Raw genomic sequence first — 143,749 nt, 5'->3', positions numbered from 1 at the left:
TGTCTGTGTGTTTACCCACGTAAATCCTCCTGAAACCTGACAATGAATTTCAGTCCCCTGTAGGGGACACGAGACTGGTCTTAATGTCAAGAGCCATGTATTCTATTCTATGCTGAAACCGACACTACAGGGGACATCGAAAAAATAAAAAATTATTTGACTGCAACATGTTTTTGTCATCCATGACACTTGTATTGTGTGTGTGGGGGGGGGAAACAAGCTTTTATTTTTTTTCAAGCCTCAGTCTCAGGAGGTTTGAACAAGCACGAAAAAAAAAAACGAATGATGTGATTTTTTTCCCCCTTGGTTTGCCCAACGCAGGCAGACTACTGTACCAGAACCGTATCAGTATCAGAATTTTCTCTCCATTTTCGCTTTAATTGGCTCCCGCAAGAATACGCTTGCGTTTCAGACCTGAGTAAATATGTACTGTAGTTATCCGTAATCAGCTCTAATCCTTTCATCTCCCACAGCAGTGGTGTGGAGGGGGGCCGTTCTGCTCCACGAGCCGACAGAACCGCGTGAGCTACAAACCGCGGCTTCACGTAATTACGGTTGGTCTGAGCTAAACTGCATTCCTTACATAATTACGACAATGGTAAGACTGAGGAGAAGGCGAGAGTTGTAATGTTTTGGGGTGTAAAGTGACTATCTGTGCGGGTACAAGTTGTCCCAGCCTCCTCCTGGGCATGCTGGACACCTCCGTGCACGTGCTCAGGGAATGCCTGTGCACACAGTGCTGCGATTTCTCTGACCAAAATTCAAATTTAGATTTTTATAAGAGCTGTTTTTTTTTTTTACTGGCAGGCCCAATTCTGAATGGGTGGGTGGAGCCTGCTGTTCATTTTAAATATCGGCTCATTGGTCATTCTATTTACATAATATACATTTGGTTTTTATGGTGAGGTCACACAAAAGTAACAGACTTACTGTGGGAGGGCCCTGGAGGAATAACTTAAGCAACTGGCATGCAACAATGACCTCATATGCACATGCACATGCACACGCACACACACACACACACACGCACGCACGCACGCACACCAGCTTTCCATACAAATGTGGGAAAAAGAATGGCCTGCATTCAATAAACATGTGTTAGCTTTAGGCATTGTTGAACTTGCCAAACTTAGCGTTCAAAAAAACACACAATCTTGGTTTTGATTGACAGCCAAGACTGAGGGCAAATAATGCCTGACTCCCAGGTCCTGCACGCTGGGAGGAAGAGGTCACCAGAGGTCACTTCCCCCCCCCCCCGGCCCTGATCGATGCATTTCTGCAGCTTCAGCTGTGTTTCTACACGACACAGACCGTGTCCTCTGCTCACACTCTGCCAACACACAGGGTTACGAACGCATGCACACACGCATTCACACACATGCATGCCTGTATGTACGTACGCACACGCGCGCGCGCACACACATACAAGCACATGCTCATGCACATGCACAGGCACACAAACACACACACACACACACACACACACACATACACACATACACACATGCACACATGCACACATGCACGGTCACACACACACTCTCACACATACGCGCACGCACACACAAACACACACACACCATCCTGGATCAGTCCTTCTTTCAGTAAAGATCTTACAAAGGGGTGCGAAAGCAGTGGTAATGTCCTCTACCGGCTAACAATTGAAAAATAACAGAACATTACATTTAAAAAAATGCTTAATTTGTTTTATTTCCTTGGCAGGGTTTCTGGCAAGAGTGAAAATAAAAATGCTTTATTAAAAGTAAGTCCCAGGCTTTATGAATAATGAGTGTAGTGCAGTAAAGGCTTACAGTGTAAGCAGCCTGAGGCACGTCAGATGATTTCCCAGAAGGCAGCGGGCCTAATAGCACACGCGCGAGGAAGCGAGACCGCGGCGTGGCACGCGGGAGAAAACACGCGTCAGTGCCGCGCGAGCGCTATCGAGCGCTATCGAGAGCAACCGAGCGCTATCGAGAGCTATCGAGCGCTATCGAGAGCAACCGAGCGCTATCGAGAGCTATCGAGCGCTATCGAGAGCTATCGAGCGCTATAGAGAGCTACCGAGCGCTATGGAGAGCTATGGAGAGCTATCGAGCGCTATATCTCCCCTGTCCACTGGCGCTCCTGTGCACGCCACAGCTCGGCTACGCGTGACGATGAGAGCGAAGGCTTCGCGGACTTCCAGGCTGTGGTTGCCAGATTTGAAAACCGTGAACCCGCCCAAAGCGGGGAGTTTCACCTGCCCTTACAATAACATACAAAAAAGGGAAGATTCCCGCCCAATCTGGCAACATTGTTCCAGGCACGCGCGGTTACACGGATGCGTGCCTACATGCGTGCGCTCGTACATGCAAACCAATGCACACACGTGCATGCACAGATGGGCCAGCGTTCCACCATATGAGCATATGCATTTACACACGCATCTAATATTCAAATACATCGCATGGTCACATGTGCAAACATGATAAACAAATGCACATGCACACAACGGGCAGACTCTCCAAAATAGCTCCGCTGATCACTGAACCAGCGACCGCTCCCAGCCTCCCTGTCTTTCTTCTACTTCATTTCCTTCCTCCTCTCTCTCTCTCTCTCTCTCACTCTCCTATTCCACCTGTTCTCTCTCCTGCTCGCTCAAATTTTCTAGCAAATTAAAAATGCTTTATTGGTGTGACATATTTAAAAATGCATATTGCCACAGCATAACAATCTCTCTCGTGCCCTCCCTCTCCCCTTTTCTCCCTCCCTCTCTCTCCTTCTCTTCCCCCCTCTCTCCTTCCTCCTTCACACTCCCTCACTCCCACCTCTCTCTCTCCCCTGCCCCTCCCTCCTCTTCTTCCCCTTCTCCCCCCCTCCTCTCCCCTCCTCTCTTCCCCTCTCTCCTTCCTCCTTCACACCTCACTCCCACCTCTCCTCCCCCTTGCCCCTCCCTCCCACTCTCTTCTTCTATCCTTCTCTCGCTCCCACCCTCCTCCTAACCCCTCTCCCCCCTCTCCCCTCCCCTCTCCCCCCGACCTCCGCGCGCATCGCTTCTTAATCACGTCGTTCCCGCAGGTCGCCGGTCCCCGTGTCCCGTAAAGTCGGGCACGCCGTGTTCCACAGCCCGCGCCGCCGCTGCGACGGCATTTTAAAATGGGACCCCGCGGCAACGCGCCAACCGAAGAGAGAGACACCGGGCCGGCGACTCCTCTCCCGCTCAACACCGCCGTCAGAAAAAAACATTATTTACAAGACCCGGCCCTTTAAGAGCTCCCGCACCCGTTCACCCTGTCGTCTGGCCCCCGTTCTCACACCGTGCAGACACTGAGATACTTAAAAAAAGCATCACTCACTTTTCTGTGCTCCATTGATCTTGCCTGGTGTAATTGAGCCTGCCAATATGACCAGAAGGCGGGGCTCTGCACTTTTTGAGAGTATTTCATTGGTTCCACTACACCAGACAAGACCAGTAAAAGCGTAGAAAAGTATTTTAATCCGAAACAAATACGTATTTGACCCAGGTCTGCTACAGGAAGAGTTCTCAGGGATCCCAGTCCTTTGCGTGAGTGATTAAGTTTAAAGGACTACCCTGCTCTCACTACACCAAACTCCTGACAAACGCACAGGCTCGGAAAAGCGGGGTTGCCAGCACCAGCAAAAATCAACGGAGATGATGTCAAGACTCCCCCCCGCCCCTCAAATGTGACAGAATGTTGACAGCTGAAGTAACGTAATCAATAACACTAGGGGGCGCTCCTCGGTCCCGTGTGCACCGAGCCAGGCGGTTCCTGGATAAAGCACGCGGCCTGCAGTCGGGCTCTCCAGCTCGCAGGCCGAGGCACGGCGAAGGCCAAGCGGTGGAGCTCCGCCTCCCAGTGAGTCACCGCTCCGCTAACGCGAGGCTCGGCACGCCTGAAACCAGACAGGCCAGGGGAGCGTCCACACCGGGGGGGGAGGGGGGCATGTCTAACCTGTCCTCCCTTAAACCGTTAAAAAGGGGTGGGGGCAGTGGGGGGTGGGGGGGGGGCACTAATGGTCACGCTTCTATTTCCAGAGACCTCACAGCGTTCAACGGGTCAGAATATCTTTGAAGGTGGGCCATTAGGTGTAAATTACACTGACAAGGACACCACAGACACTCCCCCCGCCCCCCGCCCCGTTGGCTGCCCTTGACTTCATACGGGACGATAAATATTTATTACCGAAAGGACCGGTTTCACCGGACGCCCCCGCCGACCGCAAGGACAGGTACGAGACCCGCTTCCAGGAAAAGCGGTTACCGGGCGAAGCGGCCCGTGACGTTTCGGGCGAGGGGTCGAACCCGAGCGCGGCGGTGAGGTCACGGCCGTAATCGAGGGAATTAATCTGGGGAATGAAACGCGCTCGTTCGTTAAGAAAAGCCCTTAGGTGTTCGGAATGAGGGTCAGATTTCTTGGCTCAGTAGGAGATGCCTCGTTCTCTTTCTCTGTCTCTCTCTCTCATACTCACGCACACACGCATATGGACACACACGTACACGTACACACACACACACACACACACACACACACACACATGCACAAACACCTACACACACGCAAACACACACAAACACGCACGCACACAAGCACACACACACACACATGCACAAACACCTACACACACGCAAACACACACACACGCAGGCACACATGCACACACACCCACACCCACGCACAACCAATCCGCTACTGCACTATACAGACAGGGCGAAGAACAAATAAGTCAACTGCTCATTGTGTCAGAGACATGCCATAAAGTTATTAGTTTTATATATCACAGAGGGACAACAAGAGCCTCAGCAAGCGGAGGAACGGGAAATTCCAAAGGAGACAGGCCAGCAAGATGGGAGGGAGAGAAGGAGAGAGTGTGCGCGTGTGCACGTGTGTGTGTACGTGTTTATGTGTCTGTGCGCATGTGTATGTGCATGTGCATGTGCATGTATGATGTACTGAAACCTTTTTCTGCCTGCCAAGCTTGAGTCCTTTTTTTCTTTTCTCTCCCCTGATTGGGAGCAGACAAGAGAGAGAGCGAGAGGAAGTAAAGCAGCAAAGCCGGGCTTTTAAGGGAGAGGTCCCAGAGTTTCAGTTATTGTAGTTTTGAGTGCTTTTAAGTACTGTCTCGAAAAATGCCAGGCAGGTTTTAAAATGTGCACACAACTGCCCTGAAAGGGTCAATGTCACCGAGCAGACAGAATTTCAGTTTCCATGAATCCACATGCAAAATGTCAGCCCTGAAACCTGTACATTATCCGTAAAAAAAAGGCCCATTCCGGACTCCTCAGTGGTGGTACGGAGCCAGGAACTGGTTAAAACCGAGCGGTTCCATCCTGACAATTTTTCCTCCGCCAAAATTTTCGCGATAATAAAAATACCTGCCGTGCTCAATCCCGTCCGTGACATTGACTTGGTGTTTGGTACACACGGGTAAATCCTGCGGCGGGTGGGGGGGGGGGTGGTCCTTCACCTGCTCAGGCAGAAATATAACCCCATTCACAACACTGCAGAGCTTCCAAATAAAAAAATAAAAAAACCTAACGTTCTGACATCGCCACGGAGACCACAGCACAATGACCTCACAATCGCAACGGAAGACCATCGCCGTTCAGAAGAGCAGGGACTGAGGACTGCAGCTCGTTACAAAACAGCAACACTCCCCTACCCATAATTCCACTGGGAATACAACCTTTTTTCGACCTAGAAGCTAGAGGCGAATTTATTTTGACATCAACAATGGAGTCGGACCAGAGGGGCCCGCCTGCCCATCCCTCAGCTGCCCTCTCTCACTCTGTAAGACCCTCTTCGTGATCTTCGTACCAGAACATTTCCCCCAAAGTCCTTATTTCAGATTATGAAAAGCCTCACCCGGAGAGGCCTGATTACTTTGATGGTTCATTATTTTCGTCTACAAGGACAAATTGGTCATTTCAGGCTCCGGCCATGAAAGGTCTGAACAGCCAAGATAAACGGCTGCAAATAGCTGTGAAATCTGCCTGCACTCCCGACAGCCTCCCACAACACATGCTGTCAGATGGCTCTCATTCACACAGACGCACACACACACACAAACGCACACACACAGACACGAACACGGACACACACAAACGCACATGCACGCATGCACACACACACAAACACACGGACAGAAACACGGACACACACACACGGGCATACAGACACACGCACACACGTATGCATGAACATGGATGCACAGACACACATACACACACACACTATTGATCAGGAACTTAAATAAGACTCAAAACATGGTCCACTTCTGTTAAGTCTCCTCACACAGTGTGACAACAGCCGAGAAACGAGCAAGAATTTCGAAATCCGACACCAAACAAAACGGCCCAAAAAGTCAACAGGTGATGACGCAGAATTTCAAGGAAATTATTGCTGAGTAAACAGTGAATAAACAGTTCAAACAGACCAGGTACAGCCAGGCGGAACAGATAAACACGGAAATGTTAAATAGCGTGCCGGGACCACACCCAAGGGTTTCGCCGATAATGTACCCTCAGCGGGCAGAGGTGCCATCTCCTGTCGGCCAATGGCGTGCAGAGCACCGAGCCGCTGACCCCACCCCCACCCCCGACAGAATACCTGTTCAGAGTCTAGTCTCTGCTGTCTGTAAATCAGATCAGCTTTAACAAGACTAGGAAACCTAGTATGTGGCTGGACCTAACACACGTGATCCGGCCGACCAATGGTGCAATGTCACAACTCGGCCGACCAATGGTGTAACTTCATCACTCACTCAGTCACAGACATTTGCGTTTGTAGGGCTGGCCCCGCTGTTGCGGTCCAGCCAAAAAAATACCCCAGGAGTGTGGTCAGGCCTCCGCACAGCCAGCGGCCACCAGGGGGGGCAGTGTTTCCGCAGGCCACACAGAGGGGGACAGGCAAGGGGGGGCTACTTACTCAGTACATACAGGGAAAGCGTGATCCCAGACAGGCAGAACCCCTCGAAGAAGCGCAGGGTGCTGAACATGGGGGCGTTGACGGAGAAGGCCACGGACAGCCCGAACACCAGCATGAACAGCACCGAGACGATGAGCACGGGGTGGCGTCCAAACCTGCATCGGGACAGAGGACAGGCCGTTACCCAAAACTCACACACGACAGGACAGGCCGTTACCCAAAACTCACACACGACAGGACAGGCCGTTACCCAAAACTCACACACGACACGCACATATACACACATACACACACACATATACACACACGCGACACACACATACACACACGCACATATACACACACGCAACATGCACATATACACACACACACACGCGACACACACACATACACATATACACACACGTATACACACATACAAGCAACACACACACACACACACACTAGCACACACAACACATAACACACAACACACACGACGCAACGCACATAACACAACCACATACACACTCTACCACACAAACAATGGACACATTATGAGAAAATGTAGGACAGTCAGCCAGACAGTCAGTGCAGTGTTCTGATGCATGCTTTATGACCTTAAAATGGCGGCAGGGGTGACCAGTGGAGCAGCACTGTATGGCTCCAAAATCATGCCGACACAAGACACTGCGCACACACACACACACACACACACACGCACGCGCACCCCCGCACGAAACACACGCACACACACACACACACACGCACACAGGCACGCGCGCGCACACACACACACACACACACACACACACACACACACACACACACACAGAGTGGTACAATTGTTCGATTTCTGCAGCAGCCCACTCACTTAGTCTGGATTTACGCACAAAGATAAACAAAAGTGCATAAAACACACAGTAATATTTAATGACAAGAACAGGCCCATTACTCGCCTGCAGCCGAGAGAGACTATGTAGGACAGCAGAGAGCGTGCGGCACAGCAGACACGCACGAGGAGACCACTTACCAGTCGGCCAGAACCCCCATCACCAAGTATCCAAAAATGGACCCCACCAGGAGGGAGAATTTTGCTATGTGAACTTTCCACGAGGAATCGCATACCAAGTGCCACTGCAGAGTGAGAGGGGGGGAGAGAGAGAGAGAGAGAGAAAGAGAGAGACTGTGATTAAAAGTCCCATCACACTCGTGAGCAAGAACTCCATCAAAAGTAAATACGTAATGCATTACAGGCATTTAGCAGACACTTTTATACATGCATCGAGTGGGAGTTACACAACTTTTACATTTATACACAGCATCAATTTATACAGCTGAACATGAACTGAAGCCATTTAGGCTAAGGGTACAACAGCAGTGATCTACCTGGGAACTGACCTGCCCCCTTTAGGTCACAAGTCCAGTCCCCCCACCATTACAATACACTATAGCAGCAGTGAATTTAAAATATTTCAGATGCAGGCCAGGTAAGCCACCAAGGTTTTGTGCTGTGCACCATATAACGGTAATTCATTCACAGCATTATGGTAATTAAGTACATAAATGAGGAAAACACGAATGATGCAAGGATGTGCAGTCCACCCTTTAAGCGTAGGCTGCTAGATGTTTTTTTTTTTTTTTTTCCTCTGGCATGTTTACTATTTTGAGATGGCTGCTAAATTTGAACGTAAACAACATTGCTTGTGACGTCTGCGTACAGGGTGCTGGAGCGCATATGCACGCTAGCCGTGCCTAAGCAGAGCCCCGCCGAGTTCACGCGTGTCTGCCTGCCAGCCCGCCAGCCCGCCCGCTCGCCGGGCAGCCGCAGCAAGGAACAGGCGGCTCTTGTCGAGCAAGCAACACCGCTAACTTTTAGTGACAAACGCAGCCCGCGCGGACAGGGAGCGGAACACTCCTCGCCGCAGAATTCCTCGCGGGCGCGCGCCACAAACACAGATTCGAGTGTTTCGCACGGCACATTCCCGTGCGAGGAAGAGCCCGCGTTGGCTTTTCTCTCTCTCTGTCTCTCCGCCGCCCATTATAGTGCTGGCGAATTGTGCACCAGCGGTGTCCAACGGGGGATTCTGTTCCGCGCTTCAGGAATAGAGAATGAGTCACGTATGTGACTGTGAGCAGATGAAAATAAAGCGCCCTTTCAAAATAGGCTTTCCGAATTGTTGGTCTCTGTTACGGGAACTCCAGCCACCACACGCGGATAATGAAATATCAGCTTGGGTGGGATGAATAACGGTCGATCAAGAGCTGCATTTACGAGCCCACCAGTACACAAAAAAGGGATTCTGATCATGCAGCACAGTAGAAATTAAAGCCAACAGTAAAAGTTTTAAAACCTCACCAAATGAGCCTCATTCAGTGTTTGACAGCTCTTATGAACCAGTTAACCTTATTTTTTCATCTTGATACCGTCTGACTGGTATAATATAGGTATAATATAGTAAACATGATGCCACTGTATGTTTTCAAAGGTCCTGTAGGCTACGAACCAAGGTGTGGTGGGTGGTCATTATGACCCCCCCCCCCCCCCAGGCCCTGTAGCTGGATAAAACGTAAGAAAATACACAACCTTTATTTATCTTTTATCTCTGATTTTTTTGTGGGGGATTATGGAGGCACTTTCCAACACGAACATTCACTAACCTCAGTCTCTAAAATGAGAAGCTTCTCAGAAATTTCAAATATTTAGAGATAGAAGCTAACAATTTTGGAGACATTAACAAGGCCACACGCAAACTTTTCTATTACAATAATTTTGTGTCGGTTTAAACCGCTGGGGTCAATTTGACCCCAAAACGAAACAGGCATCATGAAATCTCAGCATAATAGGCGGGTTAAATGTCTGTCCAGATGACTGTAGTGTTTGCAGCAGCCTGGAACCCCGCCGTGGCAACAGCTGTCGGAACAAACGGACAAAATGTCCGCGCGACAAAGAACTGAGAAGAGCGGGGAAGGAGCTGGGAACAGCACACTAAGGTGGAAAGGTCCAGAAGGCCGTCCTGCAGGACAGAGACCGACTGACCATCAGCGCAAAAACGGGGTAAAAAAACCCCAAAAAAAACAACAGCTGCTTCAGCCTCTGCTGTAAGTAAGTTAGGTGTACAGTCCTATCGTCCAGTTTCAAAATTTTACCCCTGCTTTAAGTTGGACGGGCAGTAACGCCAGCGCACGAGGGCATCAGAAACGTCCTCCGCCTGGCTTCGGACGGAACGCACTGCGGGCTTCCGGAACTCTCTGACGACAGAGACGGCCCGTTTCGAGTGCGCGCGGTGCTGCTCCTCCGGACTCAGTCCCGCTTTCATATACACCGACTGCGTTCCATTAGCAAAATCACCGGGGGGGAGGCCAAAGCACAGCGGCAGAGAGGGAGGTTCGGATACGCTCCAACTGAATAAAAAAAGTTAACTCCCTCCCCACCCCCCAAAGTGATTTGGAAAGTGCTTTGTAAAAAGAAAAAAAAGTGAAGGGCAGGCCTTTTAACGAGATTAAACGGGCAATACGGAACGGGTCTACATCAAAAGGGTGAAACTGCACCGAAAAGCGAAAAGCACTCTCTATTAAATCAACTTAACACATATTTACTACTTCCAGTCGACATAAGAACCCACTGACCCCCTCCCCCCCCCCATCATAAAAAATCCAGCATGGCTTCCTCACTACCAAGTTTCCAAGGCAATAAACAATGGTTTCAGGATTAGAATTGTGAAACTTTTAAGAGCAGAAAACAGGCCCCAAAATGACCCAGGTGGTTGACTAAGCCTAAGGGGATGTTGCAGTTTGAAGTATGAAATATGAATCGGCTTAATTATGCGAGAGCTGGCAGTGAGGAGGGTAGCTACGGTCGCCGCGGCAACAAACGGAGTCTCAACGGTCTTTGGCTCTCCCCCCCCCCCCCCCCAACTTTTTAAACAGTGGAGCTCCTCGTGGCCGGCCGCCTGCGTTCAGCTGCACTCAAACTCAGCGTCCTGGGCCATAGCGACCAGGCGCCGCCCCGACCAATCAGCGACGGGCCCAGGGGACGCTGGGATTGGCGGTCCACGGAGCACCGCCCGCTGTTTTGGTCTCTGAGAGAGCGTCCGCTTTTCAGCCACGGCAGCCTGACTGCTGCTGGAAACGATTTACAGGAAGGAAGAAAACCCACCGTCTCCTCCTCCTCCTCCTCCTCCTGCTCCTCCTGCTCCTCTTGCTCCTCCCCCTCCTCCTGCTCCTCCTCCTCCTCCTCCTGCCCCTGCTCCACCTCCTCCTCCTCCTGGAGGACTGCTTATGTAACGGAGTTTTACGTCTTTAATTGGCTTTTCTGAAGAGACGACCCGAGCCGTGAATGGCCGCGCCTGGGGTTGGCGGCCATAACAAAGACCAGAGCGTCTCCACACGGCGAGGAGAGATTAAGGCCTTTTCATCTCGAAGAACGGCGGCTTGCGCGCGGACGTGGATGCAGCGCGGTCTAATGCGACCGGACAACCGTCGATCGAAAGGCCCCCAGGGGCCCTCAATCATAAAAGGCTGTGGCTGCAGTTTGCGGTTCTTCGAAGACGGCCCAGAGCTTGACGCGCGTGTGGTGGTGGGTTTCTGTTCCTGCACACTATGACCTCTGCGCGGGTAAATAAAAATCCCATCGGTATCTATCAGTCTCTCAGCTGAAGCAAAGCATCAAATGAACACACCTGGGTTTCACTCTCAGGGAAAAAGGTGCGAAAAAGTGCTTTAAATAAAAGGTACAAACTCTTGTCACTGAGGTGGTACCCTATAGGCACATACATCTGTACACTTAGCCAACAAAACATAATTCATTTGCACCGTTTTTTTTTTTGCTTGTAAAAGGAAATTATTGATGCCCGAAACTGAACTTTATGTTACTTTCAGGGTACATTTGGGAAATTTGTTCTTTAAAGAACAAAAATGTACCTCCTGTGCCATTATTTCTGAGAGTGCTTCAACACTATGGTGGAATAACAATTGGTGAAAGAACAGAATCAGAGGCTTTTCTGATGATGTAACGGTTTATTGGCTGGGCCTATTCATCTAATTTTAATCAAAACCCATCCAATTAAATAGGTTAAACTGAAGTTTGCAGATGTTCTACACATAATCACAAACACACATACAAAAAAAAAAACAGCCAATGGTTTTCCAGGAAATACTGTCGGGAAATCGAAATCCTAAGTGGTGGACGTCAATTAAAATTCATCTGCCAATTCTGTCAAGTGCGAATCTGCAACAGCTGCGACTACACACACGCATGAATCCATGTGTGCATGCATCCACACGCACACACCCTCACACAAACACGTGACCTCTTCTTTGGCTCACGACCAACCTTTTCACAAAATCTTGTGCAAATCTGTGAATCCATTCAGGAGTTAAGTGCCTTTTTGTGATAGGCCACGCCCATCGCCACGCCCCCTCTTAGTCAAGCAGCCTGAAAGTTACTCAGATGTACCTTCCGGTCATGACCAACGTCCACGCCAAATTTCAGCCTCCTGGGGCGAAAACTGTGGCCGCTACGGGGTGGGACACTTTTGTTGACCAACCGACCAACCAACCGGCCAACCGACAGACAGAGCTATAGAGCTGCGGTCGCAGCTAAAAACATGCCATCCGAGCGCTGCAGTAGGAGCAGAGAAAGCAGCGATTCCCGCTGCACAATCTGAAGAGTGAAACTGCGACAACAGGGCTAAGAAATCCGTGCTGCTTACCGATTCACACAGGAAACTGCACATCGGTCAGCTCTGAGTCACGCTTTTACCGGGCAGAATATTTCCTTTTTGAAGCTTATTATTCACTGCGTTTGCACGTTTAAAAAAAAATTCTGCTCTATAGCCTCGGGGGACGCCAGTCGTGAGTTTGCCCATTTCCCTGAACCCACATCGGTGCCAACGCATACGCAAGGGAATCCCATACTTCCCAAGGCTGAATCCCCCCATACCCCCCCCCCCCCATACCACATACCATATTTGACTAATCTCAGGCTATTTATATTCTTTTATTTCACAGGGGCCATGTGTAATGAATGTCACAAGGTGAAATACGATGCGTCGCACCCGAGTTAGCTACAGCTCATTTCCACCTGAAGGTCCCTTGGCATTGTCATAACACAATACACACAAACAAAAACAAAACAAAAAAAATCAAGTACAAAAAGAAGTTGATATGTTAATATTGTCTGGACCAAAAAACAAATTTCCATACGATACATAAAAGTAAGAATAGACGTAACTATAAAAATACAGGAGTAAACAGATATTATTTTAAAACATATTCTAATGTTGGCAGCTCTGACGTGCCTTTATCCAAGCTTCAGTCGATTGGCTGAATGCGTTAACATTGCAGCGTGTCTAGATGTCACTGGGGAGACTATCCCATTAAGAGATAGCCTTGCGAGACAAAGCAGATTTACCAAATGAAGTGCAATGCTATGGAGGTGTATGACTCCCTCTAAATGAGGATCTAGTGTGTCTGCTATTGCCATCTGAGCAAAAGGGTAATAAATCTTTAGAGAATGAAACGAAAATGCTTCCTCCTCTAATTTAAATGCCTTGGACACAGTTTACCGTAGGGCTTTGCGCTTTGAGCTAAATCATTAACCCATCATTGTCTGCTATATAAATGGTCTGGATTGACTTCATTACATCTGCGTAGATTGAGCCACTGGTATATATTTATTTATAAAACAATAATTGGTCCATTTCCTTCATACCTCAGCTGTCTCCTAATTAGAAATAAATATAGCTATCACCTCTGCTCTTGTGATGTGATGCCCTTTAAAGTTGGGTTTCAGATATTTTGCACCTTACAGTTTAAATAATTTTCAAAAAACCTTAAACTTGACAAACTACTTCAATTGACTTCAAACATGACTGTGACTGTGTGACTGAAATATACTCCTGCTTTTAACCTTTCCTTTTTAAATTAGCTTGTACTCTAAACTGATATTCAGAAATCTTCTTAGGTCCTTAACCTGTGAGATTATCAATGTTCCTTTGAAATCAGTTTGCCATTTCACTATGATTCACTTATGGCTTTAGCCTTTTCTTAGTCCTTTAAAAATGATAATTATAACTTTCTGAGCCAGATTTCAATGCTTTTTTTTAAAAGAGCTTCTTCGTCATCTTCCGTAAGGTCTCATTTTGCCAGGTCGTATCATGTCTTCTAATAAATCTGAATGTTGTCTTTTACCCTTTATGGCACAAGTGCGTGATTTGAATGTTCTTCACTCAACATGCCAATGCTGAAGATACCATCACCCCTGGTAGCTGAAAGCAATGGAGTTCTAGAACATTGAACATTGAGCAAAAAAAAGCCTACTCTCGAAAGGGTCAGGTTCACTTTAACAATACCCTACGGAGTGTTGCGATGCCATGTCTTTCCCAAATTTGGTCCAACAGCCCTGCACGTTGCGCTGTGTGGTTCCAGTCCACAGTACACTAGCTTTTGGAAAGAGCACTTTCTAACCTGACATTTGCATTTAGACTGAAAAGGTAGTACCTGCATAACAGGGTAGTGCCTTCAGAAAATCTCTGCTGATCACAGTTGTTCTTTTTTTTTTTTTTGTCCCCCCCCCCCCCCCCAAGGTACACCAGGTAAAGAAATCTGCCATGACACGGGGAGAGGAACATAATGTTTCTCCCTCCCCACCAATAGTCATTCATCAGGAAGTCAGACCCCAGGGCCAGACAGTGTTGCTGAATCCAATCCAACGACCGGGCCCTTCTAGTTTTTTTTCTGGAAACAAGAGGCCTTGCTTCCACATTCGAACACTACCCACTGCAAAACAGCACTGCAGTGCATCTAAGTACATGCACTGGGGAGCACTGGGGCAACTTCACTGGACTCAGATTTTCAGGTCATTGGGGCATTTTTTTGGAAAGTTTGGAAAGTTTGGAAAGTTTGCCGTAACTGGCGGAGTTCACTGGAATGAGATTTTGCCTGCGTGAATATACAGGCACAGAAAGCAATGACTAATAAACGGCAACAACAAGAGGGAAAAACAATAACGAAACTGCACTGCAGCTGCGCGGAGGTATGAGCAATTCCAGCGCTCGGATCGCGGAACGTCTGTTCAGGAGCAGGACGTCTGTTCAGGAGCAGGACGTCTGTTCAGGAGCAGGACGTCTGTTCAGGAGCAGGACGTCTGTTCAGGAGCAGGATGTCTGTTCAGGAGCAGGACGTCTGTTCAGGAGCAGGACGTCTGTTCAGGAGCAGGACGTCTGTTCAGGAGCAGGGCGTCTGTTCAGGAGCAGGACGTCTGTTCAGGAGCAGGACGTCTGTTCAGGAGCAGGTCGTCTGTTCAGGAGCAGGACGTCTGTTCAGGGCAGGCGTCTGTTGGTCAGGACGTCCATTAAAGCAGGACGTCTGTTCAGGAGCAGGACGTCTGTTCAGGAGCAGGACGTCTGTTCAGGAGCAGGACGTCTGTTTGAATAACGCTGTTTGCTAAGGCCGATTGTCTCACATCAGGAAGTCAGCAAAACGTCCAACCCGACTGTAGTAGTTTCTCCTTAACCCCCCCCCCCCCCCCCCCATCTCCTGCTCATTATGTCCATTCTTATCCATTCCGGTCACTGAACGCTCGCATGGCAGTTAAGCTCCACTAATAGAATCTCCGTAGCTGTGCGTCTCTCCCCCCTCCCCCCCCCCCCAAAGAGGGTGAGAACACTGCAAGGGCGAGCCCTGTCACTCCTCATCCATCACATCAATATTTCAGCAGGTAAACAAGTTCCTCGTGACCGCCGCCGTCGTCCTCTTCTGCCCAACAAAAGCTTTTTTCTGTTCCAGAACGTTCCCATCCAGCGGTTAAACCGCTTTGCCGTGGGAGCTGGTCAGTGAGCCAATCGGCAATGGCGAAGGAGTAGGCCGGTCAGCCGCTCGGCCAATGAGCAGCGGTCACGCAGCGGTCGCATACGCAGTTTTTACCGTTAAGTTAACTCGGCGGAAAAACGCCGCGACACTTCGCCCGTTAAACGCGTCGTCTTGTCTTCTGATTGTGGACAGAAACGAGAAAAAAAAGCGCCAGGGAAGAATTTTAAATCTTTCAAAGAACATTACATTACATTACATTACAGGAATTTGGCAGACGCTCTTATCCAGAGCGACGTACAACAAAGTGTATAACCATAACCAGGAACAAGTATGACGAAAACCCTAGAGAGAGTACCGTCAAGTGCCAGGAACACCGCATAGTTGCAGCTTGGACCCTGAAGGTTAAACTGATTAACACTAAACAACGAGAACGGCAACAACGCAGTCTATGGAAAAAATACAAGCAGTAGTTAAGACAGTTAATGCACCTAAGTCACCTAAGAACGTTGACATAAATCCGCCAGAATCGCTTGCCAGACGTTAAGGACAAAGCGTCACGGCGACAGCCGGTTTAAACTCCCGGCAGGACGCGTTTCCGTGCGGCCGCGAAGCTCATCGCCGCCTCCAGTCCCAACCGCACAGGGCTACCCAAGCTCCCTTCGTCAGGCCGTACTTCTGCGCTCCCGCCACTGCGCTGTGACACGAATTTCACACGTGAGCGCTCGGAGTGGGCGGACGGAATAGCTCTCAGATGCCGAAAACGCTGGATCGAATCCAAGGTGCAAGAGTCAGCTGACAGAGTGTAAGCATTAAAACACAGCCGCCTGAATGTGAGTAAACCTTAAACACCTCTCTTTACATTAAGTAGGAAACTGTATTCAATTCGACATTCAAGCGAATACTTCGCACAGGGTTTAAAAAATTTAGCCAGAACCTCGGAGCGCTGATTTTGCGTGGGGATACTCAAATACAAAACCCTCTGGCTGGTTTTCCTTCTTCCCCTCTGTTCAGGGTCTGCTTTAACTCTGACACTCCAAGCGAGTGTAATCTCTGGCCAATCGGCGACATTGCTGGACTGACCTATCAGGCGGAAGAGAAAACCATTACTGACTTTGAGGACTGACTTTGAGTACACTAAGTGATCCAGTGAGTGACTCCCAAGGAAATTACATGCCAAGGTCAAAAAGGGTTGAGTGCTTTATTTTGACGAAGCTGAAGGGGTAAAGGGCGTAACCAACGGTGGGGCGTGAGGAAAAGCTCCCTAAAGGCCACGCCCCCCCCCATACCTGACGAGCGCGGGCCCGTGCGTCACGCCTTCCCACCCAGAGCCGACCGCCTGCATCCATTTCCACCACCCCCCTCTTCCCCATGATCCGGGCCCCGGGTGCAAGAAAAGCAAACAAACAGCACATAAAGAACCTGCGCACGGTAAAGGCCAAAGGACGCTTCTGTGCAAACAGGGCCCGTCAATCATCCGCACGCAGGGAAGCTATCCAAGGCCCGCCTGCCTGATACGCCGCTAAGCACCTGTCACTCAAAAGTGGGGGGGGAGGAGGAGGAGGAGGAGGAAGAAGAAGAACCACCACCACCACCACCACCTCCTTTTTGTTTTTAAGTGGAATGTACAGTGAAAACTCCAAAGAAACACAGCCCACTCTTAGATGGAAAGACAACAGAAAGCCAACACCAACGCTTAAGCTGAAAACAATACTATTTACTCCAATACGAGTGTATATCGCATGACACACTCAGTAAACGGCACTGGGCGAGCGGGCATGCGCTTACTTAAGCAGAAAATAATCTGATGTTCGGACACGGGTTGCGTGGGAACGACGTTTTGTTTTTTTTTGTTTTTTTGCACGTGGAACCCGGAAGGTTTCGCGTTCATAACTGCGACCGCGCCGCTGCTTCCTGCGCTTGCGCCCTTGAGTCAGAGACGAACCCGACTGCGCAAACACGCCCCAACTGCGCAAACAGACGCCTCGATGAGACACCGGCGGCCCTCTCCCCGAGGCATCAGGATGTCCTCTGAGGAAAATAAACACGGGAGAGACCCCAGCGTCTCCAGTTTTTTATGTGGCTTAAAAACTGTCGTCGCCTCCCTCTCCACCTCGGCTGAGGTGGCGAGCGTCCTGGCGCAAAATGGCCGCCGGGCCTCACCCCCCAGGTGTGTGCTACACACACACGGGTGGCGGTTGGGGTGAGTTTCCCGCTCATCGCCGTAAAAAGTGCTTTTGGTCACCAGCCGGTGAGAAAAGCGCTAAATAAATGCAACAAACAATAATAATAATAATAATAATAATAACAATAATTTAAAAAGCGTCTAAAGCTACATCCACGCTATTCTGTGCTACATCAGGACGGGGGCCTGTACGGAGAAGGTCCCATAGCCGGACTATACCGTGGTGTCTACACGCACAGCCACCGATGAGAAACACTGCACTTCCTCCTCAGGGCCAGGAGGGGGCGAGAGGGCAGTTGAAACCAGTTCATGCCCTGCATATAAATTACATAGATTTAATGTCATGACAACTAGAGGTATAATAACAATTATAATTAAAGGATGACCTGACTCTGACAACAGGAGAAGACCATCATTCCTTCAGCTATTAAATTAAATGAATGAGTTTCCTTTTCTGGATAGTGAAAGGGAAATCAGATCATGTTACACCATAATCCAGTATGTTATGAACCATGAGGTTCCTTTGAAAAAAATTAATAGACCACAATCGGGTCAGGAAATCCTAAGAACTATAGTTGCAATTAATTGAAGTGGCTTTCTATTTGTGGCCAGTGTCAGGGTAATCAAATAATTCTGGTTTGGGATGCAATTGATGTTCAGGCCGCAATTCAGTTAGGCCAAATTCATTCAAAAGAGCAGAAATCCCTGTGAACTATCAGTCTCATTCAAAATGGAGCGTTAAACTAAAAATACGCAGGTGTGTGAAAAGCACAAAACTGTTTCTAGGGCTGATTTCCTTGCATCAGAAAACTGGAACTTTATGCAAAACATGCTTTTTTTCTCTGGACTGCAGACCTATGGATGAAGTGTATTAACAAGCTAGAGGGTTGTCACCAGCGGCCTCAGAACGTTGAGGAACTTACTCAGTGTAACCATAGAGACCAGCACAGTCTCAGAGCATTGAGGTGCTTTACTCAGTGTAACCATAGAGACCAGCACAGCCTCAGAACGTTGAGGCGCTTACTCAGTGTAACCATAGAGACCAGCACAGTCTCAGAGCATTGAGGCGCTTACTCAGTGTAACCATAGAGACCAGCACAGCCTCAGAACATTGAGGAACTTACTCAGTGTAACCGTAGAGACCAGCACAGCCTCAGAACATTGAGGAACTTACTCAGTGTAACCATAGAGACCAGCACAGCCTCAGAGCATTGAGGCGCTTACTCAGTGTAACCATAGAGACGAGCACAGTCTCAGAGCATTGAGGCGCTTACTCAGTGTAACCATAGAGACGAGCACAGTCTCAGAGCATTGAGGCGCTTACTCAGTGTAACCATAGAGACGAGCACAGTCTCAGAGCATTGAGGCGCTTACTCAGTGTAACCATAGAGACCAGCACAGCCTCAGAGCGTTGAGGCGCTTACTCAGTGTAACCATAGAGACCAGCACAGCCTCAGAATGCTTGAGGCGCTTACTCAGTGTAACCATAGAGACCAGCACAGCCTCAGAACGTTGAGGTGCTTACTCAGCGTAACCATGAGACCAGCACAGCCTCAGAACGCTGAGGTGCTTACTCAGTGTAACCATAGAGACGAGCACAGTCTCAGAGCATTGAGGCGCTTACTCAGTGTAACCATAGAGACCAGCACAGCCTCAGAACGTTGAGGTGCTTACTCAGCGTAACCATAGAGACCAGCACAGCCTCAGAACGTTGAGGCGCTTACTCAGTGTAACCATAGAGGCCTGAATGGCAGAGCTGTGCTCTTCTGTGTTTATAGCAGGCCTTCAACTGCAGGTCATCGTGGTAAGCTCATATTACTTTCCCTATGAGTGAGAGATCTGAAAGGCTTATCTAGGTTTTGGATTGAAATGAAAATGACCATGCAAAATGGTGCAAGTCCACATTCAAACACCAAGTGAAGAGAGGACCAAGTGATAATTTTCTTTCCCACGACACCAATATGGCAATGAAAAAAATAAAATAAAAAGAAAAACATGTTTGAGTTTCTCCAAAAACAAAGCCAACTTGTATGTAAACCTTTGGTAAATATGGGCCCTATTGTAGCACTCCGTTCATCCAGCGAGACTGTTTCAGCAAAACCAGTTTCCCTTTACTTGACTTGCACGCGGGAAGCAGGTAACACTTCCGTGCATAACATTACTGCACAGTACCTCGCGCCTCTGCGTTACCTGATCCAGTGGCTCACATATTCATAAAGTCAGTAAAATAATTTGCTACCCGTGATCCACTTTTGTCATATTTAATTACACAAGGTTCGCTAGTGTCCTCACGGCCGTCTATGAATATTATACGGAGTACCTTTTAATATATATATTGAGTTTTTGGTATCATCAAACATAATACACGCTGCCCAAGCGAGAGAGATGCCTATACAGTACATTTTCAACAACAACAAAAAACGAATTTCTGCCCGTCGCCCGCGTACCACGTGAAGGGGCGGCTAACAGCGTTGTAATAATGTTGAGCGTGCTGCGCTGTCAGTGGTGCAGGTACCGCGTCCTAAAACGCGTCTTCTTGTAACCATGCGAAGCAGAAGCAGACACGACCATTCAATTGAACAGACAGTATAGCTAATTACACACTACGAGTGTGCCTGAACGGCTGGTGCGACAACAGCGTGGTTCTATACACCGCCGGCTACAGACCTTACCTTGGTAACCACATTTTCTTTCAGTCCCGTCTGCAGCTCGAAATTCCATTCCTTGCACGTGCAAAGGGTATCATTGGTTTCACCCTGAGTGTCATCGCTGTAAAAATACGGCACAGGTGCGCTTCCATTTGTAGCGTTTAACGACAAGGAACTTCCTGTCCAATTCCCATGGGTGACGGGCGGGTGCACGCATGTGTTATTTGGCTGACCTAGTAGAAAATAATCAGAGAACTGGCTAAATCCAATAAATAAAGCCGGGATCCACGTCAGCAAAATGAACTGCTTCTGGTACCTCCCGAATCCTCCGAGAAACGGCAACACCGAGCCGTCGATCTGCGATAGCTGCCTCGGAAAAGCCGGTTCGGATGACACAAAGCCGTTCTCCTGGTGGTCCTCTCTTTCCAGTCGGACCACAGCCATCGTGCTAAATTCGGCGGTATACAGGAGCCTCTCCGTTATACTCCGTTACTGTAGCCACTCTGCGTCAATTCTTCATGAAGAAACGCCAGCCGAAATGTACTGTAACTATTTTTATGCTTGAAAATTATAAGCTTTTCTGATAGACCAGGAAGCGGCTTGAAAGCTCTCCCCGGTCCCCCTTGAATTGAGCTGGATACACCTTCCTTCTCAGGCTGACAGCGGGTTCAAAATATGACACCGTTGCAATCCCCGGTGAGGTGCGGATACGGAGATGCACGCGCGGCTGTCCTCGTCACCATTGCTTTCCATTTGCTTAACACATCGACAAGTCGCTGAGTGAGAGATACCGACGTGTTAACTGTTCCGCCAAGAGTCCAAAAGTGACACCGCAAAACCGACCTCCTGCCGTCGGGAGCTACAGGTAACACACCTGTATAAATTTAGACCTCTTGCAGGTGCGGCAGTCATAGTTCAGCGTCGCACCAACGCATGCCATCTCATCCAGTTTGCATTCTATCGTAGTGCAGCCTTAGATGTATCTCCGAAGATGCAGAAATTGCTTGCTGCTCAGAGCACAGCGGTGTCACTGAGAGCTTGTCTTTTTGTCCGGTGCTTCAGTACACCCAGCAGCCGCCTACATGCAGCATCTAACACAAAGCCCCTCCCTCGTTGGTCACCCAGTGCGCTCTGATTGGAGGGACCGCGCGAGACGATTGCACCACCAAAGCACAATGGGGTATGGTCCTCCAGTAGTAACAAAGACCGTCTTTGTGTTGTCTTTTTTTCCCTTAAACAGCGCGATATCCCCAAAAATGTTTTAAACGATCAGCTTCAGATATTGTATTAATCTATGGTTATGAAGGATTTGGAGGTTTTCGAAACACGTTGTGGCACGGAGAGAATTTTAATCGCAACTTAACAGGACCAGGACCAGGACCACTGTCTCAGTGACAGCGATGCCCAACGGCCTCCCAGTAGAGTGAACATTCAACACAATCTTAAGAAAAAAGATCGGAGTGGTGGTTCAAAATTGATATTCCGGTCGTTAATGTGCCCAATTGTCACGCAGGAAATCCACATTTTATGCCCGAGAGAATTTTCGATCAGTGAGGGAAATGTAATATTTGAGAATTTATTCGATAGAGCACAATTGATAGCCTTGATATTTCAGAGGAGAGAAAACACCAGAAAGTACAATTACTACATATTTGAGAGCACTGTGAGCTTGCTTGCATACAAAGCAGTAGGATATATCCTTGGGGAATACGATGAAACGATGATGCTCTCTTCGCGATACAGTATAATTATATTGCCAGGGATTCCCTTTGATCTCATTGCTTCTGTCCCGAAGGCAAACCGGCTATCCCCATATTAATCACAAAATTGTGTGACAAAAAATAAATTAAAAAATCCAAATGATCCTCTGCGGCCCTCTGCTGGATAAGTAGTGCAATAGCGTGATGAAAAGTCTTTTCCCAACAAAATCACAATTAAAAAAATAAAACGATTTAGTTTTTTGGAATATATATATATATATATTATTAAAAAGAATTTAAGAGTGGCACAGTGCACAAAAATGTATTATATTTTCCTCATTGCTTACTGTAAGGTTTTGGGGTCCATGAGTGGCACCTAAAACTGTATGCCAGAAAGACCAGCGCCCAGTGTCGCGCCGAGAGCCCACCCCCCCCCCACCACACACACACACACACACACACACCTCTCTCCCTCCCTCCATCTCTCTCTCCCCCCCCCCCCCCCCCACCAGGGGGCGCTGCAAGACGTCAGTTTACAAAGTGTGGTCATTTCTGGGGCTCTTCGTGTGTGTGTCACGACTCGCCAGTGCTCTGTCCTGCAGCCGTTCCAGCTTAGCACGTCGCACCTGGACGTCTCGCATTCTACACAACGTACCCGAAAAATCTTCTCTATATAAATGGTGAAGAAATCAAAACATTGCAGTAAGCTTGTATAAATTAGTATCACATGCTCTTTTTTGGCCTTTTCTCTCACCAAAATTTACTGATCACCGTGATAATCTTACCTCTATACATGTTCCCAAATTTTGCTACGTATAGCTGTATTTATTTTACCAAAAGTCAATGCAGTGATTGGGCCACGGTACCTCATCTACGGAAGCTGATTTTAAACTGTCAATTTTCTATTTGCAGGGCTGTCTCTGTGGAAACAAGCGTCGCTCTCCTTGACAACGAATAGTCAGGTGTGCTTGGATCATAGTTCTTCTCCCGGTGCTGTCTGTCTGCCTGTCAACAAGCTACTTTGCTGAATATACCACAGAATGTACAGTGTGGGGGCCATATGCGTTTATCCTGTCACTTCTGAACACAGGAATTTTCTTTTGTGCGTGTTGGCCTTACATGTCATATTTGTATGTAAAACAAATGTCTTTGCTCTCCACTTGTTCTTCTGAAAATGCATGCCATGTTCTCACAGCCACGTCAGTGACAGTCTGACGCTAATTTTGTACGACCTCTCTCAACACTCCAAGAGATGGGTTGTGCGAAACCTGCCATGGGAAGTCAAACAGACTGTTGGAAATTATATCACACGGTAATCAGGACAATGTGTTATGCATTAGAATATGTGATAATTATGCCTGAGAAGACACGTCACGGTTTTGCTACACAAAGGCAAGAAGAGTGGAAAAAAATGACACGCCGTCTGTCGTAAACTATTAGTGCGTTTCCTTGTGACCATCGCCGTCATAATATGTTTTATATTTACCTATTGAGAACAGAGGCACAGGCTCTGACAGGAGACAAATTTATGGAACGATGATTCTGTTCATAACAGATTCGAACTCTCTGCCAGCTCTTAATAACCATCTCTGCGTGAGTCAGCGCTTCATTTATCTCTGCTAAATTCCTGCAGGTTTTTGAATCGAGGCGTGACATTTTAATCTGCCAACCTCACGCAGTTAAACCCGTCCACTCTTCCAAATACGCAAATGCACACACACATTTGTTTGGTTGAACAATGCACAAATACTGTTTAGTATTATTATTATTATTATTATTATTATTATTATTATTACTATTATGTGTTTTCATTAAAACATGTTTTAGAATACATTCTAAATGTACAATGAACAATTCATTTTCCAGTTCTAAACTGGAATGGAAATTCATGGAATTCAGAAGAGAATATTTGCTGGAATTTCTGAGTGCAGTTTAGGTATGATAAATTGACTTGCAAATGGCAATCATGACAGATATGCTAAACAGAAAACACTGTGAATTTAATTAATGATACATTTTAAAGATTGAATATGCAGGTATCAGTATTTGTGGAGGGTTCTATATGGAATCAACGGAGAGTGGAGAGTGGGTGACACATTTGCAATAATTCTGTTCAGACGTCTTTAACACCTGTAGCTTATATATATATTTTTTTTTCAATTAATCGCACTAAGCATGTAAGTGTGATTGAGCATTTCCTGCAGTGGACATTGCAGTCACTTTGTACCCCACCAATCGGTGACCTGAGGCACGGTCTAGAGTTACGCCCACCTGTATCAGGTTCAGCATCACGCAGGCCCACCAGCTGTCGTATCGGATGCACGCACACAGGTTCTCATGTGTCCCCCCCGCAGGTGAACCTCTTACAGGTGAGCGTCAGAAGCATCCCAAACAGTACAGCAAGGGGAAAATGAATCGCTCGGATTAAAATGCTTCAGCATTTCTTGGAGTCTACCTGTGCACGTGCCAAATACGAGTAGAATTATTATTATTTTTTTACGATGGCCTCCCAAAGAAAGCCATGCAGTTTGTCCCAGTGCACTGTCCTGGTGGCAGCTGCAGCCCTCTAAATTATGCAGAGTTTACTTTCAGCGTCGGCCAAATTCCAAAGAGGGAGGGGCTAAATGAGCACCCCCTCCCCTCCCCTCCCCTTCCCTTCCCTTCCCTTCTGTCCCCTCACCCCTCACCCCTCCCCTCCTCAGCTCATGTGAGATGCCTGGTGAATTCTGTGGCATGAAATGGCTGCTCTGTTTCTCCCAGGTGGGCTCCATGCATTGTTGCTTCCCCCCCCCCCCCCCAACACCCACATACACACCCCCACCAACTCCTTTGGGGTCCTTAAAAGGCAGTATGTAAATGGATTTCATGCTTCTGGGTGACTGAGGAAGGTAAAAGAAAGAGGGATTATGGGAGAGTGCTTATCGTCTGGCTAAATGTCACTTTTAGCCAACAGCAGGTGATATGAAAGCACCGTCTGGAATAGGAAAGAAGACGCTGAGATTCGCCGGAGAACTCCGCCCCCCCGCCCTACCCCTACCCCCCCCCCCCCAGCGCCATGGGGGTGAAAAGGCGTCACCCCCCCCCCCCTCAGAGAAGCGATAATCACACGCTGCCGTGCCGGGGCTGCAGACGGCGGTGGCGGCGCTGCGGTGTGAACCGTGCCGCTCCGGCGTGCCCCGACACGCTCGCTCTGACGGGCTCGGCTGTCACCGCGGGGGAGAGGATGCCCCGTTAAAAGTTTTTTTTTAAAAACCACAGGGAAAAAAAACCACCTGGAACAAATGATTGACGCTCCTTTAGAGCTGGATGATTAGAATGTGGGTGTGGGCGTGGCCGGGGAGTGGTTGGCTTGGGGGGGGCGGGGGGGGGGGATGTCGGGCAGAGCAGGTGAGGCCCCCAACCCCACCCAAAAGAAAACAAAAGGCACAGCTGGGGCGGCCGCGCCCCTTCGACGGGGCCGCCATCGCCCTTAAGGAGGGGGGGGGGGGTCTGTCCCACGGGCGCGGCCCAGGCGAGGTCCCCGTCGTGCCTGAATCTGCGGAGGAGGAGGTGGGCACCCGCGACGAAGCGGCCCGACCGGTTTCCCTTTCTGTTCTCCGGGGGCGTGAGTCACAGGACGAGCGGCAACACGAGGGAGGCGGCGCGGCCGAGGACGGGAAACCAGGGAAAGGATTTGTTTTTTATGCCCTCGTATGCAAATAAGGACAAATAAAGACGAGGCCGTTCTTCGTCAGGCACACAAACACGGCACGACTACGAGGCCTGCAGGGCTCGATTCCCGGCACTGGGTGCTGCCGGCTGAACCCTTGAGCGAGGTATTGAATGTGAATCACTTCAGTGAAAGAAAAAAAATAAAAAAATCTGGTTGTGGAAATGGCTTGCATGTAAAAAAACAACAAAAAAAAAACAACAAAAAAAAAAAAACTAGAATAATGTTGGTTGCTCTGCCGTGTCTGCTGAAGTTCTACTCTGCCGTGTGCCGGGCGAATGCGGGAAGAAAAAAAACGTTAACGGTGGACAACACAAGGCAGAGATGTGATACACATGTGCAAATATAAACTTCTGACGCAGGGTGTAAAACGCGGCGAAGAGCACAGTAAAGACAGAGAACACACAGGGACCAGACCGGAGAAGGGCCAACGAAGTACGAGCGCATTCACGCACGGTGGCAGAGAAGAGGTGTGATATTTACCTTCTCGTAGAGGCGTATATGAAACGGAGCACAAAGCATTCTGGGTGAAGAAGACACCTCCGCCGAGCCGGTTTCCAGCGTCTGTGTAAACTGAGGAGGAGGCGAGAATGCGCGCCATAGTTCAGGAACGTGTCACAATTTGCAGAACCAGTGTTAGTGAGATTAGCCTAATTCATACTGGCGGCACCACGAGGGCAGCTCAGATCCATGCCAACTGTAATGGCTGTAATTATTTTGGCAGAAAGAATAATCATTATTTAACCTGATATTCTGGAAAAAAATAATAATAATGAGCTACAGCATTCTTGATGAAAATGATTCACTGTGGTCTGACACAGGAACGAAACTTTGTTGTGTGCAGTTGTTTTTAGAGAGTTAAATCAGAGCCTAACAGACAAGGCTGTAGGATTTCATTGAGCAAATTTACTGTTCTGAGTTTCAGAACAGGCTGTCAAAAGCAATCCCCTACAAATCAATGCAAAAAAAAAAGAAGAAGAAAGTTCAAGGTACAAACATCCAGAAAACTCTCAAGAATGTGCCTGCAGGCACATCGTAAAAAAAAACAAAAAAAACAAAACAAAACAAACAAAAAAAAAAAACAGCACAGGTATGTGCGTGTGTGTGCCTAATGCACTTCACCAATAAGAATAGCTACCACGTTCTTCTTGTTTTGTTCTCAGTTGGCTCAATGTTTTGATAAATTTGAATAACATGTGCCTGTTTTATTGATGGCTGGGCCATGCTGCTTATTTCAGAATCACTGCAAAAATGAAAAAAATTAAAAAAAATGTAAAAAATGGGCGTGGCCCTGGAAATGGCTGCGCTCACCCAGGGGTGAAATTCTGCAGCGGGGTGTCAGCTGATCGCGCGGACACGCCCCGGGCGGGGCCCCCCTCCGCCTCAGGCCGTGCCGAGAGGCGACCCGGGGACCCAAAAACGAGAGGCATGCTCTTCCCCTCCAGCCCCCCCCCCCCGTCCGGGACGGGGGCCGCACGCACGGGGGGGGGGTCCTTATTTCGTCATCGGACCGCGCTTCCGCCCCGAGCGAGCGCTGATAACATCGCGGAGCCCAGGCGGCGAGAACGAATTTCGGGAGGAATCGCTCGGGCCGAGGGGAAGGCAACGCTCCAGAGGAGGAATGCTACCGAACGAGTGCTGCAGTAGGCCTCTGCAGTCCAGCGTGCGCTGCTGAGAAACAGAAACGTATTCTCTCTGAACAAAACAGCGTGAGGAAGCTGGCTGCCTCGAACTATTTCCCCTTGCACCTGTTCAAGCATTCGCCGGTCTTTAATTTTTTATGTTACACACAAAAAAAGACTATAAAAAACCCGTATTTTTAGGAAAGTCAGAATCCCTTTTTGTAACTTTTGAGATTTCTGCACACCGTCTTGATTTAACTACCAGCCTGGACCCTAGTCTACCAAAGGACCATAGACGTCCAATGTCCAATGCTGAATGCCAGACAGGGTAATTGATGCATTTTTGCTTCTTGGCTTTATTTTTCTCACTTTTGCATGCCTCGCGTCGCTAAATAAATCCACGGCTGTCCATCAGCATGACAGGCACTCCTGCTGCAGTGGCCACAGTCAAATAAACAGGTGGGTGCAATTTCACCAAGATGTGCAAGTCTCTGAAATGACCTCTCTGGTGAAACTTTTTACATTTTTTTTTTTTCTTCTTTTGGCAGCATGAGTTGGGGGGCAGTGTAGCCTCTGCAAAACAGGTGAAGCCATTTCAAGAATACAGCAAAGAGGAAACAACAGCCGAGCACAATCTTCTTCGATCGGCTGCGACTACCTTGCTGCCATTTTTTCTTTTGCTAGTGGTTAGCATAATTACTGTGGTTCACTGTGGAATTAAGGCACTCGCTCAGCGAATGAGTGACAGCGATGGGCGGGGTACATATCTAGAGCTGCTTCTTTAAGCCTCAGCCAAAAAAAAAAAAAAAACTGCATTTACTCCTGGTCTGTTGTTTTTTGCGAGAACAGACCATACTTTCTGGTGAGACAAATATTCATGCACCACCAAGCAGTTTTGTTGAAACAAGTCAAGGAACGATTAAACCGAAGAAAATACAGCAGCAGTTTTGGAAAAAAAAAAAAAGTAATTTCTGCCATTTTCTTGAGCTTGCAACCAACTTTTTTTGAACTGATGCACTTGTTGTACGTCGCTCTGGATAAGAGAGTCTGCTAAATGCCTGTAATGTAATGTAATGCAATGTGATGTAACTTTTTTGGGTTTTTGTTAGCATCTGTTCCACTTGCATTTCAATGGCTTTCACCAGCCTGCGGTTTCTTTGTGTTCCCCGTCTCTCTGAATGACTCAGAATGGCAGGAGGCCGTCCTAATCCACCTGCTACTGGCATTGTGCTCACATCCCTCTGAAGTGGTTCTGAGCTCGTCCCAACAACGGGGCACGTGCCAGGCGAACGCATCCTTGTTTTTGCATCTGGTGGCCACTTCTAAACAAGCCGTCGCACAGGGAGTGACTGCAGAACGTGCACCACTTTGGTGTCAGAAACCACAGCTTCTGTTTGCTTTCTGCAGTGAATGGATGATAAACTTATTATCTGCGTAGCTTCAGTTTTGTGTGTATATACTTTTTAAAAATGTGGAACTGTGTCTTTAATGGCATCGAAAACATTCTATCTGGCAAACAGCAAAAGGACTGCAAGCTACCTTGCGTGGGTGTTTACTCACCTTGATTTAACTTGTAAATAGTCAGTCATCAAGATATCCATAGGCATTCTATGCCTAAGTCAATCATCATCATCATCATCATTGTCACCATCATCATATCACCTTGTTATCAGGAAGAAAATAATAAAACAAGCATAATAAAACATTTAGCCCCAAACAGAAAAAAAGAAAAAAGATCCATAATCTCCCCATATGGAAAAATTAAATATATGTAAATATATACAGTACATGCATTTTAATTTAATATGTGTGTGTGCGTGTGTGTGCGTGCGTGTGTATAAATCATACATGGCCAGTAATATGGAGTTAGTCCGCCCTTTGCTGCTTTAACAACCTCCACTCTTCGGGGAAGGCTTTAGTTGTTGGAGAATTTCTGCAGGGATTTGCTTCCATTCAGCCAGAAGAGCAATAGTGAGGTTCTTCCACACCGTTCTCGACAAAACCATCTCTATATTGACTTTGCTGTGTGCCCAGGGGCACTGTCATGCTGAAACAGGAAAGGGCCTTCCCCAAAATCCTGGGGAAGCACAGAATCGTCTAGAATGTGATTGCATGCTGTAACATTAAGATTTGCCTTCATTGGAACTAAGGTGGTTGGCCCAAATCATGAAAAACAGCCCCAGACCAAGGGGTGTCCAGATACTTTTGGGCATATAGTCTATTTATAAATATATTTATATAAGTGTTATTAATTTATGTATTTGATACATATATTACAGAATATATTTAAATAGATTATGTATTTCCCTACATTTATTTAAATGTATTACTCTTCCGTATGGGTTTATGGTAGATCTTTGATGCATTCTATTAAGTTCCTCAGCGACAGGGAGTACAGGGTCGACAACGCCTACACCGGAAATATCGTGCATTCCAAAATTTTTAATGACGTGATAGATAGCCGCAACGTATCTTCGGGATCTATTCAGTTTGCCAATGTGGCTAAACGAGGGTGGCTTGTGTTTTAAAGGTAAAGTGGAGTGGATTATAATGTATAATAATTTATAACATAAAATTAGTTTCAGTGCAAACAATGTTAAGCATTTGTTTTGCAAAATACACGCATAGTAGGTTTCGTGTATAAAAGTGGTGTCTTCCTGGTTGCTTAATTAATTCATTAATTTGGATACCGAGCGTGAGAAAAGCGCTTCCACGGTAATCCCTGTAGCCGACATAAATGTCAAACGTCAGAAACAGATAACCTTCCCCAATATATTGTCTTCCCCAGGCAAGTGACAGAAAGGTGTGGACGTAGAGAGAGAGGGGGGGGGGGAGGGGGAGAGGGGAGGGGAGAGAGGTAGTGGGGGGGGGGGGCTTGGGAGTTAATCATTTTAGAGGCCACTGTAGGTGTGGTCTAGTACTGCCAAAACCGGATTCTTCCGTGTTTGGGAACTAGTCTCTGCGCGCTCTGGGACGAGAAAGGTGAACGCTGTGGGGCCTCGCTTCGCTGCCGCGTTCGCTCACGCTTGCAAATGCGCAGAGGTGACGGGTTTTGGTTTGCAGTAGAATTTCGTATGGAGTGCTTCGCTGGCTTCCTAAAATGAGTTCGTTCGGATCACAGAGGGGTCTCAACACCTTGCCTAGGAGAAGCACGTCCAGGTCCGACGTCACCGGTGGGAATTACGCTTACGCCAGGAGCGATGGGCAAGGCGGTAATGGATACGGTGGAGACTACGCAGGGGGTTACAATACCTATTCATTCTCCAAAACTTCTGTCGGAGGAGGAGGATACGGAGGGTACGTGCGGGAAAGTTTTTGTTTTATTTGTAAAAAATGAAGTAATGACAGTTTGTTACTATTTTTTTCTAGTCCTACACCGGGCAGACAGAAATGTGTAGATACAGGTCAGAGTCTATGCTGTCGTTCTTTCGCTTTCACCTGCCAACTGTACACAAAGTTCTGCTCGGGAAACATGTCGTATTTCTCACGATCGATGGCTTGGTTTTGTTCGGTTAGGCTTAACTCATCAGAATGTAAATGTGCAGTAATGGACAGCACTGCATACCTGGAGTTTATGCATGTCACTGGTTCGTTACGTAAGACGTTCCAAAGGTCTAAAACCACTATAATGACTTGCTTTGTTAAGATGATCGCCGAGGTCACTACGTTCAGTCGCCGGAATTAAAGTGGAGCCTACACTGTAAATGGACATGATACAACGGGTCAAATATGTACCCTACCGTTTTTCTCCATGACTAGGCCTACTGGCCTACTGATTTTTTACCGTTACTACTCAATAAAAAAATTGTTGTCGAGCATATAAACAAGACTTCATGGACTGCGAAACACAAACTGTACGTGAATGGCGATTAATAATAAGATTAATAAAAAGAAAAGCATTTTTTGAAGGTCACGCATAAGGCCCCTTGCACCTGAAAATATTTTTATATATTTTCCACTTGTTAAATATGAATACATGTAAATACTGTAGTGAACAAAAGGTATCACCCTGTCTTCATCCTAAATTATGTTTATTAATAATGCATAGTGTTCACCATATGTAGCCTATATTCTGTTGGACAAAATATCCTTAGATTGACAGCAAAATATTGTATGCAGTTTTTTCTCTCTTGAAAGGGTAATAGTAAATATGCTAATTAACATACGTCATAATATAATTAATATAAATAATTGTTGTCGTTTGTTTAAAACAAACGACAACAAACCCAGCCAATACACTACAACACTCACTTAAATGACCAGTTAATCTGAAACCTCCAATTCTGTAAAAACAGTTGTATTTAATGTTATTTGGTATTTACAACTCATTAGAGTTCTGTATTGTTTTGGCTTGGGGGGGAAAAAAACAGAGCCAACCGTGCATTTAAACATACCTTTAAACATAACACTGTCCCTTATCTGCGACGTACAGTACATTCATCTCTCTTTCTCTCACATCACGTATACACGATATTGTTTACATTAAGACGATATGCAGGCCAAAATGCAACTGCACCATCAAAGTCACAACGGCAGATATTTATAAGAGCAGTATTACACACGGGGCGTGGGTGGGGGGCTTAAATGGCTTGTTTGTGATGTGCAAACCCTCTGTGCTCTCCCAGCTCTTACCAGGTCAACCCTATTCACCAGAAGGCCTCCTTGTTGCACGCGCAATGCCAGGACTACCTGAGCAGAGCGGAGCTCGTCCTCCAGTCTGTAAGTGCTCTCCTCCGTGGTGGCGTATCGTTTGTTTACCGTGTAGCGCTCTCGCTGGTGTCGGCGCGGTCCAGTCCTCGGTGTCAGCGGTGTCTTCCGTGGAAGACGCTTGTCGTGTATTGCTCTTTGCCGGTGCTGGGAGCTGTCCTGTCCGCAGGCCTCTGCAAGCACCAGCATAAGCGCGTAACTCACTCACAGAATGTACGCTGGAATGTTGAGGGTGTGCGTTAGCAGGACACCTGGGCTGCACAGGTTGTTGTCTTCTCCTTTTTATTTGGGGGACGCGCCTGACCTGACACATGATGTGATTTATGACTGATACGTGATCCATGACCAACAAAAAAAACCCACGATCCACTAGAAAGGGATCATTTCCTTGTTTTTATGACATTGGGTTCTTATGTAAAGTTTTAATTGCGAAATGCTTGTGCCATGTTTCATAGTGGTGTGTCTCATGCTAAAAGAAATGACTGCTGTATTAAAATACTGAGAGATATATTGAGAGGCGTGCCTTCGTCGAAATACCTCAGTTTGGATGCCCTGTCAGTTTCTTGGCACGGCGTGAAATATCATACGTGTGCACACTTGCCAAAAGCGACAGGTGTAGCGATGTGTGTCTGAACGTGGCTCTGCCGGGACCCTCGCTCGGGTACGGGCCTGCCTCTTTCCGCACAGATCCTCGACCTCACCCCGCTCGGGGAAGTCATGTACCGAGCTAAACAGAACTCCCCCCGGAGGCATAGCAGATCCGAAAGCCGCTCACCCGCGCGTAAATTTTACACGACCCTCACAAAGGGGGGAGCATGTCTCGCCTTTTTTTTCCCTTTTTGCTATTTATTGCGATGTTGAGCGGGTGCGCCCGTCTGCCGTACGTCACGTGTTCCAGAAAAACCTATCGAGGGAGTTTCCATTTAATTATACAGCCATATCTGTACCGAATCCAGCGACCGAGTATCGACAAAGGCATTCGACCTGCCAACGGATACATGTGTGTCTTTGCCTCCAGCGGTCGGGACCATTGACGCTAACGTTTATTTGCAGTAGATCGATAAGTTCTGCTAAGCAAGTAGCTGAATTATTCGTTGGGCAGACGCCCTTATCCAAAGTGACCCGGTGAGGTTTATTGACTTTTTATTTAGCAAAAACATCTTTATTTGGCTCAGCGACTTTTTTTCCGAACAGTTCCAGATTTCCCCTGATAACTCGGGATGGTCCACACTGAAGCATGTGCTCTGAAACTTGTGCTGCCCGCGTCTGTGGCTTGTCACCCAGGTCCCGGTGCTTGACTGCCAAGTCTGCCATTCTGGAGAACTGTGGGTCTGGCACGGCTGTTAAAATCACATTAGGTTCAGTGATTTATCAGGTTCACTGATCGCGGAGGACTTAAAAGGGGCCGACAAATACGGTTAGGCGAAGCGTGATCGTTTCGAGGCATTAGTGTCACAACCGGGAGTATGTCATGTCATGACACGCCGCAAACCTGCAGTATAACGTTAAGCTGCGCAGAAGGCGTGGGAGGGAGCTTGTGGATGTAGTGCTAGCAGACAGTACCATGGAACGGAGAGCGGCGTTGCATTGCATTACATTACATTACTGGACCCTCTCGTCCGGATTGACTTACAAAGAAAGGGAGCATCCATTTCTCAGAGTTATGTGAGTAATGGTGCCGAACCTGGATAACGACTTTCCCGGAACTGCAATTGTTTTCGAGTCATTAACAAGCTGAATTTAGCACTCATAGCACGTTCCTCTAGTTGCTATGCCAACCAGGACCCCCCCCCGCAATTTATTGGTTATCCATTTATACACAGTTGTGTTTTCCCGTTAGTACCTTTTTTAAGAGTGCAAGACAAATATTTCTGTACTCTTAAGAATAGCAAGTGTGTAAGTTTAGACGAAAAGATCTTTGAGTAAGAGAAAAATATCTTATCGATAAAAGTAGAAGTGAATTTGAACCTAGTAGTTCCTGGCTTTAACCCACCCCTGATGGCAGGCTTTCAGGAGGCATCCTATCCTGAACTCCTGCTATGCAAACATGGTTTAAATAAAATTTCCATTTTACGACTTTCCGGGAACATGATTACAGTAATGTCAATTCACACATCACATCATTGTGCTAACATTTGTAGCTAAGCGGCCATTTGCCGGTTAAATATGTATGCTGTGTGTATATTGCAGGTACAAAAAAAAAAATCTCTTAATTGACGTTAAGATAGAGTGAGAAAAACGGGCTGGTCAGAGGACCACAGCACGTTTACCTGATCTGTGTTCTTTCAGCACACGCTGCTTGCCTGTCAACCAGGGGCTGCCTTTGGGGTCATTAAATTACATTAATTACAGTCACTTAGCGGATGGTCTCATCCAGAGCAATGTACAAAAGAGGAGAATATACGTTTGTCTCTCAGAAATACAAGAATGCAGTGTCACCAAATAGGCCCAGAGGTTCATTTTATACTCTAGTGTAATATTTAACCTTACAAACAACAATTTGTATTGTGTAAAAAAAAAAGGAGGTAGGACTAGACAGATAAATTATCTTTGCGCAGCTGTACCGATAACATTATCTGAAAGGAAATCCAGAGAAAGAAGGAGCAAAAGAAAGGGCATTTATAGGAGGTCAGGGGAGCCGTGGAGCATTCTGAAGAGGTGAGTGTTCAGTCTGTCAGGAGATGGGCAGGGCTTCTGTTCGGGTGTTTTGCTGATGCAGGAGTAGGGTAACCGCGTATCGATTACACAGAGCTCCGGAGCGGTCGATGGAAACTGACAGTAGCACATGCCCTCCCGATCTGTTCTCTTCTTCTGGGATGGAGGTGGGCGGGTGTGCCCAGAGGTACATCCAATGCAGGGGAGCTGGGAGGACTCAAGTCTGGGCCCTAGACTGGGCGATGGTAGGAGAAGGTCAGGGGTGATGATTGTCAGGTGTGTGGGTCGGTGATGATATAGCGGCCGTAGGCTCGCGTTAATCATTGAACCGCGCGTGTCAATCAGCAGGAGCACCAGCCCATCTCCGTCCCCCTCACTCCGAATCTCCTTTCTGCAGGCTGGAGGTTGGCTTGCGGGAGCGGAGTATCCACGGCCAGATGCGAGACTCAAAGTTTTGAACTGGGCAATACCTGCCCAAGGAGTGCGATTAAGGGGTGAGTGGTCGGCGGGAGGGTGGGGGTGCAAGTGGAAATTCCCTTGGAGTAGTTTCCACACAGCTTCTCTCGTGTACAGCTAGAGGGCGCTGCTCTGTTTGTTTATTTTATTTCCCAGCCGTTGTTTATGTGGAGTTTGACCTGAGGTGCACATATTAAACGGTATTGAATGACTTCAGTATAAACTCCTGACTGGCAGGAAGTGTTGGGGGGGTGGTTACTGCCTCCCCAGGCCGCGCCCCCGAGCCCGTCCAGCGGGGTCGGCTGGCTGGCGATTGCGTAAAGTCTGGCCTCGGTGCTGATAACGGGCGAATATCATGAGTAATGGGGATTATAGTGGGTGCAGAAATTCCACAGGGGTGTGTCACTGAAGGGGGCGGGGGGTGGGGGGGAGGTCAAGCCTGAATAGGAGCAGGGTGTTATGAAAGAGCCTCCCTTTCACGCTCATGAATACTGTATGTGGTGCTGACAGTGCAATCTGCCCCTCAGCCATTCTTCCGATGGGAGTGACTGCTCCTGCACTGAACATTCAAACTGAACGCAGTATAACTGTCCAGCTGTTCCTATTGTGCCGGTGTTGCTTTGTGCTCTTGGGAGTACTTTCTTTTTTTTTCCCATTAAAAAAAAAAGGGCTTTTGTTTCTGTTAAAAAGGTAAAACACCTGTGAGAGACTGTGACCTTGTTATTGTGCTCCTCCTCGGCTGAACCCGCGGCTTGTTTCTCTGAGGGTAGCGGTGCATAATTCCGCGGTGTAGTCAAGGCTTTTGGTCGGGAGCGTGTGTGGGGACGGTCCAGTTTCCCCAAAGTGATAAGAACACTTAGCATTTGCGCTCTCCCTCTATTTATATTCCTGCGCAAAGGGTGTGCGTGAGGACCTGACCTCATTCTGGCTTCAGGGTGTCAATGTCCTGTGGCTGATGTCTGGAGAAAGCCTGTTTGCCAGCTTTGTGTTTCCCAGCATGCAACAGTGCGACTCTTAAAGCTACCTGAGCATGTTTCACTATTAGAGACTGATCTGATTCTGCATATCACATTCAGTTTATGGCTACAGCATGATTTGGAGTGTATATCGGAGAGTGAGCAGAGTTTAATTTATATTTCCTTGCTATTTCAAAAAAAAGTTCAACAGTGAGATTGGACAAGGCCAGAATCACAATCAAAAGCTGGATGATATGTATTTTTGTCTGCTTTAAAAAAATGCCCAGTAAGTGTAAATTGTTATTTGTTGCTTGTCAGAGAGTTTGATGAAAAAATATTTGAAATGTTCACCAGAGAAGTAGGTGGTGACACCTGAGAATTGCGATGTGAACAGGCGATGTCGAGGGTGCACAGGTGATGTTGAGGGTGCGCAGGTGTGCACAGGCGATGTTGAGGGTGCACAGGTATGCACAGGCGATGTTGAGGGTGCGCAGGTGTGCACAGGCGATGTTGGGGGTGCGCAGGTGTGCACAGGTGATGTTGGGGGTGCGCAGGTGTGCACAGGCGATGTTGAGGGTGCACAGGTGTGCACAGGCGATGTTGGGGGTGCCCAGGTGACCCTGTGTCTCCCGCTCTGCCCCCCTCCCCTCAGCATGGAGCAGTTCCAGGACCAGCTTCGGGGGATCCACTTCGCCCTGAACGGGACGGTCTCGCGCAAGAAGGGCAGCTTGAGCTGGGAGGACCCGGGCCGCAGCTTCCACGAGGCCATCGCTTGGATCGGACAGCAGAAGGTACCGCCGCCATCTTCCGAACGCCCGCGATCTCCGGTTCATTTAAACGTCAGCCTGTGGGGAACGGCCGTGGCCCGGCGTGGGACCCGGCGTGGCTAGTAACCGTCTGATTGGGCTGTCGTGTACCGCCCCCCCCCCCCCCGCAACGCCTGAAGAAACTGGCCCTCCATGGAAAACGTCTTCTCCAAACCGGTTTGTGGAGCGGCAGGGCTGGGGGGGGGGCTGTAGGGTGCTCCGAACACCGAAATGAGACACCGCGCAGACGGAGGAGCGGAAGGAGAGGAGGGGTGGGGAGGAGAGGAGAGGAGAGGAAAGGAGATCATATAGAGATGTAGAGGAACAGGCATATCACTAAAAAAAACTGAGCTATGTGGCTGGAGTCGTCAACGCCCACTGGCCCTGTGCTTGGCCCTGCACTTTGAGCTGCGTGCGTCTGGCTCGTAAACTTCTCCTTCCGTGAGACCCTCGTGAGAAATGCAGCGCAACCCCAGTTGAGAAAAAACAGATGGAAGAAGTACTTTAAAAAAACGGGCAAATTTAAGGGTGCAGCCTTATCAGTAAAACTGATATTAAGCCATAATACGTGAGGAGAATACAGGTGCTTAGAAGACTTCAGTGGAATGCCTGTGATGTCATAGACAAGATCATGTCTCGGTTCGTTTCTTATTATTTCCAGTCGTTCATATGATTCAGCGCAGCGTGGAGTTATCAGTAGACAGCTCGGCATGGCTGTTTTTTATTCTCCTTCAAAGAGAGGGCTCCTCGTCTCTCTCTCTCTCTCTCTCTCCAGCTGCTGAGGGACACAAACAACTGGCATAAGATTCAAAGCCACAGAAACTTGTGGACTTTGCGCTCTGCTCGGTTTGCGGTAAATCACAGACCTTGGGCAACGAAAGACAAAAAAAACAGCCGCTGAACAGAGAGTAAACGTGAGTGGACTGGCTTTATCGAAGGTCAAGCAGAGGCCCTGGTGCATTTGGGATTCCTGACATAGCTCCATGCTGATAAGAACACGGGAGTTCACAAGCTGCAGGGGAGGTCTGTGTGACTATCTGCTGCCACCCAGAGGCCACTGTGGGAATCTTTCAGGAAGCTTTTTTTTGTTTGTTTTTGTACACTGAAGGAGGGGGAGGCATAACTTAGACTAACTCAACCGCCTAAAATCGACCTTTTGGACCCATTAGTTGAAATCGTCTAGAAGCCATGTAGGAGCTAGTCAATTAATTACAAATTAAGCTTTGAAAAGATATAACTCCTTCAACAATTTGATCGCTGGGTTTGAGCCCTTGCTCTGGTGAGGCTAAGGTACTCCAAGAAAATAACAAAAAACTCCACGGTTCCTATAACAAAAAACTCTAGTCTGGGTGTGAGGTAGTTTCACAGAACTATTTTAAAAATGACCACAGTCCAGAAGCTACATCTTCTGCAGGGGAGGAATCTATCTCTTTGCAGGACCCTGATGCTCAGAAAACTCATACTGATAGTTATAATAAAATGTGAAAAATGAGGAATTTGAGGATACGGGCCCCAAAATTCCCAGTAAGTTTCTGCAATTGCATTTGCCTCTGCATCCCAAGTGGAGAATGAGTTAAAATGCGAGGGGTGTGTGTGGTTCTTTTCGCGCCATACAGTAGATGAAGGCTGGGTCACATGTCCTGGAGGGTGTACCCGGGGCAGAATCTTCCTCATTTGTGTGTGACTGACCAACCACTGCTGCTCAGGTAACAAAGAGCTGTGACACCCAGGGGCCCCCAGGTACTACAGGTAGTGCAGGTGCACAGCCGGTTTCCTCTCAGAGCGGACAAAGAGCTCCTTTGTGTTTGGGAGCCGGGGCATCTGCGCAGGCCTGCGGCGATGCAGCTAAATCGCTTACGCGAAATGGTGGAAGTGCTTGTGAAACTGGCCTGAAATCCCCATGAATAGCCAAACATGAGGCAGTCTCGCCGGTTGAGTTATTGAATGACCGGGTAGCTCTCCGTTTGGGCCGGCTTTGTTGCTTCCGGAGTGGTTGCAAGAACTCTGTTAGTAATCGCTGCAGACACAAGAGTAAAGCCTGATTTAGTAATCTGCCATTTTTTAAAATCGTTTTTTTTTTAAATTAGGGTGTGTGCTTCCTTTTTAAACCCCCCCTTTGATGCCTTCCACAGCGCCTTGTAGAGACGTCGTCGTGGGGGGACACCAGCGATGTCATCGACCAGCAGATCATCAACCACAACAAGTTCCACAGCACCATCCAGCGGAGCCCAGAGGTGGACAAGGCCAGAGACGAGCTGGTATGCACATGTACATTAACTACCTTCTACCTGTGTACCCTCCTACCTGTATACCCTAACGTCCTCCTACCCATGTACCCTAATACCCTGTGACCTGTGTACCCTAACAATCCCCTAACTGTATACCCTAACACCCTCCTACCAGTATACCCTAACACCCTCATACCTGTGTATCCTAACAACTTCCTACCTAAACTGAAATACAGTGATCAAGCAGTCAGTGGTGGGCCTCTATCTACAATATTCTCTTCACTGCTGTTTATTTTCACATCTCTGACTGGCATAGGAAGGAATGAACCACACAACTCACATCGTACCATAAGAGGTAGGGTACTTAGATAGATAAGGTAAAGGCTCTCTGGACAGTTAAAGGTCACCATGATCAAATGTGCTTGTCTTTGTAGATACAGAAGGGTGACAAAGCAGCCCTGAATGCACTGGAACAGGAATGGGACAGCTTGCAGGTGAGCTATTCCTTCAACCCTTTGGAATGTATTTTGAAAATTCTAAAGTCAGTGTTCTGGAACTCCATTGCTTTCCATTACCACTAGTGAGTTTTTTACATCAGTATTCGAGAATTCACATTCTGATTATATATTTGTAATCTTACTCCATAAAGGATTAACGTCACTTAATAAACCCCTCCACGGCCCCTCCACAGGAACAAAAGCATGCAATTACAGTAGGCTTATGACGTGTGTGTGTGTGTTTTCCAGAAATTGTCCTTCGACCGAACAAACCAGCTAAGGGACCTGCAGAAGATCATCCAAGAGATCTCCCAGGAGATCATGTGGGTGAACGAACGGGAGGAAGAGGAGCTGATGTTCGACTGGGGGGACAAGAACATCGACGTCTACGTCCCCAACAAGCAGGAGAGCTACTCGGTGAGGGTGTTCGCCGTTTGGGGACAAGGCCTGACGTCCTGAGAATCAGGGTTTGCTATCCAGTCAGTTCACAAAGTGAAGTGAAAAATTACCATAATGGCCTGTGGGGATTTTTCAATTAATTAACTTCATTTTGGGAATGGACTGAACTGAAAACGGAATTGCAGCCCCAACACGACCGATAAGACGTCTCCAGGTCCAGAGACTCATACTGAACAGTATGAGCATTTCATGATTTTTTTTTGACTTTCTGGAGAAAAACAAGACCCAGAACTTTTTGTAAAATGCAATGTTTGATAAATCTGTACTTCAGCCTTTCCCCTGTTTGTAGTTCCCAAATCTAGGTTTATTAGGCCCAAAAATTTACTGGATTCAATGTCTCCTTGTGCTACCTTGGTGTGATTCAGCCAGATATGGACCCGTTGCTTGCAAATAGCACGGCTGGGTTAAGCAGAATTTTGCGCTGATGCAGTCTTGAATCGGCCTCTGTTTTCGCAGAAACTGATGAGTGACCTGGAAGAAAAGGAAAAATTTCTGAACAAGCTGAAACACAAGGTGGACGGACTGCTGAAGAACGCCCACCCGGCGTCCGACAAGATCGAGGTAGAGCCCCCAGCGGGGAGGGAATTCGGCTCGGCTGAAAGTTTAAAAAACCAAAAACTTGGTGAAGGAACAGCTCTTTTGACAGTTGGCTGCGATGTCTTGATTCCCTGAATCTGAACGTTTTGCTGCCTCCGGTGCTTTCTCTCTCCAGGCTTACATGGACACACTGCAGACCCAGTGGAGCTGGCTGCTTCAGATCACCAAATGCATCCAGGTGCACCTGAAGGAGAACTCAGCCTACAGCCAGGTACTGCTCAACTGCTCAGTGCTGTGGCTCATTCCTGAGTATTTAACCCGCCAGTTATTCAATTAAATTTTTGGTATTGGTGTGTATGAGGTTATGACTGTATTGTTTGAGTCATTTTTCTTTCGTAAGAATTGTTCCTGGATTATGTAATTGGGGAAAAAAGAAAAAAATGAAAAAGTCAACCGCAAAGTACTCCCAACAAAGCTAAACAGACCAAAAGAATACCAGAGCATAAAACTCAATATACAGAAAAACGAATTTCAAACCAAACCTAAGAAATGAGGCAAAAGAGAAAAGCAGGGAGAGGTGGTCTCCCTGGAATAGAGGTGGCCATTGCCATCATGCATGCAGTAGTTCAGTATGGACAAGTATCGCTAGTTACAATCCTGAGCTTGGTACTGGATGATGCTAACTTTTTTCTTTACCTCCAATGCTCACTGAAGTTCTTCAAGGAGGCGAATGAGACATACAGCAATCTGCAGAAGGAGCATGAAAATGTCCGGAAGAAGTTCACCTGTGACAAGAACACGCCCTTGGACACCCTTCAAGAAATGATCCAGAATCTGGAGGTGCGATGAACTCAAGTCACTGTTGCCAGAGTAAAAACGCTAATGGCAGGACCTGTGGATGTACTGTCTAACAAACATATTTTATATACAAAAACACATGAGAGCATACGTATGTGCTATCTGAAAAAAATCAATGTGCTAATAACGTATGTTTATGGTTTTTTTATCAGTAGTATGTAAGTCAATTTATTCCCAAAACTGTCCCTGAAGTAAGGGAGCAGCTTAGTGGTGACTGAGTTGACGGTTTTGGAGATTAATTCAAGAATCTGGGACTGAGCTGGGGGAGGCGTTGAGGGAATTTGTAATGAGTTGAAGAGTCAGGGGTTGAGTTGATGAGTTTGGTGATAAGCTGAGTGCTGTTGGGACGACCCACAGAAGGAGAAGGAGAGGATCATGGAGAACAAGCGGCAGGTGCAGCACCTGGTCAACAAGTCCAAGGCCATCGTGAGGCTGAGGCCCCGCAACCCTGAGGAGAAGAGCAACAGTCCTGTCATCGTGCAAGCGCTGTGCGACTACATGCAGGACCAGGTCAGACATGCTCGTCTTCACACACGTGTGCTCACTGCAAGTGCAGTGATTGACCACAATGAAGGTCCATCCATCCATCCATCCATTGTCTATTCCCGCTTATCCTGAGCAGGGTCGCGGGCATAATTACCTCAATATCTTATTTGTGTTCTTGTTTTCTTACATTAAATTATTATTATTTTATCATTATTATCCTTTATTATTATACTTATTATTTATTATTTGTATTTTCTTGTTTTTTTTCCCTCTCATTTTATGTGAAGCACTTTGAGCTGCATTTTACGTATGAAAGGTGCTATATAAATAGAGTATTATTATTATTATTATTATTATTATTATTATACAATTATTATCAAACACACATTTAGGGGTCAAAACTTGTAGAATGGCCCAGCGGCTGTAGTGTGTTTCGTTTGTTTGTCCCTCTCACAGAAAGTCATCTTCAAAGGCAACGAGGGAATTCTGAAGGACAACACCGAGCGCAGCAAGTGGCAGGTCATGGGGCCCGGGGGCCTGGACATGATCATTCCCTCTGTGTGTCTCCTCATCCCTCCTCCCAACCCGCTCAGCATCAACCTCGCGAGCAAGTAAGACCCGCCGGACTTCACCGCGTCATAGGAATGCAAATGCATGGGGGGCTGCTGGGCGGCGCATCCCGTTAAGGCTCCGTTCCAGTGTGGGGATAGGTCCCACGGTGTAGTATCTGATCCAGTGTGGGAATGGGCCCCATGGACTGGTATCTGTCACTGTTCCAGTGTGTGGATGAGGCCCACTGTTAAGGCATTATTCCAGTATGTGGAAGGGCCCCATAGTCTGGTATCTGTTAAGGCTCTGTTCTAGTGTGTGGATGGGCCTCACGGTCTGTTATCTGTCAAGGTACTGCTCCAGTGTGTGGATGGGCTCCATGGTCTGGTGTTGAATCTGGACTGTGCCTGTGCTGACTGTGGTTGGCCAGCCCTGCAGTGTGACGCATGCTTGTACTTTGGTCAGCTGAGATGACTCATCGCTGGTCAAGTTGGCGCCCACAAACTGATTGCTAAAGCTGGACATGAAGTGTTCATTCATCCTTCATGTCTATGTTGAAAAGAAAAGATCAGTGGCCTGACATCATGTGGCTAAGAGGAAACCACATACTTATCTCCGCTCTCCCAAATTGATTGTAGCAATGAGGCTGGTGAAGGTTGGGCATTCCAAAAATTGGGAGAAAAAGGGGGACAAGCATTTAAATGATGAAAAAGATCACACTGATATATCGATATGTTCCCTGGTCCGTCAACCTGCCACTTGTGCGTAAATCTTGGAGCGACGGCTCTGAGATACGATCACAAGGCCGGTGATGAAGTTCTGGTTCCTCTGTTAAACAGGAATGAGCAGTATTACGAGGCCATCCTGGGAATCTGGAACCAGCTCTACATCAACATCAAGAGCCTGATTTCCTGGCAGTACTGCCTCAAGGACATCAGCTACATCAACTCTCTCACCATTACCATGGTAACCCTCCTTCTCATGGTCCTCCCAATTGAAACTTCCACAGTGAATCACCACAAAACCTAATTAAAAAAAAAATTTGGTTGGTAATGCATTACTTTCTTTAAGAACATGAAAAAACATGAATATTTGATTACAAGAACAGACCATACACCTCATCTCAGCTTCTCACTTTGCCTACTACCTAGAGAATATCTAGCGTTGCTTCAAGGTCTTGACCATCTCAAGGGTCTCTGCTTTTGCTGCATAACCTGGCAAGCTCTTTAATGCATCAGCAATTCCTGATAACTTATGCCCCCCCTTTTTCCCGTTTGTCTCGTTCGTCCGTAACTTCCCAAGATTTCCAAAATGCGGCCTGAGGAATACCGCAACATCATCAAGAGCCTGGAGACTCACTACCAGGAGTTCTCACGCCATTCCAAAGGCTCCGATTTGTTCGTCGAAGACGACAAAAAGCTCATCGAGACGCAGTACACCGGGGCCCAGACCCACTACGACGATCTGGTTGTACAGCTTCCTGCTTACAGTAAGTGTTCACATCTTATCTGATTATTCCTTTTTGCCACCCCATTTTGGAATTGTTCATCTCTTGTATTGATTATTAATTGAATGGCTTGGTTTTTTAATTTTTTTTTTTTACCACATGATCTGCAATCAGCGTCTTAGTCAAATTATGTTCAAAATTGCTCTTGTAGAATCTTTTTTCTTATAAGATTACTAATGTGAACTGAGTCGCATCTGTTTTATAAGGGGAAAAACCAAAACGCAGTTCTCAGTCTTCCATCCAGTGCCCTTCCTGAAGTCATGGTTGAGGTCGATTACTACATGGACCATGGGGGCAGCTGTGGGGGGGGGGTCTTTCTCCCCGTAAGGGGTGTAATACACCTTTTCATCCGCCCACAGCAGCTGCTTCAGCTCCTAAGAAAGAGGAGCCAACAGAGGTGAAGGAGGGGGAGAAAGCGGAGGAGACTGTGGTGAAGGAGCCAGCGGTAAAGCTGACTCTGCTGACAGAGCTCCAGCTGCTGCGCCAGAAAATCGAAGCTGCCGACGAGGGCGTCTCCCAGCACCTCCTCCTGCCCCTGGGGGAGGACGGCCTGCTGGAGTGCTCCCAGCGCCTCCTCCAGCTGGAGGTACGTATTTCTCCCCCTACCCCCCCCCCCCCCCTTCAACCCCCAGAAAAACACCCTCCCTTTGGAATCCAAGAGTAAATTTGCTTAGTACTGTCAGAAATGGGCCCCTCTCTTCTCTGGCTGTTGTGCAAAAGGGGTTGATGATAATGCCCCTGTTCTTTTTTTGTGAATGGATGTACCACCAAGTGCCTTTGAAATGCACAATCTGCATCAATGCATTGTTTAAATTAAACACTGGGTAAAAAAAACCTGATTTTATTTTTTTGCTTTTATTACGGGAACAATTTGTACAAAAGCAAAAAGTTGTATAAAATGTAATCATTTGAAATTGTCTACCCAATTTTGTCAGCTAATGGATGAAGGATGGATGAAGAGTCTTGATTAGAGGGAGCTTTTTGGTTTTAGTCCGAGCAAGCTTGTAACCTGTGTTCACGTGCCATTGCAGAGAATTGAGCAGGAAGTGGACTTGATCCGGGACGAGTACCTCAAGCTGAAGGAGAAAATCCTGAAATCCCTAGAGGGAATGTCGGACTCGGACAAAGTCAAGTTCCTCCGACTGGAGCTCAACCACATCAACCTGAAGCTGGGCGCCCTGGAGGGCTACTCCTCGTCCCACACAGAGAGGCAAGCCGTGCTTCCTTTAAACCAATCGGATGCGAGCAATACGGAACATGCGCTTTTGCGACATCATTATTATAGCACATCTGCTGATCTGAGGTTTGACCTCACAGAGAGGCTAGGATGGGCCTGCTTTTCACCCCATCAAGATTGCCATACGCAGCTTACTTTGTTAATGCACAATTTTAACTCCTCCCATAATTTTTCTGTATGTCATTAAATACATATTTACATCAGACTTAAAAATAAAAAAATACAGATCAGACTTTGAGCCTGTCACTCTACTGCTTCCACTGTCTTCCTCGCTAGGATGAAGAAGCAGATGGCCCTGCTGCAGGCCTTGATGCTGTCTGATGATGTCATCAAGGTGTACGAGGCCCGGCTGACGGAGAAGGAGACCACCTCTCTGGATCCTGACGAGGTGGAGGAGTACATGGCTACCCTGAAGGTACCCTAGCAACCGTCACCTAGCACCCCCTCTGCTGTTCTAGTCGATGTCGATGCTTTATCAAATGTTTACAGCCTATGCTGGCTGACGTTAGTTGTTCACAACTTCAGTGTTAAGTAATGTTCATAGCCATGACTATTTCATGATCTATCAATATCAAGTTGATTGATTTAATGTTAGTGAGAGGTGAGAACTGCAGATTTTAGGGCTGTTGGCATTTATCCTTCCTCTTTGACAGCTGCAATCCAGGCTTCCCTTTTGTATTTTGTTTTTGGAAAGTGAAATGTTATTATGGTTGAGACTGGGTTAGTCTTGGGTCTCAGGGAACCAACCAATGACACAACAGCAGCTTCCAAGTTTTTTTTCTCTTTAGAGTAGCCAGCTAGCTATGGATTGTAGCTCCGCTGAGTTTGTTTATCGAAATAACCAGGTATTGGTATGACATCACCTCGCAGCTCATGAATATTAATGTGAAAACATCTGCGAATATATCAAACAATGAATAAATACATACATCACACGGCACAGTGGATATTTCCCAGAGGTAATAAAAAATGTGTGTGTTTCTGTGTGCGTGTGTGTTTCTGTGTGCGTGGTTCTGTGTGCGTTTCTGTGTGTGTGTGTGTGTGTGTGTGTGTTTCTGTGTGTGTGTGCATATTCTGTGTGTGTGTATCTGTGCGTCTGCAGCACATGAGATCGGAGCTGGATGACAAGTCGCACATCGTGAGTAAGCTGGAGGCAGAGCTGAGCGACTGCGTGGCCTTCCACACCCAGGTGGGCCAGCCCTGCCCCAAGTGCCAGCTGGACCTGACCAAGTACTCCGAGCTCACGGGCCAGCTGGCGGACCGGTGGCACCGCATCCACAGCCAGTTTGACAGCAGGCAGGAGCCCTTCTCTCTCTCTCTCTCTCTCTCTCTCTATTTCTCTCGCTCCTCTACTCAACCGTCACATGCACCCCTTTAAGCCAGTTGGAGTGCGTCCCATACAGAACGTGTGATGATGTCATCACGATGATGTCATGATTACGTCAAGCAGCAGGGTTTCCTGTGTCCAGATGTTAGCGCAACCGAACAAATCGGCTAACTGTAAATGTCAAAACTGGCCTGATCGATGAATGGTTCGTCCGCCATTTTATCATTAGTTTGGCAGTGAGTGGACAAATCCACGTGTTCATGGTTGTTTCAGCTACTATGGTGCTTACAGTTATGTACTTCTTGGATTTGACACTAATTACTTGGTATTGACTCTCTGTACTTTTCCTAAGCCTGTGTGTACATGCTTTTCTGTGTCACTGGATAAACAGTCTCTGCAAGTGCCTAGATGTGAATGTCGCTGTTTTGAGGAATCGGGGAGATTTTTGGTGAGAGATTTCCATGTTCTCTCCCAGGCTGCTGGACCTGGAGAAGTACCTGCTGGAGCTGAAGCAGTACCGCACAACCAGCACCTCCCTCGGCGATTGGGTCGACGCCACCCGCCAGCGCCAGGATGCCCTGCAGAGCGCCAAGTTTGACAACGTCACAGTCCTCATGGAGCACGTCAACCAGCAGAAGGTAACGACCCAATCGATGAATCAACAAACCTGTCTGTTTATATCTATCTATCTACCTATGCTGTTAACTCATTTGGATCGTCGTGAACCATTGAAAATTGTTACAAATAAATTGTGTTATTCACTGTTATGTTATGTTCGCTGCTGACCTGGGTGTGTGTGTGTGTGTGTGTCTTCATTCACAGGCTCTGAACTCTGAAATTAAAGAGAAGAGGGAAGTGGTGGAAGATGTTCTGAAGGATGCTAGCAGATGTGTTGCCTCCATCAAGGTACGGTAACGGTGTGATGGACGCGGCACACCTCTAGGTGTGGTAGACCGGCGCAGGCCTAGGCTGCATTGCCTCAGTGAGAAACACTTTCTTTCCACAGCCTTCAGAACCATCCATTACGGTGCTTCCTCTGACACCGATTTTACATTGCCCTTTGATGAGAAAGATTTTTGGAATGTTTTTATTCAAAATTCTAAGGCAGTGTTCCAGACCTCCGTTTGCTTTCAGTTACCAGTAGTGACTGTTACGTCAGCATTAGAATGTTCAGTTAAGAACACTCTAATCACATGTTTGTCATCTTACACCTTTAAGGGTTTTAATATACCTACTCTTTGCCCAGCAGCCATGATTTACCGGTACAGATGTTTTATTGTTTTTTTTGTCTTTTGTTTCTGGGAAGGACTGTGAGTTGCAGCTGGCCTCTTACGCCTCAGGCCTAGAGACTCTACTCAACATCCCCATCAAGAGGACCATGTTGCAGTCCCCTGCCGCCACTGTCACAGATGAGGTATTTTTAAGTGTCAAATGCGGATGTTTCTGTTGATTTTAGAATGCATAAAAATTATTGTGGAACATATTAATTCTTGTAATACTTAGGTAGCCACCCCAAAACTAAATGTTATTTTTTCCACAATGTGCCTGTACCGCTAGAGTTGTTGTTACAACGTTAACTGCAAGCTAACTTGCCGGCGCACTGACTGGCGAGAACCTGTGCTTTTCAGGCCGGTGACCTGCAGGCCCGCTACGTTGGTCTCCTGGCCAACTCCAACGACTACGGCAAGTTCCTGGCTGAAATGCTGAAATGCATGGAGGAGCTGAAGGTAGGGGGTGATTTGTAGGGTGATATTTGGTGATATTTGCAATTCGTGAAATGTGTAAAGAGAAAACTGTGTTACTGTCAGGATTTACTCACCAGGGAGAAAAAAGTGTATATACAGTACATGTTAGTCTAGGTGCAGTAAAATGCGCATCAGTGTATGATTTCCAGAATATTGTAAGCTTGACTCTGTTGATGATGTTTCATTGAAGGTGCAAGTGTTGTGTTTAATTTCAAATGAAAGTGGTTGAATTCCGACTTATTTACGGAATATCTGTGTATGTTTAGCCTGCTGTGGAAAGCATTTTAAATGATGCTGACTGAAATTGTTCTACATCATCTTACTGTTCTATCGTGTCTTTTGTAAAATTATTGCCATTTCCACCCCGAGTCAGACTCTTATGGCATTGTACCTGTGCACATGCAGGTTAAGACGGAACTAATTAAAACATTTGCATTAACATGATATGCTCCTCTCTGCCATGTTCTAAATATTCCACCACTTGTATATTAGGGCTTTCACTTAAAACCACTTTGACAAGCTAAAATCACTGTTCACTGTTTACAAAGTCACACAAATGCACATACTAACCCGGAACCTTGATTTCTTAACCATTCAGATCAGGAACACCAGGATTGACCTTCTGGAAGAAGAGCTGAGGCTGCTAAGAGAGGAAATGGAAGAGAAGAACCAGAAGAACAAGTCTCTTGGAGACCTTCTGGCAAAGTACCAGCTGGAGCTCACAGAGTCCAAAGACCAGCTATTGTCCTTGGAGGAGGTGAAGAGGAGCAAGGCTATGGAGTGTGATGCTGCCAAGGACGACCTAACTGCCGCCAGCAGCCAGATTTCAGAGCTGAACAACAAGTTGGCCCAGCTCACCCAGATGCTGGAGGAGGAGCAGAGGAAGAAGCGGCTCCTGGAGGAGACGTACAAATTCCACCAGGAGGAGTACGAGGTCATCATCCGGAAGAGGCAGAAGGAGTTGGAGGAGGCCAACTGCGCCAAGATCGACATCGAGAAGACTGTCAAGGACAAGGAGCGGGAGATCGAGAGGCTGCAGATGCAGCTGGAGAACGAAGCATCCAGGAAGCGGGAACTGGAGTCTGAGCTCTCCAAGGTAAGGAACCAGTACAGCAAGGAGATAAGCGACCTTAAGACGACCTACGAGTCCGAAATCCACATCACAAAGATGCACGTCCAGAAGGTCTCCAAGCAGAAGGAGGATGATTCGTCGACCCTGAAGACGCAGTACGAAGAGCTAGCAAATGAGAAGCGGGACCTGCAGGATGAGCTGAACAGGCTGAGACTCTCCATGACGGAGGTGGAGGCGATGAGAAGGAAGGCAGAGGAGGAAGTGAGGCAACAGAGGTCAGCGGGGACCGAAGAGTCCACGATGAGAAAGGAGCTGACGGTCCAGATTGACACCCTCATCAAGCAGAGGGGCGAGGTTGAACTTCAGCATAAGGAGGCCCTGGCAGGTGCCAACAGGCTTATTCAGGAGAAGAACAATGAGCTGACCACGCTCACGCAGAACCTGGAGGAGGAGTATAGGAAGAAGAGGGCCCTTGAGGCGGAAATCTCCAAACTCAAGCTGGCCCTGAATGAACTTCAGGAAAAGTATGCGTCCTCCGTCCAGGTCATAGACGAGCTGAAGGTGTCGTCGGAGGAGGTGACCATGGTCAAGGTTGAGCTGCAAAAGCAGACAAGTGAGAGGAGCAAGGTGGAGAAGTCCATAGCGGATCTTCAGGGCCGGATCAGAGATTTAGAGAGGATGTTGGAGGCGGCTAAGGCTGAGGCAGAGAGTCACAAGAAGGCCAGTCTGGAGGAGGCTAGCAGGAGGCAGAGGGTGGAATCGGAGCTGAACACCGTGAGGCAGTCACTCACCGAGCACACAACCACCATCAACCTGCTGAGGAAGCAGCAGGAGGAGACGTCCACCGCAGACAGGCGGGGTCAGCAGGAGCGGAGGGGCCTCCAGGAGAGCCTCGACAAGAGCCTGAGGGACCAGAAGGCCGCCACCGAGAAACTGGCGCAGCTTTCCGCCGAGCTGGAGGCCCTGCGGCAGCAGCTCGCCCAGGAGCGGGCGCGGGTCAGGGAGGCCAACCTCCGCAACGAGAGCCTGTCCAAGACCATGGAGGAGAAGAGCAGGGCGCTGAACAGCAACGCCACGGAGATCGGGAATCTGCAGAGCCTCACCCAGAAGCTGACCAAGGAGCGGTTGACGCTGGAGGAGGAGCTGAGGGCCCTGAAGCAGGAGCTGGGCGACCTGAGGAGGTCCAAGGAGAGCAGCGGCCAAGAAACCATGGCTCAGATATCCACCCTCCAGCTTCAGCTGCAGAACAGCAGCAAAGCCAGCCTGGAGTACCAGAGGCTGATGGAAGAGCTGTCCAAAGAAAGGGAAAAGCTGAGACTGGAGATAGACAAAATCCAAAAGCAAGCGACGGAGGTACTTTGGATCATTTCCAATTATACCTCGATACCTAAGTGGCAGCGGATGGCTTGTCCTCCATTTAGGCAGCACCAACAGCTTTGCTCCTCTGATAATCAACTCTTGCCTGTGCCTCTGATTCAGCCGCTCATTTGCTGTACAACCAATCAATAACATAATTTCTATTTTGACTAAATTGACTCTTTGCTGTACAGCATGCTTGCTTCTGCCTTTATTAAATCAACATTGATTCAGTGCTCAATGGATCACCCCTCACCATCGGCATGAACCAGCTAATCAGCACGTCTTGATTTTGTAGAAATGTTTTTAGCAAAATTTTCTGTGCTTTGGTTTTGAATACTTATTCTGTAATTATGGTGTTTTACAAATAATATATATAATGCAAATATTCAATGAAAAGTACACATTTTGTTGCATGTCCAATGCAATAGTAATACAATAACAATAGTTGCCAGATGCATGCTATATTAATATGTCTGTCTCACAGTTTGCCTGTTTTTTTTATATTAACACACAACCTAAACATTTCCATATTTTCAAATATGTGTTTGTAAAACACCTTTAGGAATGCATAAACATATTGAATTATCTATATTAGCTTTCATATGGTATTGTAAATAATGGCTTGCAGGTTTTGGAAGTAGGATAGTCAGCTACATTAGACCATGTAATGCTGAATACATTTTTTTTCTAATGAATTTTTTGCTGTTATTTTTATTTTCAGGCATCCATGAAGATACAGCAATCTCAAGGTCAGCACGACGCAATCCTGAAAGAAAGGGACAGCCTGTTGCTCAGGATAAAACAAATGGACCAGGACAAGGCCAAGAGTCAGAAGAATGATGAGGAGCTAAAACGCGTCAAGGTCACCCTGGAGTCTGAACTTCGGCTGAAACAACGCCTCCAAGAGGAGAACAACAAGATCAGGAAAGATTTCGAGCACTGGAAGACTCAGTATGAGCTGAAAGAGAAACTGGTCAGACAGTACGAATCGGAAAAGGGCGCACTGGAGAAGGAGAGGAACTCCCTGAAGAAGGAGGTTGAAAGGCTTCTGTCGGAGCTGAAGCTGGTGGAGGAAAGGTACAAGGTGAAGCTGCAGAGCACCGAGAAGGAAATGCAGAGTCTGGCCTCGCTGAGGGACAGCCTGGAGGCAGAGCTCAGAAGGCTGAGGCAGCGTCCAGATGTGTACCACAAGCAGACGCAGACAGAAATGGACACAGTGGACACCTCCACACTCCTCTTTGATGGCATTCGCCAGAAGGTCACCGCTCATCAGCTGCACGACTGTAGGATCATCGACAAGGTCACACTTTCCCAGCTGCTCAGGGGCCAGAAGACTGTGCAGGAGGTGGCTCTCGACATCCAGCTCTATCTGAAAGGTACAGGCGCTATTGCCGGCATGGATGGCCCTGAGGGCAGAATGTCCTTCACTGAGGCTAAGAATCAAGACCTCCTCACACCACAGAGTGCCTCCAAGCTCCTGGAGGCACAGGCTGCAACAGGCTTCATAATCGATCCCAAAGCAAACGAAAAAATGGCTGTGGATGTAGCTGTCACCAAACACCTAGTAGACTTCCAGGACAGAGACCTGCTGTTGACAGCTGAAAATGCCTGCACCGGCTTCAAGGATCCCTCCAATGGAAAGCTTCTGTCTGCAGGACAGGCTATGAAGAAGGGCTGGATTGACTGGGAAACAACCCTCCGTCTGCTCCAGGCTCAGGAGTCCGTTGGAGGGATCGTTGACCCTGTCCTGAGCGTCTTCCTGACAAAGGATGCAGCTCTGGATCGGGATTTAATCGATGAAGAACTCTACTCCGCGCTGAACAAGAGGCCACGTTGCTACATTGACCCTGTCACGCAAGATGATTCCAGCTACATCGATCTGAAGGTCAAGTGTCGAACAGACCCTGCCACCGGCCTTCTGCTCCTCTCAGCGCCACAGAAGCCGATCATGGTGAAGGGGCTCCGAAGAGAGGTCTCTGTCAATGAACTAGTAGACTCCTGCCTGCTCGAACCTTCAGACGTGGATCAATTAAGAGCAGGTAAAATATCAAGCCAGGATATTGAGATCAGGCTCAGGCAATACCTTCAGGGTTCAACCTGCATCGCGGGTATTTTTGACGAAGCCAACGGTCGGATCCTGCCCATCTACCAGGCCATGAAAGAAGGACTACTCAGACCAGGAGCATCATTGGAGCTACTTGAAGCCCAGGCCGCATCGGGATTCGTGATTGACCCCATAAATAACCTGTATCTGACCGTGGAGGAGGCAGTACAGAAAGGTCTGGTTGGCAAAGAGTTCAAGGACAAACTCCTGTCTGCAGAAAGAGCCGTGACTGGGTACAAACATCCCAAATCAGAGAAGCTTATCTCCCTGTTTCAAGCAATTGAGACAGGTCTCATTGAAAGGGGACATGGTATCAGGCTCCTAGAGGCTCAGATTGCAAGCGGTGGCATAATTGACCCCAAATTTAGCCATCGCATAGATGTGGATGTCGCGTATCAGCGGGGATACTTCGACAAGGAAATGAGCAGCACACTGACCAGTGAGGATGACGACTCAAAGGGTTTCTTTGACCCAAACACCGAGGAGAATCTGACCTACCTGCAGCTTAAAAAAAGGTGCACCACTGACAAAAAAACAGGATTGGTCCTACTGCCACTACATGAAAAGAAAAAGTCCACCCAGAAGAACACCCTTCGCAAGCGTAGAGTGGTGATTGTGGACCCAGACACAAATAAAGAAATGTCAGTGAAGGAGGCTTATGACAGGCAGCTCATTGACTATGAAACCTACCTGGAGCTCACAGAGCAGGAGTGTGAGTGGGAGGAGATCGCCATCACAGCCCCTGACGGCTCTATCCGATACATGGTCATTGACCGGAAAACAGGCATCCAGTACGATGTCCAGGATTGCCTTGAGAAGGGCCTAATCGACAAGGTCACATTTGACAAATACCGCTCTAAGGCGATGAATCTTACTCAATTCATGGACATCATCACCAGCAAGGCGAGTCCTCAGCGGCCCGCGGCTTCTACCAGCATAGAAGCTTCCTTCAGCGCCTCCACACAGCGCTCGGCCCCGACTCAGCACGCCGGCTCAACGCAGCAAACCAGCACCACACAGCACACCACCACCGTACAGCGCAGCAGCACCACGCAGCGCACCAGCACCTCAAAGTACGTCAGCTCCGGCCAGCATTTCCGCTCCACGCAAGAGGAGCCGCCGCTCTCCCCGAACTCGCTGAAGCACATCGCCAGCATCTCCATTACCCTGGCTTCCCCGTCGGAGGTGCTGGACGAGCAAAGCCCCGTGGGGGCCATATTTGATTCGGACAGTCTTGAGAAGATAACCATCATGGAGGCGCTGAATCGCGGCATACTGGACTCCATCACAGCCCAGCGTCTGCTGGAAGCGCAGGCCTGCACCGGCGGCATCATCGACCACACCACCGGCAAAAGGCTTTCGGTGCAAGAAGCCGCGCGCCAGGGCATCATAGACGACGACATGGCCACCAAGCTGAAGCCGGCACAGAAGGCGCACCTGGGGTTCGAGGACGTGAAGACCAAGCGGAAGATGTCGGCGGTGGAGGCGATAAAGGAGAGGTGGCTGCCGTACGGGGCCGGGCAGAGGTTCCTCGAATTCCAGTATGTGACGGGCGGCCTGTTCGACCCAGAGATAGGCAAAAGGAGGACCCTTCAGGACGTCGTCCAGAAAGGGTGGCTGGACAGCCGAGCGGCTCAGAAGCTCCAGGACACCAGGCATCACTCCAAGAACCTGACCTGTCCCAAGACCAAGCTGAAGATCTCCTACAAGGAGGCCATGGACAACTGCATGGTGGAGGAGGGCAGCGGGCTGAAGATGCTCCAGGCCACCTCGGTGTCCTCCAAGGGGATCAGCAGCCCCTACAACGTATCGTCTGCCCCCGGATCGCGTAGCGGCTCCAGGACTGGCTCCCGCCGAGGCAGCATAGACCTGAGCTCCAGATACAGCTACAACTACTCCTTCAGCTCACGATCTGTCAGTTAAACCTCAAGCCCCCCCGACGCTGGAGAGATTAAGCGCCACACTTAACAAAGTTGCATTCTTTTTTTATTTTTCTCTCATTCTTTTTTTTTTTCTCTGTTTGGAATCCAGGGGTGGGGAATTGACACACAAGGTTGAGGCTTTGGTACATACATTTAAACTGATAATACTGGGTTTGGGCATTGATCAGGAAGAAAAGGGATTATTTAGGGACACTGGGGATTTTTTTTAAACTAATTGTTTTCAAGTGCTTTTTACATTTGATGCATGAGATATTAGATGCTTTTTTACTTTGCTTTTGGCTTAGCTGTTACATAACTGAATATCTTCAAGTAGGAGGAGGTAATTAATACAACAATTCAGTTAATTCATGTTTTCAGTTTCTGTTGGTATGTTTCTTTTGCTTTGATAAGAAAGTAACACATGCATCTTAGTTTATTGATGTATCTTACAAGTACATGTTGAGATGCTTTGTTTGATTCATTAGTTGCAATAAATTCCATACAGATTCTTTAAATAAAGTGGTCTGTTTTTGTCATCCTTTTGCAAATCAATATTTGAAAAATGTTTTTATTTTTTACATTTTTTGAGATGAACATACTCATAAATACAACCAGGTCTGGAAGTGATTATAACTGCTTTTCAATCCCTTTCCTTCACATATTTTCAACAAGTACAAAACAGACAAACTACAGTCCTATCCAGAGTTGGTTTTAGTGGTTATCAGACAACTATAAGACAGAGGACAGGCATGGGTATGAAGCAATGGCAATTAGCATAATGCTAATTAGAAGCTCTTTCACCTCTCCCAGGATGACTGGTACACGTAGCAGAAACTGAAAATGTGTGACAGGACCGGGGACACTTGAAAAAGTGTGCCTTCTTGTTTGGTAGTATCACCGTTTCATTTTTTCATTCATCAGACGCACAAACAAGGAGAATGCTTGTGGTTGTGATGGCATTTAATGGATTTAGCATCCGTAACACCTTGAGCTAGAATGAACGCCCACACGGCTGTCAGCCAAATTGATCGCAAAGCAGAGGTGGAACATCCAGGGGGGTCAGAAGTTAGAAGTCCCGCCCAGTGTTTCTTCCGCTCATGCTGATTAGTTCTGCCTCCTGGCTGAAGAATTGTGCCGGTTAGCAAATACAGGCGATTGGAACAAAATCCTGGGGAGGACTTTTACTTTCTGCACCTGGATTGTCCACCTCAGCAGCAGCAGAGTTGACTATTACTTCCTGAATCCCTTTATTCATACACTTGCACACTATTCTCAAGACGGAAGAAAGTCACTTTGAACCCATGTGTTTTGGAAATTTTGCTTTTTTCTCCGCTCTCGCCGTTATCGGAAAATACACGGCAACATCTCTGCAAAAAAAGGCCTTATGTCATAATTTTCTTATTGATGATTACGTAAGTTAACACGCATTCCCAATTAGCAACACCCTGATAGATCAAAGGGTCACGAGGATCCTCTTTTTTTTGAAAGGAAAAAACAAAAACAAAAAACCCTTTTCTCCCCAAAGAGAGTGCTGCCTATAGTGTTTCCTGCACCTGTTGCATCACCTGCACCTGCCCCACCTGGAGCACAGCTGAAGCATTTTGGTATGCAGTCCAACTCCAGGCATATCAAAGACTGCTTTACACAGCCGAGACCACACAGCATCACAGGAGTGGGGGGGGGGGGGGTGTGGCCACCTCAGTGCCCTCGATACTTCCCTCTGTCTTTCCATGTTTTTTTCTTTCTTTCATGGTTTCTTTGTCATGTCACAAAGGAAAATGTTCAGTGTTCAACCAACTCTGATAAAGCACATTTCATACTGATAGAGTGTATTTAATCCATACTGCACTCGTATAAACTCTGCTGGAGTTGAATTAACACCGGACATTTTACTGTGCAGATTTGTATATTAAGTATATTATATTGATATTATAATATACTCTTATATTAACTTTTATTTCAACATTTATTTTAACTCCACCCCCCAGCCGCTGTGACACTGGGAGACCGCGTATAGTTAGCGTATTATTTTGCATTGTCCAATGAGCATTTCTTTGCTATCCAAGTAATGTAATGTTCACTATTACTTCTGTATTTACAATTTTCCGCATCTAAACATGCATGGGAGCTTCTCTTCGTAATACTTTGGAGATCCTTCGTGAACAGTCTTCACTCTTCTTCACCACTGGGTGGCACTAGCAGTAGTATCAACGTTTATAGGGTCTGAAAGTAAAGTGATGCGCTGGCGCGCTGAACGAATTATGGACTGAGACTTGCTACAAAATGCAAATCATTAAACTATGCAAAATAACGTCAGACATTCTCAAGTTTTGCGTGTGGTGAAACATGTTTTTAAAATTACAATCAAATTAAATTTAATTGATGTCACAACATCGAATTCAGCTAAATCGGTAAATTCGCTAAAATGCCACGGAATATTTTGGTAAAATACGTATGGGAGGAAATTAGGTCTAAAACGATATACAGTATCACGTGATTTGATTGTGTTCGGCGCTTACATTCCGACTTACCTGCAACATGAGCCTAAAATAAACTGTAGAATCGTCTTTGTCTTGGAATTTTCTTTGTGCAGATAGCCGAGAGAGATCACGTTTAAATTTTTACAAGTGTGCTTGGGGGATCCGATTTATCTGGAAGACATCCTGTGCATAGTAAAATTGGCTGAAAATGCGCTCATTCCCAGTAAACATTGTTTCGTGGCGAAAAGGCTGTAGGCGTTAAAGTGAAATCCCAGCAACACAGTACAATTATCTGTGTCAAATTAACTGTAGTGTGCATGTGGTCCCAATTGGAGTCGTATAAACTGTTGTAGTTTAATTAACACTGAACATTATCCTGTGTAGACCTACCCTTGATTGAAAAAGTTTTCGAAGCGACTAGTGCAGCGCCAGGTTATATCCGGGTAAGACATGAGCTATATTTTGGTCAACCTACCTGGTCCATTTATGTGAAAACTCAAGATTCCTGCATGTTTAGCACCCATTTAACTGTAACAAAGACCTGCTGAATAAAACAAATCCGATAGGTTAATACAAATGCATTTGGTGATAATTAGCTAATCACTGGGCAATGTTTGATCGTCAATGATTTAGAGTTAATTTATGAGGCCGTCTGCGCCCTAGGATAATTTAATCCGAGTAATGTACAGGCAATATAACAATTCCTTTTGGACCGTCCACGATTAGCCTATTGCAGCTGGATTTAAGGAATTGCTCTGGAGTTGGCTACTGACTTTCCTAGACAATGTTTAACGATAGTAATCTTTTCCTCGGACAAATATTGAGCAGCTCTGGTGATAAATCTTGTGACCACAATGTCACTTTCGATATATTATCGTACATTGCTTGTAACTGAAACCGACTGATGTGGATGAATGACGAGTTGAAATGCTTGTCTTTTTCATGAATACGATTACAGATAACGTTCTTCTATTTTTTAAAAATACATTAACTATTTGCTATATTTGTTCACATTCTAATGCCACAGCTCTTGTTAGTATTGTTCTCTGTATATATATATTATATTGTTTGCCTGTCTAACACGCTTCGTTGTTTCAGATGTGAATTTGGGAAAACGAAGAGCACACTTTCACTTTCACGATACCAAACGGCAGATTTAAAATAGATACCAGTGGTATTCATTTAAATCAGAGGGACTAAAGTCCTCAGTTTGCTTAGACCTAGACTGGAATGCAGGAACATGTCCAGTGTTAATTAAACTGTTGAGCACACGTGGGCATGCCGTGGAGCAGAGCCAGGCTCGTAAGAGCTGATTTAACAGTGGGCATTTTCCTGAGTAGTTTCGGCCCATAATATAGCCTATAATTTCGCAAAGAGCACAATCAAGAAAGAAGCAGCATCATCCCGCTGTATCTGTCAGTTTTTGATTGACTTCAACAAAACGGCAAACTCTCTGTGTGTTCCAAGTTTTTAGTGCCTGTGTATCCAGGCTGTATTTTTTTTTTCAGGTTGGCTACAAATCACTTCTAGAGGCCAAGTGTTCATTCTTGCCACTTCTGGTGACTCGACGAATCAACTCCGTGTCTAAACTGGAGCAAACACGCTTTTAGCTGACCAGGAGGAGGAAAAATAGTGAGATAATGTTTATGACAGCCTGGCTTACTCGCTGAATAACACAGCCAAAAAGGACCGGTGAGGAGATTTGTTTATACCGCGGCTCTCACGCCAAAAGTAAATACTACATATATTGTGAAATGCCGTAGACATTTCCATGTCCCGCGCTGGTCTCCTTTGTAGTTTTCCATTGTTTTTTTTAAGGGGCCACTGAGTCTCTGTTGCTATCTTTAAAATCGACTTTTAAATCAAACACACTTGTATGTGGTATGTTTAAAATGCAAATAAACTCAGTAGACTCACCAGTTTAAAAAAAATAAAATAAACAAAATACACTTTTTATACTCTGAATTTTATTGTTTCAGTGCCGGCTTTGATCACGCACACACACCAACATGTTAATGTGTAAAAAAGCTACTCTTTTTATAGTGCCACTCAACAGAAACAGAAAGCTATGCGGGGAAAACAAAGAGTATTCTTTTCCTTTTTCTCTGGCGAACGTCATTCTGAGCTGAGTGTGCGCCTGGGACCAAAACAGGGCAGCGATTTAGGAACCCGGGTAAATGATACACTTTATAAAATCTCTGCCTAAACCCGGCAGCGTGCATGTGCCTGCTCTGTCTTCCTGTTATTTCAGCCCTCCTGATCCACACCCTCCCCACCTCCCCCCAACACACACACACACACACACACACACACACACGCACGCACACACACGCACGCACGCTCTGGCGCTAATGGGACTCGGGAGAGGGAGGGACCAGCCTAGTTAAGGAAGCTACACAGAGGGAGGATTGTCTGCTCCAGAATCCCCCGGCCGCACACCGGCGGCAGCAGCGGCACCGACACCAGCGACACCAGCGAACGCTAGCAGCAGCAGCGGCGGCAGCGGCGTCAGGAGGAGCAGGAGGAGGAGGTGGAGCAGGAGGAGGTGGTGCGCTAGCTCCCGCTCAGAGAGAGAGAGAGAGAGAGAGGGAGTCGTCTGAAGGCTTGGGAGGTTCCGTTTGCACACAGCAGACTTTTCATAGGGCTGCCTGCCCCTCAGCGGGATCAGTCAGGGCAAAGTACACACAGAGAGTGCTCAGTACTCTCTCTCTCTACTTCTCTCTCATCTCAGATCTCTTCCAGCTTAGCCTGCACTGAGAGGATCTACAACTTTTTTTCCCCCCTTGTCCCCACACCCCCTCTCCCCATCAACCTTCTGTGTTGCTGCTTTTCCTCCACAGAACTTTTTTGGGGATTTTTTTTTTTTTTTTTTTTTCTGGACATATTTATTTTTTGTTGCCAGTGTTACTCTGCCTGAAGGACTACTACAGCTGCGCACCAACCCCTCACCCCCGCCTCAGCCCGCCACCGCGACCCGGCACCATCACCCATCGAGTCCTGCGGGTAAAGGTAAAGAGTAGTGACCTTTTCTGCTCCGCGCAACGGTGCCTCTGTGCTAAACTGACTGAAGCATTTAATGTTTTCACTCTGCAGCACAATTACAAGGTTGCAAGTGCTCTGTCCTCCCCCTCTCTCTCTCTTTCTCTCTCTTCCTCTCTCTCTCCCTCGCTCCCTCTCTCCCTCTCCCTCTCTCTCTCTCTCTACCCTCCAGCCTCCATGCGTTTAATCACTTCTTATTACAGGCTCTGAATAGGTGAAGTGGAAATATGTAAGCCCCACGTGGAGAAAAAAGTGCTTTGCTCGCTTTATTTACTTTGGCTCTGTTGAGCTTTTTTTGAAGGAGGCGAAGGAGGCTGGGCGCAGGGCTGCTGGGGGTGGGGAGGGGGGGTTTGACGGGGGGGTGGGGGGGGGGGGGGCTGTAGGTAGGCCTTTAAGCATAGCTGCCTGTACTTTGCACAGTGCCATGGTCTGAGCTTGTGTGCAGATATGCAGTTACTGCTTCATTTGATCAAAATGCAGAGAGATGGGGGGAGGGTGGGGAGGGCCGGGGTAGAGGGAGTGGGACTGGCAAGAGTTGGGAGGGGGCAGTTTTGGCAGCATTGGTCTCTGAATGTTATAAAAAATGAAGCTGTAGCTGAATTTATGACAACAAACTCAAGTTATACAGTTATGGCTTCTTTTTTTAAACAAAATTCAGAGATTGGGGGGTCGGGGTAGAGGTAGAGGGAGTTGTGGGACGGGGGGGGGGTGTGGGGTGGCAGCGGAGGAGGGGGGTGATGGAGCAGTCTTTGGCACTCTTGGTCCCTGACACAGCTGGCATTTGGTATGTGGTAGCCTGGAGGCTGTGTTTAGACAGCCATTGTTAATGACATGTAAGAAGTTCCATTTAAGCTCATTTCCCAGGCCCTTCTACCTGTAATAGCCTGTGTTTATCTCCTCACCTGGGGCTCTTCTCTCCTCTCTATCTCTTGCTTTCTATCTCTCTCTCTCTCTCTCTCTTTCTGGGCCTGATAAGAGGACTCAGAGCTGCTAAAGTGTTTGGTCTCGGAAAGCGATTGATCCGGAGTACCTGATCGCCGTGAGGACGTTCTGTGTGGGACTCCTCTCAGGGGACAGATCCGTTAAGCCTTTAAGGTGTAGCAGGATCACAAATACGTGATCGGAATGTTCTTAACTGAACGTTCTAATGCTGATGTAACAATCACTTACTGGTAATTGAAAGCAATGGAGTTCTGGAACACTGGCTCAGAATTTTAGAATAAACCTTGCAGAAAACCTTCTCTTCAGAGGAGTAATCCAGAGGAGGGACTTGTGGCAGAGTGATCAGCTTCAGATACACACTTAGACACCGAGGGCAGAACTGTGTGTGTCGCTGCCAGCATGTGCAACCCATTAAAATGGCAGTTTGCAGGAAAAGAAAGAGCTTTAAAAAAAAAAAAAAAAAAAAACCTAATCCATTTTGGAACGCATTCCTTTATAACTTTGGGAAAGGGGCAGATAATATGGGAATTGTTAGTTTGGGAGCCCTTTTTTTGGCTGAGGCTGAGCACCCCTTTTTATTTTGTGCGGGGGACGGGGGGGACGGGGGGGGGGGGGGTTCGGATGAGCGATTGTGAGCCAAATTGTTCTGTTTTGCGCAGAGCGTCCAGACAAATAGTCTTAAAAAATGTCCAAAAGCGTAAGGTAAACAAGGCTAAGAATACACGCATGGCCCGGAGCTCCTGTCTTCCGAAATGGCGGGTTTGTTTGTTTGAGTCGCAGCCGTGAATGGATGCAAAAAAAGCAACACAAATCAGCGAAGCCAAACAGGAAACAAACGGTAGACTGTGACATTAAGGCTCAGGCCTCGGCTTTCTCTGGCCAATCATTGCATAATATCCACACGGCGGTGGCTTCCCAGGGGCTGGACTGTACCTCTTCCTCTTTTCTTTCCTGAAGATGCAGAGGGAGCTCGGGAACTCCCAGGGGAGAATTGATAGAATTATTTTAAGCAAGTCGAGTCCAGGATTTAAGGTCACATTCACGTGCTTTTTCTTATCTGTTGTTTGCTCGTGCGTCACATGACTGGGGAGTTTTGGCTCAACCCTGCCCCATGGACACCAGCCCTCCCGTGTTCCTTTGTTTTCTGAGCACACGCCTGTTACTGCGTTACCTGCTGGATTTTTTTTTTCGGGGCCTGATTAAAGACCCCCCCACAAACAAAACAAAAAACTACATTTCCCACAGGGCAACGGGGTACTGGAGGTTGTGGGAATGTTCTTCCCTGATAAGCGCACCTATCGCGTCGCTCGTCTCTGGTGTCTGAGGCGAACGAGTGTGAAGCGATTGCGACCGGTGGCACAAAACGGATTCCGTGCAAGAGACAGTAGCGTGCCGATAAACTGGACGGACCAGATTCAGACAGGATAATAAAAGCGCCCTTCGGTGATAGAAATCCCAGGTGAGGCCCGGGAGCTCAAAAGGGAGGAATGAATCGTCCTGTGATCTCACCCGCGTTTTGGGGCGGGACGGGGTCACGCACCCACAGACAGTCTCCCTCGCGTGCATGCGCATCGCCCTGGGTGGGGTTTTGGGGGGGGCGGGGGAGGCACGCACGTGTGCGCTGTCTGGGGCATGACCTGAATCGCAGGCAGCTTGTGGAGGTGTGTGGGCAAACCGCAGACTGAGCCCTGGCTGGGATTTCAAACGGGCTCGGTGATCATCTCCCTAAATCCAAAAGAGCGGCCCGCTGCTAAATCACACCCCCAGCACCCCCCCCCCTCCCCCCCCACCCTGCCTATAAAGCCACAAGGAAAGTGTTTCCCTTTATAGTCACATAACATTGTTGGACGCTTTCGCAGAAAGGTATAATCTGGGTTAAGAGGGGAGTTTCTAAGAATTTTTTTTTTTTGCAAAAAGAACAATACCAGAATCAAATTAATAAATCACTTAATTTCTGATGCATTTATTCAGCTGACAATGACACGTTATATTGTATAATGGTCTTGAAGTATATACTTCTTAACCCTCCTGTTATGTTGCGGGTCAAATTGACCCTTTTTAAAGTTTGAAAATCTAGGAAAAATACTTAAAATTATTTTTTATTGCAAAATTCTTCACTGGCCTAATTAGTGAATCACATTTTAAATGAAATGGTTATTCATGTATTTCAAACCCCCATGTATGATTGACCGAATTTGCTGTACCTAAAATGAACAGACAGGGTTAAATATGCCATACTAATTTAATAAAAAATCTAATAGGTGGTTGAAGTGCATTTTTCTGGCAATTTCACTTTAGAATTTGGATAGAAGATATATAACTTTTCCTGCATTTTATCCGTAAATATATCATGTCACCCATGTCTGTATCTGTGATTTCTGAAATATTTGTATGCCATTTTTTTTTTTCATTTGAAAAGCACATGTGGTCCTGGTATAATCCTATGACCTAAACACTCGGAACTTGTAACAATTCGCAATTCAGTTCAAGTGACAGAGGGGGTGAAAACGGCCCATCTCATGGAAAAAGAAGAGAGTTTGCCTTTCTCGTCTGGTCCTTTATGCGAAGACATTTCTAAAGGAGTCCGGAGCCCAGTAAATGTCATGGCGACGTTGCCGGGCAAAAAGAGGGAGAATGAGCCGCTTCTGTTACCTTCTCTTGGTGAGCTCAGAAACCCCGCAGGAGATCCTGCCTGAAGTGAGTGTGCGCGCGCGAGCGGGGCGGTATTAATCTGAGTAATACTGAAGTTCAAAGCGGCCCCCGCAGGTGTGTCTCGTCTGCATCGCCGCGCGTTTCCTCGACGGCGGTTTTGCCTCTTAACTGCTTTTAAAAGGATCAAACGGCCAACTGCCATTATCTCGCCTTTTAATTTCGGAAGCCGTGTTTGGCTTGCGCTCGCGCTCGCGCGCGCACCGTGCGGCCGAGCTTCCCCGAACCTGGGTGTGCGGTTCGTAGTGCAAACTGAGTTTCTCATCTGTTTTCAGCGTCCGGCTTTGATACACTCTAGTCTCTTGTTTTGATTCTAACCGCAGTTTTTTTTTTTCCTTTTTTTTTCCCCCATCTTGTCACCGTGGTTGCACGTGCAGACGGCTGTTGCAATATCTGGTCTTACGTGTTTTTGTGAAGGCGTATGACCTCCTCTCCACCTTCGTAAGCCGTTTCGTCAGGTTCTTACTCCCCTCTTTTCCTCTCTGGTAAGACTTAAGACAGTCTTAACCTGGGAAATAAATTTTATCTTACCTTCTGAGAGTAAAAGATAGATGGAAGGTGGAAGTCATGGTTTTAATTATGACATTCCTAAAACAATGTCTTGAATCTCTAACGAGTGGTAACTGACGTAAGGCAGAATTGAAGGTCTGTATTTAACGGTAAGAAAGCTTTGTGTTTCCTGAATCTTTGAAAGCACCAAAGAATCCAAGGTTGGCTTGTACCAGCAATTCAGCGTAAAATACCACAGTGAAGTCTCACCTGCAGCTGTCAAAACACATTAAATGTTCCTTAGCCTGATAACGTACCCGTGCCCCCCTGCTTCACTGCCTCTCTGATGGCTGCCACTGATGGGAATGTTGCATTATTTAACGTGTCTGTGAGGTGTGTGCGTGTGTGTGCACGCATTTGTGCGTGTGTGTGTGTGTTTGTGTGTGTCTGTGTGTGTGTTTGTGCTTGTCTGTGTGTGTGTTTGTATGTGTGTCTGTGTGCTGTTTGTGGTAGACGTCGTGTGCTATGCTGGGGATGACTCTCATAAAAATGGCTAGACGTGTACGGTCAATTAAGCATGTGGACGCTCTCATCCAGAATGACTTACTCAGCAGACGTTCCTCTTAATTCCATGTGTGCAGTAGGATATGTACTGAAGCAATTCACGCTAAGTACCATGCTCAAGGTTAATTGCCCCGGTGCTTCACCTGGGCATTGAACCAACAACATTAGGGTTCCAAAGCCACTTCCCTAACAGTTATGCTGCACCGACCTCACAACCCAAGGTGCGTTAACACTCCTCAACGCATATTCATAGCTGTGAGACTTTTGTAGTGGACACTGGAGTGTTTGGCCCCTCCTTCCTATCCCAGACAGCGGCCAAAAGGCGTCGGCGGGGGGGTTGGTGGGGGGCGGGGGGGGGCGGTCGAGAAGGCCTCTCCTACAAGGCGGGCTTCGACGGGTGTCATTCCGGGAGAGATGCAGCCATTATGAACGATTCCGATGCATATTTTTTTCGGCTCTGCGCCGACGGCGGTGGCAGCTGGGGTGGCGGGGGCGACGTTTACGCAAAAACACGGTCCTCGGGGAGGAGGGAGGGGGGGCGGGGCGATGCGTTCCGCGAGCAGGGCGGCTGAGGCGCTCTAATCTGCCGCATCTTCCCGCCGGCCTGTCGCGGCTTGTCGGGCGGGCTTACGGGTGAGCCTCCAGTTACGGGACGGGGGGCGGGGGGGGAGGGGGGGAGGGGGGGCGGCCGTGTGTGGGCCTCCAACACCTCATCAGCCACTGTTTGTTCTTGCCCTGCAGGAAGAAATACCTACTCCTACCCACCCCCCCCCCACTGCCACAAGACCATGCTATTCAAAATAAAAACGAAACAAAAACAACACTAAAGAATGCGATAACACGATTGCATGCCAGAGCAAGGCTGATCAAGGACTTTGAGGATGCAGTTTATATTTGATAAAGTGAATGTTTTTTTTTTTGTTTTTTGTTTTTTGTTTTTGATTTAAATTCAGCTGTGCTGTTTAATTTCTGGGGGTTTGGGCACCAGCTTTGCTCGTTTAAACTCCAAATTCCGTTAGATAGCTGGTGATCACAGGAGTCCAGCCCTAGTGCTGCTCAAATTGTGTCAAAAGCAAAATGAAACTTGCAACAGTTCAGTATCATGCATTCAATAGGCTTGAAACACCCCACTTTCCTGAATTTCTAATCAATCTGTTAAAAAAAAACCTTTGCAGCATATTCATAGTTTGAAGCACAAATTAATCTATGCCTGTGAGAAACTAACATGCAAATGATCATTAAAAACATGAAAATCTATATATCTCTACAAATTGCAAAAGAGACAAGGATGTGTCAATGTCATCCTGTGCCTTGAGTGAGGTTTATTGAGCTAAACCATGCTGTTCTGTTGTCATGCCGATGTTATTGGCGATTCTCATAGTTCACAAAATGCTTTCCAGGATCATGCATTTGCTGAGAATCTTTTTTTTTAGATTTTAGCTTTTTTTTAGTGTTAGAGTTCACTAGTGATCCCTATGAATAAATGAAAAGCACATTAAAATCTAATTTAACTGGAATCTGTGTCATTCATTTTGAAACAACTGCAGTGAACAAAACAAATAGCAGTTGTTTATAATATTATCAGGTCAGTGCTAATGGACAGACTGCTATTGTAAACTGCAATTGTTTCACAATTAATGCAGTTGTTTCACAATTAATGACAATTAATTCCAGTTAATTAAGTGTGGTTTTCATGTATGGACACTGGTTACTTTTTGTGCTCACTTTAATCCAAACGACATAAGAAGTAACCAATGTCCATTTGCATGGGGCTGCAGTTTCCATAGCAACAGATGAATGGTCATTCAACATGCAAACGCCATCATTCCGGACATAAACTAGTATAGTGTTGTGAGGTACAAAAATAAATAATGATGTTTGGAAACTTTTGTGTTTCACGTTAATCGTTAACCTTTTTTTTAATTATTATTATTTTACATGTATTGGTGCGGGACTTCCAGAACATTTATTATTTCACAAACAGCCTGGTCCTTACAGATTTTTATATGTATATTTAATTTCGTCAGATTAAATGCACGTGTATATGGTGAACTACCTGTTTTATCTCAGTAAATACTTCGAATCCTTTGTGTACTCACGGTCACACGTATTTTCACGTGAGTGCAATATGAGTAAATCGGCTATGCTTGCGTTTGTCTGATTATTATCGCAAGCTTCAGCTAATTTTGAACTCAAACAACCCTGCCCTTAGTAAAACAATACCGTCGTTTTTTTCCACCCCCCAAACTACTTAGAAAGTGACCGAATGTGGACAGCACCTCTCGCCTCCTTCCCATTCGGCGTCAGGGATATTTATTATCGTAAGCTCTCCGGCGGGGTGCTCGCTTCCCTGATTCTCTAAGGACCCGCGTGACTCTCTCCGTGAACCCAACCACTCGCACCGGCGGCGACCCGCTCACACTGAGTCCATTCATCTGATGTGAAGTAAGGTCATTATCCACTTCTGTCCACATCGCAGTCTTATTACCCTCTCCTGTAGTTCAAAGTCAGTTTAAAGGTATTTGACCAGATCCTGAAGGCTGCGTCCAATTTAATTAATGGTCTCATTCGGACACTGCGGGATTACGGAAAGTTAATGAAAGAAAGTCGTAGTAAAATAAACGCTGGTTGGTTGCGCAATGAAGTCTACGGATTGATGTATTTTATCGGATGACAGGCAAGATCGCTCCATTTCGCGCGTTGGTTTGGAGCGTCGTCCTCTCACGCGCTTAAATGTATGGAAATGCGGGACGTTCTTACGATGTTTACCTCTTCGTATAATAATAAAAAGGTGAAACAACAGTAAAAAGAGAGTGAGAATAACCTACCTGTGGGTTGTTTACGTCTGGTAATTTAATATTCCTTCCAACATTTTAACATTTAATTTATCATAATAATTTGAGCTAGTAGGGAGGGCAATCTATTCCTCTGCTCGATGAGAAGAAAGTAAATGTGAGGTGTAGGCCAGACTAGTGTGCACTACTACAATACTAACATAGACCTGATGTTTGATTCTGTTGATTTGAAAATTTTCATATTAACCACACCTGTTTTTTTCCTTATTAATGCAAAAATAATTAAAAAACTTTTGTAGATGTTTAATTTGGAGGAAGGGGGGTGGGGGGCACTCCTTTCGGTGGCCCTTTGTCGTCTCCAGCACATACCGTTGCGCGTGGCTGGCGGGTGTTCGGCGGGAAAATATGAACACAAACTGTTTCCGTGTTTGCGGGGAGGTGTCATAAACCACTCCCAGCCCTGCCTTCAGGCCAACAACCTTCAGGGCATGGTGACAGATCAGCATGTGATGTGCTTAACCCCACTATCCCCCCCCCTCCCCCCCCCCCCATACGCCCCTGGGCTCAAGGACACTGTGTGATGACTAGCCCGTGGCCCAGCCAGCGGTTGGGTAGGTAAACATGTCCCACACGGGGCAGGCGTGCCAAAGCGCCCGCCCAAATTAGCTGGAAAAACAGATGTGCCGATAAGAGCCGGGGGGGGGGGGGGATGGGTGGATGCTGACAGGAAGTCAGGCTGACAGGAGATTGTGGGGTCGGGGGTGGAAGAGAGGGGGAGTTGTTGGGGTTATTGGGAGGTTTTTTTTTGGGTGGCGGTGGGGGGGGGGGGGTGTCCTTTGTGGACTGTGCTTATGCTGGCACCTGACAGAGGGGTACTTCTGGGAAACTGGTATCATCATTTCTGCCTTTCACTTCCTGCCATTTTCATGCTTCCTTTACATACATCTCACCTTCCTGACATTCAGTGATATTTTTTAAATAATATTTATATTAGGGCTATCATTAATAATACATATTTACTACTGCTACTACTACTACTGGTACTACTACTACTACTACTACTACTACTAATAATAATAATAATGGATGAGGATGATGGATGATGAGGTTTATTATTATTATTCTTGAAGTAAGGCTAGCCATTCCGAATTCCTGAATACCAAGCGGCAGCGCCACACACGCGCCTCCCCTTCCCTCCCGCCGCAGCGCACAGAGGAGCCGATCCACACGCGCCTCCCCTTCCCTCCCGCCGCAGCGCACAGAGGAGCCGATCCACACACGCGCCTCCCCTTCCCTCCCGCCGCAGCGCACAGAGCAGCCGATCCACACATGCCGCGATGGAGGAGGGATACGAACTTGACCTGACCTACGTCACGGAGCGCGTCATCGCCGTGTCCTTCCCCCGGGGCTGCTCGGAGGGGACCTACCTGCACAACCTGCAGGACGTCACGCGCATGCTCCGGTCCAAGCATGCCGACAACTACCTGGTGAGCGTATACCAGGGTCACCTGAGGGGCGTGTCCTTACACCCTTATACGGGTTCATCAAACGTTTAGAACTTTTTAAAAAAAATGTGTGTTTCTTTTTTTTCCCCCAGTGCTAACAAACAAACCTTTTTTTTGTTGCTGATTTCTTTTTGCTACTTTTGCTGAACTGTTTTCATTGTGACAAAGATTATGGTCTTGAATTTATAAATTACTGCTCCGCTTTGCCTCCGGATACCTTTACCTTTAAAGGGACACAGACACCCCTGCTTTGGAAATATTGGTGAGATTTTCATCCGACTATACAGTCAGTAAGGTTCAGACAAATAGCCCCGGTGACTGTGTGTTGAAGCAGGTTGTGAAAGTGTGCGTGAGAATTTACTAATCTCCTAAGCTCACCTTTGAACACCTTTGTGGCAATCCGTGAGGTCGTTGACAGGTGTTCTCTACCGACCTGCTCTGTGTCCTGTTCCTTACGCCGGGCCCGCGGCCTGGAGAGATGTCACATGACCCAGAACGTCTCGCAGCTCGAAGAGCGGAATTCTTAAACGAGGGGCCTAATCGTTACTGCCTTCTCTTTCCACCTCGCAGGTCATTAACCTGTCAGAGAGGAGATACGATCTCACCAAGATGAATCCCAAGGTATTTGCCCTTCTCTGTAAACTCATGTTTCGTAACATTAGGTGGAATGTGTACAGCGTACAGTACGTGTGGCACTGTACAGTGCGTGCGGGGAATGTAGACCTTCTGTAGCAAACACCTGACAAAAAAAAAGTGTTCTACTTGAATGTGGTTATGTGGTCTTCAAAGATAAATGAAAGAACACAATGTTCAGGAGACAAGGTAAACGAAACGTGCGATAATATCTAGTAATACGGTAATCTGCCTTTGATATCACGATCCTTAGAATTCAGTGTTTCCATTAACTTACGCGTGAACTTTTCATGTATGGCACTAAATGGAAAAGTCAGGGAACGGATCGACTTATGTAAAACGTGAGGATTTTATAACATGATATATTTACAATGTAAACCCTCTGTTTCCCTGCTGCATTACATTACATTGTATAACATGGATTTAGAATAGGTTTTTATCCGGAGCAACTTATGGAATAAAGTGCACAAGTGCACTCAAATAGGTCAGTAAAAGCAGGGTTGCTACAGAAAAGGATAAGTAACACTCACAGGGTCGGCAATACTGTAGCAGGAAGTGCTAAGTACCACTGTGCTGTTAGCACTGCCTACTGCTACTGAGGTAGCATGTTCAGCTAACCTGAGAACATACAGTGTCTGGTGTTAAGTTAAAGGCTGGAAAAGCATGTGTGTGTGTGTCTGTGTGTGCGCGCATGTGATTGTGTGCTTGTTGTCTGTGTGTGTGGGTATACAGGCACATGTCTGTGTGTGTGTGTGCATGTGTGCTTGCCTGTTTGTGTGCGTGTGTGTTTGCATGTGATCGTGTGCTTGTTGTCTGTGTGTGCGGGTATACAGGCACATGTCTGTGTGTGTGTGTGTGTGTTTGTGTGTGTTTGTGTGTGCATGTGTGTGCATGCGCGTGCGTTTAGCTGGCGGATGGTTGTGTGTTATCCCCGCTCTGTTAGCCTGTGTGAATTGGGCGCTGCTGTGTCATTGCAGACCCTGGACATGGGCTGGCCCGACCTTCACGCCCCTCCGCTGGATAAGATCTGCACCATCTGCAAGGCCATGGAGAACTGGCTCAACGCCAACGCCCAGCACGTGGTGGTCATCCACTGCAGGGTGGGTTCACAAAACCCCCGACATCACTCTACCGTGTGCCTTGCAGCCTGGGGCCTGCCTTCTGTCCAATCACAGTGCTCCGTCAGGCATTCTGGCCTATCACAGTGCTCTTAAAGGCATTCTGTCCAATCACGGTGCTCCGTCAGGCATTCTGTCCAATTGCAGTGCTCTGACAGCCATTCTGTCCAATCACAGTGCTCTGACAGCCATTCTGTCCAATCACAGTGCTCTGTCAGGCATTCTGTCCAATCACAGTGCTTTATCAGGCATTCTGTCCAATCACAGTGCTCTGACAGCGATTCTGTCCAATCACAGTGCTCTGACAGCCATTCTGTCCAATCACAGTGCTCTGTCAGCCATTCTGTCAAAGCACTTTGGGCTCAACGTTGTGAAAGACACTTTAACAAACTTAACACAGGCCACTAGAAGATTACATTGAATTTGCATGGAATTCGTTCAGCACAGTCTCTGAATGACCTTCACCGCTTGTTGCTACACTGCTTCGGAAGTCCAGAGATAGCCAGTGGACTGACGCAAGAAATGAACAAACACTGAATAACACATGCTCAGATTTGTCAGGGGAACATAAGGGCAAAGCAGGTTTCATTGCTGCTTAATTCCCCTTTGACCTGGGTTCAGACCTACAATACAGCAGTGTCATTAATATGTAACTTATCTGGGAGGCCGTTCTTTACACAACATTTAGTTTTTTGGAAATTGTTCGCTGATTGTTTTCTATCCAATGAAAAACTGATTGATTCTGGGCTTTGTTTCTTTAATAATTCACAGACGTATTCCCAGCTCTGCAGTTACCAGTACCTGTGCAAACATTTAATTTGTTCTCTGGAAGTGTGAAACAGTGTTTGACTTGTGATTACTTTTATGCGTTGTCACGCTTGCTGATATGTGTGGAAACGTATTTGATTTGGATTGTGGCTGAAATCAGGGTTTGAACTCGGTGTTCCTGTCTCTACATTTCAGGAATTTAGCAGGATTTTTATTTTATGTTATTTATCACATAATTTATAGAACTGAATATTTACTTGAGTAATTCAGTTTAAGTGCCTGGCTAAAGAGCTCAATGACAGTGCCCAACCTGGAAACCTTTAACCTTGAAGCTGGGAGCTCACGTATCTCAACATTACGCTAAACTGCCACCTTTCATAGTCTTTCATAGGCTTTTTTACTGGTTTTCAAAACGATGCCTTTTGACCAGTGGGCTGTAAATAATGTGATTGTAACCTGTAGGGCTCTGGTGCTAGGCCTAAGGCTTCATCCATCTGGGCCCGCAATCACTAACTCCAGCTTAACCCCCCCCCCCCACCCCCCACCCCCCACCCCAGCCCGGTCCACCAAGGGTGGCAGGAAGGCTGGAGTCGTAACCAGGCAACATCAGTTATTGACGAAAACAAAATTTATGTCAGTAAACACATTCCATTAGTTTATCAGTGCTGATATGCAGGCCAATATGTACTATATATAATTTACAGCCCCATGGTTGATAGGCAAGGAACACAGAAAGGTAAACAAAACAGCAACATAGTCACTTTGGCTCAAGCAAACGGCAATGTTATTATATTGACACTTAAGAATAAACAAACACTGTTTAACCAGCACTGGTTGACCTGCCCTTTGAGAGCACAAAAAATGCTCTCTGTTAGGAGAAGGACAGTTCTCTATAAAATTTGCTGCACATTAACTCTGCACACAGTTCAGTTCCTGAACAGTTTTAGTTATGGAGAAACATGTTATGTTGGCACCATCCAATCACCTTCTCCCATTCTTGAAAGAAAAAAACTTTTTCTGTCATTTATTATGATACTGTGTCTCACTGGGGTGGTCGTGCAGTACCTGGGTTTTTAGGAGGGGGGGTGCAGGGTCTGAAATGGTACTCACAAATCCTCATTCTACAGTCTTTTATGAAACCTTTTTTTTGAGCCTTGGGTGGGGTGTCTCTGGATGGATGGAAGCTGGTTGAACGCCCCAAGTGTAGTGTAACGGTTAAGGACCTGTTCTTGTACCCTCACAGGTCGTTAGCTTAGTCCCCTGAATTGCTTCGGTATACATCCAGCTCTGTAACATGGACACTGTTAAAATGAGAGCTGCGTGTGTAGTTACTCTGCGTAGGAGCGCCTGTCTAATGCACGTTACATCGTTTTAATTTAGCCTCGCCTCTCATCCCTTATTCTTTCAGGGTGGAAAAGGCCGGATCGGAGTGATCATCTCCTCCTACGTGCACTTCACCAACATCTCAGCCAGGTGATCCTCAGCCAAACACTCCTTCCACAATGTACCTCTGCTGTTTCTTTTGGGTTTTTTTTTGTTTCCTGCTTGGTTTTTGTTTACTGTTTAAATGGGAATTTTAAAAAAATGTTTTCTATTATAAAATCCAGTCTAGGGAAAACAACGAGAAATTAGCAGAAGCTACAAACGTTATAGCGAAATAAGTCAGATTGTTGTTGTATACAGTGCGTCTGTGTCAGCAGATCTACATCGGTGATTGATAGCTGTTGAATCGGTTATCTGTTATGAGTGATATCAGGTACTGTCCTATTCCCAGTTATTGATTATCTGGAGGTATTACGTTAGTAAAGCAGAGGAGCAGAGAGAAAAGACCAAAGTATATTAATGTATTTCAAATAAATTTCAAATAATATATTTCATATAAAATTACTTCTGGTCATCCAGTACAGCTTCCTAGTGAACATTTTTGCGGTGAAAAGTCGGTGGAACAGGCATTCTGGTGAAAACCCGGCTCCGTTTGGTTGAAAAGCGAAAGGTTTTCAGCCGACTAGGATGCAGCGAGTCCACAGTATGTCTGGATAAACCCTGTGTTATATTGGGCTTAAGCCTGTTTATGTCAAAACGTCGCTCAGTTCACCCATCTAGGTGTCTCGAGTACAGCTTTTGCTCACTGAGTTGCGTGAGAAGAGTAATTGAAAGTGAAACATAACTCCTGAAATATCTTAAGCTCAGAGAACATTGTTAGCTCATAATATAATATAATATAATATAATATAATATAATATAATATAATATATCAGTGGATTTATGAATTACCTTGTAAAATAATTAAATCTGGCCTTGAAGTCAGACCTCTGCTCAGCAGGACAGGAAGCGAATGGCACACAAAGTTATTAGATGTTCAGAAATGTGAAATGGAAAGCGGCTGGCAGTCTCTGTGAAGTTAAGCTCGGGAGAGGTGATTGAGGGGGACTTTGAACTTAGCTGGCATTGCTTGGACCGGATTGTGTTGCCATGGGAATCTCATACAGGGAAAACGCACGCTGTGACTGTCTGCGTGTTAAAGGTCTTCAAGCAGCATTCCTGCCACAGCCTGGTGTAGCAGTATACCAGCTATTAATCAACGCCCACAATGTTCATTACGGCAGAACTCCCCCCCCCCCCCGACCCTCAATCCGAGACCCGAAAAACTGGGTGACTTTCTTTTTTTTGGGCATTTATATTTTATTTTTGCACCTATTTTATGCGCATGTGTGGCAAAGTGCCAGGATGTCCACATGTGACATGTGACCAAATGGCTGATGAGGTTGTCACTGGCAGCAGATGCGGGGATTGGCTGCCCTGTGTTATGTGTGTATGAGGGATTATGGGAAAGATCACAGTGAGTCAAGAAGAAAAAGCTGTTGCAAGAAAGCAAGGTTTTATTTTCTTTGCGTCAGTTTATTTCTGTTGCATTGTGGGTACTCTCAGCACCCAGTGTTTGCCTTAAGTTTTGTTTGTTTATCCTGTTGCTACCCCCTCCCCCCCACTGCTTACATTTCAGACATTCCTCCTTTCCTATGTGTGTGTGTTTGTGTTTGTTTGTGAGCTTGTGTGTGTGTATGCATGCTCACATAGTCTCTAACATTGCTGTGATATAAAGCCAGCTCAGGTGGACTTAAAGGCTTTCTAACTCCCTGGCCCTTATCCTCTTCAGAGCCCGCAATTCATTGTTGTCCCCTGTAGGGCACAGATGTCCTCGTGAGAACCATATATTCTGCTGTGCTGAAACCTATACTACCAGGGACATCAGTTAAAATAAAACAAGTAATATTTTCAAGGCACATGTATTATATCAGAAACAAATGAAAACTTTTCTTCTGCCGGGTACAGTACATGTGCCCCCTTATGCATCGCCTCTACAGCGTGTACCTGTCAGTGATTTTTAACCATAACCCCCCCGCCTCCCCCCCAACCCCCCCCACAGTGCGGATCAGGCCCTTGACCGTTTCGCCATGAGGAAGTTCTACGACGACAAAGTTTCCGGTATAATGACGCCATCACAGAAGCGGTAAGGGGAGCTCGCTCTCTCTTATCAGTGTTTCCGATATCGGGCTGAATATCACCCGTAGGGCACGCTACAACTTTTACTTTTTAAATGTTTCCGACTCATATAACTCATTTATATCAGTATCTTTCTGTCTCGCTCTTTCTTATATATAATATATATAGTCATATATTACATTACATTACAGGCATTTGGCAGACGCTCTTATCCAGAGCAAGTGTATAACCATAACCAGGAACAAGTGTTTTGAAAACCCTAGAGGGAAGTACAGTTCCAAGTGCAGGGAGAGACCATATAGTTTAACTTGGACCCTGTAGGTTAATCTGATCAACACAACCGAAAGCAGCAACAAAGCAGTCTATGCAAATTATGTGCAGACATATTTATGAGTGCCCGTGCGTGTGGATGACAGTGCTCAGAAAAGCACGCTTGTTGAAACACAAGCATTGCTCTGGACAAAATAAATCCTGAATGGTCTGTTTTGGGAAAGATTAGGGGCTGGTTGGTTCCTGTAGCCAGTCATCAGGGGTGTTGAAGGACAGGTCAGTGGTCAGGACCCTGGGGGGTTCAGTGGTCACCCCTAAATCATCACGGCACCGGCCCCGATGATCTGTCCCTCCCCGTGCGACTCCGATTTGGGCGTGAGGTCAATAACCCGTTTGACCCCCTGTGGTTTGGGACACCTTCAGGCCACCATTTTACTGTTCAATCTCCAGCTCGAGTCACAAGATGACTCGCCCCCTTATCGAACATGCCACGCACTGTTGGCACGCTTAGAAACATATTATGAGCCATTGTTCATTATTATAAATTTTTTTTATGTTGCTAAATATTTTTACTGACTGCTTTCTTTACTTGTATAGGCGAGGTTATTCATATATCTTACTGGCTGATGTCATTTAAAAAAATTTGCAGCAGCATTTGTGAGAAAGTGTGACGAAATATTAGTTTTTTTCCTTTCAAATACATATAGATTTATTCTGTTTCATTCTAGTGCTGTAATAAGTATTTATATTATGGTAAATAGAGTCGTATGGTATCGGTAGAGCTGCCAGTGCTCTGCTGGAAGGTTCTCCCTCTAGTGGTGGAATGTTGTTACTGCCATCACTCTGGCGGGAGGCTGCTTGGCGCGCGAGTGAGTGACAGAATGCGGCCATTTTCAGGGCTGTTTTCTCCATTAGCAGTACCCCCAAAAATGTTCTTAAAAACCTTGGATGTGTTTCAGGTATGTGTGGATCCTCCACAGCCTTCTGACTGGAGCTATGAAGATGAATCCCTCCCCTCTCTTCCTGCACTACGTCGTCCTGCATGCAGTGCCCAATTTTGACAGCAACGGAGGTGAATAATTCTCATCAAACACCCCTGCATGCCACACGGTCACATTTACCTTTTCATATTAGCCCGTAAAGGGAAGCTAGGTAATTCAGTGTGGTTGTATTTTGTGAATCTCTTCAGTTGGGAAGTATTTTTTAATTTTTTTATTATGTTTCTCGAAGTTGTGATTATCCAGATTTTTTTTTGCCTTCTTCACCTGAATCACGTCGGGTCATCACAGCTCACCTGTGTGTCACTATTACACATGCGATGTGAAATGCATCGCCGAGGCAGATATTGGCCAGACCGATGTCTGTCCGAGAGGATGACACGTTGCAATTGGTGCGTTTTTGAGCCATGTTCTCAGTGGACGTGTCTATCCACACGATGATCTGGGCCACGTTCCCATTTTTGACACAATGGGATTTTTCCACCGGCAGTTGAAAGGGGCCTGCCTCACGTTACTCGAGGTCATAAAAACGGCAGCAGCTTCCCAGCAGGGTCTCTAAGGACCCGCAGGTGTCCAGGTGATTCACCTGTAAGCCGTAGACCCGTGCGGTGTCAGACTACCTGGATCCGTCCCCTCCCACGTAAGCACAGCTCCACAGAGGGGTGAAAAAATTCCATTTAATCATCCTCCAGGGGGGCGAGGCTGATGACCACATCTGCCCCTGAGAGGGGTATTAAAGCAATAATGGAGTGGAGAGCCACTCCCCTTTTCTCATGAACGTGCAGAATTTCGGTGGAGGGCAGGCTTTGCTGCATCGGGAGGTCAATGTGCCATCGACAGAGCGAGTGAGCGAGGGAGCGAGCGAGCGAGAGAGAGAGTACGTGTGTGAGTGAGTGAGTGAGTGAGTGAGTGAGTGTGTGATTGCATAAAAAAAGGGTTCTTTTTCTCTGTCTTATGGTCTACTTGTCTCATGGAAATGCTTCAATGTTGTCTTTGTTCACAGTCTGTCAGCTGTATCTGAAAGTCTACCAGGCCATGCAGGCCGTTTACACATCAGGAATTTAGTAAGCAGTTTAATTCATTACGCAAATGGAATCTTAATGTATCACAATTTTATGTATTTTACAGTAATGTGATTCTTCTATTAGAGTTGTTTGTGATTTGTGTATCTTCTCTGTGGCGTGTGTGTGCGTGCGTGTGCGTATCTGTGTGTGTGTATCTATGTGCCTGTGTGTGCATGTGCGTATGTGCGTCTGTGCGTGTGTGTGTGTGTGTGTGTGTGTTTCTCAAACACAGCCACATTGGACCGGGACATAAAAGCAGAGTTTGCATGGCCCTGGAGCCAGCCCAGATGCTGAAAGGAGACATTATGGTAAGTATATGAAATGACAGAGGACATCTATAGCTCAACACCCCTCTTTTTAAATAGACACCTGAGCCAGAATGTGTTTGCTCTTCCCTGGCATCTGAGCACTCACTCAAGCTGAGGTGTCTGTTTGTGTGTGTGTGTGTGTGTGTGTGTGTGTGTGCGAGTGTGTGTGTGTTTGTGTTTGTGTGTGTGTGTGTGTGTGTGTGCACGAGAGTATGTGTGCGTGCATGTGTGTGTGTGCATGTGTGTGTGCGTAAAGTGAGGTCATTGCATGTTTTCCGTGCTATTTATCAAACTGCATTGTCTCCATCCCAGATTAAGTGTTACCATAGAGACGTGCGTGTGCCCAGCCGGGAGGCGGTGTTCCGTCTCCAGTTTCACACGGGCGCGGTCCAGGGCCGCAGCCTCGTCTTCCAGAAGAGCGACCTTGAGCACGCCAACAGCGGTACGCCACCGTTCCTGCGGTCCCTTTGAACTTTGGATCTCAAAACTCCTTCCAAAAAAATCGAAGGTGGAAGGGCGGGGTCAAGGGGGAAGGGGGGGGGGGCGGTGGCATCACACAGCGGCTGTTTTGTGCTTGACACACGTCACGTTATAACATGAACTGATCTTTTTGTGTGCTGTTCATCCTCGAGCTCGGCTTCTGCTGCGTTTTTTAAGCTGCTTTTCGCCTTTGTCATAGCGAAGGGGGGATGACTTGGAGGAAATCGATGCGCATTAACGCAGCTGAGAGGCCGCTAGGATTATGCGCATGTGGGTATAAATCCAGTAACCCAGAAACCAATAGTAGTCCTGAAGTATCTTTAATGGTTTTAACATTTTACCAGTAGCCCTGAAGCGAGCTGCAGGTGAGCAGGCTTAGCCGCATGCTAATCGCTGCACTTTCACACCCACTCTCATAGCTGGGCCGTCCGCTTTCAAATTCAGAGGCTGTGAACAGGGTGCTAATGGGGGGTCGTTAGCAAGTGAGCGGCGCCGTTTGAATGGCGCAGACTGCGGTGGAGACGTGCTTCACTGTGCTGTTCTCTTCCAACGCCGAGTTAATGCCAGAGGTGGGAAGTCCAAGGGTCAGAAAATAAAAGTCCCTCCGTGTGGTTTTTCTACCCGGGAACTCAGCCCAGCTGATTTCACCAGTTAATTTCTGACTACTACCTCCGGGCTGAAGAATTGTGCTAATTAACATTTCCTAGGTGATTGGAACAAAATATCGGGGAGAACTTTTACTTTCTGAACCTGGGTTTCCACCTGTGGTTAATTCGTTCTGTGCATTTTTTTTGTTGCATGGTTCAAAGTTCACATTGCCACAGAACATCCACTGCTTCCAAAGAAAGGGAGTGGTTTAAATGGCAAATGCACTGCATTTATGTAGCGCTTTTTTCCAAAGCACTGTACAATTGATGCCTCTCTGTCGCACGGCACTGTACAATTGATGCCTCTCATTCACCCATTCACACACACACACTCACACACCCATGGTGAAAGGCTGCCATGCAAGGTACCAATCAGCTTGTTGGGAGCAATTAGGGGTTAGGTGTCTTGCTCGGGGACACTTCGACACGCCCAGGGCAGGGGATCGAACCGGAAACCCTCCGACTGCCAGACAAACCGCTCTTACCTCCTGAGCTATGTCGCCCCGCATTTTTAGGGGGTGTGGAACCCAGACCGCGCCTTCCTAACTTCCTGTTTTCACCCTGTGCCCGGGCCCTCAGCCGCGTTGTTTACACGACCTTGGACAGCGTGTACCTTAAATGAACCGGGCGGCCGAGCATGTGCTGGCTGGAAGAGAGAGAGCCGGCATGTCCCAGACACCAGAGCGTTAATGTGTATCAGCAAACACCGGAAAAGGTTAGAGAGACTTTTACAGCGGCGGTGTGGGGGGGGGGGGGAAATAAAAAATAAAAAACGCTCGGTTTTTTAATGTCAGAGTTCTGCATTTCTGTTATTGGATTCACTGGGGCTGTTAACATTTTTTTCAGCCCCTGCTGCTGCAGTAAATATTAAACAGAGGCGTGCGATGTTTTATCTGGGCTTAAAGGGGACCGCTGAGCAAACAGGACGGGCGACAGGCTCCCGGGGTCGTGCGGGGTTTGAGAGTGGCAGGGCGCCCGTGCCAGGCAGGCGTATTCAGCGGCTTCAGTGCCCGACGGAGGCAGACCGAGGCTCTGGAAAACTGGGCTGAAGCTCGTCGCTTTCTCCTTCGTGTCCTGACGTCTGTGGCGCTGCGCTTCTGAGTTTGACGGAAAAAAAAGAAGATTATATTTACCAGCATAAGTGTCCTTATGACTGAACTCGGGCTTTGAGCATTTCTTCAGTTTTTTTGCCACAGGACATTTTGAAACGCCTGCGGGTTTTCGTTTGTGCTTCTTCATTTCAGTTGTTTTCCTACCATCCCCCCTAAATTTTGACATCTTTTCTTTTTTTTTTTTGTTTTGACGTTCCCAGATCCCAGATTTTTGGATTACGGGAAAGTGGAGCTGGTGTTTTCGGAAAGTCCGGAGAAGATACAAGGTAAGCCCTGGACCAGCGCCCTTCTCTCTCTCTCTCTCTCTCTTCCTCCTCCACGCCATTCTCCTCTGCCAGTCAGGCAGAACCCCCAGACGCAGATCAGACTCAGACTCATCACCGCTCAGATCAATCACGAGGAGAGTGGGGATTAGTCACCGTCGCACGACCCTGTGACTACTGAAAATGGAATGTTCAGCGAACAGACTCAACACCATACGAATTTCATGACTTCTATTCTTTTCTTTTTTTAAAATGGTACCACCAGTACTGTGGTGTAGTTGGCAGGCGTAAAACAGTGCTTTCAGTTCAGCAGGATTAGACGTGCCCCTGAATCGAATTGCTTTTATTGAATCCTTTAAGGCTTTAGTATGCAATAGCAATGTCTTCCTTCCTGAAACCCAGACCCACAGTGTTCGGGTGCAGAGTCCAGTACTCAAACACAGGGTTATCTCAAACGCAGGGTTTTCCCAAACCGTGTACTTGGGACACACAAAGCTTTCCTGTGTCTCAGCTAGGTGCTCTGTATCGAGCCATTAATTCATCACTGATTGTAATTTCGTATTTATGTCATTAGTGTCTGCTGCTAGCTCTCGGTAACAGGTGTAGGTGTTTCCTGAAAATTCTGTCGGACGAGTAACCAAGGCAGGTATTTCTGTGAATTAATTTCCTTTTATTTGATTCCCTCAAACTAGTAAGTTAAGACATTAGCTTTACTGACTGTGACCAATGAGGTGTTCCATGTGTATGTTACTGCCTAGGATAAAGGATAAGCTGGATATCAGATATAAGCTTCATTGAGACTCGTGCAACTAACTTTAATGGGCGGATACAAAAATGCAATGTATTTCTGCCATTATAAGACTTGAAGTATATTTATTTAAATGGATGTACAAAACCAGCAAGGGAAATATGTGAGAAAAAGCATGCTCAGCCTATATGACAAAGAATGTGAAGCTAGTAATCGAGTCAACATCTGAAAAAAAGATTACTGTTCAGTTAACTGCTCCATCAAAATGTAAACACCGGAAAACACGTGCAGAAAGAGAAGTAGACTCCTCGCTTCAATCGCTACCTTCTGTGGCGACGGAGAGGTAAATTCACCTGTGAGGTGTTTTAACCCAGTTCCGCCAGGAGAGGGGTTGAGAGAGTAAAGCAGGAGGAAGGCTCACCAGCGTTGCTCAAGAGGAAGAAATAAAGTCCTGTTCGTACGCACCAATCAGGCTGGAATGCAGATTTTAAGATACCGTACGAAGGGGGGAAAAACACTCAAGAGAAACTAGCCTTGTCCACTTTTATTACACTAATTAACTCCTACTACCTTAATGAATGGGGTTCTCACAGCAGAGCTAACGATGCTGGTTGTTGGCATGAATACTGGATTCATTTATTTTGCCCTGGCGATGATAAAATACTGGGTACATTTTTAAATGCGGCGTTTAATGCGAACCTCATGTAAATTAAATTTTGTGTTCTATGCCAAAATAAGTCAGCACCACAGACTACACTGCCCTGTTGCAATGGGGAGGGAACTGGTGAGGTTATATTTGTCCTGTCATGTTGTGTCCCATTTAGTGAGTAAGTCTCAGGGGTGTAACTAATATTTAAACCATGGAAAATTGCACAGCCCTTAAATCACCCAGTGAATTAACCGAAGATGCCCAGTGAGCCAATGAAAAGTGGTAAAACGGTGTGCTTATCTGATGGGAAAGGTCATTTCGAGCTCATACTCTTATAATGAAGGTCATGTACTTCAGAGTCACTATAGGTCACATAATAAATGTTGTCTTATCATTATATGGCCAATTTGTGATTATACTAGTGAAAGTTCAATGAAGTTCAAATGCAGCCTATACTCATAATCTTCTTGGGTATTTTTATACTTTGTCTCATTTCTCAGTCATGTTCTGTAACAATGACCTATACGCAGAGTTCACTTTGCTTTATTATTTCATACAGGCACTAGTGTAGCACAGTGTAGTGCAGGACTGCCAAACCCTGTTTGAAATCTACCGTCCTGTCGGTTTTAAACTCAACCCTAACGAAGCGCACCTCATTTAACAGCTAGAGCAGGGCTGCCCAACCCTGCTCCTGGAGATCTACCGTCCTGTTCGGTTTTAAACTCAACCCTAACGAAGTGCACCTCATTTAACAGCTAGAGCAGGGCTGCCCAACCCTGCTCCTGGAGATCTACCGTCCTGTTCGGTTCTCATTTCAACCCTAACGAAGCGCACCTCATTTAACAGCTAGAGACCTGGTCGAGCTGCTAATGAGTAGAATCAGGTGCGCCCAGACTAGGGCTGAAATGAAAGGCTCCAGGATGGTAGATCTCCAGGAGCAGGGCTGGGCAGCCCTGTTGTGGTGCGCGTGAAGGGTGCGTGAGGGGTGCGAGGGCCTCTGTGTTGACCCCCTCGTGCGTTTGGCTCCGCCCCAAGGCTGCGACCGCTGGCAGAACGGGCCGGACGTAACCGTGGACTACAACACCGCCGACCCGCTGATCCGATGGGACTCCTACGAGACCGTCCCCTCCGAAGCAGAAGGTACTGCGCCGGCCGCCCGTCACCGATCACCCCGGCCTGTAGGGGGCAGTCCTTGCTTTCGGACCAAGTAGAAAAAACCATTGTGCCAGTGTTGGGGATGGGGACACTGTGCCGTAGGAGACTCGTGGGTTCACTGAAGAGGATTTTTTTTAATCTGGCAACCTTGTCTGTGATTGAAAATACAAACCCAAAGTTAATTTTAGTCAAAGCCTAATTTTTGTAAATAATCTGTTTGACTGCTAATTGAAAAAAAAAAGTTCTTTTTTTGCCTGATGCATTTTGTAAAGGGCAGGGTAATTTCCCATAGGATCCAACAGTAATTTGGCCCAAATTAACAGTAAATTGCCTATCCGTTAGGTTAGGAGGTGCTGATGTTTCCACAACATTAGCATTTTACTGATAGCTGCATGTGGCTACTGTTAATTGTTGCCTAGGCGATCGTTGTCAGTTTAATTATCAAGAGCTTAGCCTGAAAAACACAACCGTTTTCTTTTTTTTTACTTTCAATTTTATCCTGCACTATATCGTGTGTGTGTGTGTGTATGGCAGCCTGGTACTCCTCTGGCTGCTTGGGTGTACCGTGTGTAAAACACAGAGACTGTGTTGTTTTGGTAGCTGAGTTTGTTCATCGAGGCTTCTCTTGTGCAGACATGCTGTCACTGCTGGAGTCAGCATAGCTGGAGTAAATTATTATACACAAAACAGACACACGCATATGCACACGCACACACACACACACATACATACGCACATCCAAATACACACATATGCGCCTGTGCTCACACGTGCATATATACATGCACATACCAGCAAACACACACAAGCACGGACACGCACAAGCACGCATACCACCACACACATGGCCAGCTGTTATTATACTGGCACACGGTTGGCTGTGTTTATGGTCTTGTGATGAAGTGACAGTGGCTTATTACTGGGCAAACAAACCCTGTGTGGGAAACATAGATCTGTGATGCCTGGGGGGGGGGGGGGTGTGCATTTTATTGAAGCGTGTGGGTGTTCCTCTTCCCATACCCCCCTTCTCAGGGTATGTGGGTACCCATGATGCTCGGGGTCTCAGAGTTACACAGTATTTGGAGCATCTGGCAAAGTCGTGCGATCCTCTCAACCCAAATACCTCCCCCTACACCCTCCTGCACCCCAAATACCTCCATCTATGCCCTGCACCCAAGACCTCCTACCCCCTACCAATACCTTCTCCTACACTGTCCTGCACCCCGAATACCTCCCCCAATGCCCCCTGCACCCAAAAGACCTCCCCCCACACCCCCCCTGCACCCCCTCTGGTCCAGCTCTGTACCCCTCGTCCAGCGTTCTCTGTCCCTCTCAGTTGTTCACTTCACCAAGATAGAAACTGAAAATAAATTTGAAAAAAATTCACCAGCAAGCCTTGGACTTCGGCTGTGCTGTAGTGTGTGTAATGTTTATTTGGGGCTTCTAAATCCTGGGGAGTGTTTTTGCTGCAGAACAGGAGCACAGCCACCCAAAAAAAAAGGGGGGGGGGGGATTGACGCTAAGCCTCTTGACCAACAAGAAAAAAAAAAAGGCAATCACCGAATTGTTTGTGCAAGTCTTTTTTTGGCCCGGATTTTTTTTTTTGGGGGGTTCTTAGACTTCAAAGCTCTCGGGGGTATTTATAGTTTATAAGTTTCGCGTGTAAACATTACGTTTGTGGGAGACGGTTGGCCGGTTCTTTTGGAATTCTGCGGGTACTTACTTGGTAATCAACGGGGCACGTCTGCTTCCTCCAGGGACAAGTCAATTAGCCCATTGTGGGGGAGACCGTGCAGTGTCAACTAACCAGGAAGGACAACGGCAGCACTATGCGGCAGTAAAAGGAACAGAGTCCGATCAAGAAAAACGATAATTTAGCTCTTTCTATTTTGCTCGTTTTCATATGACAATATTTTTTTTTTCCCTTAACTTTGAGTACGTTTATACTGATCTTTGCATCGTTTCATTTCTTACACCATACAGTGAACCCAGTAGTCCCGGAAATTAAGGAAATTCAGAAAAGGAAAAAAAAAACAAATATTTGTTGACGACAAAAACAGCAAAGATAGGTTGGCGAATCCACAGGTGCCTGGAAATAGTCTGAGAGAGGAATGGCGTGAGGGTTAATGTTTTTAATGCAGTGCTGTGGCAGTGACTGTCTCATTCGTCCCTGTTAGTTTCCCCCTCCCAATCTGTCCCCATGTTCGCAGATGTACCTGGAGGCAGCTGTGACCACCCCTGAGTGCTAACAAAGTATGATCAGCCTGGCTTTGTTTTCCCTTACCCTGTCGAGATAGTTTTCCGGAGCGCGGCTGTTGCTAGCCCTTCAGCTAGTCAGTAATATGTCATGCATTAGAATGTCCCATTAAACTTCTGTTAAGAGACGGATCGTGGCAGGCCGTGCATGTCAAAATGTCTTATAGAAACCGCTCCCATAAAAAGCGGCTCTAGGACACATTCCGGAAACATTCCGGAATATTCCAGAGTGTTGTTTTTAAAGCGGCACAGATCAGAGGAGGTCCGCAGTTCAATTTGTGGCGACGCACAGGTTTGCGGTTTATGAGTCCGTCAGACGAACAGACAGATGGCGATATGACAACAGGAAGTAAGGGGTGTGCTCAGTTGCTGGGAGACGTGGTGCTCTCATTGATAGATGGGCACGGCTAAGGGTCTGTGTAGGAGTGGGTGGGGGGGGGGTGACTGCCTGTGTGGTTCTGTCAGCTTATATCAAGGAGTCCCCCTCCCCTCCTCTGGGGCTTGTGTCTGTACAGCTGCCGATGACCCCCTACCCAAAGGAAACCCCAAAAACGCAGACAGCTGGTGTCGCTGTTGCACAAACCCCCCCCCCCCCCCCACTCACAATTCCGCACGGAACACCTAGGTGTGTAGCACAGAGCCAGAAAGGATGATACTGTGGCGAACAGTCCGGGATCGTGCTCATGTCTGAAATACTTTCAGCTGCAGGCACCGATAAGATCTTTACAAAACATAGACAGTCTTGCACATCCTTGGGAGTCGCCCAGGAGTTTTAAAAAAAAGGTGCTTTGGCTGAAAGCTGTGCCGGAACGCTGGCAAAGTTTGTGTGAGTGTTGCTAACGTGGGTGAGAGACGGGGGTGGTGGGGGGGGGGAGGTAGGTCCTGTGGTGGGTCGTTAGTGCAGTCCACACACACAGGTCCGTCTTAAAGGGGCGTAAATCCCCAAATGCAGCACGGCGGGCCGTTGACCCTGCCCTCCTCAGTCCGACCCCCTACTTGCACTGACTTGAGTAGCAGGAGAGCCCTAAATCATACAGTTTTTTTTTTTTTAAACTAAAAGAAGTGTCATTAAATGTAGAGTGTTTTTTTTTGAGGGAGAGGGCTGCCCCACGGCCTGCTGGGAAGTGCCACCCCAGCTCCCCTGTCCCGTCTCAGCTCCAGGCAAGTCTCTCCAGAGTTTTATTTTAGCTTTGCCAAGAGCAAAAAAAAAACAAACAAAAAAAAAAAAAAACCCCCAGCACAAAAGAAGAGTGGGAACAATCGGTGAGCCCCGGCGATGGCGGCTTGCGCACATCTGGTTTCATACCAGCGCTAAATGCGGACGCGGCCGCCGTGTAATTTCGCGATACCTACATCTGGGAACGGGCCGGGCTGCTGGGGGAACGAGGCGGGAACACTGCCCCAATTAAAGCGCCGACTCCACTGGAGAGAGGAGAAATACCCGGGACCTGAGGAATGTTGTTTTCGGCTTCAGAAGGTTTTGTTGTTCCTTTCTCTCTCTCCCCCACTCTCTCTCTCTCTCATCTCTCCCTTCTTTCTCTCTACACTCTCTCTCCTCTCTCTCTCTCTCTCCCCACTCTCTCCCATCTCTCTCTCCCTCTCTCCCTCTCTCACCTTCCCTTGTTCTCTCTCCCTCTCTTCCCCACTCCTCCTCCTCTCTCCCCTCTTCCCTCCCTCTCTCTCTCTCGTTCCCTCTCTCCCCCACCCTCCCTCCTTCTCTCCCACTCTTTCTCCCTCTCTCTCTCTCCCTCCTTCCCTCCCTCCCTCCTCTCTCCTGGTCTCCGCTGGGTTCTGTGAGTTCAGATTACAGTTAGCCTCGCTGCCCACGCTCCCAGGGCTCCTCCTCCATGTTTACATTCCCCACTTGCCATATTTGGCCCATTCAAGGTCTGCTGTATGTATGCTGCATAAACGCCTTCCTCCTACGTGAGGGGCGGAGGGGCGGAGAGGAGGGGGGCGGGGCGGGGCGGCGAAAAACGTGGCCGTCCCCCGTCGCCGTCCCGTCACCTGGCGGGGCCAGGAACCTGTTTCCCCTCCCAGAACCTCTCCAAAAACTCTGTCGTGTGGACATAAGGGACCAGGAGCGGCTACCTGCACTCAATGAAGTGGTAAGAAAAGAGAGAGAGAGAGAGAGAGGGGTGGGGGTGGGAGGGGGGAGGGAACAAAGGGGAGAAGGGGAGTGAGCAGAGAAGGAAGGGGATACAGAGAGAGAGAGAGAGACGGACAGACCAGAGGAAAGACGGATACAGAGGGTGAGAGAGAGTTAGAGAGAGAACAAGAGAAAACGAGAGAGTGAGTGAGTGAGAGAGAGAATAAGAGAGTGCGTGTGTGAGAGAGAGGAAGAGAAAGAGTAAGTATGTATGTGCGAGAGAGAGAGTGTGTGTGTGCGTGCGTGTGTGTAACTCTGGGGCACTGTTATCGCACTGTGAGAAGGAATGCAGGCAGCTTGCCTGTGCAGAGCTGCCTGAGAGAGAGAGAGAGAGAGAGAGAGAGAAAGAGAGGGAGAGCAGACCTGGGAAGCTGAAGTGCCTCTTGGGATAGCGCTGAGCGCTAGCAGTCCAGCTGCAGCGCAGCCTGCGTCTCTCTCTCTTTCTCTTCCCTCTCTCCCTCTCTCCCCCCGCCCCGCACAGAGGGAGGAGGGGGGGGGGTCCGCAGCCGGCTCTCCTGGACTGAAATGTGTGTTTCACCCGAGTGGTGACTGAAGTGGAGGAGGAGGAGAGGTGGAGGTGGAGGTGGGGGGCGGAGGGGGATCTAATGGACGGAGGAGGGGGGCGGGGAGGGGGGGGTTCTTTTATCATGCGTGTCTGGTATTCGGAATTCATAGCGCTGGCTGGTCTTAATGGCAGATTGAGTCAGGTATGTGGCAGCCACTGGCATCTCGCTTGTGTGCCTGTTTGTCTGTTTTTGCTGTTTTTGCCTGTTTGCCTGTGGCAGTTCAAGAAGACGCTTTTAAAAAAAGAAGCGCCTTTTCCCTCCGACTGACGGTGTTCGGGCGGGTGCGTCGTCAAATGTGGTTCTTGTTTTGCTCTGTGCAGCGCTGGTCTTGGTTAAGCTGTCGAATGTTGATGTGTGTGAGTATTTTGATTTTTTTTTGTCATTTAGGGACGTGTATATCACGGTGTCTTACGGTACTGCCGATGTTTAAGAGAGACGTTCAGAGCAAACTTTGGGTCAGATGTTTTACTCTTTCTGCACCCATGCTGTAAATCACACCTCTGTTAAAGGTCCAGTGCCGCGGTGCTACTGAATTGACTCTCGCGTCATTAATGTTTTTCCTCGTGCTTTATGTAACGTGACTGCGGTACACACCAGGCTAATTCACAGTGTTTGGGGCTCCCTGTCTTATCTGACTTATGCTTTCTTTATATTCAAAGGATAATTATGTTGTTAGGCATGATCTTACACCCTCTGCATTTTGACTCGGTGTATAAAAGCTGGAGCTTTTAAAAACATTTATTAAAACTTTGAATTACAACTTAACTTAAAGCGAGTAGGCCTGATCTTACATCGCTGCCAATAGCAGGCAAAATCAGTTCTGTGTGATCTGTGGTCACCTTTATCTTTTTTCTTTTATCTTCTCGGTTTTCTCTGGCCTCAGGTTAAGCCCCTGAAGTCGCCCCGGCGATCTCTTCCACCATCGCTCGTTTCGTTGCTGCTTGTGTGAAATATGCCGAGGTCGTATCCGACAGGTCTAGCCGCAGAGTTGCGTTTGGCGTGCAGCGTTCTGAACCGTCCCGCCCCGCGTTGGAGAAAGGGACAGGGTGGGAGACGGGGGGGATGTTTTGCGTTAAATAGCGCGGTTTCGGCTGTCCGTCAGGGCCTGTTTACGGGACCCGTAGGCTCCAGAGTGGGGCTGCGGGTGTGGAAATCCAAACAGCGGGCGCAGACACGGGTGCAGGTTACCTGGCCAGGTGGAGGTGTTCTTTGATTGCTGCACTCAGCGCGGTTTTATCTTGATCAATGTCTGGAGAGACGAGACATGTTTTTTTTATTTGTTTTTTTTTGTTGTCCCCTCCAGGCTGCACTTCTTTTGTGTACGTGTGTGCGTGCGTGCATGTAGGGGTGTGTGTGTGCGTGCGTGCATGTGTGTGTATGCATGAGTGTAGGGGTGTGTGTGTGCATGTGTGTGTGTTTGTGTGTGAGCATACGCAGGCGTGCGTGTGCGTGCATGTGTGCAAGCGCACACAGGTGTGTGTGTGTGTGTGTGTGTGTGCGTGCGTGTGTGTGTCTGCAGTCGTGTGTGACACATTGCCTGTCTGCATGTAGCCACCTGCACAGGAATACCTGGCTGCGCGCTGGGCCTCTGTGTGCTGGCCACTGCAGCGTGTGGGAAAGGCCGTCAGCCCTCTGCAGTACGGCCCGCACTGTGAATGAATTACAGCCAGGGGCCTCTGCACTGCAGATGTGCTGAGCGTTATATGCAGGAACTGTGTGTGTGTGTGTGTGTGTGTGGATTTAGGTCTGAATAGCTCTCTCTCCCTCTCTGTCTCTCTCTCTCTCTATCTGTGTGTGTGTTTGTGTGTGTAGATAAGTAAATGGAGGTCTGAATTACTCTCTCTCCCTCTCTCTTTCTCTCTCTCTGTCCCAGTGCCGCACGCTCAGGGCCCTGTGTTTGTGTTTGTGTGTGTTTGTATGTGTGTGTGTGTGTGTGTAGATAGGTAAATGGAGGTCTGAATTCCTCTCTCTCCCTCTCTCTTTCTCTTTCTCTCTCTCTCTGTCCCAGTGCCGCACGCTCAGGGCCCTGTGTGTGTGTGTGTGTGTATGTGTGTAGATAGGTAAATGCAGGTCTGAATAACTCTCTCTCTCTCTCTCTCTCTGTCTGTCCCAGTGCCGCACGCCCAGGGCCCGGTTGATGGGAGTCTGTACGCCAAGGTGAGGAAGAAGAGCGTGGACGGAGCGCCGCCGGTGACCAGTAGCCCCGACCACAGCGAGCACGCCCTGTCCACGGGCAGCGATTCGGGCCACTCCAGCGCCTCCCTGTGGACCAAGCGGGGCCCCAGCCGGCAGGAGCGGGCCCAGCTGAAGCGCCTGCTGAGCGGCATCGGGCTGGACGCCGACCCCGAGCCCCCGGGCGGCATGGCGGAGCGCAAGGCCCCTGCGGCGGCGGCGGCGGCGATGGCGGAGGGGGGCGGGGTCCTGCACGTGGTCCCCGCCCAGGTGCACGTGAACGGCGGCGCCCCCGGAGCCCGGGAGCGCGAGACGGACATCCTGGACGACGAGGTGGCGTCGCACGACCTGCGGAGCGCGGACAGCATCGGCACGCTCTCCTCCTCCGACGGGCCCGGCTCCCACCGGTTCGGCTGCCACAAGAGCAGCCAGAACTCGCTGCTGTCCGACGGCTTCGGCTGCCCCCCGGGAGAGGACCCCCACGCGCCGCTGGGCGCGGCCGAGGACTACGAGCGCGTCTTCGCCGAGCCCAAACCCAGGGGCCCCGCCCCCGGCCCCCAGACCGCCTCCCCCAAGCCCCAGGACTTCGGCCAGGGGAGCTACTCCACGCACACCTGGGTGCGGCAGCAGCAGATGGTGGCCGCCCAGCAGTACCCGTACCTTCCGGCCGAAAGCGAGGCCGGCTCCCCCAGAGCGGCCGCAGTCGTGCAGGCGCCCACCAGGGGGCGCAGCAGCGCGGAGGCGGTGCAGAGGGCCAGGAGCGTGGAGCCGCCGCCGCCGCCGGCTTCCCCCGGCAGGGAGGACGAGCTCACGGCGCTCGCCGTGGACATCGACGAGTCCATCGACCAGCTCAATCAGCTGATCATGGACCTGGACCCCACGTTCGTGCCCATTCCCACGCGCTCAAACTCGGTCAAGAAGGATGGGAGGGGCCACGCGAACGGACCCGCCTCCGTCTGCACCAACGGCGTGAGCCGCATGCACAGTACGGAGGACGTGCATCCCAGCATGCACCAGTCAGGTAAGGCCACACAGACCTCAAAGGCCTCTCTTCAAATGCTGCTGCAAATCATGTTTTAATTTCATTGGACAGTGGTGATAAGATTAATGAACGAACTAGATGGCAACCCTCGACCTATATTATAAATAGGTATTTCTCAGTGAAAAGGCACACGCTGTCAGATAATTTTCCTATTTTCCTTGTATTTTTTTGTGAACGTTGTTGGTGAAGACTGACCTTTATCCGATCCCCAGGAATTACAGTTATGCTTTCGTGCTCACTGAAATGTTTCAGATGCTCTGTTGTTTGCAATATCGTCTCTTTCGGAAGAACTAACATGTCAAAAAGTACTGTGGATACCTGCCAAATGTTCAGACCGCTTGACAAATTGCTTGGGGTGAAACGCTCAGTTTAGACTTGTTCACAGTTATCTAATTCCACAATCAGTTCCCAACATCATCCCTCCTGGAACAGTGTTGTAAAACCTTCTTACTATAACAGTAAATGTCCAAGAGAGAGGTTGTCGTAATTTAAGATTGCGTCTTATTTGCAGGACTGACGTACAAGTTTTCTTCCCCAGGTTGTCTTCAGTGAAATAGCTCATAAGAGACTTAGGCTGAGTGAAATATTCACGTATGGCACGTACAGCCTTGCACAGTTCAGTAGCTTTATTTTGCACTGCAGGTCATGCTCTTTCCAATTGGCTGGACTCAGGATAGGTGCTTTAGCTTTGAGCTCATGACCGACCGATAAGAACCAAGAGGTCAAAAATCAACATGTTACGTAAGACCCCGCGCACGGGTGTGTGTATGTGCGGATGTGTGCGTCTGTACACTTGGGTGAGGTGGTTTAGTCAAACATTGGACAGGGCTTGGTTTTTCTCAATCATTCACCTCACCTTTACTGCACACTACTTTAAAGGTGAGAGTGTGTCCTCCCTCTCTCTGTTTCTCTGTCTCTCTCTCTCTGTCTCTCTCTCTTTGTCTCTCTCTTACTGCTTCTAAGAAGGCTGGCAGGCGCTGCCTCAGCAGTGTTGGTGTTGTATGAGTAGACTGGCCCTGGGTCCGTGTGGTTCTGCAGCTCGAGAGATGTTTGGTTCGGCGCTGGGTGCCAGTCTGATAGTCGAGGCCTACTCCCATACGGCTCAAAAGCTCCCAGTGGCCCCTGTCTTCGTCACAGGGTAATTACCGGTTATCTCCAGGAGAGCTGGGTCCCTGTACTCACCCTTGCACTTACTGCACCCACTGAAGCCATTAGCATATTTACAGTAGAGCGGTCAACGGTCAAATTACGGCGGATGTATGCTCAACTGCTCCCATCCTTGGGTGCTGTGATTTCCCTGCTGACTCCAATCCCCCCTTTACACGTTCAGCTCCGTAGAGATGGCCGTCACGATTGTCGGCGGATTTCCACGCTAGCGCTGAGAAGTTAAAGTGCTTGCTCAAGCGTAGGTGAACTCGGCCATTAGACGTACCCATTAACCAAGGCCCTTCTGAGATAATTCAATCTGTTAGTCATGTGCGAGGCAAGAATTCAGCGCGTTGCTCTGGCGCTTAGCAACCCACGATCCGCTTAGCCACCGACGGCGAAACCTTCACGCCTCGTTATTCAAATCTCTTTCCCCAATTTTTGGGTTTGCAGGGTCACCTTAACCCCCCCCCCCCCCCACCTCACCACCTTTCTCCATCATCTAACACATTTAATCTCATGATACTTTTGTTTGTTTTGAATGTTGTAGTCTCTCGGGTCAGAACCTCTACACAAGCGACACGCGTCACAGTTAAATCGCCTTCCTCATGTGCTACTGCGCGAATGGCTCTACAGGGTTGCTTTGCATGTGCATACCTTTTAGGCTACTACTTTCAGTAATTATGCTTCCTATTACCAGTTGGCTACCTTTCCTATTGTCTGCAGGTTCTGATTGGATTTCAGAGGCTGGAACACGATCAGGGTGACCCCCTGTTTGGGCCTTTCGAGAGCGCCTCCCGCGATATTTCGGCTATCAGATGTTATCGTTTCCATTGACCCGAAAAGTACTGATTTGAGGCCGGGGGGGGGGGGGGTTGCAGTGTAAGGGCTGCGGAATGCTTTTGAAGTGACTGACAGGTGGTCAGAGGCTTGTTGCTCTCGCTCGGTTGGCTTGGTGTCAGGTAGAAGCCTTCCAGGTATAACGCCACGCCCCCTTTCTAAGGCGGTACTTTCGTTCTTGCTTTCTCTTTGCTAGCCCCAAAGGCGGCTTCTAGTGTGAGCTCTTCATATTTATTAAGCCTTGAGCTGACCGCCAGTCAACAGGGCCTCTACCTGTGGGCATGCTTATTTATTTATTTATATTGTTAGGCTATGGACTACCTAAAGACTCGTTAAATTATGACGTAGGAATTAAATTCCTGTAAGAACATGCTGGAAGATGAGGCAGTAAAACAGGGGTCTTAAACTCCAGTCCTGGAGGACCAGAGTCTCTGCTGGATTTTGTAGATTTCCTTTCAAGCGGTGGCCAATTTAGGCCTTTGGAATAAAGGTGTGTGGACTCTTTAGTCAATCAATGGCTAAAATTAAGCACTCACGGGAACACACCAAAAACCGACACACACAGCGGCCCGCCAGGATTCGAGTTTTAGGTCCCTGCTGTAAACGGTTCACTGAGATATAGCTTGGTCACCCTCATCCAAGCCACGCGACCTGTCTATACGCAGGCCACCGTCACACCTTGAACCAAAAAAAGAGGAGGAAGAAGTCAGAACGAGAAGGAGAAGAAAGAAAGAAACGTATTTGCGGGCACGGTGAGCTGTGTGGAATTTCCGTGTGGGGAACAAATTCGCCCCGGGGCGCGACGTTTCTCTTAGCGCTGAAAGGTCCCGCTGCGCGTAATTGCTACGTGAGGCACGCATACCTTCGCCGTGTTCCATCTGGCCAGGGCGCAGGTCGGTGTTTAGGGTCCACGCTTTTGAAGTCTGTCGGCCGTAAACACTTACTAAGTGGCGAAGCAGCAGTACCTTTTTTTGGTCTGCCTTTACGTTTTCTTCGGGCTTTTATTTATTTTTTTGTTAATTTGTAGGTCCCGCCGGGAAGGTGGTCCTTAGGAGAGTGGAATGGGGTGAGCGCTCCTCAAAATACAAGGTCTCGCCGAGCGGCGTGGCGTGACTGGACTGGAGTGATTACAGCGTGTGCCCACACTCGGTTGCCAGACTGGGGTACTTTACCACAATTACAGGGGATTTGAAGCAATCACGGGGGAAAATAATGTATGGGATACAGCGATCAATGGGAAGGTTTTAAAAACGGCTATGGGGCCAAAGAAATTTCTCGAATACGAAAATTGAGGATTTTGAAGAACATTCACGGGGGGAATAAAAAGTCTTGAAATGAAATGAAATTTCAAATTGAAAACGGGGGATTTGTCAAGAACATTTAGCGGGAATAAAAATCCCAGCCGTCTGGGAACGATGCTTGCGATAGCTGCGAAATGGGCGAGGGACAATGCTGTGAACGCTGTCGGGGGGGAGCTGGGGAGAGAGCGAGGATGGCGGACCTGTGGGGGGACTTCCCGCGTCGCCCAAACTACGGCTCCCATGGCGGAAGCGGAGCGCTCCGCTCGCTATGTTCCGATTTTTGCGAAACCGCCACAGAAAAGCCCTCTTACCGTACGAGTCGCGACATCGAGTCGCGGGGGGGTGGGCCCCGGTCGGGGAGGCAGGCCTCGGGTTACAGGGGGAGCCGGGCTTTTTTTGCGGGAGTCAGAAACACGATCGGGTGACAGACGGGGGACGAGTGGGCGGGAGAGGGGGGTAAGACTGGCGGCCGGGCCCCCGCCTCGCCCGGCACAAAGCCGCGGACGGGGGCGATGGGGGGGGGGCGTTGACTCACACTTAAGGTGAGCAGTGATTCATCGCGCTGCATCTCTTAAGTGTTCATCAATACCCATCCAAGGGGCCGCATCTGTATGAGTGAGTGAGCACGTAGCCACAGTGTAATAGTACACGCAGAAGAGCCTACGCTTTTTTGACTTTTTTTTCTTTTTTTCTTTCAGTCTTTGATGCTGAGTTTCAGTCGGTTTTTATGCACAGAGGCCTTTGAGTCCATGGGGAGTCGTAGGGTGTTGGATCGCGGTTCATTGTGCCTTACGGGGGGGGAAACAGGTCTCTCAGCTCATGGCTCTTTGACTCACGGTGTGTGTCACGTTGTTTCAGGCAAGTGAGCCATTGATGTCTCGGGTAAATTTCAATTTGCTGCGTTTCAGTGTGTTTGTATCTCGGTGAGGCGCGTGAGTCTGATGCCTGTGGTGAGGCTGAAGGCGTTTCTCTTAGGTGAGCGTGACTCTCAGCGAGTCTCAGTTACTCAGACAGGTGAGGCTGAATCTTACTGTGGTGTGATTCTGTTTATAGGCCTGGAATAAATTCCTACCTGAGGTAACACTGACGGTGACTCTTAATGTGACTCTGACTGTGTCTCTGACTGTGACTCTAGCTGCGAGTCTGACTGTGTCTCTGAATGTGACTTTGACTGTGACTCTGACTGTGTCTCTGAATGTGACTTTGACTGTGACTCTGAATGTGTCTCTGATTGTGTCTCTGACTCTGACTGTGACTCTGACTGTGACTCTGTCTGTGACTCTGAGCCTGGCTGTGACTCTGACTGTGACTCTGGTTGTGACTCTGACTGTGACTCTGGCTGTGACTCTGATTGTGGCTGTGGCTGTGACTCTGGCTGGTGTTCTTTGTGTTGGCTGAGCTCCGAGTCTCAGCCTGCCGGAGCATGACCAGCCTGCCTCTCTCACGGCACCAGGAATCCAGGAATAATGTCTCCTGACGTGGTGAGAGACCCGTGCTGAAAAACAACAGCGAGAAAAACAAGGCGCTTCCTGCCTTTAGCCAATCAGCCACCTCTGTCAAATGCTGGGAATTTACATCACACATTTACGTTTAGGAATTTAGCAGACTTTCTTATCCACAGCTATTCTTTGTAATTACAATCCATTTATGCAACTGGGATATTTACTAAAACATTTAAGGTTAAGTACTGTATCAGTAATTACCACACATGGGTAAGCCTCAGAGTTATAAACCCTGTTCCCTAAACTCTATGCTACACTGCCCCCTATACTGAGAAACATGGAATCACACGCCTCACATGTACCATCGTTTGCTGTTATCTGTTTGGAATTATAGATATATAAATAGTGTATGTTTCACACAGCTGCCATTTCAGCTGAATTTGTTAAGGTACAGGAAAGTGCCTCTGAACAGAGTTACTAATGTGTGGAAAAGCTTACCAGGTAGAAGCAGAGAAACTTAGGGTGTTCAGGACCAGGTGTTCAGGACCACAGTGCATGGTACCCTTTCAACAGTGCAATGATTGAGGAGCCTCAATGGGTGGAACGGTCAAGTTATCTCATCGTTAAATATTTTTATGTTTTTTACATTTCTGGATATTTACCGTATTTAGAGTTCAGCAGGAGGTTGTGCATGGCTGTTGAACCCAGAACTGTTGAGAATCCATTGGCAATTCTGGCTGAAACCAGCAGTCTTTTGGAGTGCCACTTGTTGCTGGTTGCGTTGTCTAAAGTAGAAGTCCCAGTATACCGTTCAGCCAGTTTGTGTTTGTTTGCTGTGGAGTTCCAGAGTGCTCCTTGACTGGATGTCTGTTTTCTGTATAGTTCCAGAGTGCTCCTTAGCTTGTTGTGTGTCTGTTTGCTGCAGAATTCCATAGTGCCACTTGACTGGTTGTGTGTCTGTTTGCTGCAGAATTCCATAGTGCCACTTGACTGGTTGTGTGTCTGTTTGCTGCAGAATTCCGTAGTGCCACTTGACTGGTTGTGTGTCTGTTTGCTGCAGAATTCCATAGTGCCACTTGACTGGTTGTGTGTCTGTTTGCTGCAGAATTCCGTGGTGCCACTTGACTGGTTGTGTGTCTGTTTGCTGCAGAATTCCTTGGTGCCACTTGACTGGTTGTGTGTCTGTTTGCTGCAGAATTCCGTAGTGCCACTTGACTGGTTGTGTGTCTGTTTGCTGCAGAATTCCGTAGTGCCACTTGACTGGTTGTGTGTCTGTTTGCTGCAGAATTCCGTAGTGCCACTTGGCTGTTTGTGTTGTCTTCCATAGAGTCCCGGTCTACTGCTTGGCTGCTTGTGTGTTTTCCTGCTGTAGAGTTCCAGAGTGGTGCTTAGCTGGCTGTATGGCTCCTGAGCCGGTTGTGTGTTTGTTTGCTGTAGCTGATGTGAAACAGACAAACTGAAGACGCATCATCCTCTTGGGGGTGGGCGGGGTGGGGTGATTGTTTCGTAAACTCCACAGAAGCTGAATTTCCGTGCAGCGAGAGGGTCCCATGCTTTGGACACGCATTCTGTCCTCTCTCCTCCAAGCTCCCATGAGCACGCATTGGGCGTGGCCACAGCTACAGCCATCGGGTTCGCCGCTGGCGATTCGCTGCTGTTTTTTCTCCGTCGGTTCTGGTCGGCGGCATCGGCGCAAAGCTCCCAGATTCGATGCGGGACGTGGTGTTACCGGAACGGCACGCAAAGCGCGCAGTGTCACCGCGAAGCCTTTGAGAACCACGAAGGAGATCTTCAGAGGAATTTTTTTTTAAAAAGATCCTTCGTGCTTCATGGGTTTAGCATGTAGGCCTAATTTGACACGGGTGTAAAAGCGTGGTATTGAACCAGTGCTGTAACCGTCAAGCTTTTCCAATGAACAACAGGGACATGGGGGGGGGGGGCTTCTGGCTCTGAAGCTCCCCTGGTCCATTTTGGCAGAACTGAGAATGTATACTGGCTAGCTAGCCTTATGTGTCAGGGTCAGAACCAAACAGTGCAAGAACGAGAGAGTTTCTGGAGTCAAGACTACTGCTCGCTCAACCTCACCAGGCCCCTGTCTGCAGGGCCTGAATATCTGACCAATCATGTGACTCAATCATGTGTTCCAGTCGTCCTTCATGGGGAAGGCCTATGCACCAGTTATGACAGGTGGCTTGCTGGTAACGTGTGGGCTGACGTATTAGATCAGGTCTGGAACTGGACAGGTTCGGTCCGGCACCAGTGGGTTAGAGTCAGGTCAGAACTCTGGAGGAACCCTAAGCCACTGCAGAAGCCTGAATCCTGCAGATGTGCGTTGTCGTGCTTGTTCGTTTTTCTACGGAGATAACGACGTGTTGGTTCACACGGTTTTCACAGTAAATTCAAGATGGCGCAAAGGCGGATGAAAGAGCAAGGCAGTAGGACGGAGTGTAGCACAGTGGGTAAGGAACTGGGCTTGTAACCAAAAGGTCGCAGGTTCGATTCCCGGGTAAGGACACTGCCGTTGTACCCTTGAGCAAGGTACTTAACCTGCATTGCTTCAGTATATATCCAGCTGTATAAATGGATACAATGTAAAATGCTATGTAAAAAGTTGTGTGAGTCGCTCTGGATAAGAGCGTCTGCTAAATGCCTGTAATGTAATGTAATGTAATGCAGTGCAGGAGGGCCGTTTAAAAGATGCCAAATGCCTAATAAAGTTGTCTTATCTCAGTTATCTTGGCATGAAGATAAGTAAAACAGCAGACAGTCAATGGGGGACATATCAGCAAATCAGGTGATAAACATCTGCTGTTGACAAGGAGTGATATGAGCAGACATAAAGCAAGCATCTGACCGACAGTTTGACCCCAACTTCAACCCCACTCCCCTCCCCGACACACACACGCGCACACACACACACTTACACACGCACACACACACAATCATTACTGCATAAGCACACATGCACTTTTTCCACTCTCGCCCATGCATACACACACGCATTCCCACCATGAGACGCACACACACACACACGCACACACACACACACAAAGCACACAGACTCACGTATGTGCACAGGAACACTGACACCCAGGACAGGTGCTCACTGGGGGCAGGTGAGGTGGCCTATGCAAATCACATCCTCAGGTGTAATGAGACACTCTCGTGCATCTCTGTGTTTGTGGAACACACAAATCACATCCTTAGGTTTAATGAGACACTCTCGTGCATCTCTGTGTTTGTGGAACACACAAATCACATCCTTAGGTTTAATGAGACACTCTCGTGTATCTCTGTGTTTTGAACACAAATCCTCCTAGTTAATGGACACTCTTGATTTGGTTGTGAACACACAAATCACATCCTTAGGTTTAATGAGACACAGCTGTGCGACCCTGTGTATCTGTGGCCTACACAAATCACATCCTCAGGTTTAATTAGGCATAGCTGTGCGTCTCTGTGCATTCGTGGAACACACAAATCACATCTCTGGGTTTTTGCGGGGCTGTGTCAGGAGCATGCTGGGATGGGGGACGTGTTCCGTTCTGCTCCAGTGAGGGCGAACACATTGATGGCTCGTCTGGTTGAGTGTTTACCGCTGAGATTCCAGAGTGCCGCTCAGCCTATTGCGTGTTTTGGTGATGCAATCACCCCCACCCCCCGACCCCTCACCAGGATACTGCAGCTTCCCCACAAACACGCCGAGATGACATATGAATCCCGCGGCATTTCCCGCGGCTGGTCCTGTCCCGTGGTGTCTCACCCCGTCCCACCGCACACCGCTGGGACCCGCCACTCGGGGTGGTAAACGGCCCCTTCCGCCGGGCCTGGGGGCCACAATGGGCCCCCCGAAGGCCGACCGCCCGCAGACTTACCCCGGGAAATCACCGTCCGGAGCCCGGGCGGGGGCCGGGTGGAATGTGCCTGCTGACCGTCACTCATTCTAACAGTTTAGAATAAAATAAGAGAGAGAGAAAAATCCACAAAGATATAAATGATGCTAAATAAACAGTATCCGCATTCCATAAATATATAATATATAATAACATGTAACATATATACTTAAAAAATGTGTGTGTGCCTGTGTGTGTGTATACTCAGTGCGTGTATACTTGTGAGTTCTAAACCAAACCGTCTCTACAAAATGCAACAGACAAAAATAGCATGACTGGAAAAACCACCATTAAGCCAGAAAGACAATGTAGCACGTTTCTTCGATCTGTCCCTTGTCTCCTCTCTGTCGTTCTGAAGTTTGGATTTAAAGATGAAAAGCAGTTTAAAGGAAGTTGGTTCATTAACCAGGGCCAGGGGGAGGGGTGGGGTGAGGCCAGTAGAAGAGTGGTCTCTCCGATATGGGCCAAAGTGCTGAGTGCTTGTCCAGCCATCAGCAGTTAGCACAAAAGGCTTTTATTATAATATTATTATTATTATTAGTGTATAATGATGATGATGGGAATAATATGGAATAACAATGGTGATTATGGCAATGATGGTAAATACGATGATGATGATGGTGATGCTCTGCGTTGATGACGTTAAATACATCTTATGTAACTGGCTTGCTGAATGCCAAAAGGCCCACAGGCCCTTGATGTTCTGCTGCAGCGTTGAGAGCGGGGAGCAGGGAGATTTATTATCTGTTGATTGGGCACAGCGGTGCTCTCTGGTATGTGTGCTATGCCCATTAACCCCACCACCCCCCTACCTTGTTTCCCCCCCCCCCCCCTGCAGTGGGAGTGACCGGTGATGTCATAGTGGGAGGGGACAGGACCCGGAGCCTGAGCCGGCAGGGCAGTGATGTCACAGACCACCCAGGGTTCCGGACTCCGGGGTGGAGCACCCCAGAGAAGTTCCAGAATTCGCCGCTCTACACGCCCGGCCTGACGCCCTCCGAGGTACCAAAGCTGCACCCCTGGGACACCCCCGTGACACCCCACCCCCCTCCCACACCCTCACGGGACACGTGGCCATGCACCCGACAGCTAGAGAAGACTGCGCTAAAAACTTAATTTTACAGGACCGGTAATTTCATATATCCAATTATTATTACCCAGTGTCTTAAATTATATTTTTCAGTATATGGCAATATAATTGTGCAGCCCGGGGCTGGGGGACCAGTGCAAGCCTGTATTTATTTCATTGTCGCGACGTGCCTAATTTACAGCCCCATTGAGCTGTCAGTCGTTTATATATGGAGGTTATTTATGAACTAAACCAATGACTGGCCTGTGATTTACTACTGCAGGGCACTGCAGCTTAGATTAGTTACCAAAAAGTTTTGGACACCCCCCCCGCCCTCCCCCTCCCTTTGGTAATAGAAAATTTAAGACCCCCGCCCACACACACTTCCTGCGCTGTGCCTTCAACCGCCATGACCCCCTCCCTCATTTTCTCTACACCCCCCCCTCACTTGGGGAACCGCTGGCTTAGATCGGTGTGTGCATGCCATGTGTGCGTGTGTTTGTCTGCATAAACAGGACAAATTCATGACACGGCGCCTGACTTATGGGGACACGCACCTCAGAATCAATCAGTTCTGCCGCAACTTTGAAACGGACATAGCAAGACGTCCTACGTTCCACCGCGTGCGTTTGCCCATCCCCCCCCCCCCCCCCAAACGGCGCTGCCGCGTACGGGCGAGGCGTGAAAAACAGTCTCGCGTTTCCCGCTGCCTTCCTGTCTTCCTTTCGCCGGTGGAATAACTGCCGCTAAGATCGGATAAGACTGCGGAGAAAGACCTGTGGCTGAGGTTACGATAGGTTGGGGAAAAAATGGCGGTGGAGTAGGTGAGGTAAAATGGCGGTGGAGTAGGTGAGGTAAAATGGCGGTGGAGTAGGTGAGGTAAAATGGCGGTGGAGTAGGTGAGGTAAAATGGCTGCGGAGTAGGTGAGGTAAAATGGCGGTGGAGTAGGTGAGGTAAAATGGCTGCGGAGTAGGTGAGGTAAAATGGCGGTGGAGTAGGTGAGGTAAAATGGCGGTGGAGTAGGTGAGGTAAAATGGCGGTGGAGTAGGTGAGGTAAAATGGCGGTGGAGTAGCTGCGGAGTAGGTGAGGTAAAATGGCTGTGGAGTAGGTGAGGTAAAATGGCGGTGGAGTAGGTGAGGTAAAATGGCGGTGGAGTAGGTGAGGTAAAATGGCGGTGGAGTAGGTGAGGTAAAATGGCTGCGGAATAGGTGAGGTAAAATGGTGGTGGAGTAGGTGAGGTAAAATGGCGGTGGAGTAGGTGAGGTAAAATGGCGGTGGAGTAGGTGAGGTAAAATGGCGGTGGAGTAGGTGAGGTAAAATGGCTGTGGAGTAGGTGAGGTAAAATGGCTGTGGAGTAGGTGAGGTAAAATGGCGGTGGAGTAGGTGAGGTAAAATGGCGGTGGAGTAGGTGAGGTAAAATGGCTGTGGAGTAGGTGAGGTAAAATGGCTCTTGGTGTTAACCCCGGCCAGCACTTGAATTCTCACCCCTTCAGCCAGATGTTCCAATTGAAAATACGACTGTTTTAATTAATATGACTCACTTCTGAATGGAGTGCCTGTAAGATTGATTGGTTAATCATTTTCTGTGTCCTTTCAAGCCTCAAGATTTCAGTGTTGCAGTTGTAGTGAGTGTGTGTGTGTAATTAAAGAGCGTGTGTATGTGTCTGAGTGAGTGTGTGTGTGTGTGTAATTAAAGAGTGTGTGTGTGTTGTGTTGCAGAGGGGAATCCTGTACCGGAGTGACAGTGTGGGGTACAGGGGACACTCTGAGGACCTGGACTGCAGGGTGGAAGCGGGCAGCGACGCGGTCCCCCCCACCCCCGCCTTCCCCGTCTCCCCCCCGACGCCGTACGGTAGGTCAGCCCGGCACCGCGAGCGAGGTGGTCCTCCCCCCCACCCCCCCTCCCCCGACGCCGTACGGTAGGTCAGCCCGGCACCGCGAGCGAGGCGGTCTGCTATCGGCAGCCGACCAGGAATGCGCGCGGATAACGTCTATCAGGTGTTTATCTCCGCGCTACGCGCCAAGTGGACGGGCTTCGCGGAATACCTGGCGCTCCATGCGTCAGGACCTCGCCCAGCCGCCTGTCAGCCAACACACATTTTTCTCTTTTTCTCGGAAAAGTCGTGAAAAATAACGCCCCCCCCCCAAACCCATCCCTACTGACGGATCGGCGATAACAGCACGTCTCTGTATCCTGGCTCCTTTAGAAGGCACGTTTCGAGAAGTGAACTGGGCGAGAGGTCCGTGTTCGTGTGGGACGCAGACCGCACCGTTTCGACACCCGGGCTCGTGCCGGGCAGCCACTCGTCACTGAAGGATTTAGCGCTGGGTTCTGTTTTTGGAGCACGTTTCCTGCGGCTCGTGGGGGAGGGGGAGGGGGCGCGAGGACCCCAGGGCCGACCCTCCGGACGCCTCCGCGCGTTCACATCCGTCTGCTGCCTCAGCACCCTGCTGAAAACAGCCCCTCTCCCCAAAAGACCTGCCCCCGCTTCCCTCTCACACACGCGACTCGGGCAGGGACACACTCGTGGGGACCTGTTTTGGGACCGGTGTTCCTGTGAATGCGCGTGTCCTTGCTTGGGGATACGGAGTGTGGCAGGAACTGGCCCGTCCCATGCTCCCAGAATGAGTGCCGATGAAGGCTTGTGTTTGCACCTGTGGATAAGGCCATTAAAAAAAAAACAGCAGATGTTTTCCAAAAATTAGGAGAAGCGTTTTAATTGTTTTACTGTGGAGTGCCACCCCTTCCACAACCCGCTCCTCGGACAACAGGAAATGGTCACGGGTTATTTCTGGCTGCGGAGCATCTGGTCCCGTTTGCCGTTTTTCCAAAAGCACACCTGCAGCTCTGTGTGACCCGTCCCCTTTCTCCTCCTCCTCTCCTCCCCCCCCGCAGTGCAAAACATGGCGGAGTTCTGCATGGCGAAGGCCTCAGCCCAGCCTGGCGGACGCTACGAGGCTTACCGGACGGCGCACGGTGAGCACCCCTCCTCTCCTTTTAACCCCTCGAGGTGTGATATCCCAAATGTGTGATTAGAACGTTCTTATCTGAACATTCTAATGCTGGTGTAACAGCCGCTCCTGGTAACTGGCAAGCAATGGCGTTCTAGAACACTGATTAAAGACAGGAACGATAATAGGAACGGAATGAAGAACGATAGCTCCAGTAGCCCCGTGGGGCGACGTCTAATTGGTGAAATGTGTCGCCCAGGGTAGGGGAGGGTTCGGTCAGTTAGGGGTCTGCATTTCATCGCATCCTTAGCGAGCCCCGCTGGTCGATCCGGCACCCGTGGACTGCCTGACAGAGCTGCATAACGGATGTCTTCCTCTGACCCGACTTCCATGTGAAAGGAAGTAGGCTGCAGAGACCGTGTGTTCTGGAGAACTATGGATTTTCTTCGCTCTCCTAGATCAGCAGTGTGGGCTCGTGTATGGACGCGGGTGGAAAACGTCATCAGATATTCCAAATAAGGGCGGGAAATTGGATATGCTCAGCCCCACATTGGGCACCAAATTTTTTTTTAAATTTATTTAAAAAAATAAATAAAGGATAGCCATGGAACACGCGCAATGCTCCTTCCCAAAAACAGCAGGGCGGTAAATCACCGAGCGGCTTGTGAGAGCCAGTTCAGTGTTTCAGGTCAACACAGTGGGTTCATTTCAGAGGTGCTGGTAAAAGAAACTGAAGTCTACTGTACCTCTCGGCTTTGTTTGTCAAAACCAGGAAGCAGGAAGCTGAACTCCAAAGTGCCAACATGTGCTTTTCAAGGCACTTCCTGAACATGCTCCATGTGCTTTTCAAGGCACTTCCTGAATGCCAAGGCCCCCCCAAAAAAACCTTAAGTGTTATGTAGTCATCTGCACTGGATCTGTGATTAATCCCAGAAACACACTTTCATCCGGCTGTGAGGGTACCCTGGCCCCATCTCACTCCAGAGCACAGGATTTTGGCTAGTGGGGTAATGGAGGATCTGCCCAGAGAGCAAAGCATGGCTTGTGGTTCTGACTGAATGCAGCAGTGGCAACAGTCTAGCCGTCACACAAGGACATGAATGCATCAGTGAAGCTGCCAGATCTCTGCATGCAGCCAATCTGCATGCAGCTTGTCCATGCAGCACTGATGTGCCTTGCAAACGATGAGGCTATTTTCACTGGAACTATTTATTTATAACAAATATTCTGCTACACCATTCTTACTGTCTCTCGTTGGCTAGCTAGATTTTGGTTGCCGTATGCAGGACAAATGCACGCAGTTCTCATGGTCTGGCAGGTGTATGGAGCACTTGAGCCTTGCGAGTTTGGTGTGTACGTGCGGCATGGCAGTTATGGCTATAGTAAATATATAACGCTGTGGGTGAACTTTGGCCAGGGAGCCATGCCGGGGTGGGGGAGCGGGTGTGGTACAGTAGTTTGGGGTAGGGGTGGGGTTGGCGGGGGGTCTGTGCTTCGCTGTGTAAAAAACGGCAGGTCCTTCGTCGGTCCTTCAGAGAGGCGTGAAGTGCATGTGTGTTCTCAGGTGCGTTTTTGGGTGTGTTGCGTGTTGCTCTCCAGAACGTTGTTTGAGCAGCTGGTAGAGGCAGGCTGGCCAGGGGCCGCTGGGGCGCGGTTTCCAGATTAAAGGAGTTTAAAGGGGGGGGTGGGGGGCGGGCGGCGATAAGGATAAGAGGGGCGAGTGCTGGCACTCACGGTACATGTTGCAATATACGGTAAATATACCGACTTTTTGGACAATATGATGGATACATATCCACTGAATTAGTATTTCTAGGGACGAGAAAAGTGTCATTGTGAAATGTTGCAAATGTTTTTTTTTGTGGTTTTGATGAGTATATTTCATTTGGATATATGTCGGTATATTCGGGTTCAGTCGGGGACAGGCTGTGGGTCGGACTCCGGCGGGCAGCAGGTGCAGTGCGGGGCGATTAGGGGGAGGTGAGCCGCGCTAATGGGAAACAGCCCGGGCCTGTGGCGGTAAAAGCTGCGCGGCTTAGCGGCTGGCTAGCGCGGCCAGGTGATGCGCGGATCCCCCTGACATGGCGGGATTACCCGCTCCGCCATTTTGATGTTCCGCAGGCCTGTCCTCACACACGGCGCAAAAGCCCTCACAAATTCACACTCCTCCTCCTCTTCACGTATATGGGTTAAGGCCAGGGATCAGCAACTCACGGTCCTCGAGGGCCGAGAACCGCCGGTTTTTCCACCCTCCCTTAGCCTGGGAGTCAGGTGCGAAGACAGTCTGGCCAATCGGTAGCACCAATTACCTGGGAGAAAAGAAAACCAGGGCTGGATTTGGATTCGAGGGCCAGAGTTGATGATCGTTGGGTTAGGCTGACCCGTCTTTGAGACAGCCTGGGTCAAACTGGTTCGTATGGACCGGCAAGGTTCACGTAGTGCGTCTCATGGAGGTTGAGGTTCAAGTCATGTTTCGCGTAGGGGATAAAAATACAGACCCGGGCTGAATTGGCCCAGTCTTGTCATTGTGTATGTTCCCATATCCCGGTTTTCCGACAGTAAGGATCATATTCTGGTTTGAGGAGCCAGCTTTAGTTAGCCTAGCTCAGACAACAGGGTTAACACTGCGGTTCAGATGATTCCGGTCTTCGTGTTGCGTAATTCGCACATCGCGGCTCAGACGGTTATGTTCATGCAGCTTGGCTCAGACATGTGGTTTCAGACGGGATTATGGGCCTCCCGCGCATGCCTCCCTAATCCCCCGTTGTGTCATCTGAAGTGGAAACGTGACCCCCCCCCCAGACATACTCATGCAACAGTTCAGGTGTAGGAAACGCTGCCAAGCACCAACGTTTGGTTGCTGCGCAGTCGCTGACCTGTTCCAAGCGTCGATTGTGGGGTGGAACCAAAAGCGATAAAGGATTTGATTGCCAAGGCATGTATCGGCAAAGGTTTGACTGCGCTCTCTGTGTCACTGAAATGTTAAACATTCATTTTTCTCTGGAAACATGAAAGTTTATTGTTGAACTACCTGTGGCTCATCTGGCTTGCTCTAAAAGCAACAGATCTAAATTCCTGTAGCCTTACTCAAATGAGTCAGACCATAAAGAAAGAAACCGTGTCTGCAATCTAAGTGGGTGTGCGGTATGTCTGTGAATGCCACCTGTTTATACACACCTAGCTGAGCAATATCCCTGTTTGGATTAAGGATTTAATGATTAGATTCGTATAATTGGGTAGGAATTCTTTTCCTTTCTTTTTTTTTTACTTCCATGCAGGAAACAAGAATAAAATGTGTCTGAATTACTATTAGAAAGGGATGTGTGTGCGTACATGCGTGTGTGCGTACATGTGTGTGCATGCCTGCGTGCGTGAGCGCGTGCGTGTGCTTGTGTGTGAATCAGGACGCTCTTTGCTTTAAATGAAATAAACAGGCAGCTGTATACACAAGCACCGCATGCAGCACGTTGATAATGAACACGTTGATGCCCAAAATGAGATTAGGGAGTGTTTTTAAATGACTGGGTATTTCACCGGTCCCAGCATTCTGTCAGCATCAGGTCAGTTAGAGCAGTCAATTAAAACTCTAATAAGAGTTTAATGTGAGTCTAGCAGGCGCCGTTCGATTTGACATTGAACATTTTACTTTGCTTTCATTTTTTATTGTTGTTATTATTTTTTCCCATTTTTGCGTGTGCCACTCAAAGACACTTGATCTAGAGGGTGGCTCATTGCCCCCGAGGCTGAGGCTCAAAATGGCCACTGACCTTCGCCCCCCGGTACCTCTGGCCCGGTGAAATCTGGCACGTTCGTCCCTCAGCCGTGATAAGAGCGAGAGAAATGGCAGCTATCCACACGTACACCTCAGGTGATTTATGGCCCTTCCAACCTGGCGGCGGCTCCCGAATTCTTACTCTTACGTGCCATCTGGAACATATCTGAAGGTTTTTTTTTTTTTTTTAGTCCACTGGTGATATTATGCCAATCATCATTTTTCATTTGCAGAGAGCTGTGAAAAACACTTTTTTTTTTTTGGTACTGAAAATGTCTCCGTGGTAGATACACCTCCGTTAACTGGATTGCTATGTTAGTTTTTCATGAAATGTCCTGTTCTAACTCTCACGTTTAAACTATTTTTAAAAAAAATTTTAAACTGCTGTCCGTTTCATCAGTCCCACATTGCAAATGAATGACAGTACATTTACATTAAAATCTTAATTTAAAAGAACTGTATAATGGAGTTGGACATGTGAAAGACAAGTTCATGTATGCCCACAAAAACTGGAGGGCAGAACAGCCTTTCCAGTGGAGCTCCTGAGCTACCATCAGCAACGGCTGCCATTCTAAGAATAGCCCTGCTGAGGGAAGTGTTTTTTTTTGTGTGTGTTTTTGGTCAGGATATAAACAAGTTTCCTGTGCTGAAAACCTTTCGAATGCATGTTCAGTAGACATCCTGCAGCCTCCATTTCCCAAGTGGGAACATACGAGTGTGTATGTATGTGTGTGTGTGTGTGTGTGTGGGAGTCTATGCGTGTGTGTGTATGTGTGTATGTGTGCGTGCATGTATGTGTGTACGCTCGTGTGGGAGTCTATGCATGCGTGTGCACGTGTGTGTGCATGTATGTGTGTGTGTGTGTGCAGGCATGTGTGTGTGCTGTGTGTGTGTGTTTGGGACTGTATGTGAGTGTATGTGTGTTACATCAGGAAATGGCAGGAAGAGCGCTTCCTCTGAGTCCTGAACGGAGGTTCCTTGTGTCCATTTGTCAGATATCCGTCTTGATAAAAGTCCGCCTTGTACGCACCTCCAACAGTTCAGTTCACGCAGTTCGAGTGGAGAGGCTCCTACAGTTAGTCTTTTCGTGGCAACTGTGAAGTACAAAGGCGTGTACCCATTATGTGTATTGTAAAACCATATTCAGTCCATTTTTATTAATCGCTGATATTTCATGCCTCATGCAGAAATGCAAATTTGCTCTGAAGGTGAGCTTTTGTAGCGTTTGTTTGGCTTGATGATGTAACGGCCATTTTGAGTCTCCGCTCGCCCCGCAGGAGTGCCCCTCGGGGCCCGAATTCGTCCGGATGCCGCTGCTTGCTTTGCAGAGGCACAGCGATTAAAAGCCGTTGCCATGGAAGCGATCCAATCACAGCCAGTGCTGTGTGAAAAAAAAAAGAAAAAAAAAAGACAAAAACAAAGGATAGCAAGAACTTGCTGTCCTGTGGCAGCTCTGAGACTGACAAAAGCAAAAAAGAAGGGTTTGGAGAATACACAGTACGTGCGTTACCGGTCTCTGCTCTACCTTGACTGTCCAGTAAAAGAAAAGAAAAAAAACAAAGGGTTCTTCTAAATGTACGAGGAGAAAATGCAAGCTATAGAAGTGAAGAAATGTAGTTTGAAATGAGCAGTTGGCCGGGGATAGTCTGTTTGTTATGAAGCGACTATGACAGCAACACATTTGCAACAATGGGGTCTTCTCCAGACCAGACTGGGGTGCACTGCTGCATTATTGGATGCCTTCTCTCTTGTGTCCGGTCTGTGCGCACCTTTTGAGTTCAGTATTATTGCTCTGTGTCATCTAATAATAAACAGGCAGGAATCCCTCATTATTCACACAGCGGTGACTCTCCTATATTCTGCGTGTTTTTGTGCGACCTCTTCCTCAGCGAACATGTTGCTTGTACTTGCGCGTAAAAGGGCAAGATATGTTTTCGGTTTGCACTGCTGATTGTTTCTCAGACCAACACTTTAAGAGAAGCCTGGAGCAAAGCAGTCACATGAAGCAGAAAACTGAAAGAACAAAATCACAGCACCCTTTAAAATGTACCTGTAAATAAATAAATAAATAAATGGCATATTTTAAAGTGCTTACGTCTCGTGCCACGAAAAAATCACACGGGTAATAAATGGCTTGTTGCTATATGAGTCTAGAGTCCAGGGACAGCCAAGTGGCGATGTAAAAATTCTAACCGAATATTACCGATGGCGCGTGGGTTGAACGACAGCTCGTTTTTAAACCTTAATGAAGGGGTCTCGTGAGTGACGCGTTAATTTAAAGACTGTTGAACTTTTTTTCCTGGGATGGAAACGATTACACATTTGACCGAGCGGGGATTATTAGGTCAACCATTTAACAAAAAACGGCCACAGATGTCCCCGAAAAAGACCACACCAGCGCGCTGCTGTCCCAGAGGAGGTTCCTCTCGGCGGGGCGCGAGCTGTGACTGACTCGGGGGTGTGCAGGGGAACCTCTGGAATGCCTTACGCACTCAGTAGGTTTATTTTGATTTCCCTGCATTTCCTGCGAACGGTCTCTGAAGTACTCTGGGAACGGTAATGAGATTTGGATAACGGCGCGTTGTATGTACCGCGAAAAAGTCTAAACCTGAGAATCATCTTCAAGAAATACAAAAAACGTGAACAAACTGAGTAGAGCATTGTTGCGGGGAATGCACATGGCGCTCAGCCTCAGCTAGTCCCCCTGACAAGCGGCCTCTTTGAGATCGGAGCCGCCTGCTTAGCGACTGCTGCGGCGGGATCTGTAACGCAGCCGGCTGCTAACACAGCCGCTACCCACCGGGGCCTCGTCCGGCAGACGGGCTGCCACCGCGCATGCAGACGCAGCCAAACGCTGTTTGCACACCGTGAATGCAGTACAATCACACAGGCTGCCGGGTCAGTGCGCTAGATCAGTAGATAAGGAGGTGGGACATTCTGAACTGCAGGGGGGAGGGAGGAAAGGAAAACACGCTGGGTTGGGGGAGAACGACATGGCGAGTTTATGGGCAGAGAAGCGCGATCGACCCGCTCTAAACTAAACAAGACCAGGTCAAAACCTAGTATATGGCTGGACCTAACACACGTGATCCGGCCGACCAATGGCGTAACTTCATAACTCGGCCGACCAATGGTGTAACTTCATAACTCGGCCGACCAATGGTGTAACTTCATAACTCGGCCGACCAATGGTGTAACTTCATAACTCGGCCGACCAATGGTGTAACTTCATAACTCGGCCGACCAATGGTGTAACTTCATAACTCGGCCGACCAATGGTGTAACTTCATCACTCGGCTGACCAATGGTGTAACTTCATCACTCAGTCACTCACTCACTCAGTCACAGACATTTGCGTTTGTAGGGCTGGCCCCATGCTGTTGTGTCTTCGTGGATGAGACTCGTAAAAGAGCCGGTGGCAAGCTATCCGTCGAACTGGACTGGCGGTCTTATCGCAAAATGGTCTCGCGGTAAATCTCCTTTTCCTTTAGCCTCCGTTCCGGTAGCATACGCAAAGTATTTTAATATGAAAAAGTTATGTAACTACATTTTGTTTATTTGGTTTCGTTTTTTTTTTTTTGGTTTTTTGGCGTGATGGCAATATTTATAGTAAGCTCTTTCAAGTCAGAATAATTCAAATATTTACAGGACGTCCATGAAGCATTTTAGCTGAATAGATTTTTTTCCAAAACAAAACAGCATGTAGGCCTACATATAAACTGAAACTTCAGTGTTGAACTTAATCGGTGCTGCTAAAATAGAGATGAACGTCAGAGTTCTCAACACTAGCACCGAGTTCACTAACTGCATCAGGTGTTTTGTGTTAAACACAAGAAGCTGATTTCATCTGATTGTAATATACGTACACTCAAGGGGATGAATAAGGTTGATTTAGGGAACAGTTCACCTCTGGTTTCCTGTCTGGTCTTAATTTAGAAACAAAAAAAACATTATAAGAGTTTCTGCTTTCTTGTTCTTGAGATTGTTACTTGCACAATCTACATTTTCAGTAATTCAGGTTGACATACATTATAAGCATGTTGAAGCAATCACTCTAAATTTTAGTCATTAAAGCCTGTAAAAATGAAGTCTAATCCTCCAAGTGGGAGATATAATTCCACAAATGTGACAGTACTTACTCTAAATGATTGTGACTTCAACAAATAAGTTTCATTGCTTTAATTTTTTTCAAATCTGTGTATATATATTTTTAAACGCACTAGGCTGCATGGAACAGTGAAATGTTCTACGTAAAGCCATTGATAAAAAAAAGTAATGGATTAATCAAAGTAAGCCTACTACCATGTGGATCCATAAAAGGGCACTTGTGACCCTTGACCTTTGACAGTGTCTTTTGATTGGAGGAAGCAGATTGTGGAGGCACTGCAGAAACAATGCCGAGTGGTCACTGAAAAGGAAGCGGAGAAGTCACATGTAAATGAGGCCGAAAGCTCTCTCCCCCCCCCACCCCGCCGCCGGCCCCCCACCCCCTACCCTCTCCACCCTCCCTCTCTCCTTTTCTCTTTCTCCACAGCTCAGTCTAGTCAACAGTCAGTCCAGTCCGACTGTCACAACAAGCCAGGAACAATCAGGGAATTTATTTTCATCGGGATCCAAAGTGGACGAGAGCAGCCGCCGCTCCTGCTGCCCGAATGACTTCATTCGGCTTCCTCGGCCATTTTTAAACTCCCATTTGGAGAGGGCTCGGAAAACTATATTACAGAGAGGGAGAGTGAGGGGGAGGGAGAGAGAGGGAGAGGGAGAGGGAGAAAGAAAGACCAGATACCGATCCTGTGAAAAGCGTTTGGGATTCCACACAGCAGAGCAGGGGAGAGCGGAGAGAGGTTTTTGCGGGAGTACCCTGAACTTTGTGTTCAGCGTGTTTCTCCCCCCCCACCCCCCCCTCCATATCTCTGCTTTAACCCGTATGAAAGACCCTCCATGATGACGGCTTCTTTAGGTAGGTAAAGCTACATACCGCTGCCTTTGTGCTTTGTATGTGTGTGTGTGTGAGTGAGCGTGTGTGCCTGCATGTGTGTGTGTGTGTGTGACGAAAAAGCCAGCCGCTTGAAGCTGCCCCAAAGACTCGCATTGTCCCGGGTCCCCGCTGCAGGCGGTGAAATTTGATCCGAGCCAAAGCAGAGAAATTTGGCACTTCTTTTCTCTGGGGGGCCTGGGGGGGGGGGGTTCAGGGAGCACACGCTTTTCAGTGACTGCAGGCTCTGGCATCTCAAAACTGCCCCTGGAATTTCTCCTTTTTTCTCCTTGTTTGGCACACGTTTTTTTTGTTTTGTTGTTGTTGCTGCTGTTGTTGTTTTTGTGGTTGTTGTACACACAAAGCTGCCTTGTTTCATTGTGCTTTTTGAAGTTTTTTTCTTTTCTTTTTAGTTTAAAGAAAGGGTAAAAAATATGCAGTTTTTTTTATTTTTTAAAGATTGCAGTTATTGTTTTCCTACAAAATAACTAAGTGCTCTAAAACTTTGAGAGCTGTTTGTTTAAAAAAAAAATGTTTTTAAGCCTTCCCTAAATTAACTTATTTTTATGGGGTGTTTGGAGTCTTTTCATGGACTATATTCTGTTTGAGGATCATAAAGGCCCTTGTGCCTCTGACCTGGCAATCAATTTTTGTCCCCTGCAGGGGGGACATGTGTCTCTGTTCATAATCTCGTCTACTGCGTGAAAACCTGCACTACAGAGTCCAGTCAATAATAATAATAACAATAATAATAATAAAAGAAATTATTCTGAAAATATTTTCACTGCATCATATTTTTGTGATCCTGTATATATACTGTATATATATATATATTGTGATCCTGTATATATATATATATATAAGTATATACTTTTTTTAAAAACTTAAACTTTTTTTTTTTACCAGGTCTCAATGGGGACATAGTATAGGACAATGCTGCAGACCCCCAGCGTCTTCTTGTTTACCGTGACAGGGGGGATAACAGCAGGTTGCTTTTGCAGACCTCCTCCTTATTTGCTGCGTATTGTCTGAGATCTGCCACTGCTTGGCTGGCGTCAGTCAGCAGAAGCGCCCAGTGGCATTAGTGTCCCGGGGTAGTGCCGTCTCTCTCTGCCTCTCTGCCCTGCAGTCAGACGCACCAAACGGGCACTGAAAAGAAACGGGTGTTATCGCTCCTGTTTGCTTGCATTCGATCTGACCGATTTTCCCGTTAAGATTGTCCTGTATTGGTGTGTAGGGGGGCGTGGGGGACTGGGCGGGGGGTGGGGGGGACTGGGGGATCTTAGGGTGGACTAGCTGGGTCCGCCCTATTGCTGGAATGTTGACGAGCAATTATTCAGGGTACTTATGAAGCTTGAAAGGAAGTTTATCTTCTTTTTTTTTTATTCAGGATTTCTGAGTAGAAAGTCTTTGCTGTGGGGTTTTTGTGAAAGCACCCCCTTCCCCCGGTGATGACAGATCACACCCCCTTCCCCCTAGTCAGACTTTGAAACTGTGAAGATGCACCACAGATTTATTTTATAGCCATTTGTTTTCAGACGTCTGTAGTAGGAGACAGCATATGCCATTGTATCTTCTAACAGGTTTCTTTTTTCTTTATCAAGACAATGGGCACCATCTGCCAACCACGGACGCATACTATTTCTTTGCGACATTTTTCCTGTGGTTGCTTTTCCTAATACCAGACAAGAGTACAGTACTCTTCTGGATTTGGCTCTTTCTGAAATATCTGTTTGCACGTCGTTCGCAAGTGCTTGTGCTGCGAAGTCCCTCACGCCAATAACAGAGAGAATTTGCGAGCCGTAATGTTTCAGGCAGGCGGGTGATTGGCCGATGTCTCGAAGGGCAGAACAGTGGCCACATTGTGAGGTGTGTTCTAGCATGTCCTTTGAAGTGTCTAGCGGGGACTGTGACATCACACAGGCCAAAGGCCGAAACCCAGTCGAAGCTTATAACCCGTTCGCCACGAGACGAATTGCAAACCTTCTCAGAGCAGCGGCAGTTTGGAGTGTCAGACGGCTTCGGCTGCGCAGGAAAATGGCTGTCATCATCGCTGCTGGGCTTGTGATGGGGTATTAGCGCCATGGCGAAAGTTTCTGTTTCACACTGCCCCTACAGCCCTTGGGGGGCGGGGGGGGGGGGTATGAGGCGTGCTGATAGACCCGTCACCGTCTGACATGCGGCCCTTTTGACACTGGCTTTGAAGACCTCGGGCTCCTGACAGCCGAGCACATTCTTATGTAACGAGCGGACTGAGTGGAGTCAGTCAGTCTGTCAGTCCGGTCCGTCAGTCAGTCAGAGAAGTGAGCGAGCACAGCTGCAGCAGCAGCAGCGGACGAAAGGGAAGGGGAATTAAAAAGAACCCTTTAAGGCGTGAGGTCACAAATATGTGATTAAGAGTGTTCTCAACTGAACATTCTGATGCTTATGTGACAATCACTCCTGGCAACTGAATGCAATGGAGGTGCTACAACACTAACTTAGGAGTGTTAAAAAAACGATAGTAAAAATCCTACTCTTCAAAGGGTTAAAAGGAACGCTTGGGGAGAGTGTAGAAGCTTTTTTGGAGTACGTACTTCCCCTGAAATCTTTGTATGCATGTGAGGCTATCGAAAGTCTCCACACTTCAAGAAATTGCTCGGTTCCTTTTGTTGTTTGGACTGACAAGGAAAATATGTGTAAGTTCGATCCTTTGCAACAGCTGTGACATCTTCCAGTCCTTTACGACCAGTGAGCCATCAATCAGCTTTAGTGTTTACAAGAGGCCCTTCGGAAGCACATTCTTTCAATGAATGGCAAGTTTGTTAAGCCCCCCCCCCTTTCCTTAAAAAAAAAAAAAAAAAAGTAGGCTTTGTTAGAGATGCAGGCTCTCTATGAGATCTGTGTGATAAAGAGTCACTGTTTTACACCAAAGACCCTCATTCCATGAAAATCAATTTAATCACATGACAAAATACTCTCACTTTGAACATACGTAGTGACCGCACGCACACATTATCCACTTACCTTTGTCACTGGCCCCGTCTGTCTCCCTCCCCTTCTTCCCCTCCTCTCTCTCTCTCCCTTTCTCATCGCAACATCAGTGCTGTAGTGTCCGTATCTGGGTGTGTGTGTGTGTGCGTGTTTTTTGCGCGTGTCCAGGTGTGTTTGCCTGTGTGCAGGAGCCTTACGCACGTGTGCGCCCGCGTGTGCGTTTCGCGAGCGAGTCTGTGCGCACATGCGTGCTGCCGTGGTTACCCAAAGACCCAACGAGCCAAGCGCCGTTCCGTCATGTCCACCGCCCCCTAACACAACGGGCAGATGTTCGGGGTCCTGGGAGAGCGAAGCAGATCGGTTATGGTTTGCGTTATTAAAGAGAGCCGAAACGGGATGATTAAATCGCTCGTGGAGCCGAAATTTCACAAAGAGGAGCAGAAAAACAAGTTCCTCTAATCTGTAGACTATTACCCACAATTCCCCCAACCCCCCCCCCCCTCTTCGAAGCACACTCATTAGAACCAGCCTGCCAGTACTGCCAGGGATCTGGAATAAGTTGCGCACACAAGTCTGTATTTTGGGAGCACTAAGGACTCATTGTGTTCTCCAGTCGGTGGTTTTTTTTTTTTTTTTTTGGGGACGGGGAGGGAGTGAGTCGATGGATGTAGAAGAGAAAACCGCGTTCAGCAAGCAAGTACCTCCGTACAGAGGCTGACTCTAGCAATGGTCAGTGCCCTTCTCTGTTTGCGCCCCCCCCCGCCCCCCCAACCCCTGCCCCTGCCCCAACCCCGGTCCCAGCTCTGGTCCGTAGAATTTGGCTCAGCAGGACTCTGCGTTCAGAGGAGTCTGGGAAAAAGAGGGCGAGAGCGTCTGAAACGATGCAGATGCCTGGTGGTTGGTTGCGGGGATTAGACAATGACTTGTGAAACATCTGTGGCAATTTTTCATGGGGATGTTTCCCACATTGATTGAATTCAATCCCCTCCAACCCAGAGAGCACATTAGCCCCCCCCCCCCCACACACCACCCTGACAATGCAAAGAGTACATTACACCACCCCCGTCCCACACACTGTCTGGTCTGTCCATTGATGGGGAGGGAGGGCCCAGAGCTTGGAGAGGCCTGCTTGGTTTGGAGAAGCCAGCTTGAGGAGATCAGCTGGAGCATCATTAATCCCTGCTGATGCAGCACTTTAAAGAGGATTATTATTTTTTTATTTTGCAGATCGGGATTCATAATTGCAACTGCCCTGCTGGGTCTTCACCAGCTGACTTTGGACTTTTTTCCCCTCCCTTAAGTGACAGAGTCGGTGTGTGTGTGTGTGTGTGTGTGTGACATTGGTCTTGTTTAGCCATCGGAAGCAGAGTTTTAGCCTCAGAAAGACATAGACACACCGACAGGTGATTTTAACAGGATTGAAGAAAAAAAAAAATAGTCGCGGTCCACGCCCCCTTATCCGGGTCATGTGACTCCTGCGCAAGACGGCTCAGCCCTGCGTGATTCCCGTGGATGGGCTGGTTTGGTGATTTTCCTACATTGCAAACAAAACGAAATCCATTCTGAAGCAGCCAGAGACCCTTCCGCAGGACTCACCCCAAATCGTGCGTGAGATGGATGGTCCGGGGGTGTGGAACGCGGAGATGGGGAGCGTGTGTAAATGAATTCCAGTCGGGGGTTGGGGGGGGGGTCAGGAGAGAAAGGGGTAGTGTTCCTCTGCTGAGATACTCTCTCTGAGACCACAGTGAGGGGTAGAGAGAAACGGAGCGAGGGCAGGGGCAGGGGCAGGAGCGGGGGCGGGGGTTTTGGGTCAAATGCGGGGCTGGGTCGCTGGTCACCATCTGCTGGTGGAGTTTTACTGCGGGGGGGGGGGGGGGGGGGCGAGGAGAAGTCATCAATCTGCCCGAGCACATCCTCTGTCTCTCTATCGCACACACACGACCCTCATACAGCTGCTCAGAGTCTGACTCTCTCCCAGCTCCTCTCCGCACTGTAAAAACAAACTGCTCCAGTGGTTTGAGGAAACGCAAACTTTTGAGTTCATTAACAGTTTTCTCTCTTTTACTCGTGCTGACTGTGTTAGAATGGCTTATTACATTTGCTCAGTATACAAGCTGAGGCTACTCGATTCCTGTAGCGAAGTTCCGTAGGTGACACTTTATTCGAACCCTTCGACACGAAGGCTGACACAACGCTGTCATACGCATGACATAACTGCTCTCACAAGATGGCATAACAGAGGATGCAATTTTATGTCAAATGGCATAAAACTGTCCTACTTTTATCGGTAAATGTTATGACAGGAACATTTCAGTCAGGACAGCTCACACATTTAGATGCAATGTTTGAATGAATATGTAAGTACGTTATTTTGGTTTGCCGCTGAATGGATCTGCTTCAGGTACTGCGGTGCGCACGCACCAGCGTACACTACCCTATCTAACAGGGGCCACGGTAGGGATGTCCCCCACTAAACAGGTGGAATAACAGAAACCCCTCCCCCTCCCCCTGTACCTGGAAACAGAACCAAACAACAGGTGGTGATGGGGTGACAGAAGGTGAGCGCTATTCTGTAGAGCATCAAACGAAGCATGCAAAGTCGCTCAGGCAGTAAGCAGCGCCGGAGAGATCTTACTGTTCTGTTTAAAATAAAAAGGCACTCCACGGGTCGTGTGCGCATGTGATTGGACAGATATGAGAACAGATGCGTTGTGTGTATGCGATTGGTCGGTTGATTATGGAAACACATTCATTTGCGATTTGATAGGGTAGTCTGTTTCTCTGAACCCGAGGTCCATAACTCAGAAACCCCGAGCACACGCACACAGAGGAGAACAAGACAGCCATTGCTGGAGCGGAAGCCCCTCTGCGTGTGGCATTGTGATTGTGAACAATGCGCTAATTTGTTAGCGGTGGGAGGAAACATTCGACTCGGCGTGAACTTGTGCCGCCCCGCGTTCGTTTCCCGCCGTCGCGCCCTTCAGTGCGTGCGGCACGCGCCGCGAAACGGGCACCGGGCGAGCGAGAGAACGCTTGACGCGGCGCGGCCGTGGAGAACGAGCGTTTCTGCGGTCTGTAGCGCAGCGCTGCTCCTGGAGACCTACCGTCCTGTAGGGTTTCACTCCCAAACCCTACGGCACACCCCATTCAACAGCTAGAGATCTACCACCCAATAGGGTTTCACTCCGACCCTAACATGGCATACGCCATTTAACAGCTAGAGATCTACCGTCCAATAGGGTTTCACTCTGGCCCTAACACAGCACACCTCATTCACCAGCTACAGATCTACTGTCCTGTAGGTTTTCACTCCAACCCCGCAGATGAGGGGACGCAGTCTGTAGAGCGTGCGCATCCAGTCCCCTCGTCGGCCACGGGTTCCACTCCCTGCTGTGGCACTGTCCGCACCGTGATCCCGTCTCTGTCCATAACTCTCTCGGCTTTCTTTCCCTTCGTCTGGATGAAGTGGAAACAATGATGCAAGGAGGATGGAATCGCTGTTCTCCTTTTTACATTTAAAAAAAAAAGGGGGAGAAAAACAATTCCGGAAACCAAAGCTACCACTTCTATAGGAGGGTGTAGAATTTGGACTTGGGGGGGGGGGGGGGGGGTTGTCTCCATCTGCCCCCCTCTGTTTTGGGGATTGAGCCTGCTCTGTTCTGTAGGAGACCTGTAAGTTTGAATTGAATTTGTGGGGTGTTCTTGTTTTGTGTGCGAGTGGGTGGGGGTGGCAGCAGGCCGTGTTTAATCTCCCAGGACCCTCCCTGGGCCTGCTATGCGTGCAATCCCAGGAATGCAGTGGCCAGGCGCGGGAGGGCAGGAGAGGGGGGGGGGGGGTGTGGGCGGGGCTGACCGTCCCATGTGGCCCCCGGAGCTTGTGTGGACAGGCGCGGAGGAGGTCCTGCTTCCTCACATCCCCCCCCCGAATCGTCCCCACACAGTCCTGTCCCGACCTGTCTTGCCCAGCCCCTGGCTGCACCTCCTCCCGGTCGGGACGAGGGGACGGTGGTTCCCAGCCCCTGGACCTCTCCCCACTCCTTTTATTGGCGGTTTTTTTTTTATTTAAAAAAGTGTTTTTATTTTCAAGCCAAGCAGAAGTTGACAGTAAGACACAGAGGTGCCTTTGAGACTGAAATGACGCTGATGAGGAAAGCAGCAGCAGTGTGGGTGGATATGGAAAAGAGCGTGCGGTGTGGCTGAGTGTGCTCGCTCCAGCCTTTCACCGCCCCGGTTCACGGTCAGCCCTGCAGCCAAGCTCCTCTCTGGCCGCTTAATGTCCTACCAGGGCATAACTTCCAACATCGTAAACATTAGACAGCTTAATGTGGAACCTGGAGAGAGCCAATGAGTCCGAGGGTCTCTTATGTCACACATTAAACGACCCCCTTCCCTCAAGATCTTCCAGATCAGTGGTCTCACCGTTGTACAGTCATGTGAGCCAGCATCTGGATTGTGATTGGCTGTTGGATAACCCCCCCCCCCCCCCCTTCCATGTCGGTGAGACCCCTGTTCCAGACCCCTTGCCTTGCTTGGCTCAGATGGGGTTTTCCCGCTTATATAAGCAGTCTGTGGGCTGCTGAGGCGCTGTGGATCGGACCCGCAGCCATCTGGGTACCCTGCTGTTTTCCCAGAAAAGTCGCCCCTTGTCCCAGCTTCAGAGCACAGAGAACTGGCACAGGAAGGTTTAGAGAACTGGAAAATTGGGCAGCTAGGCCTGAGCATATCAGCTGCTAGACAGCTTAGCCTACAGTGTACTGTGTGGTGCGGAGTGGGGGGGGTTGGGGGTGATGCACTTAGTGAAAATTTATATATTTTTGATTTATCATACCTCTCTTTCCCTCCTCACAGCCTGACTGTTTCACACAGATGGGGCCAAAACGCTTGCGATTCAACCGTAGACCAGATGTTCGTGTAAAAAAAAAAAAAAAAAAACCTGCTTGCACTTCAAAGGGGACCTTTATGCTGAAAGCCATTCTGATGATAAATCGATCTTTCCAGCGATAGACAAGCCAGATACAGCTTTCCAATTTTCTAGATACTCATCTCCCGTCCTGGAAAAAAATTCTTCCCATGCGATGTTCTTTTCATCACCAGGGCAACCACAGCATCTCTTAATGTGGGAGGCACACGTTAGCCGAGACTTATCTGTCACGACGGCGTGTTTCAGAACCAGGGCACCGCCAGCACGGGATCTGAACAGCCAGATACGTAGGATTAGACCGCGGATTATTTATAACGTCCATCAGTGGAGGTTCAGTTCAGTACATCAGCACTGTATCACTGGGATGTTCCCATTTAAAGAGGTTAAAAGTAGGGGTGAGGCTGCTAATATTTTTTTGAGCAAAAATGTTAAGGGTATGGCGATAAACCTGTGTACCAGGTGTCACAGTTCCAGGACAAACAGCATTGGGGGGGGGGGGGGAATGGGGACGCTGAGGAGGGAGGTCAGACCTGAGGTGTAAATTCCCAGATGGATGCATTCACGATGTACATTTTTAGAGTGTGTTATTCTCGACTCCACACAGAATCCCGGAGTTACATGGAGAACATAAACCACACGCCGGGCTCCACGGACGGGGACCTCTTCTGCTCTGAGGTGTCGGTCACCCCCACCTCGTGCCAGAGACCGTTTGGGTCGATACGCGCCGTGACCACCAGCAGCCCCCTATCACAGGTCGACAGGTAAGGTCACTGCAAGCCAGTCGAGCACTGCGGGATCTGAAACCAGGCCTTCAGTACTCTCACCTGCAGCTGTTATTAGCCAAATAATAAATGCTAAAGAGCATAGCACAGAGCTGGCCTGTTTCTGGAGATCTACAGTCCCGTATTTTATCACTCCAACCCTAACCCTAAGCGCACCTCATTCAACAGTCAAGAGATCTTGTTGAGGTGCTAATTAGTAAAATGGATGTTTTTAACATATGTTCAAATATGCTGTTAAAATCTTTTTAACGTGTTAAATGCTGCTCATACAGTGCATATGTACTAGTGCAAAGTTAATGGGAATTGTGATTTTTTTAAATTTAATTTAATTTTTTTTACAACCCACCTGTGGGCTTTCCACAGACTGGAAACCATCGATTTTAGGAATGTGGGGTGCAATGTGACTGCCCCAGACAAACTCATGCACTGTTATTCCAGCATTAGTAACTAGTTATTGTCCTTGTCCTGCCGTGGGACTGTTCCCTGTGCATTGGTGCTGATGCTCCTGGGGGGTCGTTCCTCTCTTCCAGCCCTTCTGCGGGACAGCCGTGGCAGGACGGTGCCGCCAAGCCCCCCCTGAATCACCAGTACACCCCCCACTACCCCGGCCCCCTGGACTACCCCAGAGTGGGCGGGGGCTCGGACGGCCAGCACTCCCCCCTGCTGTCCCACCCCGCCCCGAACTGCCACAGCTCCCCCAGGGGGGGGTCCCGGAGCCAGGGCAAGGCCGCCCTGAACCTCCCCAGCTTCGAGGAGCAAGAGGACAGCGGACTGGGCCCGGGACCCCTGGACCTGTCCTCCCTGCTGGAGGGGGCCGGGCTGGAGCGCAGCCTGCTGGCGGCCGTGGACGGGCTGGGTCGCATGGGCCTGGGGGGCGCGCAGCCGCCCCTCCCCGAGAAGAAGAGGGTGTCGGAGGGCGATCAGTCGCTAGGGTCCCGCTCGCCGTCGCTCAGCGGATTCTCCAGCCCAAACAGCGGCAGCACCGTCAGCATCCCCTTCCCCAACACCCTGCCCGACTTCTCCGCCCGCGTCCTCAGCGCCTCCTCGCCCCTGCCAGGTGAGAGGGGGCCTTCCCGTTGCGCCACGCTGCCGCCCCCTGCTGGCCCGGAGGGGCGTAGCGTCCTGCAGCTGCCTTCAGGGCCACGTCTGAATCAGTGCAGTCGCCTACTATTGAGTATGTGTGTTGAGTACACTGGACGAGAAAGCCATTAAGCGGATGAAATTGTCTCTGAATGTAGTGCACTTAAAATGGATGATATACTGGCGTTTTGCTGAGTACTTTCGGGAACATAAATTTCAGGAAGTAAACAGGCATTTTGGTCCCATAATTATGATACTGTTTCGCTTTAAAAATGAGGCAAAGCTTCGCTGACATCCTTTAACAACAACGATATGTGAGCAAGGGCGGTCTTATGGCACTTCCAGAGTATGGTTTGAAAGGAAATTTTGCCATACTGTGTGTTGCGTACTAAACAGCATGCAGCAAACCGTGCACAGTGTGCTAGTACACAGTACACAGGATGCAGTAGACAGAGCACTGATTCGGACACGACCAAGATCTTTTTTTTTCTGCATCTGGCTTCCTGGTCGCCTGCGACTGCAGTCCAGTATGATGCAATACTGCTTCCCTCATCCCTATCGGGCTATTTGCATTCAGGCCAAAGTCCACCCTGAACACAGAAATGTGTTCAGTTCACAGTTCAGTCGTATCAGCTGCTGCACAGTCCGTGCTGTGGAGGGCAGCTGTGGCCCTGGCTAATCTCCACGCAGCTCACTCAGTCTAGAGCCAGTGCTGTTATATCTGGCTGCTTTGCACTGACATTGGTATGAGCTAAGCTATAATGCCCTCCAGATTCAACCACAACCACAAACCATGGATATATATATTCATCTATGCCCCATGCATAGCATTGCATGTATTTTGATACGTGTGTGTGACTTACATACACAGCCAACCCCATTAAAGTTGGCCCACAGTTTTGTCTCCTGACTTCATTGTCGGAATGCAGCGGAACGAAAACTGTCCTGCGTTCCCCGCGGCGTGTATTCCGCGGGAGTCCGTGTTCCGAACGTCTGGATTCCCACCGCGAATGTTCGCGGCCGAATATTTGCGCCCCCTTTTGGAAGGCCGGTGTGAAAACGGGAGCTGCGTCTGAAAACGCGATACTCATGCGCACATGCGCGTGTTTGCTGTTGCAGATGCGTGCGCCAGCAAGCAGGAGACCGTGAAGTTCGTGCAGGACACGTCCAAATTTTGGTACAAGCCGGACATCTCCAGAGACCAAGGTAAATATTTGTTGTGCGCTTTATCGACGTGATGTGGAAACAGCTGCGTGATCCGGTGTTTGCTTTTTTTTTTTTTTTTTAAACAGTACAGCACAGTTAAACAGACAATTCAGTGTCAGTGCTGTGTTTTCAGTTGTTTTGTGTTCAGGGTTTTTCAATAGCATTCTGAAGAAGGCCTAACAACAGGGCTGAAACATCAGAGCTTCTAATAAAGATGGAGTAAATAAAATGAAAACACAGTAACGGAGAGCAAAAGTTGCACCTGCTCATTGTTCAGTCATGTATGTACTCTTCGGCCGCACCTGTTTGCAGCCGGTTTGAACTCCGCCTTTCCTCTCTTTTAACCTGTTGAACGGAGGCGTTGGAAAACACACCATGAACTCAGCAAGCTTTAGTGTCCCATTGGGCAAAGCGCTGCATGACACAGTGTACACGCAGGTATTTCTCAGGGCACAAACTGCACGTGAAGCTATGGCTACGTTAAAGGTGTTATTTGTGGCCCTACGACCTCCCCCCCCCGTTCAAACTCCGAGTGGGCTATCCCACGGCTTTCAGACAGGGAAGGAGCTCCACCCTTAGAATGCCCCACCGCTCATTGAGGGGGGGGGTAGGGTGGGTACTCTCGGGGGTGTTTAAAACTCGTTCTCTCCCCCGTCGTCCCCAGCCATCGCCGTGCTCAAGGACAAAGAGCCGGGCTCCTTCATCGTGCGGGACAGCCACTCTTTTCGGGGGGCCTACGGGCTGGCCATGAAGGTGGCCACGCCCCCGCCGTCCGTCCTGCAGCAGAGCAAGAGAGGTACGGGTCGTCTCCAAGGGGGGCGGGGTGGGGGAGGGGGCGGGGTCACGGGTGCAGAATGTTCCGGGAAAAAAAATCCTTAGTCAGATAAGTCATATCATATCAGACAGTCGTCAGACCGACAGGTATTCCCCCCACCCCCACAAAAAAAAGAATAAGATTGTCTGCAAGATGTCCGAGAAGCCGACTGAGGAACATGAAAAGGCGTCTTCTGTTCCACCCGGCCACCAAATAGCGTTGAGCCGGCTGGCGGGAAGGACAACCCGATAGGGCCCTCCATTGTGCGGGCAGATCCCCGCTCCCGGCCGCGTCTCTGGGGCGGATTCGCAGGGCCTTTGTGGAGGACACAAAGGCAGCGGGGCTCTGCTTTTTTCGTGAGCGGGCCCGGCGTGCGACTAATGTTTCAGGCCGGAGCGCCCGGTGGCAGGTGGGCGGCTCTACACCTGCGGCGGGTCCCGTCCGGGCTGCGCTCTGTTCTGCTGTGAAAGTGAAAATGTTTAAGCTCGGTGAGATTAGCCTGCAGGTATTCTCTTACGGGACACCCCCCCCAGACTAAACCCAGAGTACGGGCGAGGCTTTTTTTTTTTTTGTTTTGTCACCGACTTAAATTTCCCCCGACTTAAACCCTTCAGTGTTGGCCTTAATGACCCAGTGTGGAGTTACAGGAGCGGCGCGCTGTGATTGGTTAGTCCGAATAGCCACCAAGGGCCAATTGAATTAGACTCCGGCGTCTGACAGCGATCATTTTAAACTGTGAGGGAGAAAGAGAAAAGGCTCATCCATGGGCCATTTAGTGCTCAGCACACGGTGTGCAGTCAGTGTAGAGTCTGTGTTAATTGCTCAGTGTGCCTTAACAAACCACATGTTGGGTCACCAGTCGGCACCCTGAGCCGACCAGAGGAGGATGGGTTTCCCCCTTGAGCCTGGTTCCGTCCAAGGTTTCTTCCCATCTGCCACAGGGAGTTTTTCCTTGCCTACTGTTGCCTTAGGCTTGCTCCTGTGGGGGTTTAGGCCAGGGTTGTCTGTAAAGCGTATTGTGACTACTGCTGTAAAATACGCTATACAAATAAAATTTGATTTGATTTGATTTAACACAGTTTCAGTTCAGCACAAGGATAGCTCAGGAGCGATAGCCCCGATCGGGTTCGATCAGAGTGCAGTTGGGGTCGGAGCGGATGCTTCCAGAAGGATCTCGCAGAGGAAGAGGAAGAGGAAGGGTGTGTGCCCCAGTAGGGCGTACGAGAAGCCCCTGACAGATAGCGGGACGGGACGAGACGGGACGGTCTGGTGCTCAGACTCCCAGGGGCGCGACTTCTCCTGGGACACTCCCATTATCCAAAAACCCGCTCGGCGGTTATGAGAGACGCTCAGAATGTGTGAGCTCGCTTATTTCCGCTTCAACGCAGAGTTTATGAATGAAATTACACAAAAGTTTAAAAAAAAAAAAAATAATGCTAGTAATAATAGCGTGATCGCCAGACGTGGTGTAAACGAGGAAGCCCGAGCAGCCGCCTCCACCCCCCAGCCCAGACGCGCTATTGTGTGCGTTCTTCCGGCTTCGTCTCCGGGAGACCGTCCAAACCGCGTACGGCACCCTCGGGACGGACTGCCACGGGCTCGGAGAGGGTGTGAAATCAGACGGGGCAGAGAAGGGGCTGTTTCTCTGTGTGTGCCTGCAGGGCTCCTGTCTGCAAGACCATTCCAGCGTTTCGGTTTCAGGATGTTTTCAAAAAATGCTTGAAAAACGATTGATTTATTCATTTCGTTGTCTCTCACTTTTATGTGGACGGAAAAATAAAAATGAAATAGTTTTTCGGGAGGGGGGGAGAGAAAGCCAGAAAGAGGCCGGGGGGGGGGGGCGAGTGAAGGCTGTGGCCAGTGTAACTTTGCGGTGCACACTTTGCACAGCGTGTTATGGTTTGACCGGTAGGGTGGTAATCCTGAGACGATCCACAGCACTGCCTGCATGTTTTCTTTGGTATGAAATTTATACCTTCAAGAACTTTTTTTATTTCCTTTTTTGTGTGCCTTAAGCACAAGACTCGGGAGTTCAGCATTAGAGCCACCGTTGGCCTTATTCTGCTTTAGGGTTAAGTCTGCGATTAGCTTCTGGATCGTCGCTAGGTACAGCAGTGTGTCCAGCTACCATGTAGAAAGAGGCAGATGCTGTTTCCAATATGCCGTTTCCCTGGGATTTGGAGATAAGCTATTTTCAATTCACCCCCCCCCCCTCCACCCCCAACCTTGAAGGACAGGGGTTCAGTTCCAACCCCTGACTCATCGCCCCCCCCCCCTCAAGCAGAGTGTTTGCAGGCTTTCCGAGCTGGAAAAACTGATTGTAACCCCCCAGGGCTAGAATCCAGAAAGACACCAGAATATATCATGGCACAAGGAGAGCAGCTTTTTGTGGTGGGATTGTGAGTCACTGCTCTGGATCCAATCAAAGTTTCTGGCCTTTACTTTGGCTTGATAAATGCGAGGCATTTGAAACACAGCCTCACAAGCATTTCAAATTAACTTACCAGTGTTGTACGTTTATGTGAAAGAAAAACAAACTACACACTTGTGTTTCATTACGAGTCAAGTGTTGATTAAATCCAGGCCCGGGTGTGGTGCCAAGTACAAGATTACTGAACTAGCGGAGATCAGGCTGTACACATGCACTTGTGTACATACTGTATGTTTCATCTATCTATCTGTCCATCTGTCTGATGATGATAATGATGCATAATAGCAATGCTACCTGCATATCATTCTTTTCCAGTTTCTCCAACTATACTTTTTTTTGTGACTGTACTCCGTCGAGTGGCTGTACCTGGCACAGAACCACTCAGCTTGTACTGTGCTTAAGGATGCAGCCGATGTTCCTCGGTACGGAATCGAACCTGCAGCCTCCTGCTTTATCCCCCTCCTGTGCTGTCTGTCCTGCAGTGGGAGACCTGTCCACTGAGCTGGTCAGACACTTCCTGATCGAGTGCACGCAGAAAGGAGTGAGACTGAAGGGCTGCCCAAACGAGCCTTACTTCGGTGAGAATCCCTCCATCTCTTTCTCCATCTCCCTCTCTCTCCATCCTTCCAACCCCCTCTCTCCCTCCCCATCTCTCTCTATATCCCTCTATCTCTCTCCCTATCCATCTCTCTCAGTATCCCTCCATCTCTCTCCATCTCTTTCAACATCTCTTATCTCTCCCTCTCTCAACAGCTTTCCATCTCTCTCACCATCTCTCCTCCTCTACATCTTTCTCTCATCTCTCCCCATCCATCCATCTCTCTTTGTACTTTCTTCCCTCCCTCTCCCTTCATCTCTCCCTGTTTCCATCCACCCCTTCTCTCATCCCTCCATTTCCATTTCCCTCCCTCTCTACATCTCTCCCTCTCCCTTCCCCGTTAAATGAGGAACGTGGGCATTTTCACACGCACATTTGTGTTTCTCTTCAATGTTTTTATTCTCCTGTCATTAAACAGAGGGAAAGTACGGAAAGTAATATTCAGTTGGGTGACAGCTGTTGTATAAAATGTATGTATGCTAAAAAATATAGACTATATGTTTACTGGAGTCAGTTTGTTCATAGTGATTGAGTGATCCTCATGATACAGGATGCCTGCACTCTTACTCTCCTGTTTTTACTTCAGTCTACTGGCTGCTACAGCTCAGAACTCACTGCATTGTTGTTAAATGCTGCTGGAAAAAATATAAACGGCCAACATGTCGCCACCTAGTGGAAGCCCTGGACACTGCGTTTCAGTCGAGTCCTTGTATGACTTTAGTGTGTCCACACGAGGCCTCCTGAGTATGAAGCAATATTTGCATGATACCAGAGATAAATACTGCACATGTTTATGGACAGTACATATATTACTCATCCTAAAAATGGCACATGTGGTTCAGTCAGGGTTTGGAAGGCATAGCTGATTTGCAAAGTCAGTGTGTAGACCAGGTGTGACCAACCTGGGCCTAGGTGCTATACTGGGTTTTTTGTTTTCACCCAAAAAGATTAACCAAAAAAAACTTGGTGAGGTCAAATCAACTGCATTCATTAATTAATCAATTAATTAATCAAACATCAAACTGGGGCTCTTTAAGAACAGGGTTGCCCCCCCTGTACAGTATTAATAAAATTCAGGTTTGGTTCATTATTTTGTTAATACTCATTTGAAGCCTAAAATGATGATTGAAATTTTTGTGCAGTCCTGTTGTTTATATTAAATGGTGTGTGCTAATCAGTTATTAATTAACAGGAAGCCCCTTTCAGATAGACACTGCGCACGGTAACACATCAAACACAGACGTGTGGAAAAGGCCTCGATGGAAATTTCCAAACAGTGGCCCTAACAGATACGCGGGACACGGGTTCCTGTAATTATTAATGGAAGGAATTTGATACAGCACTGTGTCAAAGGGGGGGTCAGCGGAAGGGCATCGAGAGACCGGGCCCGTAAAAGGGATGGCTGCGGGTTCAAATTCCGGGCGTGGCACAGCCTGCTGTACAGCAGACAAAGGCTGCAGCGCCGCGGTGGATATCCGGGCTTCGTGAGTGTGAATGGGCAGTATGTGAACAATGCCAGCTATGCCAGCTATGAGGACACCCGCTGGGGTATGCAGTAACTAGCGCAGTGTGACACGGTGCTCGAGGGGGGAGGGGGTGGGCATACAGGAAGTGACCGCAGTGTGTGTGTGTTTCAGGGAGCCTCACGGCGCTGGTCTGTCAGCACTCCATCACCCCGCTAGCTCTGCCCTGCAGGCTCATCATCCCAGACCGAGGTGAGAGAGCGAGAAAGAGAGAGAGAGAGTGAGAGAGAAAGAGAGAGACAGTGTGTTAATGTATATGTATGTGTGTGTAAATGTATGTTTGTGTGTATGAATGGGTGTGTGTAAGTGTGTGTGTGTGTGTGTGTGTGTAAATGTGTATATTTATGTGTGTAGTGTATGTCTTGGGACACCCAGGAGGCCGTGAGGTCAGGGGGGTCCAGGGCAGACCGCAGCCCCCCCCCCCCCCCGGGCAGACCAGGTGATAGATCACCCTATCCGGCTGTTTACGCATCTGCTGTCAGCCCCAGTGAATCAGCAGCATGCCCCGCGCAGCACGGGTCCCGAGGGACAGGGCCTTATGGGGACCCCAGGGAGGGGTCGCAAAACAGGAGCTGCGCCTCAGGTCTGACCCAGAGGGCTCTCACAGGGACGTCTGTTCGCCCCGTCCCCCCTCCCCGAAACGACCCCTCTGACCGCGTACAGGGGCGCTTTATTTAGCAGCCCGCCCCGCGGTGGATAGAGAGCTCATTTACTCCCTCCGGGCTTCTTCCCCTCCGCTCTGCGGCACGGGACTTTGTTTTCCTCTAAAAAAAAAAAAGGCCCCGTTTGTTTTTAAAGCCAAGTCGGGTTTTTTTTTCGTCTCGGAATAAATAAATCGGGGGGGGGAGCTGAATGGCAGCCGTTTGGGCTTGTGTGTGTACGAGTGTGTGTGTGTGTGTGTGTGTGTCTGTCTGTCTGTCTGTGCGTGTGTGTCTGCGTGCCTCTGTGTGTGTGTGTTTTTATGAATGAGTCATCTCAGCTGCACTGGAATGAGGCGTAAGCTCTGTGCTCTGAGGTAGCCCGCCCCAAACCTGGTTTTTCTGCCTGTTTCAGATCCTCTGGAGGACATCGTAGAGTCGCCTGCACAGTCAGCCACAAACTCCGCTACAGAGCTTCTGAAGCAGGGAGCAGGTATGCAGGGTCTTAGGTCACTCAGCTGCAGTGCACACACACACATCACTCATGTGTACACATGCACACATTCAGACATGTACTGTGCTGGCCTTTATATACAAATACATGCTCTCTCACACTCTCTCTCTCGTGTACACACTCACACATCCTTTCTCTCCCTCTCTCTCTCTCCCACACACACACACGTATGTATTGCTATACTTGTGAGGACTTTTGACTGATTTCCATTGACTACATTCATTCCGTAACCTCTAACCCTAACCCTACATGCCTAACCCTAACCCTAACCTTAACCTAATTCTAACCCTAACCCTAAGTCTTAACCCGACGACAGCCTCTTGAAATTGTGAGGACCAGCAAAATGTCCTCACTTCCCGTAATTTTCCTCATCTTTCTATCCTTGTGGGGACATTTCGTCCTCACAAAGATAGAAGTACAAATACACACACACACTCACACACAAGGGGCAGGCAGAGGCTGCTGAACCACTCACATGTGGAGGTTAGTGGGCAGGACTATGGTGCAGTGTTGCTATGAAACGGCCCCTCTGTTTTCCCGCTCTCTCCCCCCCCCCAGCCTGTAACGTGTGGTTTCTGGGCTCGGTGGAGATGGAGTCTCTCACGGGCTCCCAGGCGGTCCAGAAGGCCGCCAGCGTGACTCTGGCCATGGACCCGCCCCCCACGTCCACGGTGGTCCACTTCAAAGTGTCCGCGCAGGGCATCACCCTCACCGACAACCAGAGGAAGTGAGTAACACCCCTCCGCCGCTCCCCCTCTCCTCTCCTCCTCCCTCCCTCCCTCCTTCCGTCCACACAGCCCCCCCCTGCTCTGTGCTGAGTATGTCCGGAGGCCAGCAACACTCTGGCTCGTAAGAGAAGGGCTGGCAAATTCCCCCCTCTGCTGTTGCCATGGCGGCAGGGTGGGGTGGAGGTAGTAGGTGCGGTTGCTAGGCTGCGTGAGTTGGCGGCTGAGGGTTCAGCTTCGCCGGCTTGGTCCGCTTGGATCGTAGCGGGTAACCGACGTCTCTCGGGCGCACAGACCCACACACACGCATACTCTACACACACTCACACACACACACACGCACATGCACTCTCACACACACACACGCACATGCACTCTCACACACACACACGCACATGCACTCACACACACACACTGTACACACACGCATACTCTACACACACACACACTCTACATACACACAAACACACTGTACACACAACGCTGGAAGCAGTGAGCAGTCAAGGCTCTCACCCACAGCCCAAAACACCAGTACCTGCCAGGACAGGACCTAACCACCCCCTCTCTATCTCTGTCACCCCTGTTCTAGACTCTTCTTCCGGAGGCACTACGCAGTCAACACCGTCATATTCTGTGCTCTGGACCCACAGGACAGGAAGTAAGTGCCACCAGCACCGCGTTCAGCTGACCTCTAGCAGCACAGCTTTATGCTGCATAGTGGATGTGAGAAAGATGGAAATGAACGTCCTGTGTTTTGTACTGGATGTGAGAAAGATGGAAATGAATGTCCTGTGTTTTGTATTGGATGTGAGAAAGATGGAAATTAACGTCCTGTGTTTTGTACTGGATGTGAGAAAGATGGAAATGAACGTCCTGTCTATTGTATTGGATTTGATTGATTGAACATTAACATTCTGTCTTATTCTCTCTGAAAAAAAGGTGGATGAGAGATGGCTGCACCTCTGCAAAGTAAGTTCAGCTGTCCCAGTCCAGCAACTACACACTGCGTCTGTGTACATGAGTGTGTGTGTGAGTTTGTTTTCATGAATGTGTGTGTGTGAATGTGTGTTTGCTTTCATTAGTGTGTGTGTGTGTGTGTGTGAAATGAGCCTAAGAATTTGAGAAAAAACTTGTTAATGTATTCAAATGAGTGAGACGATTCTGACGTGCAGCCACCAGGAATGCACTGACCCCCCCCCAAAAAGCGTGTTTGTGATTGGCCCTCGTCAGTCGCAGAGGCCTCTGGGTAAAAATGAAAGATGGCGAGGATGCCGCTGGGACGCAGCGAGGACGCCGCTCACCGTGTTGTCCCCCCCCCTCTGCAGGATTTTCGGGTTCGTGGCGAGGAAGACGGCGAGCGGGACGGAGAACGTGTGCCACCTGTTCGCCGAGCACGACCCCGAGCAGCCGGCCAGCGCCATCGTCAACTTCGTCTCCAAGGTGATGATCGGCTCCCAGAAGAACAAGTAGGACTGCCACCCCCCCCCCCAACGCCCCCCCCCCAAAAAAAAACACCAACCGGCTTCAATCGGTGGGTCGAAGAGACACTGCCACAGGCGTGCGTAAATGCTGACGGTCCCTGGGAGGAGAGAAAGAAGGGTGGCATCTTCGCCATTAGATGCACGAGAGAGAAGAGAAGAGAAGAGTCTGCTCCTAAACCATCGGACGCAGGAGAACGCCCAGCAGACCGGTGAGATCTTTCCTAAAAGGGACCCTCCGCAGGACGCAGAGAGGGAATTTAGCGTCACGTCTAATGTGTATTTATTTGCTGGAGAGGGGTGAAATAAAAGCATGCACGTCTACACTGACTGCAGGGTTCATAGTAAAACTCACATTGCATTTCCATTTAAGGCTCACAGATTAGGCATTAAGTTGGACGTTAAATTGGTTTCATGAGCAACAATGGTGACCCAAATTTTTTAAAATACTGCATTAAAACATTTTCAATTTTTTTTTTTTTACTGTAGTGTACCATGGAAAAATAAAACAATAACCGAGGAGTATTTCTGTATTTGAACCCTAATATATTTTATTACAAGATGAAATTATTTCCTTTACAGTGATTTGAGAAGTTCACGTAGAAATAGATATTGACGATAACCCTTTATGATAAATGGAATTATATAGTGTGCTATTTATATAAAGCATAATTTGCCTTTTAACAAGTTTGTATCAGCCACAATATTTATCATTATTCCCATGTGTATAATTCTTTTATAAAAAATACATATTCAATATTATGTTTTGTATATTTACAGTTCATCAAAGTGATGAAAAACATGAAAAAAACTGTGCTGTTTGGTGGAAACGTTCTGCGATTTGTTCGCTATACTCTAATAACCGTATTTACTACAACGCATTCCTAACCAAAGCAAGGTAGGCTGTAATAAATGGTTTAACCCTCAGTATATGCAAACTGGTTTGTAACTTAAAGCTACCCCTACTAATGCAGACAAATTTTGACCTGATGGACAGTTCATAATGAACATACATTTGTACAGCTGAGTAACATGACAATGAAAGTCTTTTTTAATACATTTCAGAGGTAGTAATATTGCAGGTTAAATATATATATATATATTTTTGGACCTTATTTCCTTAAGAACATTGTAAAATATAGGTTTCCCAATAGAATCTATATACTTGATGCATTTTCCATATTATGTTTAAGTTTGGACAGGAACTATGAAGTGTTTTTTCTTTTTTTTAAAGAAAAACAATGAACCCTCCCTGTTAAAGCTGCATTTGTCCTGTGTTGGTGTTTATTTTGCCTTGTGTGTGACATGAATATCCTGTAAAAAGAAAACACACACATATGTATTTGTTTTGTAAATTAATGCTGTATAGTTATTTCTTATACCACCTGCGCATTTTCAAATTACAATAAAACTCATTCACAAGATTTGTTTCGATTTTTCAGTCCCGTTCTCTGGTTTAAGGGGTGATACTTTTTTTAATTAATAGGAAACTTTTCCAGTCTTTAAATAGCTTTTTTTGTAAGCTGCTGTTGTTTTTTTAACCAGGTAAAGGGTGTTCGGGATATTTGGCCAGCTTGTATTTTTTTGGGGCTTTAGATTAGTGCAGTTAGGCTGGTGCTTGCTCAGTGTAAAAATTTTCTGATTGGCTTTTCCTGATTGGACGGGAGTGTGGATGGGGCGTGGTCACTGCTCAGAGACTGCTGCACTTCTGGCTGCCGTCTGATTGGTCAGCTCCAGCCTTCTGACTCAGTTTAAAAAAAAACTTTTCTCGCCGGTATCACTGAAGTTCTAGGGTGCCGGGGAGGGAAAAGCAAACAGGAGACGACATGAACACCCATTCCTGCCGAATGAGGTGTTCCCACTCTGTCCGGCGAGATCTCTGCCTGTCCAGTGTAGCACGGGGTGGACAGTATCTTGGGATGAAAGGTTGCGGTTTTTGCACGTCGTTTAAGATCACCACCTGGAACAGGCTTGGCTGACCACAGGGGAAATGTGTGAGCATAAATTGAGACTTCCCCTAGACTGAGTACTGAAGAGCTCACCTATCCCACCATGAAACCTTGGATTGTACAACCCTAACCCCCAACCCTACACACACAGATACAGACAGATACAGACACATACAAGCACAGATACACACACAGACAGACAAGACAGACACATACACGCATAGACACACACACACACACGCAAACACACACAGATAGACAGACAGACACATACACACACACAGATACACACATACACACACAAGCTGTTGATGGCCTGTTACTGAATTTGGGCGGACAGGACTGAGTGCACCCCTCTGTTTACTGCCCGAGCGTCCCATTCATCTTGGTCTGTGGCATGGCAACCGTCCCGTGTTCCACGATGGGGGGGGGGGGAAGCAGGCCTGAAACACGCCCTTTTACGATGATGGTTTCGGCCAGCATCCCAACCCATGAAGGGGGGGGGGGTCGGGGGGGAATCTGCATTTTGCATGAGTTCATAATGAGCTTTCAATGCTTCTCTCCACTGGGGCTTGGCCATTGTGTGCTTGTGCCCGTTTGCTCTATTTTCAGGGTCTGAGGATCTGGACTGCAGCAAAAGTAAGTCTTTTTACAGCCACCCCAAAAAAAAAAACAAAAAAAACAAAAAAACAAACATTTCTGGACTACAAAAACAGATGCTATGACCTCAGGAACAGCACAGTCATACCTTCAAAATGACCGTAACACACGCTGCGAGAAATTCTGCATTTGTGCAAATGACACAAACTATGGAAGAGGTGAACGATGATGAAAAACGGGCCTCAGAATTATTAATAATGAGTATTGCTTTAGTCGTGGCCAGCAGAGGGCGCTAACTAACCATAGAATAAAAAAACGCCTCATTAGAGGTTTCACTCTAGGGTCTCGCAAATCATCTAATTGTGTTATTTTTTCTTCTTCACCTTATCCAGTATTGGTATTTCATAGCCATTCTTCATGCGTTATTCTTCCTTGAGGTGCTTGAAAGTGACACGGCTACACATTGTGGATCCACAAGAAAAATAAAACTGATCTGTCATCTCATTTTCTCTCGAGATTCACAAGCGGGTTCAGAGAACGCACAGCTGGAAACGCAGTGGTGGGAACCGCTCTGACACACTGCACTTGGTGGTTGTCGCTGTGTGTTTTTCTGAACTCGAGCGCTGATTGTGTGTCCAGTAATGCAGCTGGATCGAGCCTCTTATACAACGCTATGAAAGTGCCAGCCTGGCGGTCCACCCGGCCAGGATTAGCCAAGCGTCTCTGAGCTGAAGGTTAAGATAACACTGGGTGCCTTCTGACTGACAGGGAGTGAGGAGGCGGGCATTACTGAGTCTCACACACACACACATACACACTCACTAACACACACACACACTAACACACACTCACACGCACACACACACACAAACACTCACTAACACACATACACTCACACTCACTCACATACTCACACACACACTCACTCACTCGCACACGTACACACACACACTCACACACTAACACTCACACACGCACTAACACATACACACTCACACTAACACACACACTCACTCACATGCACACTCACATATACACACACACACACACACTCACACACACACACACACATACACACTAACACACACTCACACGCACACACACACACTAACACTCACACACTAACACACACTCACTCACATGCACACGCACACACACACACACACACTCGCTCACATGCACACTCACACACACACACTCACTCACATACACACACACACACTCACACACACACACACACTCACTCACTCACACACATACACACACTCACACTCAAACACACACTCTCACACACACCCTGGGTTACCTGTACTGAAACCCCTGCAGATCTCTACACTCCCCTGCATGTCAGCACACGCCTGCCTGACTAAACAGCCACTCGGCTTAAACACACGAGGGGGGGGGGGGGGGGGTGCGTGGGGGGGTTATCTTGCGCAGAACTGTCTCTCGTGGGACTGGTGTGTGTGTGTGTGTGTGTGTGTGTGTGGGATGGGGGTTTTGATCCTCTGCCTCACTCCAATCTCCCACCCTCTCTAACCAACCACACCCCCGCCCCCCACCCTGGGTTTCGAGATTCCATTTTGTCGGGGAAGCCAAGAGCCAGAACTGCACCCCCACACCGAGCGCAGGCGAGGGGGCGGGACCCTGCGTTTGTCCCAAGGCCGAAGCCTGGGTGCTAATGTATTTAGTCCTCACATATTTTTTATATATGTATCACATACATTTCATCCATCCATCCATTATCTATACCCGCTCATCCAGGGCAGGGTCGCAGGGATTTCAAATATATTGTGAAAATACATTTAAATATTCAAAATTGGCTGCTTTTAATTTTTTATTGACATTGACCTGTATTGACATTTATTAAAATATAATAATGTATATTCAAAATAATGTTAGGAATTTCCCACCATATAGTGTATAAATGCATAACTTTTCTGTGTAGGCAGAGGGACTGGATTGTGTACATATATTACACATACGAGAGAGCTGCAGATGTTCTGCATGTTTCTGAGGAGCGCATACACAGGAAGGATAGCGCTTGCATGTGTTAGGTAAGGGGTGTAAATCGGTGTTTGTGTGTGTGAGTGGGAGTGGGTATTGATGAAAAGCATTTTGTGTGTGAGAGAATGTGGGAGACAGAGAGAGAGAAAGAGTACAGGTAGTGGGTAGAGTGTGTGTGTGTGTGTGTGTGTGTGTGTGGGGGGGGGGGGGTCATTCTCTGACAGAGGGGGTGCGCGTTATGAACACTGAGGATCAGTAATTTCGTGCGGCTCATATCTAATCCAGCCCCTTCGCTCAGAGTGTTTAAGGGAGGTTATTCCCAGCTGAGCACGTCCTTATTCCAGTAACAGTTCACTGAGGCACTGGGCCATGAATATGGGCTGAGACAGGCAGGCCCAGACTGGATGGCACATACGGCCACCTTACAATGAGATTAGGCGTGGGGGGGGGGGGAGCGGGGGGGGCGGAGGGGGACGGCGCGGGGGGGGGTGAGACGATGACCTCATCGGGATGGGAATTTTTCCCACAGCTCGCACACAAAGAAGAGCGTTAAAAGGTAAAGAAAGAAAAGAAAATAAAAGAAATGAAATACTGTGTTTTTTTTGTTTTTTTTTTAAAGTGGGCTGCGCAGAAAAGAATCCACTCACATTTAGACTGTGAATATCTGTGCGGAAAATGAATCGTAAAACTGGAACTTTTTTTTCTTCTTCTTCTCTTCTTCCACTTCCAGTGGAAGGATCTTCTCAGCGGACTTTTCTGCTGCGTCACTGGAAGCCATTCTGACAAGTAATTAGTGGACCTCTCCCAGAATGCAGTACTTCCTGTGCGAGACCACTGAAAGGACAGCCAAGCTGACGGTGCCAGATAAGTTTCTCTCATCGGTCCCTGTCACATTCCGGACTCCTTAAAAAGTCCAGGAGGACGTGTGATCCTTTCTGTTTAAGTCGTGAAACTCAAATTAAAAAATTAAAAAAAAAGAATTCATGCAGCTGAAATTCTGAAAATGAACTTGTCAAATTCGGGGGGGGGGCGATTGGCCTGTGCCGGCCTCACAAGAAATGTTTTTTTTTTGTTTTTTTTTTTGCTTTTGTAAAAGGGAAAATGAACAAATAAAAAAAGGGTTTGGTAATACAGCATTCCTCCCGGGCACAAGGGTTAGGGACAGTTCAGGAGCGCTATTTCGGGCCCACAGAGCGCTTTCTGAGCGCCCGCGGGGACGGTACTCAGTGTACCAGCGGCCGGCCATCGCCACACACGGCGTCCTGATGGGGTATCAATGTCAGGCAGTGTTGTAAAAAAATGCCCTAATGAGACAGCCTTTCATGGAATAGGACTTTCCACTTTGCCACCCCACCCCTGGGTCTCGCCCCCCCCCCCCCCCCCCCCCCTCCCCCCCCTCCCCCCCCACTCCTCCACATCCCCCACCCCCCATCCCCCATCCCCCATCCCCCATCCCCAGGACCATGATCGGTCTGTACGCTTATAGAGGTGGAAATGGCTTTGGTGGGGGGTGGGGGGGGTGGGGGGTGGGGGCGGGTCAGTTACATCAAAATGGCCCCCGCTGTTGACACAGTAGTTCCAGCTGGGCTTGGACAAATCCCAGCTTAAGTATTCCGGAGCTTTAGTCAGCACAAGTCGATCCCGGGCTGTCACGGGGGGTCTGCAGACTCTCCAGAATGTATTTGCACAAGTTCCTCCGTCTGAACGGAGAGGCCTGTTCTATTTACGGCCCGGCCCGGACCGCGGGGGGGTCAAGGATTTCCGACATAAAGATTCAATAGCGGGGGATGGTCTTTGGGGTTTGGGGGGGGGGGAGGGGGGGGATGGGAACTGAATCACATTAGCAGGCATTTCTCTCCGTGGGTGGGTGTGGTTTGCTTGGAAGGTGGCGGCCTGAGTGACAGGGGTTGGCGGCCAATCGCGGAGAGGGGGCCTGTCTCTGTCGGCGCTCGGGGTGAGCAGGAATCAGCACGCCCCTCCTTTCCAACCCAACCCCCTTTTCCCTTAAAACGAAATAGCCCCGGGGGCGCATGCAGCAGCCAGCGAGGCCTCGGAGTGACATCACGGGCCGTCGGTTTTCCCAGATGCATTTTTTTAATGAGACTCTGTGACGAGCAAAAAAAAAACGCTGGATAGCTTTTTGTTACGAAATACTTCAACAAAAAAAAGTGTCCACACACACATATATATATATATATATATATATGCACCTTCCAAAACAAAAGAGATAAACAGAGGTAAATACTGGGAAATACACGCAGGCATTGGAGATAATTTGTTTGAAATGCTGCCCATCCCTGGTCGTCGTGGAGACGGAGCAGGGCGGGAGGGAAGGAGAGGGAACAGAAAGAGTGCATTCTCCGCTTGCGAGTCTTGCAGTGGGGCGGGGGGGCGGGTGGGGGGGGGCGGGCCCGTGTGACACACATGGTACTGGTTCCGGAGCCAACGCCCGCCCCGTTTTGTTCCTGTTGCCCCCTCATCTTCTATTTTTAACTTCTTCTTTAAGTGAGGGAATGCACAATGTGGCCTCTGATTCCTGCTGAATGTTTCTCTTTGTTTTTTCCTTTTTTTTTCTAATCCCATTTTTTGTCTTCTGTCCAGGGAACACTCTCTAAAAAAGCCCTTGATTTCCTGGCTGCGCTCCTAAAACGGGTTCCCTTTCCTGTCCTCCCCCCACCCCCCCCCTCTACACCCCCACTCCAACCCCCCCATCCCCCAAGCCCCACCCCCCAAAAATGAGCTCAACATTTCTTCACACATTATGCAGAGTGAGACAGTGCTTCTGGATTCTTCTAGCAGACACACGCGCACGCACACACGTGTACACAAGCACATACACTCACATACACATGCATACACACATTTACACAAACGTGTGCAAAAGCACACATGCAAACACACTGAGATACAGACACACATGCACACACTCATGCACAAACACACATGCGCGCACACGCACACGCACACACACTGATAATACGTGGCTTAGGGCAAGCAGATATCTAGCACCACTGAAAAAAGCAGGCCTACGTGCTCACAGGCACATGCTGTGAGAACTCTTCCCCTGTAAGCCTTCCTCTGTGCATTGTCACTCAACCCCCCCACCCCCCCACTCCCATCCCCCCCGTCCCCCCCACCCCCTAACCCCCCCTACCCCCTCCCACCCCCCCCCACCCTCTTCTGTTACACGCCGGGCAAACCAAGAAATGGCACACAATAGCCCGGCTGCCTGGATATCACCCACAGATTTAATGAACCTGTCAGTGAAGTTTTTATGGAGTGCAGAGGTGGGCGGTGGTGGCGGTAATATGCCACGAAAAAGGGGAGCCACTGGGCCGCCGCTGGCCCGCCGGCGGCCTGGGGGAAAGGGCCGGCCGGGGGGGCTGGGGGGGGGGGGGTGCAGGGGAGGGGCTGCCAGCCCAGAGGTGAGGGGGGATTCACTTTCATTACATCAGCACTTTCACAAAAAAAAAAAAAAAACCTAATGAGGGCTGGGGAGAAACGGGGGCCATTACATCACTAATTAAGCAGCCGAACCCCCTCTGCTGATTCAGGCCCTCCCCCAGTGCCTGCCCCCCACACCCCCACACACACGCCACACTATGGGCCAGAAAGCGTCCCCCATCTCCCAATACCCCCCCACAATGTCCTACTCCCTAGCCCAAACACCCCCCCCCCCACCCCCCAGGTCCCGTCCCAGCCGATGACTCACCCGGAGGTCCGTCCGGATCGCAGGGGGCGGAGCCTTGCAGAACCCTCCATTGCGGTCCCACTCGTATGATGTCACATGCGCTTCTGTCTCCTGGTTTGTCCCAATGTCCCATGGGGGGGGGGGGGGGGGGGTGCGTCGCAAAGTGCCATGGGGGGGGGGGGGGGGGGGGGGGGGCGGGGTAGGGCTGTCCATTATCCTGTTTATCCGCCCCTGTGTGGAAGATATTTTAATTGTACACTGGCGCACACCTTTCACGCTGCAGCGCACAGAGAGCCAGACCGACCCAGTCCCTGGCAATACAGCATACAGCATACCGGAGAAAGATCTGGAAACATTTAAACGGGACAATATACAGACATACACAAATGCAGGCACACACAAATATATTACATACACACACACACAAGTATATATATATATATGTATACATGTATATATTACATATACTTAATACACACACATACACGTGTAGATATGCAGTATATATATATATAAATATATATGTGTGTATATATATATATTTACATACACACAAGACGCACACACACACACACATTATTTAAAAGATATTTTAACTGAAACTCTATGCACTGCTGCATCTCCATTCTCCTTCGCCAAACAAGTTTTGCTCGGTTGCGATCGAGGCTTCTGCTCTTCCGTGTTTCCCGGCTCAGTTTCATAATCCTGTGGTAATATATATTATTATATAACCAGGAATGTGCGAAGGCCGGTTCCCTCCCGGTGAAGTCACACGCTCCCACCAGATCACTGGCAGCAGGTCCCCTAAAGCTCTGACCCAGATTCTGCTTTACCCTCAGAGGGGTACAAGAGGGCAAGAAAATATGAGTCACCGGGATAACAAACAAACATAAAACTAATGAACCAATTAACTAGAGAGAAAGAGTGAGAGACGGCGAGAAAGAGAGAGAGAGAGAGAAAGAGAGTGAAAGAGAGAGAGAGAAAGAGAGAGCAAGGATGCTATTCGATTATGAGACCGGCCAGGACACAAAAATAGAAAGCCAAATTGTGGGAGGAGACACAATGCATGTCAGTGTTTGGGACGTTGCCTGGAGGATGGTCATTACCCAGTGGAAATGGGATGGAGAGGGAGGGGGGGGGGGGAGGGGAGGAGGGGAGGAACGCAGTTTTTTTGCGTGTAATAATAACTAATCAACGTGTCATTCGAGAGCTGATCTCAGGCTTGGCAGCATGAGGCACGTTTTTTTAGGGAGCGTGAAACACACAGAGGGCGCGCCGTCCTGCGTGGGCCCGTCCGGGACTAAAGCTCGGATGGGGGGGGGGGGGGGTGGGTGATGATGCAGGAAAGCGCCGATCGCAAACGGCAGTGCGTTAAAGCGCGGGTGCCAGGTCATCACGCCCGCCCCCCCCCCCCCCCCGGTCTCCGTTCTGGGGCCCGGGTGCGCCCGCGCCAGGCTGCGGTGCCGCAGATGATATGCTTTGCGTGCGTCGTAATGAGCCGCTGCGTCTGAGCGCACGGGCCGGTCCCCTCTGAGTACAGAGTGTCACGTCTCCGACCTCGCCCCGGGCATCCCAGCTAAAGCGCTGGGGCGGGAAGAAAAGGAAGAGAGAAAAGAAAAGAAAAAAAAAGGCGAGCCTCTCTCTCCTCTTCTTCTTCCTCCCCTCCCCCTGCAAACCAGGGCCGACGCCTCTGTTTACACAGCGTCACGACGAGCGGCTCCCAAAGCCGTACGGTTTTAGGGATTTGTGAGAATTAAGGATTAAGGGTCCCCCCTCCCTCTGCCCGCGCCGCATCGCCATCGGCTGCATGCGCGATGGCGGGCCGCGCCGTCGCACGAGCCAACTTCTCGGCTCAAAGAACAGATCACGAAGCCCGTCGGAACCTTCCGCCGGCGGTAACACTGGAATGCACTCGCGCTGTTTTTCATTTTACAGGTATTGCGCAGTTGATGGTGACACTGCGGGTGTTTTTTAGTGATGGTGCACTGCGTTGTCAGCGTTTGTGTTATGGAGATGACATCCAGCTCCTGAGCGCCATCAAAACCAGATGCTACCAAGAGCTCCCAATTAGCAAAACAAAAACACGCCAATTAACCAGGATAAAACCCAAACAATGGTCTTAATTTTTCAGAATTGCTGAAAATGAAACAGGACGGCAAAATCTTCCCTAAATACAGATGTTTTTCCTAGAAAACTACTCATCAAATTTGCGGTCTACTCTCTGCGTGGAAACACAAATGAAAAATGGGCTTTTTTATTGGAAATCACAACCCTACCGAGTAAATCTCTGTGCATGCACTCACTCAGTCAAAGCCACACCCATTCCCAACTTCAGAGACTTAAACTGCCCTCAAACTTGCAAGCCTCAGAGTATTGTATAAGTCTGAGTCTCTCAAACATTCACAGAGACTGAGTATGTGCAAATTCAAACTCTCAAGCTCTATTTAAAAAAAGTAGTGAGTAGTGCATATGTATGTGTGTGTGTGTGTGTGGACATGCGCATGAATGTGTATGTATATAGGTGTGCAGGTGTGTGCATGTATGGGTTGTGTGTATGCATGTGTGTGTAATGCGTATGAGTGTGTGTGTGTGTACATGTGTGTGGCATGCTGCATTCCAAATGGGGGTGACAGTTTCCCTGCTCAAGGTCACTTCTTTCAAAGTGATGCCCTAGGACACTACTGTACACCTGCATCCAGGTGCACCCAGGACACAGCCTGGCCCTCTGGTGCTTTCCCTGCTCAGAAGGTTGTCTGTTAATTTTAAGTTTCAATTTTAGCTTCTGCAAAAAAAAATTTCTCTGGGTAAGCCCGTCTGCCAAAATACCCAAATTAGAAGCGGGTTTCCCCCAGGAGCACCGTGACAATGCTGAGAACCGAACCTGTGACCTTTGACCTCCGTGCCGCGACCGGGTCAGGGGTTGCGCCCCGACCGCTGATTCACACCGCTGCCTCTTCGGCG

General features: G+C 48.4%; 3 protein-coding genes across 6 annotated transcripts in view; 2 read left to right on the top strand and 1 right to left on the bottom strand.

The window, feature by feature from the left end:
- Window positions 1–21,615, bottom strand: part of LOC135253971 (solute carrier family 22 member 23) — a 42,497-nt gene extending 20,882 nt beyond the window's left edge. The window contains exons 1-3 of the mRNA XM_064333876.1: window positions 20,574–21,615; window positions 7,939–8,042; window positions 6,927–7,081 (exon numbers count right to left, since the gene is read on the bottom strand). Of these exons, the coding sequence (XP_064189946.1) occupies window positions 6,927–7,081; window positions 7,939–8,042; window positions 20,574–20,993 (679 nt within the window). The 5' untranslated portion in view covers window positions 20,994–21,615. The remainder of the gene's footprint in view (window positions 1–6,926; window positions 7,082–7,938; window positions 8,043–20,573) is intronic.
- A 15,367-nt stretch (window positions 21,616–36,982) lies between these two features.
- dspb (desmoplakin b) lies at window positions 36,983–55,566 on the top strand. 3 transcript variants are annotated; one of them, XM_064333874.1, is made up of 21 exons: window positions 36,983–37,145; window positions 39,293–39,418; window positions 39,823–39,882; window positions 40,135–40,302; window positions 40,801–40,905; window positions 41,057–41,152; window positions 41,596–41,721; window positions 42,097–42,249; window positions 42,682–42,836; window positions 43,614–43,740; window positions 44,077–44,263; window positions 44,644–44,867; window positions 45,313–45,491; window positions 45,795–45,933; window positions 46,621–46,814; window positions 47,321–47,483; window positions 47,668–47,751; window positions 48,152–48,259; window positions 48,474–48,572; window positions 49,189–51,015; window positions 51,743–55,566. In XM_064333874.1, exons 1-21 carry the CDS (start codon window positions 37,008–37,010, stop codon window positions 55,046–55,048), a joined length of 7,764 nt encoding a protein of 2,587 aa, XP_064189944.1. In that variant the 5' UTR covers window positions 36,983–37,007; the 3' UTR covers window positions 55,049–55,566. The 3 variants fall into 3 exon arrangements, with proteins under 3 accessions (XP_064189944.1, XP_064189943.1, XP_064189945.1); XM_064333873.1 differs by having other exon boundaries at window positions 44,641–44,867; XM_064333875.1 differs by having other exon boundaries at window positions 36,984–37,145; window positions 44,641–44,867; window positions 49,189–49,686.
- A 4,382-nt stretch (window positions 55,567–59,948) lies between these two features.
- Window positions 59,949–133,968, top strand: tns3.2 (tensin 3, tandem duplicate 2). Of its 2 annotated transcripts, none has more exons than XM_064333872.1 (27): window positions 59,949–60,536; window positions 69,372–69,552; window positions 70,141–70,191; window positions 71,181–71,303; window positions 73,498–73,562; window positions 75,514–75,597; window positions 76,820–76,932; window positions 77,862–77,922; window positions 78,155–78,230; window positions 78,543–78,672; window positions 80,670–80,735; window positions 83,165–83,269; window positions 90,369–91,448; window positions 100,930–101,093; window positions 102,882–103,014; window positions 104,059–104,139; window positions 121,360–121,516; window positions 122,068–122,594; window positions 123,737–123,823; window positions 124,488–124,619; window positions 127,551–127,646; window positions 129,304–129,381; window positions 130,243–130,320; window positions 130,900–131,068; window positions 131,656–131,724; window positions 132,006–132,035; window positions 132,392–133,968. In XM_064333872.1, exons 2-27 carry the CDS (start codon window positions 69,403–69,405, stop codon window positions 132,534–132,536), a joined length of 4,050 nt encoding a protein of 1,349 aa, XP_064189942.1. In that variant the 5' UTR covers window positions 59,949–60,536; window positions 69,372–69,402; the 3' UTR covers window positions 132,537–133,968. The 2 variants fall into 2 exon arrangements, with proteins under 2 accessions (XP_064189942.1, XP_064189941.1); XM_064333871.1 differs by having other exon boundaries at window positions 69,272–69,552.
- The last annotated feature ends 9,781 nt before the right edge of the window (window positions 133,969–143,749 follow it).

This window comes from Anguilla rostrata, chromosome 4 (assembly GCF_018555375.3).
Source record: "Anguilla rostrata isolate EN2019 chromosome 4, ASM1855537v3, whole genome shotgun sequence".
In the NCBI taxonomy this organism is placed as follows: domain Eukaryota; kingdom Metazoa; phylum Chordata; class Actinopteri; order Anguilliformes; family Anguillidae; genus Anguilla; species Anguilla rostrata.
Note: the sequence above shows the minus strand (reverse complement) of the source record. Positions and strands in the feature narration are given on the sequence as shown.

Bases quoted from the DNA above. Each gene is read 5' to 3' on its own strand.
- dspb (XM_064333873.1), top strand. From the start codon at position 37,008: ATGGAGCAGTTCCAGGACCAGCTTCGGGGGATCCACTTCGCCCTGAAC. The intron at 37,146-39,292 runs GTACCGCCGCCA...TGCCTTCCACAG, and splicing joins CTTGGATCGGACAGCAGAAG to CGCCTTGTAGAGACGTCGTC. The intron at 40,303-40,800 runs GTGAGGGTGTTC...CTGTTTTCGCAG, and splicing joins ACAAGCAGGAGAGCTACTCG to AAACTGATGAGTGACCTGGA.
- tns3.2 (XM_064333872.1), top strand. From the start codon at position 69,403: ATGGAGGAGGGATACGAACTTGACCTGACCTACGTCACGGAGCGCGTC. The intron at 104,140-121,359 runs GTGAGCACCCCT...GACTCCACACAG, and splicing joins GGCTTACCGGACGGCGCACG to AATCCCGGAGTTACATGGAG. The intron at 121,517-122,067 runs GTAAGGTCACTG...CCTCTCTTCCAG, and splicing joins CCCCTATCACAGGTCGACAG to CCCTTCTGCGGGACAGCCGT.